Source organism: Lontra canadensis, unplaced genomic scaffold (genome assembly GCF_010015895.1).
Source record: "Lontra canadensis isolate GAN:19392208 unplaced genomic scaffold, GSC_riverotter_1.0 scaffold7, whole genome shotgun sequence".
Lineage (NCBI taxonomy): Eukaryota > Metazoa > Chordata > Mammalia > Carnivora > Mustelidae > Lontra > Lontra canadensis.
In genome coordinates this window covers 30,074,183-30,202,939 of record NW_022631001.1, presented here as the reverse complement: position 1 = coordinate 30,202,939, position 128,757 = coordinate 30,074,183, and the positions used below count along the sequence as shown (strand labels likewise).

General features: G+C 45.7%; 6 protein-coding genes across 9 annotated transcripts; 5 read left to right on the top strand and 1 right to left on the bottom strand.

The window, feature by feature from the left end:
- Positions 1–24,707: 24,707 nt before the first annotated feature.
- Positions 24,708–26,243, top strand: MRPL17 (mitochondrial ribosomal protein L17). The gene is made up of 3 exons (XM_032853350.1): positions 24,708–24,934; positions 25,269–25,337; positions 25,684–26,243. The coding sequence occupies exons 1-3, from the start codon at positions 24,761–24,763 to the stop codon at positions 25,957–25,959; spliced, it is 519 nt and encodes a 172-aa protein (XP_032709241.1). The 5' UTR covers positions 24,708–24,760; the 3' UTR covers positions 25,960–26,243.
- A 15,626-nt stretch (positions 26,244–41,869) lies between these two features.
- On the top strand, positions 41,870–87,358 carry DCHS1 (dachsous cadherin-related 1). Of its 2 annotated transcripts, none has more exons than XM_032853341.1 (21): positions 41,870–42,143; positions 66,409–68,319; positions 73,888–74,076; positions 74,174–74,405; positions 74,545–74,781; positions 75,123–76,148; positions 76,368–76,561; positions 76,781–76,877; positions 76,979–77,136; positions 77,335–78,199; positions 78,294–78,533; positions 78,623–78,748; positions 79,396–79,605; positions 81,010–81,888; positions 82,008–82,121; positions 82,291–82,502; positions 82,591–82,745; positions 82,939–83,069; positions 83,184–83,467; positions 83,811–83,949; positions 84,286–87,358. In XM_032853341.1, exons 1-21 carry the CDS (start codon positions 42,039–42,041, stop codon positions 86,895–86,897), a joined length of 10,116 nt encoding a protein of 3,371 aa, XP_032709232.1. In that variant the 5' UTR covers positions 41,870–42,038; the 3' UTR covers positions 86,898–87,358. The 2 variants fall into 2 exon arrangements, with proteins under 2 accessions (XP_032709232.1, XP_032709233.1); XM_032853342.1 differs by lacking the exon at positions 41,870–42,143 and adding an exon at positions 51,832–52,030.
- An 851-nt stretch (positions 87,359–88,209) lies between these two features.
- Positions 88,210–95,026, top strand: TPP1 (tripeptidyl peptidase 1). Its single transcript, XM_032853343.1, has 13 exons — positions 88,210–88,301; positions 88,401–88,472; positions 88,750–88,889; positions 90,057–90,207; positions 90,410–90,537; positions 90,688–90,866; positions 91,045–91,243; positions 91,391–91,579; positions 91,809–91,878; positions 92,309–92,429; positions 92,512–92,670; positions 92,844–92,969; positions 93,138–95,026. Exons 1-13 carry the CDS (start codon positions 88,258–88,260, stop codon positions 93,276–93,278), a joined length of 1,719 nt encoding a protein of 572 aa, XP_032709234.1. The 5' UTR covers positions 88,210–88,257; the 3' UTR covers positions 93,279–95,026.
- A 480-nt stretch (positions 95,027–95,506) lies between these two features.
- Positions 95,507–96,871, top strand: TAF10 (TATA-box binding protein associated factor 10). Its single transcript, XM_032853349.1, has 5 exons — positions 95,507–95,753; positions 95,886–96,040; positions 96,249–96,313; positions 96,406–96,520; positions 96,701–96,871. Exons 1-5 carry the CDS (start codon positions 95,522–95,524, stop codon positions 96,788–96,790), a joined length of 657 nt encoding a protein of 218 aa, XP_032709240.1. The 5' UTR covers positions 95,507–95,521; the 3' UTR covers positions 96,791–96,871.
- ILK (integrin linked kinase) lies at positions 96,840–103,448 on the bottom strand. 3 transcript variants are annotated; one of them, XM_032853346.1, is made up of 13 exons: positions 103,320–103,448; positions 102,770–102,904; positions 99,472–99,637; positions 99,227–99,322; positions 98,929–99,025; positions 98,750–98,833; positions 98,564–98,649; positions 98,313–98,422; positions 98,077–98,204; positions 97,873–97,994; positions 97,674–97,773; positions 97,436–97,566; positions 96,840–97,251 (listed from the first exon to the last, which is right to left on the bottom strand). In XM_032853346.1, exons 2-13 carry the CDS (start codon positions 102,856–102,858, stop codon positions 97,102–97,104), a joined length of 1,359 nt encoding a protein of 452 aa, XP_032709237.1. In that variant the 5' UTR covers positions 102,859–102,904; positions 103,320–103,448; the 3' UTR covers positions 96,840–97,101. The 3 variants fall into 3 exon arrangements, with proteins under 3 accessions (XP_032709237.1, XP_032709239.1, XP_032709238.1); XM_032853348.1 differs by having other exon boundaries at positions 102,770–102,882; positions 103,320–103,426; XM_032853347.1 differs by lacking the exon at positions 103,320–103,448 and adding an exon at positions 103,190–103,297.
- A 92-nt stretch (positions 103,449–103,540) lies between these two features.
- Positions 103,541–107,700, top strand: RRP8 (ribosomal RNA processing 8). The gene is made up of 7 exons (XM_032853344.1): positions 103,541–103,728; positions 104,944–105,310; positions 105,536–105,980; positions 106,070–106,199; positions 106,607–106,713; positions 106,796–106,892; positions 107,117–107,700. Exons 1-7 carry the CDS (start codon positions 103,630–103,632, stop codon positions 107,234–107,236), a joined length of 1,365 nt encoding a protein of 454 aa, XP_032709235.1. The 5' UTR covers positions 103,541–103,629; the 3' UTR covers positions 107,237–107,700.
- The last annotated feature ends 21,057 nt before the right edge of the window (positions 107,701–128,757 follow it).

The following is a 128,757-nucleotide window of genomic DNA, read 5'->3' as shown; positions in this document are numbered from 1 at the left end:
AATGGTATATGCTACGTCATCAAGTATATTTGTGACAGGAGAGAACTTCCATTTTGACTTAAGTATCAATAAAAACCAAATCATTTGCTTATAAATCTTATACACTGGAAAAATTCTCCAGAGATCATCTTCTGGCTCCATATATTTCAAATCTTGTTTCTCTTTCACTAATGCAATTTTCTAGTGCCAGCACCATAGGACAGCTTCATATTGCATAATACTTGGATTGTAGTCTTGTAATATAAACTTCCACTAAAAGATACTAGGGCTTTTTCATTTGCAATGACATGGATGGAACTAAACAGTATTACATGGATGGAACTAAAGAGTATTATGCTAAGTGAAATAAGTCAATCACAGAAAGACAATTATCATATGATCTCACTGATATGTGAAATTTAAGAAACAAGGTAGAGGACCATAGGGGAAGAGAAGAAATATGAAACAAGACAAAACCAGAGAGGGAGACAAACCATAAGAGATTCTTAATCTGAGGAAACAAACTGAGAGTTGCTGGAGTGGAGAGGGGTGGGATGGATGGGGTGGCTTGGTGACGGACATTGGGGAGGGTATGTGCTATGATGAGCACTGTGAACTGTGTAAGACTGATGAGCCTGTACCCCTGAAACAAATAATACATTATATGTTAATAATAAGAATAAAAATACCAGGGCTTTTTCAAGAAAATATGCAAAAGGGTCTAGAAATTATTTGCATACAGAGAGCAAAGAAGCTATCCAAGATGATTAGGGTCATTTCAAAAGGACTCAGGAGCCAGCTAGAAAGGGCTCTCACTAATGAAAGATTGGACAATCTGAACTTTATTGAAATCCACTAAATATGTTAAAAATTGATCACTTTCAGAAAATATCAGGGAATCAATTCACTGTCTTGAAAACATCACAATAAACTATTTAATAATTAAATTATTATTAATTAATTAGGTAAATGAAGAAAAAGAATCAACCATTTATCTTTCCTTTCCCATTTGATCTCTACCACTGGGCTACAAAGTAATAGATGATGTTCCTCCTGCTTGTACTCGCTTTCTCTCGCTCTCTCTCTCTCTCTCTCTCGCTCTGACAAATAAATAAATAAAATCTTTAAAACAAAACAAAACAAAAAGAGAGACAATTGGACTATGTGCCTCCTAACTGAAAGAACATAAAACACCAAAAGGAGCATACGTAAATCTAATCTAGTCTCTTAATCAAACTGCCAATTTATAGAAAATACAGAAGATAAGAACATGTTGAACTGCACCAACAGTATGCACCCAGCAAAATGCAGGTTGTAGGAATAGGTCAAGTATTCATAAGGAAGTTCATAAGAAAAACTGTAAAGAAAAGAAAGGAAAAGGGTACCTGGGTGGCTCAGTGGGTTAAGCCTCTGCCTTTGGCTCAGGTCATGATCTCAGAGTCCTGGGATCCAGCCCCACATCCAGCACTCTGCTCAGTGGGGAGCCTGCTTCCTCCTCTCTCTCTGTCTGCCTCTCTGCCTACTTGTGTTCTCTCTTTCTGTCAAATATATAAATAAAATCTTAAAAAAAATTTTAAAAGGAAAAGAGGGGAAATCTTATAGAGTAATAAAAAATTAGAAGACATATCACATTGGGTTTTGGGGGGGGTTAAGATTTTATTTATTTGAAAGAGATCACAAGTAGGCAGAGAGGCAGGCAGACAGAGCTAGGAGAAAGCAGGCTCCCTGCTGAGCAGAGAGCCCAATGTGGGGCTTGATGCCAGGACCCTGAGATCATGACCTGAGCCGAAAGCAGAGGCTTTAACCCACTCAGCCACCCAGGTGCCCCTCACATTGTTTTTTAATAAGCAGGATTAAACTACAGGGACTAAAGATGAACACTTGGGAGATAAAACGATAAAGAATAACAAGCAAGCAATTAATATAGAATTAATTAAAGCAATTAATAGAAAAGTCAAGAAAGCAATTACTATTGAGGGAAGGAAGATTAAGGATTAAAATTGGGAAGGGGCACTTAAGAGAAGCATAGAGAAGTAGCTAGTTAGTTTTACAGTTTGACCTAGTAGTGGTCACAAATGTGTTTGCCTTATTGGCTCCTGTGTTTTGTATTTTAGTTCCTCTAAATAAGATTTTTAAAATAAAATAGAATTAAAGATATAAATGTATAAAGATTAAAGATATAAAAGGGGGATGAGTGTTGGAGGTGTGGGGTGAAGGTGGCTAAGCCAGGGCAAAATCCGAACATTGTCAGGTTCCTTGGCAACAGCACCCAAAGCCATTATTATTTCTAATGCAATCTGAGGGATTTGCATTTATTCAAGGTAGGAAAATTTGTGAACCACGGCACGTTCTCCTGGGAACAACCTTCCTAGTAGTTTAATTATCTTGAGTGCTTTTCCTTTGACCCAGGAGAACAATAGTGTTTATCTTGTAGTTTACATTGTGAGTCTCATCAATTCCACTGTGGTAAACACAGAAATGTGCCCCCCAGATCTTCCTTCAAGAAAATACTTGTAGCTAAAGGGAACAGAGGGGACTAAGCAGCTATTAATCAGCTGCCAGATCCTCCAAATTAGCCTTAGCCACAGAAACCCTTCACCTGAGGATATAACCTTCCTGGGGCAGCCTACATCCAGTGACTAAGTGAAACAGAATATATAAAAGATCTGGCCAGTGTAGCCTGACAGTAGATGCTCTCATGGGCTACATTAGCTCCAGAGCTCCCCACATGGCTGATGAAGGTTTGTGGGACTTGTATCACAGTTTAACTTCTGCTGCTCCCTTTCTGGGTGATCATCCCTAATAAACACACTGCTTCAGCATCCGCTTCTGGAGAAACCAATCTGTAACATCCTTTTTTTGAGAGAGAGAGAGAGAGCAAGCCTGTGTACTAGCAGAGGGAGGGACTCAATCTTATGACCCTGAGATCATGACCTGAGCCAAAATCAAGAGCCGGAGGCTTAACCAACTAAGCCACATAGGCACCCCCCACAACATCCTTTAAGGCCATGGTCAAGATTGCTACCTCTAAACAGATCTGAATAATGAGGTTGTAGAAAATAAGCAATAGTGCAGAAAAGAAATAAGGGCTGCATAATATTCCTACACTGGTCAGAAGAGAGCAGCGTCCTTTCACAGGGTGAGAGAATGCAGGCTTTCCAGGTGTGACCAGCAGGCAGGAAAATAAACAGTGGTCCTCAGCACTGTTGAGAGCAGGCATGAGACAGAGCTGCTAGATGAACAGTTCATTAGTAAATGAATTAGAAAACAAAAAACTAGAGGATGGGGGAGGGGCGTTAAAATTGATGAGCAGAGCAAGTATAGATATTTTTCCTAGATGGTGTCAGAGGTGGGGGTGAGAAGGGTAGGGTCAAATAGGAGGAAGCAGATAGAGGTGATAGCTAAATCAAGGCAAAACAAGGAGCCCTACCTTGGCTTCATGTGCTCGGGGCGGGGTAGGGGGGGGCGGGCGCAGTTATTCCTGGAAGAACAGAGTTATCATGCTGTGTACTGGAGAGGCACCTACTGCTCCAACTTCACATTGCCACCATCACCCCAGCTCCCTTCTATCTGCCAAGTTAAATAAATCTATAAACATTACCCAATGCCTTTCTTGCCTCAGCACCTAATCTGGGATCTCTGGAGTCACAATGAAACTGGGAATCTTAATGTGGGGTTCACAAATACACAATACCCACCTCACAAGCAATTACTGATCTTAGTAAGAACATCACAGACACTCTAAACCATGAATTTTCCTTGCTCTTCCCTTGCTTCTCATTCTAACTATAAATATTCTTCTTACAGCCTCCCAGTTTATTTGAGGCCCTAGAATTCAATCACGTGAATTCCTGCTGAAGCTATATAGAAGTTGTAGGCCCTGCTTACCACCAGATGGTGGTAAAGAGCCTTATCAGGAAAATTCCGATGGATTTCTCAACTTCTATACTGTTGACATTTGGGACCAGTTAATTCTTTGTTGCGGAGTGAGGTCTGTCCTATGCGCTATAGGATGTTTAGCAGCATCCCTGGCCTTTACCCATTAGATGCTAGTAGCACTCCCTGCAATCATGACAACCAAATATTTGTTCAGCCATTGCCAAATATCCCTGGAATATTTAGATTCTTTTTTTTTAATTTTTTATTTTTTCAGCATAACAGTATTCATTATTTTTGCACCACACCCAGTGCTCCATGCAATCCGTGCCCTCTCCAATACCCACCACCTGGATCCCCCAACCTCCCACCCCCCGCCCCTTCAAAACCCCCAGATTGTTTTTCAGAGTCCATAGTCTCTCATGGTTTGGTTGAGAACCACTATACAACAGGAACCTGAAGGGTTTTGAATAAAAGAATAAAAGAGAGAAAGAGAATCAGATTTTGATGAATTTTTTTGTTACTTTATTATTATTATTATTATTATCAGTTATCCTTGTTGATTTTTTTAAAATAATATTTATTCATTGAAAAGAATTACAAAAATGAGGGGCACCAGGGTGGCTCAGTGGGCTAAGCCTCTGCCTTCTGCTCAGGTCATGGTCTCAGGGTCCTGGCATCGAGCCCCACATCGGGCTCTCTGCTCGGCGGGGAGCCTGCTTCCCCCCACCTCTCTCTGCCTGCCTCTCTGCCTACTTGTGATCTCTGTGAAATAAATAAATAAAATCTTTTTTTTTTTAAAGAAAGAAAAAGAAAAAAATTACAAAAATGTGGAAAGTATTTAAAAAGGAAATTTAAAACACACAAAATCCCACCACTCAGATTAACTTCTGTGAACATTTAAAAGACCATCTTCAAAGCATATGGACATATATTTAAATACATACAATTTGTCATGCATAATAATGTATAGTACACATACTCCCCTATAATCTCCTTTGCCACTCAAAATCTATAGTGGATATATTTCAAGATCAACAATATGGCGTATTTTAACGCCTGTATAATTAATATCCCTTTGTATGTAATTAGCCATGTCTCTACTGGTAGGCAACAGTGTTCCTAAATATTTATTATTATAAACACCATTGTAATTAATATGTACATCTTTGCACAGCCTGAGATTGACAGTTTTCACACTCAACATTTCTGTGTATCTAGAATTTTGCCAGGAACCAGAGCTTTACAAAGTGAATTACACGTAGATCTTATTCCAAGGATGTACACAGACTGGCTGGGAAAAATGAACACAGGACAAGATAAAATGTGGTAAATGGGATGGAAATGCAAGGTGGAAATGTTGACAACAATGAAGATACTATAAATAATTGTGCATCTAGGATGGTTTCACAGATAGGAGCCTAGAAAGTCAGTATAAAAGTTAGTCTCTCAATACTATGTATAGAAAACCCTAAATACTCCACCAAAAATTTTTGGTAAAAAATGAAGTCAGCTAATAAATGAATTCAGTAAAGTCACAGGATACAAAACCAATGTACAGAAATCTGTTGCATTCCTATTCATGAATAATGAAGCAACAGAAAGTGAAATTGAGAGAGCAATCCCATTTATAATTGTACCAAAAACAGTAAAATATTTAGGAATAAACTGAACCAAAGAGATGAAAGACCTAAACTTCGAAAACTATAAAATGCTGATGAAAGAAATTCAAGACGACACAAAGAAATGGAAAGACATTCCATGCTCATAGTCTGGAAAAAACAGTTATTGTTAAAATGTCTACACTACCCAAAACAATCTACATATTTAATGCAATCCCTATCAAAATACCAATGGCATTTTTCACGGATCTAAAACAAACAATCCTAAAATTTGTACGGAACCACAAAAGACTCTAAATAGCCAAAGCAACCTTGAAAAATGAAGCCAGAGCCATCATAATTCTGAACTTTAAGCTATATTACAAATCTGAAGTCATCAAGACAGTATGGTGCTGGCACAGAAACAGACACATAGATCAATGGGACAGAATAGAAAACCCAGAAATAAACATACAAGTATATGGTCAATTAATTTTCAACAAAAGTAGAATGAACATACAATGGGAAAAAGACAGACACACACAAGAGTGACACATGATGTTGGGAAAATTGGACAGCAACATGCAAAAGAATGAAACTGGACCACTTTCTTCACAATACACAGAAATAAACTACATCAAAATAAATAGTTTCTGCACAGCAAAGGAAATAATGAACAAAATTAAAAAAAAAACCTACAAATGGGAGAAGATATCTGCAAGTGACCTGTCCAATAAAGGGTTAGTTCCAAATATATAAAGAACTTATTAAACTTAATACCCCCAAAATAAATAATCTAATTAAAAATGGGCAGAAGACATGAGTAGACATTTCTCCAAAGAAAATATACAGATGGCCAACAGACACATGAAAAGATGCTCAACATCACTCATCATCAGGGAAATGCAAATCAAAACTACAAGGAGATAGCACCTCACACCTGTGAGAATGGCTAAAATCAACAACATGAGAAACAAGTATTGGCGAGGAAACTTGTGCATTGTTGGTGGGAATGCAAACTGTTGCAGCCACTATGGAAAACAGTATGCAGGTTCCTCAAGAGTTAAAATAGAACTACCCTATTATTGAGCAACCACACTACTAAGCATTTACCCAAAAAAAACAAAAACACTTTTTAACTTTTTAAACACTAATTTAAAAGGATACAAGCATCCTGATGTTTATAGCAGCTTTATTTACAATAGCTGCATTACAGAAGCAGTTCAACTGTCCAACATCAGATGAATGGATAAAGATGTGGGGGTTGTGTGTGTGTATATATGTACACACACACACACACACACACACACACACACACACTGGAATATTACTCAGCCATAAAGAAGAATGAAATCTTGCCATTCACAACAACATGGATGGAGCTAGAGAGAATAATGTTAAGAGAAATAAGCCAGTCAAAAAGACAAATACCATATGATTTCACTCATATGTAGCATTAAGAAACAAAACAAATGAGGGGTGCCTGAGTGGCTCAATGAGTTAGGCCTCTGCCTTAGGCTCAGGTCATGATCTCGGGGTCCTGGGATCAAACCCCGCATCGGGCTCTCTGCTCAGCAGAGAGCCTGCTTCCCCCCTCTCTCTCTGCCTGCCTCTCTGCCTACTTGTGATCCCTGTCAAATAAATAAATCTTTAAAAAAATAAAGAAAGAAACAAAACAAATAAGTGAAGGGGGAAAGAGAGAGAGAAACCAAGAAAGACTCTTAACTATAGAGAACAAATTGATGGTTACCAGAGGGAAGGGGGGTGTTACCAGAGTGAAGGTGATGAGGATGAAAGAATATACTAATCGTGAAAAGCCAAATCACTATGTTGTACACCTGAAACCAATATAACATTGTATGTTAACTATACTGGAATTAAAATTTAAGACTTAATAAAAAAAATAGTCTCAGCTTGTTTTTCTTCAAGTGCTTATTTAGAACAATTATTTGTTTAAATGTCTATTTCCCAGAACGCCTGGGTAGCTCAGTCCGTTAAGCATCTGCATTCAGCTCAGGTCATGATCTCAGGGTCTAGGATTGAGCTCCACACTGGGCTCCCTGCTAAGCTTGTCCCTTTCCCTCTGCTGCCCAACCCCCCCCCTTTGTGGTCGCTCACTCTTTCTCTCTGTCAAATAAATAAATAAGATCTTTTTTTTTAAGTATATAAATATACTCTTTGGAAATATTTTATGTTTATTGGATAAAATAATGCTTGATCACTTAGAGAGCCTCTCCTTTCCCTGCATCTCTCCCCAAAAAAATTTGGTGCAAAAAAAATGTATGCTTCTATAATCTCCTGGCATTGAGAGGACACTAGCCTCATGCCGGTTTCTCTTTTGGTGGCTGCCACCTGCTGGTATCTGGAGCACTGTCCTTTGTGCACCTAACTGCAGAACATTTTGTAGGATGCTGCTGCTGAATTGGCTAGTTAACGTAGAGTCTAGACTTTTGGCAAGGACAAGGTTCCTAAGCTACTGATGCTGAACCAAGGATTCTTCTGGCTGCAGAACATGGAGTTTACTGTCACATCTTCCACCTCAAAAGTTGGCCCAGCAGCCCAGTTCAGGGTTGAGTCAATGCACTCTGTTATGGTAGGCATATGACAGCCCACTGGGCTTCAACTAAACATCCACAACACATTAAAAACTCAGGGCATCTAGGGGCACCTGGGTGGCTCAGTTGCTGGGAATCTACCTTCCACTCGGGTCATGATCCTAGCGTCCTGGGTTAGGGTTAGGGTTAGGGTTAGGGTTAGGGTTAGGGTTAGCATGTCTAGCATGTTGGGCTTCCTGCTCAGTGGGAAGCCTGCTTTCTCCTCTCCGTTCCCCTGCCCCTTGTGTTCCCTCTCTCACTGTCTCTCCCTGTCAAATAAATAAATAATATCTTAAAAAAAAAAAAAACTCAGGGCATCTTTATAAAGTTAAACCCTAGGGCCTCCCTCTACCTGACCATGTGACTGCATACTACATTTCTGTGACTGAGTCCTGAAGTTAATAAATGGCAAAATCCATTTTGGACATCAAAGATTAATATTACTTCAGGCTTAGTTCTCTCTGTATTTCTTTTGTAAAAAATTCTAATCTCCCTCCTGACAAATGAATGTCCCTGATGGACTAAAGAAAAGCCCTAATCATGCCACCTTCATCCACATCCTCATCCCCAATTTTGTTGCGTCTGATAACTACAAAGCCTGTGCTCTTTTAACTTCACCTCCAGACCCTTAGACTCAAAAGTTTAAGGAGCTTTGAAAATTAGGAGGAGACAGACTGGAAGAAAACTGCCTGGTCACATCACATCATCATACTGGTCTTGAATTCTCACAGAAACATTCATATTAATTGTTAAAATCCCTTATTATAATTAAGAATCAGACATTTTAGAAGCTTGACCATTCATTCAATACACATTCACAGAACACCTACTATGTGCAACATACTCTGACAATGTATAACCCACTGTAACTTTCCTATTGCTGCTGTGACATATTACCACAGACTTGGTGGCTTAAAACAACAGATCAATTCTCTTATATTTCTGGAGGTATAAGGTACAAAGAGAGTCTTATGGGGCTAATTACTAGGGATGAGTTAGTGGCAGGGTCACATTCTTTTGAACATTCCAGGGGAAAGTCCATTTTCTTTCATTGTCCAGCTTCTAGAGTCTGCCCACATTCCTAGGCTTATTACCTACTTCCATCATCAAAGCCAGCAAAGGCCAGGCAAGTTTTTCTCATGGTGCATCACTCTATCTTTGACCCTCCTGCCTCCCACTTTTAAGGACCCTGTGATTACACTGGACCCACCTGGATAATCCAAGCTACTCTCCCACCTCAAAATCTTTAATCATATATATAAAATTCTTTCTGTCATGTAAGTTAACATGTTTACAGGTTCTGGGGATTAAGGTATGGAATGTTATGTATTCATCAATATATATCTATCAGGGAGAAATAACTTTAGTGATTCAGAAAGCTATAAAAGAACATAGCTTTTTTGCCTTTTTTTTTTAATCTAAAACATAAGTCATACTAAAAAAAAAACCCCACACCGGTTACATGTGTACAGCTCAATGAATTATCAAAAACCACTCAGGTAACTGCCATCTAGGTCCACCCAGGTAAGTTATGTAACATTACCAACATCCCAGAATCCATCCCCATCCACCCAATCACCCTCAATAATGCCCTCTTCCAATCACTATACCCTCTCTACTCCAGAGGTTGAACCATAGATTAGTTCTGGTTTTGAATAGGTAATTGGAATGATACATTGTTTATGTTTTGTGCCTAACTTCCTTCACTCAATATTGTGAGATTTAGCTATGTTGCTAAATGGAACTGTAGTTAGTTCATTTTCATCATTGTATAATATCTCATTACATGACAATAGAGCAATTTATTTATTCATTATACTATTGGCGAACATTTGGGTTGTTTCCAGCCTGGATATATTTTTCAAAGTACTGCTGTAAGCATTCTTGTATATGTCTTTTGTTGTCTATCTATACACCTTTACATTAGATATATACTAGAAGTAGAATTGCTAGGGTATAGCAGAAATCTACCTATCTATAGCCTATATATATCTTCAACTTCAGTAGAGAACACCAACCAATTTTCTAAGTCACTGTGCCAATTATTATATCCCTACTAGCCATGTATAAGAGAGTTCCAGTTGCTTTTTATATTTACAACACTTACAGGGGAGTGCTCAGTAAAATGAAATTTTATCAGTCTTTTTAATTTTAGCCATTCTGGGTATGTAATACCATCTCAATCTAATTTTGATATGCATTTCCCTGATTACTATGAGGTTTTGCATCTTCTCATACTTTATTGACTATTTGGATATGCACTTTTATAAAGTGCCTGCTCAAGTCTTTTGTCCATTTTTATTTTGTGAGAATTTTATAGGAGTTTTTTTGTTTGTTTTACATATTCTATACACAAGCCCATTGTCAGTTATATATGTTGCCTACATGGCTTCTATAGGGCCAAGGGCAGGCTGCCCCAAGATGGGCACTTCGGTATATTGACTATTTTAAAAAGTTACTTGACAGCCTGTGCAAGAAAAACACTCAGACTCTCCTCTGTTCTCTTCAAAGCAGAAAATACATCTCCCATATGAAAGGTGCCTCCCTGTACCAGGAGATAAAGAGATAACCTTATCACTAGAGATTTTGGAGCTGAGAAGGCTATATAAACAGCCCTCATTACTTTTTACAAATTTACTATCCCAGCCCAAATTATTTAGAATGCCTTTAACTAATGTTCTTAAAGTAAGTTTTCTTTATCCTGTCAATCCTCAAAGATTTATTGTCTCTTTGGGTTGTGTTTTTTTTTTTTGTCCTTGTTGTTGTTTTTAACTTGGTCAGCATTATATATTTATGCCTAGCACAGCTCTTGGCAAATAATAAAAGCTTACATATATACATATATTTTAATCAGTGGGTATCACAGATTATTGTCTCCTTGTCTTAAAAATTATACAAACTGCCTGCCTTGGTCAATTTCTTTATGTATCATCTGCATTATTGGGCCTCTATGCACATGTAACAAAATTTTGGATTTTTTTGTCATGTTGATCTATTGCATGTCAATTTTTTTAAAAAGACTTTATGACTTTATGTATTTGAGACAGAGAGAGAAGGAGCAGGGAGGGGGCAGAGGGAGAGGGAGAATCAGACTCCCCATGAGCAGGCAGCCAGACGTGGGACTCAATCCCAGGACTCTATGATCATGACTTGAGGCAAAGACAGACACTTAACTGACTGAGCCACCCAGGCACCCCTATTGCATGTAAATTTAATTTTTAGTCAACCTGGAAGGCTTTGAAAGGATAGAGAAGAATTGTTCTTTCCCTTCACTTCTCTGCCACAAGTATATGTATATAAAATTGAAATTTAAATATTAATTGATTTCTTATGGATTGAGTATCATTTCCTTATTTCTTAGTGCACAACAAAATATTTCACAAATCTGTGATAAGTAAGTCCTAAACATAAAGAGTAAATTGTTACTGAAAATACATCACCCAAAGAAATGAATGGGCAGGGTTTTTTTTAATTAGTTCATGTATCCTTAGACAAATAATACCCAGTACTAAAGTGAGATTGGGTTCGGTGGAGATTAATGGAGAAAAAGAAGAAGAAGAAGAAGAAGAAGAAGAAGGAGAAGAAGGAGAAGAAGAAGAAAAGGAAGGAAGGAAGGAAGGAAGGAAGGAAGGAAGGAAGGAAGGAAGAAAAAGAAAGAGAAAGAAAGATGACGAAGACAAAGAAGTTATTAGGTATGGGCCCCTCGGAAGTGCAGGGTGTAAGAAGGTATGATCAGGGAATTAGTTGAAAAATGACAGCAATTAGACGTTAGAACAGGGCAGAGTAGAAGGCTGAAATATCATCAGGTACCAGGAGTTCAGCTAAAGGCAGGATGTGCAGAGAATTGAATCTGAAGCAATGCGCAGACAGACCACGGCGGTGTGGTGGGGGGGGCTCTCCCAGCAAGTGATAGAGAAGTGGAGCACAAATCAGAACTTTTAGAAGTCTGCTCCACTGGGAGACATCACTCCAGTGCCTAAGTGGGGGTGCAGCCCTCATGGGGACAGTGTGGTCTCACCACCTGCAGGGACACAAAAACACCAGGGGTGTCTGAGTGTGGCAGAGCTTCCAGGTATCGGAATGGGGAAGCCAGCTACAGAGACAGAGCTGAGGTCGACGCTCAGCTCAGGGTTACCTTAAACAGTGATCCGAGGCACAGTCAGGTCACTGCTCTTCGAGCACACGTGGCAGATCCTGAGAGAGCCCCTCCTTCCTTTGGAAGGAGTGGCACGGGAGCAGGCTACAGGAATCTTCTGGGTTTGGAGACTCCAAACAGCGCTGTGTGCCAGAGATAGAAATGCTCGGTCACAGGCCGGGTGGGCATGGTGTGCAGCCGGAGACCAGGGAGACGAGAGGGATTGATGGCTTTTCTCTGAAGGCGCACTGAGGAGTGGGGCCCCAAGCTCTCGGCTCCTAGGGGCTGGAGATTGGGAGGCCACCATCTTCATTCTCCTCCTCCAAAGCTCTAAGCAAAGTGTTCAGGGACCAAAGGCTCCGAGAGCAAACCAAGCAGAGTACTTAGCCAGGCCCCTGGCAAGGGCGGCAATTTCCACCTCAGACTAAGACATTTGAGAATCACTGCAACAGGCCCCTCCCCCAGAAGATCACCAAGAACATACAGCCAAGACCATGTTCACTGATCAATGAGAAGTGCAGAACTCTAGAGCAAGGGGAAAGCAATGCATAAAATTCATGGCTTTTTTCCCATGATACTTTAGTCTTTCAAAGTTAAAATTTTTTAATTTTTTTTCTTATTCTATGTTTTTAATTTTTCCTCTTTCCAGTTTTAACATTTTTAACTATTTTATCATATCAATATCTTTTTAAATTTTTTTTAAATGTTCATTGTTATAGGCGTATTTTATCCCGTCATTGTATTTAACCTTATTTTTTGTACACGTAATAATTTTTTTTTCTTTAAAATTCTGGGATACAATTTCTTCCAATAGACTAAATATACCCTAAATCTAGCACATGGCTTTGTTCTAGTCTCCAGCCTGATCACATTCTTTCCTTTTTTTTTTCTTTTTCAACCAACTTTTTAGTTTATCAATTCCTTTTTTAGAATCTTTTTAAATTTTCATCTTTACAGTCATATTCCATCCCTTAATCATGTTTACCTTTATTTTTTTATATATATAAGTTTTCCTTTCTTTAAAATTTTGGTAGGTAGTTTCTTCTAACAGATCAAAATACATCCAAAATCAAGTGGGTGGCTCTGTTCTATTCACCAGTCTAATATATACATATATTTTTCCTTTTCCCCCCCTTTCTTCTCCTCTCAATTTCAGGTCTCCTCTGATTTGGTTAGTGTATATTTTTCTGGGGTCCTTGCTACCCTTTTAGTATTTTGTTCTCTCATTCATCCATTCTTGTCTGGATAAAATGACAAGGTGGAAAAACTCACCACAGAAAGAAGAACAAGGGACAGTACCAATGGCTAGGTACCGAATTAATATGGACATCAGTAATATGTCAGAACTAGAGTTCAGAATGGCAATTATCAAGGTGCTAGCTGGGCTTGAAAAAAGCATGGAAGATATTAGAGAATCCTTTTCCGGAAAAATAAAATCCCCTTCTGGAGAAATAAAAGAACTAAAATCTAATGAAGTTGAAATTTTTAAAAAAGCTATTAATAAGGTGCAATCCAAAATGGAGGCTCTTACTGCTAGAATATGAGGCAAAAGAAAGAATTAGTGATAGAAAAGACCAAATGATGGAGAATAAAGAAGCTGAGCAAAAGAGAGACAAACAACTACAGGACCACAAGGGGAGAATTCGAGAGATAAGTGATACCCTAAGATACCATAAGATATTAGAATAATTGGGATCCCAGAAGAAGAAAGAAAGAAAGAGAGGAGCAGAAGGTATATTGGAGCAAAATCTAGTAGAGAATTTCCCTAATATGGCAAAGGGAACAAGCATCAAAAACCAGGAGGAAGAGAATCCCCCTCAAAATCAATAAAAATAGGTCCACATCCCATCATCTAATAGTAAAGTTTTGTGTTTTGTTTTGTTTTGTTGTTTTTTTTTTTTTTTTTACAAGTCTTAGTGACAAAGAGAAATTCCTGAAAGCAGCTCAGGACAAGAAGTCTGTAACATACAATGGTAGAAATATTAGCTTGGCAGAAGACTTATCCACAGAGACCTGGCATAAGGAATAACATGGAGGACATTGGGAGTTGAGGAGGAGTAGTGAGTTAGGGGAAATCGGAGCAGGAGATGAACCATGAGACACTGTGGACTCTGAGAAACAAACAGGGTTTTGGAGGGGAGGAGGGTGGCGGGTTGGGTGAGCCTGGTGGTGGGTATTAAGGAGGGCCCATATTTCATGGAGACTGGGAGTGGTGCATAAACAATGAATCTTGGAACACTGTAAAAAAATAAATAAATAAAAGGATTATTCACCACAACCAAGTGGGATTTATTCCAGGGCTGCAAGGTTGCTTCAACATCCACAAATCAATCAATGTGACATTCTACATTAATAAAAGAAAGAACAAGAACCATATGATACTCTCAATAGATGCTGAAAAAGCATTTTACAAAGTACAGCATCCTTTCTTGATCAAAACTCTTCAAAGTGTAAGGATAGAGGGTACATACCTCATCAAAGCCATCTATGAAAAACCCACAGTGAATATCATTCTCAATGGGGAAAAACTGAGAGCTTTTCCCCCAAGGTCAGGAACAAAGCAGGGATGTCCACTATCACCACTGCTATTCAACATAGTACTAGAAGTCCTAGCCTCAGCAATCAGAAAACAAAAAGAAATAAAAGGCATGTGAATCGGCAAAGAAGTCAAACTCTCACCCTTTGCAGAAGATATGATACTTTATGTGGAAAACTCAAATGACTCCACTCCAAAATTAATAGAACTCATACAGGAATTCATTAAAGTGTTAGGATATAAAATCAATGCACAGAAATCAGTTGCAATTCTATACACCAACAACAAGACAGAAGAAAGAGAAATTAAGAAGTCAATCACATTTACAATTGCACCCAAAACAATAAGATACCTAGAAACAAACCTAAACAAAGAGGCAAAGAATCTGTACTCAGAAAACTATAAAGTACCCATGAAAGAAATTGAGGAAGACACAAAGAAATGGAAAAATGTTGCATGCTCATGGATCAGAAGAACAAATATTGTGAAAATGTCTATGTTACTTAGAGAAATCTACACATTTAATGCACTCCCTATCAAAATACCATCAACTTTTTTCAATGAAATGGAACAAATAATCCTAAAACTTATATGGAACAAGAAAAGACCCCGAATAGCCAGAGGAATGTTGAAAAAGGAAACCAAAGTTGGTGGAATCACAATTCCAGACTTCAAGCTTTATTACAAAGTTGTCATCATCAAGACAGTATGGTACTGGCACAAAAACAGACACATAGATCAATGGAACAGAATAGAGAACCCAGAAATGGACCCTCAACTCTACAGTCAACTAATGTTCAACAAAGCAGGAAAGATTGTCCGGTGGAAAAAACACAGTCTCTTCAACAAATGGTGTTGGGAAAAGTGTTGGGACAGCCACATGCAGAAGAATCAAACTGGACCATTTCCTTATACCACACACAAAAATAGACTCAAAATGGATGAAAGACCTCATCCCTAGGGTGATAAGAAGAGCAGATGGGCAGTTGGGATGATGTCAGCAGAGTAGGAAGAACTTAGATTCTATCAAACCATCTTAAGTGCCCCAGAAATCGACCTGAAGACTGGCAGAACAACCAAAGGTAAAATAAGAGAAAACACTGAAGAAGGTAAGACATGTAGAGAAATGGTTTGCGAGAAAAACAGATAGTGTTTGCTGCAGTGGGGAGAGAGCCAGGGCCACAGAGATGGGCAAGATACAGACTAACATATGGGAATGCACTTGGAAAATGAATTCCCATAGCAACTGGCTAGGAAAGTAAGAGGGGCTGAATTTTGTGACTTCTGGCAACCAGTGGGTCTTAAAGCCTGAAGTTGTTTATGTATTTATTTTTTAAATTTTATTCATTTGTCAGAGAGAGAGAGCACGCACATCAACACACACAAACAGGTGAAGTGGTGGGCAGAGGGAGAAGCAAGTTCTCCACCGAGCAAGGAGCCTGATGTGGGGGACTGCTCCCAGGACCCCAGGATCATGACCTGAGCTGAAAGCAGAAGTCCAACTGAGTCACCCAGGTGTCCCTAAAGCCTAAAGTTGTAAAGGTCACCATGCTTGGCTTGGGAGAGCCCAAAGGCACTGGGACTGCTCTTAGAGAGAACACAGGCAAACAGCCCACAGACTTTCAGCCTGGAAACAGCAATCTAAAGGGAGCCTAGGGCACACAGTGGGGTGATTATTTGCTTATCTCCAAACCCTTCCCAGAGAGGCAGTGTTAACAGAGAGGCCCCTCCAGGAACAAAGGAACTGGCAGCTTCCCTTTCCCCTTCCCCAGCCTTCAGCATAAGCACAGGGTCACCAGCAGAAACCAGCAAAGCACCTAACTTGCTTACATCAGGCCCTGACCCCTTGCATTCTAGTGGAACTGTCCCTTCCAGGATGCTTGCCTCGGTACCAGTGGGAGGGAGGGGACTCCCCCATAGGATGGGTCCAACTCCTACCAACACCTCTTTTCCCAACTTGGGAGTTTTATGAGGACTTGGTTCCTGTGGCAGCATGAGTAATAGGTCTCATTTCACAAGCAGACGAGGGCACACCCAGTTAAAACTCATCATATTCAGGCCAGGGACCAAACACTGCCCCAGAAGGGAAGGAGAACCTCTGCAGATGACTGGCCTGCAGGATAGAGCAATCAGAACACAACAGCAGAGCACACACAGGGCACACACTTGGGAATGCTTCTGGAAACACCAGGCCTTGGGGAACAGGAGACACTATACTGCAGGGCACTACAGGACTTCTTCAAAAAGCCATTACCCTCAAGAACAGGAGATGTATCTGACTTCTCTAACACACATAAATAGGCACAGAGACTTAGACAAAATGAGAAGACAAAGGAATTTGTCCCAAATGAAAGAACAGGATAAGGCCACAGCCAGAGATCTAAGTGAAAAAGATATAAGTAACATTCCTAATGGAGAATTTAAAGCAATGATCATAAGGATCCTCACTGGATTTGAGGCAAGTGTGGAGGACATCAGTGAGACCATCAACACAGAGATACAGGATAACACAACAGAGATAAAAGGCTCAATAAATGAAATGAGAAACATGCTTGATGGAATGAACAGTAGGCCAGAAGCAGCAGAGGAACAAATTAATGACCTAGAAGACAGAGTAATAGACGGTAATCAAGCTGAACAAAAGGGAGGAAAAAGAATTATACAAAATGAGAATAGAGGGGCGCCTGGGTGGTTCAGTGGGTTAAGCCTCTGCCTTCGGCTCGGGTCATGATCTCAGGGTCCTGGGATCGAGTCCCACATCGGGCTCTCTGCTCAGCAGGGAACCTGTTTCCCTCCCTCTCTCTGCCTGCCTCTCTGCCTACTTGTGATCTCTCTGTCTGTCAAATAAATAAATAAAATCTTTTAAAAAATAAACACAAAATGAGAATAGACTTAGGGAACTCAGTGACTCCATCAAATAAATAAAATTCCTATTATAGGAGTCCCAGGAGAAGACAGAGAAAGGGGGGCAGAAAATGTATTTGAAGAGATAATAGCTGAAAACTTTCCTAATCTGAGAAAAGAAACATATCCAGATCCAGGAGGCACAGAAAACCTCCAACAAAATCAACAAAAGCAGATCCACACCAAGACATATTGTAATTAAAATGACAAAGTGTAGTGAAAAAGAAAAAATTTTAAAAGCAGAAAGACAAAAGATAGTTACATATAAGGAAAATCCCATTAGGCTATCAGCAGATTTTTCAGCAGATGGAATCACTGAATCACTATATTGCATATCTGAATATATCTATTAGGTATTGCATATCTAATATAACACTGTATGTTAACTATACTGGAATTAAAATAAAATAAAAAGTAAAATAAAAAGGACAGATGTTTGGTAATGAGATGTTTGCCTTACCAGACAGGTAATTCAGATAAAATATATCTCTGTTAAAAAAAAAAAGTTTAAAAAATTTTTTAAAAAATGTATCTCTGTTAATAATTCTTATTCTGGGAAAGACCCCCAATTTAGATTTTTCTGCATGACTAAGGGAGAGACAAAACTTTCTCTTGAGCACACAGGGTCTCAAGTGTCTTCAGCTGAAAATAACCCACATGCCAAAGTGGCACATGGGGGAGGAGGGTGACTGTCCTGAACACCTTCACGACTGAGACATGAGTGAATAAAGATACTAAGTTTTTTTTTTTCATTACTGAAATTAATGAAAACACAGAACACATTTTGTAGAAGGTTATTTCCCAGCATGATTGTGTGTGAGAGAGAGAGAGAGTGTGTGTGTGTGAGTGCAGGCATACATGCACAAACAGGGGGAGGGGCAGATGGAGAGGACAGGAGAGAATCAAGAAGGCTCCACACTCAGTACAGAGCACAGAGTCCAATGCGGGGCTTCATCTTAGGACCCTAAGATCATGACCTGAGCTGAAATCAAGAGTCCAACGTTTAAATGACTGAGCCACCCAGGCACCACCCCCAGCATGCTTTTTAAAAATCTTGAATATTCTAATTCTAAGACAGATTAGATAGATGGACTTTTAATTCAGGGAACAGTGTATCATAATGATTCAAGATGGGCAAAAAGAATGACTTTATTTTTTAAAAATGAGAGACGAGTTGATATGAAAAGTGAGGTGGGAAAAAAGAACCAAAATGCTATTTCTACTACAGACATATTCCTAGGCAAATCAATTTTAGACATACAGAGGTTTAAGACCTGGTAAAAATTACCTTAAAATTATCCATGCCAGAGGGCACCTGGGTGGCACCTTGGTTAGGTTAAACATCTGCCTTCAGCTCAGGTCATGATCTCAGGGTCCTGGGATCAAGCCCCGTGTTGGACTCCCTTCCTGGTGAGGAGCCTGCTTCTCCCTCTCCTGCCACTCTCCCTTACTCGTTCTCTCCCTCTCAAACAAATAAATAAAATATTTTAAGAAAATTATCCATACATGTGTATCTCCTGCAGAGTCAATTTGTATGCCCAAGGGTATATATAACTCCTTTTAAAAATAGCTTTCCTATGGGGCGCCTGGGTGGCTCAGTGGGTTAAGGCCTCTGCCTTTGGCTCAGGTCATGATCCCAGGGTCCTGGGATCAAGCCCCACATCGGGCTCTCTGCTCAGCAGGGAGCCTGCTTCCCCCTCTCTCTCTGTCTGCTGCTCTGCCTATTTGTGATCTCTGTCAAATAAATAAACAAAATCATTTAAAAAAAATAGCTTTCCTAGAATATAAATGCTATGAATGCAGGAACTGGGTGTGATTTTTTTTTTCACTGCTTTTGTTGGATATTTTCTGTTTGCCTCCCTAGATATACTTTCCATCCTTCTCTGTCCCAGTCTGTATATCCTGACACTGAGCTTCTTGCCTGAAATAATCCATTTTTTAACTTGTCTCACCCTCCTTCTGCCTATAAAAACCTTCCATTTTATACAACTCCTCAGAGCTCCTTTCTTTTTGCTAGATGGGATCCTGCTATACTCATGAATTATTGAATAAATCCAATTGGATCTTGGACAAAATTTACTCAATTTTTACTCAAATTTTACTCAAATTTACTCAACTGAATTTTGCTTTTTAGCACAAGCAATGTACCTAGCAACATAGTAAATCCTCAATAAGTACCTATCAAGTGAAAGACAAAGGGAGGGATAAATAATTGTTCCAAGTAAAGGTAAAATCATCCAGGAACACAGACAAAAAAAAAAAATCAAAATCAAATTCTCTTTTTTAAACTTGTATTAAAAAGACTTAAAAAAAAAATGCACAGCATTAGGCTAGAAGTAGAGGAGTAAGAGTGGGAAAGGAGATGCCTGAGTCAGAATCCTTCCCTGACCTTGAAGAACCTTATAATCCCAGCAGCAGGCAGTTCATCTCACTAATAATACAAGGAAATGAAGTTGGGAGGGGAAAGAACACCACATGAAGAGAGTAAGCCAAGTGGAAAGAGCTAGTCATCATTTCCAAAGGGAAACATCACCACAGATGGTTATGCTGATTTCTGTCCAAACTCCATGTCTCTCTACAGCCCTAGACCACCTCAATTTTAGATGCTTATACATCAGTAACTTATTATCCTAAATTCAACTGCTTACAAGGTGTCTTGTTTCCATTTGGGGTGTGTTTGACTTATAGTTATCCTCAATATCCCAATGATTCTAATAGTGGGAAACTCATTTTAACTGATTCTAATATGATCACAATCCTATCTGATACCAGACATGGGCTCTATCTTTGTCTAATGCTTCCCAAAATATTGGATCCAAAGAGATTTTAAGACTCCGACCTGAAAGCAAAACACTTATCAAGAACCCGGACGTATGATACTTCTAGACATTCAGGATTCTAGGGACAGAACCACAAGCTGGCTTAGGGTCTAACTGACAATGGTTTTCCACCATCATTACCACATCCCTTCCTGAACTCCCTGTACTAGCTCCCAGGACATTGTTTCCCGGAAGCTTCAATAGAATAGGATGCAGTCATTCAGAGTATAGAAAAGAGATTATTTCTCTACTTAAAACACTTCTGACACCAAATATGTGGGTTTCCTACAATAGGCAACTCTCTAATTTTTTAAAGACACCAACTGGGGGTCCTACAAGCCAATTCTGATACTAACTACCTGGAGTTAGCACAGACCCCACAGGTTAAGGGCTCAGTCTCCCACTTCAAGTTACAATTGCAAGTCCCAGGTTGTCACCTACAAAATGGGGTTTCCCATGATCACCTCCTCAAATTTAATAATTTGCTAGAATGGCAGGAAAGCACTTTCACTTACTATTACTGGTTTATAAAAAGGTACAACTCAGGAACAGCCAAATGGAAGAGATGCATAGAGCAAGTATATAGGAGGGGAGAGGGCAGAGCTCCCATGCCCTCTTTGGGCATGCTAAACCTCCAGACACTTCAGTGTGCTCACCAACCCAGAAGCTGCCCAAACCCTATTGTTTAGGGATCTTATGCAGGCACAATTGACTAAATTACTGGACACTGGTGATTAGGTCAATCTCCAACCTCCCCAGAGGAAGGGAAGGCACCAATTCTCTAATCACTCCAATCACATTGTTAGTTCCTCCGCTAACCAGCACCCCCTCCTCCAAGAGGCACCTCATTAGCTAACTCAGGTATGGTTGAAAGGGGCTTTTGTGATAACAAAAGACACTCTCATTCCTATCACTCAGGAAATGTTCCCTCTGTGACAGAAACCTGGGGAAAGATTGCACACACACACACACACACACACACATTATATCACAACATCACACTGGGGTTCTCTGCAGTAGTGCAGGCCAAGTCCAACCCCCTTCTTCCAGCAGAAGCTATAAAATTTCATGTATAACAGTTTTCTGTACACTGGGGTCTTTCTTTTTTTGTTGTTGTTTTTTATTGTTTACATTTTTTATTGTTTATTGGTTTTTTTTTTTTTTAATTTGACAGACAGAGATCACAGGCAGGCAGTGGGGTAGGGGAAAGCAGGTTCCCTGCTGAGCAGAGAGCCCGATGCGGGGCTTGACCCCAGGACCCCAAGATCATGACCGGAGCTGAAGGCAGAGGCTCAACCCACTGAGTCACTCAGGCACCCACTGGGGTCTTTCTTCTTCAGCTGCTGCAGAACACTGCTTGGGACCACTTTCCTCACCTCTGCCAGTCTAGCTACAATCACTACCACCACCACCTCAGTGGCTCAACAGGGACTCTCAACAGTTACTCCAAGTCCTGGCTCACCCAGAATACTCAGATTCATCTGAGTACTTTCCTTGGAGACCCAGCTGGAAACTCAGAGCCATTTGGTATCTGGTGAGAAGGAAGGAGCAATCTGCCCTTCTGCAAGCATAAGGAGATGAACTATCTGTAAAGGATTTTAAGATAGTAATAAAACTAGGGGCACCCAGGTGGTTCAGTTGGTTAAGTGTCTGCCTTCGGCTCAGATCTTGACCCCAGGACCCCTGAGATCCAGTCCCAGGTCTATCTTCCTGCTCATCAGGGAGTTTACTTCTCCCCTTCTCCCTCTGCCCCTCCCCCCCCCATACGCACTCTTTCTCAAATAAATAAATAAAATCTTTTTTCAAAAAGTAATAAAACTAACCAAAAGTCAACCTAATTCTTTTACAGTACATTTTTTTTATTTAATTTCTTTTCACTGTAACAGAATTCATTGTTTATGCACCACATCCAGTGCTCCATGCAATACGTGCCCTCCATAATACCCACCACCAGGCTCCCCCAACCTCCCACCCCCCCACCCCTTCAAAACCCTCAGATTGTTTTTTATCACTTTACACAACAATGCTAAACAGATTTAGTGATACAATAACCCTCACATAAAGATCTTTTTTGGGTCTAAATTCTAGTTATTATGCTGTCTCCTGAGTTATAATAATATCTATGTAAGCTTCAAATTATCACTTTTTAAACTAATTCACTAACAAATATTTTATTCTACATGAAAAGTTAATTTGAGGAACTATCAGTGACACAGTCAAATTTGGCCACATATGTTACTTTTCACAGTAAATTCATAAGAATTTGTGATATTCTAAATTCACTTCTGGTGCATTTTAGACTCTAACCCTTCTAGCAGAACATAGCCCTACTTTTAAAACAGTAAATTTAAAATAAACAATTTTAGTTGCACAAGATTTTTCTTTTCCAATTTTTTTTTAAATTAAGGTAATGTATCAGATGAGGCCAGACACAAAAATATCTGCAACCACTAGAATAAGTCTTGAACAACACATAGTAAAACACCAGTGTTTAAAATTGTTCCATGAATACTAGCTCACAGAAACTGGAGAAAGCTATTAACTATGCAACAACAAAATGTAAGGAAATTGACAGAAAGAATCAAATTTAAAGACTGCCAGAAGAGACAAGGTAGGATGGCTTTCAAGGACAAAAATAATAAAGGACAATGTTTGGTGCCGTACGTTTTCACAAAGTGGACATTTCTTCTAAAGCAATGCATCAAATGATGTCAGTGTCAGTTCATCTTCTCTTGACTTAGGCAGAAGAAAATCTTCAAAAGATTTTACCACTAGGGATTTATGATGAATTTTCAATTGCAGAAGTCCTTAAAGCTGTAAGAATTAATCCCAAAGAAATAAGTCACAGACAATATTGCAATTTCTGGAATTTATTGTGAAACAGGATTTGTATAAATCTATGCTAACGTATCCATATGTTTAAGACTTTTCCTAACTACTTCAGACAAAAGAAACTTCTCAAAATTAACAAGAAGTGTTCTCTGGTCACCTATGAGCAAGGACAGACTGACAAATCTAAGTGTGCTATCTACTGAACACGAATGTGTTGTTAGTCTCCAAAAGCCCTAGGAAACTAATACCTTGGTCTACAATTTATTGTCTCATAGTCCTGAAGGATGAAAGTCCAAAATCAATGTGACAGCTGGGCCATGAATTCTTTCAAGGATCTAGGGAAAATTTTGTTCCATGTCTTTCCCTTAGTTTCAGGTGTTTTCCAGAAATCCTTGGCTATCCTTGGCTCCCAACTGCCTAACTGGGATCTCTGACTTCCCGGTTACATGGTATTCTCCCCGTATGTCTCTAGTCCTCACATGGTTGTCTTCACTCTGTGTGTCTCTGCACTTGTGGTTTTTTGTTTTTTTTAAGGACGCCCGTCATTTGGATTAGATGCCCACTTTACTCCAGTATGACCTCATCTTAATAATTAATTGCAACTGCAATAACTCTACCAAATAAGGTCATATTCTGAGGGGAATTCTGTGGAGGTTGGGAGGGGTTTGGGCTTAACATATCTTTGGGTTGGATCAGGGGGAGACACAATTCAATCCACAAGGAGTAATTTTGACAAAGTGCACATTTGCAGACATTAAGACTCAAAAAGAGAAACTAGAACGCTACTGAACGTTAACACAAATGCATAGGTATGTTTCTCACCTTTTCAAAAAGTACATGGACATAATTAAATAGCATTAAGCCATTACTTTTCCTTTGACTTCTGCACTTTCTAACTGGAATGGATACTCGGAATGGATACTCCATGTACTTTAACAAAAGAAAATGTTCAGTTAACTGCGCTTCTTTTCCGAGCATCACTGTTATTCATTTCCCCATTATTACGGAAAATAATTTTGTGACAAAAAGACACGCTCAGGGTGTCAAACACGCGGACTCGCCACCACTAGGACCTGGCTGGGCCAAAGGCTACAGCGACCTCACCCCTCCAGGAGGCCCTTCCCCTCAAAGACTCACTCTCCCAGAAGGCTCCGCGGCAGAGCTTCCCGTCGCCCTGGAGGCCACAAGAAGACTGACGCAGCCCAAAAGAAACTCAACGGCTGCCTCATCCCGCACTAGGGGGCGCCTGGCTCCCCGGTCAGACAAGGAGTGCCTGAGGACCGCCCCGCACGCCTCCCCTGGAAGAAGCCAGCACTTCTCCGCCCTCCCCCAGGTTGCCAACGAGGCAGGCTCTGATACTCATGCGCAAACACGTCCACCACGCACTTAAGTATGGCGCATGCGTCCTCCCCAAGCCGTCTTCTCGGCGACTCCCTTCGTGTTTCCAGTTCCGGCCTCATAGGGGCGGAGAGAAGCTAGGAAATATGCGGCTGTCAGTTGCAGCCGCCATCTCCCATGGCCGCGTATTCCGCCGTCTGGGCCTTGGTCCGGAGTCCCGCATCCACCTGTTGCGGAACTTGCTTACAGGCTTGGTGCGACACGAACGCATCGAGGCGTCATGGGCGCGCGTGGACGAAGTGAGGGGCTACGCCGAGAAGGTGAGGGGCGGGGCCACGCAAGGCGAGTGAGTTGGGGGCAGGACCTTTCTGTCCGCCGCGAGGCTTCTGGCCTGAGAGGCGGCTGGGCTTGGGGGATAAGTGGGATAGCCCTGGCAGTCCCTGCCCCAAGTCTGAATCCCCTAACACCCTGAGTTAACCCCTCTCCTCCGGCCTCTCAAATGGATGGACATGTTAGAGCTGCGGAGTTAGGACTCGCCTGAATTAGAGGGATGGTTTGCTAGTGGAATGAATGGGTTGCGGTCCCGCGTTAGAGAAGCAAGATTGGCACCTCCTTTCTTGCTCGGGTTGGATCAGTGATGTTATGTCCCCTCAGCTCATCGACTATGGGAAGCTGGGAGACACTAACGAACAAGCCATGCGCATGGCAGACTTCTGGCTTACGGTGAGTGCATCCTATCTCCCTCCCAAATCTGATCCTTTGCTCCCTGTTGGGGAGGGGGTTGTTAAAGGACGGGGAACCTGGGCAGAATTAAACTAAGACACTCACTTGTGGACAGATATCGTGAACTAAATTAAAAACGTGTATCTTAAGTTAGTTGAATGTTACGTGAATCAGCCTACACAAATGCCTGTAACCCCTCAGTGTAACTTTGACTCTACCGCGTTCGGGGGTGGGAGAGTTTTGTGTGAATGTGTTTGGACCCTACTTTTGGAAGTGCTGAAAGTTAAATGTGTCTCCGCAGTGTTGCCTGACTCTGCTCTTTCCTGGATTAACTCTCCCCCTCTAGGAGAAAGACTTGATCCCAAAGCTGTTTCACGTACTGTCCCCTCGTTACCAAGGTCAAAATGGGGGCTACACGAGAATGCTGCAGATCCCAAATAGCAGTGAGCAGGATCGGGCCAAGATGGCAGTGATCGAGTATAAGGGGAACTGCCTCCCACCCCTACCCCTGCCTCGCAGAGACAGCAACCTTACACTTCTAAACCAGCTGCTTCAAGGGTTGCGGCAAGACCAGAAAGCAAGCATCCACGGCTCCCACACAGCTCAAACACCAGGGATTTAACTGGGACCAGAGGTTGTGTGGCACGCTCATCAATGCCCATGATCACAGACCTTTGGAGCTCTTTTAATCTCTAAGAAGAACTGGAGCTAGAGTTGTTAATGGACGGTCTTAATGGAGACAAGAAGCTTCTGAGGAGCCAGATACTCATCTCTTTGCAGTAGATAAAATTCCTTATATGAATATATGAATGTATTTGGGTTTTTTTTTCCTGCCCTTGGGATTTCTGGACAATGAGAACTATCCAAATGCTCAGTCTCTGTGAGTTAGTAAATTCACTGCTAATGTTTCTGGCTCTTATTCTGAGTTTGTTAGGTTAGCAGTTTGGTGTTTTGTTTTGTTTTGCTTTAAGATTTTATTTATTAGAGAAGCAGGTGGGGGTGAGCAGGGGGGCGGGGGGGGGGGGTCAAGGCTCCCTGCTGAGCAGAGAGCCCACCAGATGTGGGGCTCAATCCCAGGACCCTGGGATCATGATCTGAGCCAAAGGCAGAGGCTTAACCCACTGAGCCACCCCAGGCCAGTGGCCTCTTGTGGCCTCTAGGGCCAGTGGCCTCTTGTGGCCTCTAGGGTGACAGGAAGCTCCACCGCAGAGCCTGCTGGGAAAGTGAGTATCTGCCACCCAGGAGCACCAACAGTTTTGTTTTTCTTAATGCCAGTTTTTATGGGGCTTATATCCTATAATTCCAAACTGGCCTCCAAAGGTGATTGAGTTTTGACATCTAGCATAGAGGCTGAGCCCCTGGGATATCTTAGAGAAAGATTACTTCCTGACAGGCTAAGAGAGTGAACATCTAGAACTGAATCTTCCATAATAATCTGGTACCTTAGGAAACTCCAAGGAACACTACAGCTATTCCTCTGTTTCTAGACAGGATCATGTATTACCCTCATGTGCTCCCCTCAGCCCCAGATAGGCCTCAGAGGAGGGGATCTGAGGACTCAGATGTACCACATTTCTGGCCGTAGAAGCATTCAGTAAAGGATAAGCTCCTTCCTTTTGGAGTGGAAGTCAGGGGTTGGGGAATAAAGAGAGGGTTGAGATGGGAGGAGGGTTAGGAAGTTAAATGTGCTGGGAATTTCCTGGAAGTTTTTATTGTTGTCAAACTGGCCTTCTCTGGGAACTCAGAAAAGGGAAATCCGGCTTCAGAATGGCCAGAGCATATGAGAAGTAGGAAGCTCCTTGATATGCACTAATTATTGTGAAGCCAGACTTAGCCCAGCCAGGCTTCCCATTCCTCAGGCTCAGAGGTTTGACTAGGGTAGTAGTCATGGAAAACTTGGAACTATCATCCCTGCCTGAACACTTGACAGAAAGGCTTGACAGTTCCCATATCTCCAGTACAGTGAAGAGTGATTTTTATCTTAGGCTGGAACTTCAGAGTATATTTAGCCTGCTAAACCCAACCATTGTCAGAAGGTAAGGGTGAAGGTGGAACAGGTACTGGTGTAACAGGTAGATATTAGCTTCAGGGACAGAGCTATTCTGTTCTATTTCACTGCAGCTGCTCAAGTCTTAAGATTCATCTGCTCCCAACAGGATTCTCCCATCTCTTCCCTCAAATTTGTCCTTCATGCTACTGCCAGAAAGCTCTTTCTGACATATTTTGAATGACATATAGTAGACACTCAAAGCATTTATTCAGTAAACCTACAATTCTGAATGCTTCCCTAAGATTCACCTCCTTCTTGTGGTCTTGGCATGAACATTCATCTCAGCTAGATATCTTGGGAGTCATTCCTGACTCCTAGAGAAAGTACTTTCTTTAAAATTAAAACTACATCTGTTAAGTATTACGTAGGTGGGTTATGGCTTGACTCTCAGCTTTGCCTCTTAGTCCCCAGAAACAGACCTCCCTTTGGGGCTTTCAACAGTTCCTTAAATGTTTAACAAGCATCTGCTAGTATCTAGCATCATTTTAGTCACTAGGGATACGATCTTTATCAAGTGTTTGGCATTATGTCAGGCCCTAGGCTAGATACTAAGGATCTAGAGATGAAAAGAAACAACCTTTGCCATCAAGGAGTTCACAATCTAAAGCAACAATCTAAAGCTGCCACAATGGCCTCATGAGACACTGCATCTTTAATATTTTGGCCCATAAAAGAGTATATAAGTCCTAGAATGTTTATTAGAGGCTTAGGGATAGCACAAGGGATATAAATAACCATGCATCCATTTGCTAATCTGGCCTATAAATGGTTACTTTTCACCTTAGTGCACTATGCCCTCAAACCCATCTAAGTACCTCTTTAAATTGTAAATCTCCGCAAGAGGGGCTCAGATCCAGTGGAGTTCCCACTCTACTTTCAAAGGTTCTCTGTCTCAGGCTCCAGTTCTTTACAGCAAGATTGATGGCTATGTCCACTTCCTTAAAAAAAAAAAAAAAAAAAAAAAAAAAAATTTCACTCCAGCCTCAACAAACCAGTGACACAATATAAGCCCAATATCCAAAGGAGACACAGCTGCAAAAGCCAAGTGCTGATTGCTTACACTCACTCCACAGTCAAATGAGCAAGTCTTGGTTTTCTTTCCATAACTTTTCTCAAATCTGCAATCACCTCTCCCTATCCTGAAATCCAAGACATCTCTATCCTGGATTACTGGAAAAGCCTCCTAACTTGCCTCCCTCCACACTGCAGATGAAGAAATAGAAATCTGATGTCTTCATTCTCTGCTTGATGATCTCCAGTGCATCCTCCTTCCCCATGGGGAAAGAGTCCAGGTTCCTTACCATGATCCCTTTGGTGACTCAGCATCTGCTCCCTACTCCATTTACTTCACTTGCCTCTAATTTTAAGCTTAGGAAGCACGGAAGACCTTATTTTTACTTTAACCTAAGCACAGCTCCCCTTACACCTTTTGTTCACAGTCTTGACCATCCAAAGAACTCTCCCCATTTCACCTCCCAAACTTGTACACAGACTTCTGGCATCTGGGTGGCTCCTCTGACCATCCCCAAACCTAAATTCATTACTTTGTAAACCCAGGTGCTGCTACAGTATTTCCATAATGCACTGAATTTGCCACATTGCATCATAGTTCCCTACAGCTACAGCAACTGTTCCCAAACATTCATTAGTCTAAGGGAGTCCTAGTATTTCATCCCCTTGCTCTTAATGGATTGAGGGATGGACAGGCCTAAACTAATTTGAAGCAATGAAATCTGGTCTCTACTCAGCTGGGTAAGTTAAGATAGTATGTTGTTCTGAGAGCCATGGGGAACTGGATTTACGCTGAAGATGACAGAACAATGTCAGATCAGAACAACTAGAGGAAACGCTATAGTAATAATCTTTAGTGATTATTCTTAGTTGCACTGGGTTTCCTGTTAATTGCTATCAAAAGTAATCTGAGGTGTTAACTTGTACCTTTGAACCTTTAGACTAGTGTTTCTCAAGAATGTTTTACCCACAGATCAAAAAATACTTTACATCAGAAGACTATTCACAGATATGTAATTGAAACAAAAGAATCACAAAACATTATTTACCTTAACAAATATGATGCACACTAATACTGCCAACTCTTTTCTAGGTACTTTTTTAAAATGCTAATCCCAATTCACTAATTTTACAACTAATGGATTACAATCCAATCTTTGGAAAACACTGATCTGAACCATTATTACAGTGACTCACTGTTGACCTTGCTGGATAAAATCCAGACTTTTCTCATGACACAAAGGCATTCTGTGGCCTGGCCCAGCCACCTCTCAACCTCTTCCAGCATTATTTGCTGTCACCCTTCATAGGAACCTATTTGTTCCCTAAATACATCACACCTTTGTACATGAGGTTGCCTCTAGTGGCTCGCCCCCTATGTCACATTACCTCTTATCATTCAATTCTCTCCTTAGAAGTCACTTTTTTGAGGCTACCTTGAAACTTCACATAACCCTCCAGACAGGGCCACGTACCCCGCTGTGTGCAGTTATAGTCCTCCAGGCATATGCCTATCAGAGCATTCATCACACTGTCCTACAAGTGCCTGTCTGCTTCACTGACTCGATTCAGCTGAGCTCCCAAAGCCAGGCACTAGGACTCAATCTTCTGCATAACTCTATTTCTACCATAGGACCTAGTGCATTATAGGTGCTCAATATATGTTTATTAAGTGAGGAGGAGTAAGCCACATGTTGTCCATGACATACTCATCTCTCCAGCTGAGTTTTACAAAATCAATAAACATGGTACTATGCAGTGACAGTGCTAAGTTATACTGCTGAGTATACCGAGACTACAGAAATGGTCTCCATCCTCTCCAGGGATTTACATGCTCATAATGACTATCAAGAATGTGTGTGTCTAAGGGGCACTGGGTGGCTCAGTCATTAAGCGTCTGCTTTCAGCTCAGGTCATGATCCCAGGGTCCCGGGATTGAGGTCTGCATCGGGTTCCCTGCTTGGCCGGAAGCCCTTTTCTCCCTCTCCCAATTGCACTGCTTGTGTTCCCTCTCTTGCTGTCTCTCTGTCAAATAAATAATAATCTTTGGAGGGGGGAAGAATATGTGTGTCTAAGATGTCGGCAAGGGTGTGGAGAAAGGGGAACCCTCCTACACTGTTGCTGGAAATGCAAGCTTGTGCAGCCAGTCTGGAAAACAATATGGATATTCATCAAAAAGTTGAAAATAGAGCTACCCTACAACCCAGCAATTGCACTACTGGGTATTTAATCCAAAGATACAACTATAGTGATCCGAAGGGGTATGTGCACCCAAATGTTTATAGCAGCAATGTCCACAATAGCCAAACTATGGAAAGAGTCTAGATGTCCGTCAACAGAAGAATTGATAAAGAAGATGCGGGGTATATATATATAATGGAATATTATGCAGCCATCAAAAAGATGAAATCCTGCCATTTGCAACAACGTGAATGGAACTAGAGTGTATTATGCTAAGCAAAATAAATCAGAGAAAGACAAATATCATATGATGTCCCTGATATGAGGAATTTGAGAAACAAGACAGAGGATCATAGAAGGGAGGGAAAAATGAAACAAGATGAAACCAGAGAGGGAGAGAAACCAAAAGAGAGTATTATCTCAGGAAACAAACTGAGTTGCTGGAGGGGAGTAGGGTGGGACAAATGGGGTCGCTGGGTGATGGACATTGGGGAGGATATGTGCTATGGTGAGTGCTGTGAATGTGTAAGACTGAGGAATCACAGACCTGTACCCCTGAAACATACATTTTATGTTAATTTAAAAAATAGGTATGTTTAATTCATTTTCCACACACTTCATATTCCAACTTCCTAAAATATTCTAACCAACCTACAGGCAGAAGATACCTATACACTTTCCAAGTTTTAGCCAAAAGCTGAAATTATGCCTCTTTTGTGAAGTATTCTCTGAATGCCCCCAAGCGAAGCTCAGCATGTTTCCAATGGTCCAGTTTCATGCTGTACATCCTTCATTGTAGCAAAGACACAATTACATTGTTCAGCACCCAGTTCTAGAGAGTGAACTCCTTGGGGGTGGGGGGGACATACCTAATTTACTCTGGTGCCACACAATAGAGAACGTGGGACAAAACAAGCATCTATAAATGTCTGCTGACTGAACCAGTGTTGTAGTAAGTTTGTAGTTTGTACAGCTCTGCATTTTGGTTGGGCTCAATAATTCCTCCCTGCCCTGGTTTCCTCCCACTTCATCTGAAAAAGAATTTCCTGAAAAGCTGATTGTCCATTGTTCACTGCTGGGTAAGGTCTGTACCCTTAGAGGCTTTTCCTCTATGCCCGTAAATTTGTGGGCATATTATAGCTCTCCTCTGACCCTGGGACATGAATTTGGTAGTTAAATTTGAGCTGCCTTAATAGAAATAGTCTGTGTGCTTATATTTTGAGGAAAAAAGTTTAAACTTTCCTGACATTTTTACACTCTGTTCCATAATATATGTTTAATGTAAAAAAAAAGGTTTTCATTCTTATAAGGTAAATATTGTACATTATACATCTACAAGCTTTCTGTCAAAACCAATGCTGTAAGAAGCTGAGCTTGTTTACACTGTGACTTCACGTATACCTTGACACACTACTGTGTAGCACAGCATTGAAGTTTTACTGATCTTCACTTCAAGGAGAAATACAAAATACAAAAGCTATACCTAGAGATAGTACTGAAAACTTTCTGCCATTATTCTGACTTAATTTCTACTTGCTTTTCCTTAATACAATCTCAGAATTTTTCTTACAGTCATCTTTTTCTTTTGTCCCAGAAGGAAAAATAGTTTCATTTTTGTCTGTGCTGAGTTTGAGATGCCTGAGAGCATCTGGAGCTTGGGCAAGAGTTCTTCACTGGGAGAACAGATTTTGGGAGTTGGCAATTAAAGCTAAGGAAATGGATGGGGTGACTCAGAGTGTATACGTAGAAGGAAAGGAGGCTGAGATCAGACACTATGGGACAGACAGGATACAGAAGCTATGAAGAAGGCTGAGAAATTGCCTTTAAGAGAGGCAGGAAAACTTGCAAAATTCAACACAGTACCTAGTACAGTCTTCTTTGTGCATAGGAATCACTCAAAAAATAATTATCAAATCCATTTAGCAAGCATAATCTTTCTCCTTTCAAAGCACTATGGAAATACAGAAAATAAGGGACCCAACAGGCCAATTGGAGGGACAAGATCATAAACAAGTATAACATAGTCAAGACAGGTTTTGTGAAAACGATGCACAGAGGCATACCAAGTACCAAGAAAGAAGGTGAGTATGGAACTTTTTGGAGGAAATGATGCAAGGGCTAAATTTTAAAGAATGACTAGGTATTCATTAAGCACAGGGTAGAGAAGTCAGCTGGGAGGATATTACAGGCAGCAAGATCTGCAGGTATAAGTGCACTGAATTATGAAACAACATGGAGTGGTTGAGAAATTCCAACTAAGTAATTTGGTACAGCTGGGATTTAGTATTTGAGGAAGAAGTGGAGGAAATGAAGCAGGAAAGCCAAACAAGATCAGGTTACAAAGGGCCCTCTAAGACATGATAAAGTGCGTAGTTTTTATACTGAAGACCAGGGAAAGCCGCTAAAGGATTTTCAAATGGGGAGAAAAGGGATCAGATTTACATTTCAGAAAGATCATTCATGCAACAGAGTGGAAGATGGGTTAGAGGGGCAAGACTAGAAGCAAGGAAACCAAATAGGAGGCTAGTTAAGGAATCCAGAGGGAGTTGATGAAAGACTAGATGAGGCCAGAGGCAGGGGAGATGGAGAGAAGCTGACGAACCAGACAGCTTTAGAGGAGACAACAGACTAGACATTGTGTGTGATTACATGAGGTAAAGAGGGTAAGAGTCCAGGTTTCTACCTGGGCAATTGGGTGGAGTAATTATATTCACAGAAAACAAGGATAGCAGAGGAAAAGTAGATTTGAGATCACTGTGCTTTACTTTGTTGTAGACATATTTGTGTTAAGGAGCTGTCTTGTGAGTAGTTATTCTGGAGATCAGAGGATATGTGTAAGGTAACAATATGCATGTGAGAGTCACCCACATACATGGGAGTTGAAGCAGTTATACCAGATGAGATTTCCCAGCCAAAAAATACACAGTAAGAGAAAAAGAAGGCCTACAAGAGGGGCACCTGGGTGGCTCAGTCAGTTAAGCTTCTGACTCTTGGTTTCAGCTCAGGTCATGATCTCAGGGTCATGAGATTGAGCCTCACATCAGCCTGGTGTGGAGCCCCACACTGAGCCCCTCATCAGCCTCCACATTTAGCAGGCAGTCTACTGGAGATGCTCTCCCTCTACCCCTCCCCCCTGCTTTCTCTCTCCCTCTCTCTCAAATACATAAATAAATGTTTAAGAAAAATAAAGTAAGAAAGAAAGAAGACCCAAGAGAGATCTGACTTTCAAAGGCCGGACAGAGAGAGAAAGAGGAGGGTGATAAAGACCACAACTAGAACATTGGTGTGTCAAAATCCAGGGAAAGAGGGTGTCAAAAATATCCATTTGTGTCTATCTCCCTCAGTAGATTGAGTTCTTGGGGGCAGACACTAAATAATTTTTGTATTCTCAGAACCTAATGTTGGCTGGGCTCCAGAGTAATGGACTAACGTATATCTTTGGCCATTGACCTAGAAAATTAGTGTGCTCACTGTTGACCTCTGATAGAACAGTCTCTTGAGAGAGGCAAAAGCAAAAACCCTAAAGACAGCATGAGAAGTGTGACAATGAAAAGGAAAAAACAGGGCAGAGATATACCAGCAACTTGAGAAGAAATAAGATTTTAAAAGTAAAATTTGAAGGTTAATGCATTCATTTCTTGCTATGGTCTAAATGTGCCCCCAAAATTTGTGTGTTGAAATCCTAATGCCCAATATGGTAGTATTAGGAGCTGGAGCCTTTAATAGGTGCTTAGATTATGGTGAAGCCCTTATGAATGAGATTATTTTTCTTATAAAGAAGACCCCACAGAGTTCCCTTGCTCCTTCTACCATGTGAGAACAGACTGAGAATGCACCAGCTATGAACCAGGAAGAGGGTCCTCACCAGAACTTAACTGTGGTAGCACCCTGATCTTGACCAGTTGAGCCACACAAGCTCCCAACACCTTGATCTTGGACTTCACAGCCTCCAGAACTGTGAGAAATAAATTTCTGTTGTTTAAAAACTACCTAGTCTGTGGTACTTTATTATAGGAGCCTGAACAGACTAAGACAATTTTACGATAAGTACTTTTGCAAAGACTTAGGTATGTTGACACATATATAAATTGATAGAAGAGTAAAAAATCTTGGGTTGAGGGCAAAGGGGGAAGAAGACAGCTTTCTCATTTTCCATTGTGGCTTCCTTGGCTCCTCTACCTTTATCTAAAGCTCTTTCTCTTTTGGGATTCAAAGCATTGGTTGTACCTCCTTCTTCTGATGGTCTTCTGATGGTCTTGGCCTAAGCTACTAAGGAATGCCTTACATGCCTTACAAGCTACTAAGGCATGACCCAACAACCTACAGGAAGTCAGTTGGCAAGCTTGCAGTTTGACCATGTCTGCCTTTGAGGAGAAAATATGCTAGTACAAATGAATTATTAAATTCAATCAGTCAGAGACCTAACATGATAGGCTAGGGCAGACAGACAGAATATCATGAATTCAAACATGACTCAGGAGTCAACATGGAACCAGAAGAGATAGAAGCAAACACGGGAATTCTGGCCAAAAGCATCTCTGGAGGAGTTCTGCAAACACTGAGAACTAGCTCCCCCACACACACACCCTTTTTCATAACAGGCTGGGTCATTCATGCTGGGCTGACTAGAGGTACAGAGTGGGGAAGACAGCTCTGATCATTCACACATTCAGTGAAGTCTTAGGTCCAGAGTCTCGCTCACCATCCCAAGACCTACTACCATTCTCCCCATTTGGATGCCCCATCTAAGACTCTGACCCCATAGTTCTTCATTGTTCTCTCCTGAAACTCATCCTTCCAGTCAACTCTCCTTACCAGGCCTTTGACACTTTCATGACCAGATTTACTTTATTCCTGATATTTTACCCTTTAGAAGCTCTCTCTCTAAATCCAGCTTCTTGCCTCTGCCTCTCTCATACCCTTGCACACATATCAACCTTTCAACTTCTTGTAACTCTAGTCCTTTGAGTTCTCTCTCCCTCTGCGTGACAGGACTTTCTTTTCAACCCAGCCTGGATGTCATGATCCAATACTTCATTTGATCTCATGGCAATTTCTATACAATCCCATGTCTTTCTCACCTACCGACCTGCTAATCCCAGATTTCTCTTCTCCTGTGTCCTCATCACTGAGAGCTATTGGGAAAAAATACCATACAACTGTTGGAACTAGAGCCAACAGAGCTGGACCCCAAACACAACTCAACAAACCTGGATTACTCAATCCTGTCATCTCTTCGACTCCTGCAAACGTTCTCTGCTTTTCTAAAACTCTTTATATAATCTTCATCTCTTACTAGCAGCACTTAACTTCACCTCACACTTATCGGGAAAAAAAATGGAGGCTGCAGACATGGTCTTTTCAATTTCCTACCCTCCTGACCCTTATCTGCATCTAGGCACTAGGCAATTAGTTGAAAATTTATTTACTGAAAACAATTCATCCAACGACCAAGCTACCCAAAAGTCAATTCATCAAATTTTTCAAATTTATCAATAAATTTATCACATACCTAAAACAAGTACATAATACTCACTTGATCAAGCTGATAAACCAATCTATGAATTAAGACGTCAAAAACAGCACTTTCTAAATCAGTATTATCTAGGCCAGTATTATCCCTGACACTAAAACCAGAGAAAGACCTCACCAAAACAAAACAAAACAAAAACAAAACACATGCGTGTGCAGACACACACACACATACATCAATATCCCTTAAGAATTTAGATGCAAAATTCCTCAACAAAATACTAGCAAACTGTATCCAGCAACATAGAAAAAGAACCTTATGCTATTACCAAGTGGTGTTTTTCCTAGAATATAAGGTTAGTTTGCCATTCTAAAAGTGAGTAATGTAATACAACATAACATATCAATAGAATAAAAAACAAAACCACATGGTTATCTCTGTAGACACACAAAAAACATTAGACAAAATCTGACATATTTTCATTATAAAAATATTCAATAAACTAGGAATAAAGGGAATTTTCTCAACATAAGAAAGAACATGTATGAAAAACTCACAGCTTACATCATACTTAATATTAGAAGACTGGATACAGGGCACCTGGGTGGCACCGTGGGTTGGGCTCTGACTCTTGGTTTCAGCTTGGGTCATGATCTTGGGTTCACGGGGTCAAGCCCTGTGTTGGACTCCATGCTCAGTGTGCTTGGATTTCTCTCTTCCTCTCCCTCTGCCCCTCCCATTCATTCTCTCTCCCCCTCTCTCTCTCTTTCTCAAATAAATAAATCTTTAAAAAATTAAAGGAGAAGATTGGATGTTTGTCTCTAAAAACAGGAACAGGACAAGAATATCTATTCTTACTCTATTCAACATTGCTTTGGAGGGTCCACCAGAGTAATTAGATAAGAAAAAGAAATAGAAGACATCTGTATTGGAAAAGAAGAAGTAAAACTACTTCTATTTGCAGTAATATGAACTTATATATAGAAATTACCAAAGAATCCACCAAAAAAAAATTAAAACTAATAAATGAGTAGAGCAAGTTCACAAAATACAAGATTGGTATACAAAAATTAATTGCACACAAAAATCATTTATATTTCTAGGCACTATCAAGGAACAATCTAAATAAGAAGTTAAGAAAAAAATTCTGAGGGCTCCTGGGTGGCTCAGTGGGTTAAGCCTCTACCTTCGGCTCAGGTCATGATCTCAAGGTCCTGGGATCAAGCCCCGCATCATGCTCTCTGCTCAGTGGGGAGCTTGCTTCCCCCTCTCTGTCTGCCTGACTCTCTGCCTACTTGTGATCTGTCAAATAAATAAATAAAATATTTTTTAAAAATTCTGTTTACAATAGCATTGAAAAGAAAAAATGCTTAGAAATAGACTTAACAAAAGAAGTATAAGACTTATATACTGAAAACTACAAAACATTGAGAGAAATCTAAAAATGCCTAAATAAATAAATAAAATAAAATAAATAAAAATGCCTAAATAAATGTAAAGATATCACATATTCATGAATTTGAAGACTTAACATTGCTAAGATACAAATACTCCTCAAACTGATTTAAGGAACTCAGAATAGCCAAAATCATCTTGAAAAAGAAAAAGAAAGCTGGAGGACTTTACCTCCTGATTTTAAAAATTCTACAATGTAATCACGTATGTGTGGTACCAGCATAAGAATATAGTTCAATGGCATAGAACTGAGGCCAGAAGTAAACCTACATTTAGGATCGATTAATTTTTTGACAAGGATGGAAAGAAAATTAAAGGAGGAAAGATAAGTCTTTTCCACAAATGATGCTAGGACTATTTATATATAAAAGAATAAAGTTGGACCCCCTACATCACACCACATATGAAAACTAACTCAAATGGATTGTACACCTAAATATAAGAGCTAAAACTATAAAACTGTTAGAAGAAAACAGAAGTAAACTTGTCCTTGGATTAGACAATGGTTTCTTAGATAGATGCCAAAAGCATACACAACAAAAGGAAAATTAGACTTCACCAAAATGTAAAATTATCATGATCCAAAGCACACCATTAAGAAAATTGAAAAGAGGGGCGCCTGGGTGGCTCAGTGGGTTAGGCCGCTGCCTTCGGCTCAGGTCATGATCTCGGAGTCCTGGGATCGAGCCCCGCATCGGGCTCTCTGCTCAGCAGGGAGCCTGCTTTCTCCTCTCTCTCTGCCTGCCTCTCTGCCTGCTTGTGATCTATCAAATAAATAAATAAAATCTTTAAAAAAAAAAAAGAAAAAGAAAATTGAAAAGACAGGGATGCCTGCGTGGCTCAGTCAGTTAAGCCACTGCCTTCAGCTCAGGTCATGATCCCAGAGTCCTGGGATTCAGTCCTGCATTGGGATCCTTGCTCAGTGGGGAGCCTGCTTCTCTCTCTGCCTGTGCCTGCCACTTTGCCTGCTTGTACTTGCACTCTGTCTCTCTCTGACTAAATAAATAAATAAAATGTTTTTTTTAATTCTATTTAAAAAAAAAGAAGATTGAAAAGACAATCCACAGAATGGGAGAAAATCATATATCTGATAAGGATCTTGTACTCAGAATATATCAAGAATTCTCACCAACCCAAAAATAAAAAGACAACCCAACTTTAAAATGGAGAAGATATTTGAACAGATATTTCTCCAAAGAAGGCATATATCCACTTTCTCATTTGACAAGAATTAGGAGCCCTACCAGGTTCTCATTGTGAAGATCAGAGAAAATTTTCTAGTGCTTCCAAGCAGGAGGACACAAAACATAACCAGTCTGAATAATGCACAGAGCTATCTCTCCATTCTCCTTAGCAAGTCTTGCCCTCCAGGGAAACTATTTTCTTAGAGCCTAACCAACTTGGATTTACCAAAGCCTAACTGACATAGAGAAAGGGAAATATCCAACTTCAGCTATGCCTAGCCTTCCTGTCCTAAGGCTAAGGTGGGAAGTGGGGAAGAAAAGCTCAGAGGCACTTGTGAAAGTCACAGACACAAGCTCATTAAAAGGACTATAAAATAGCTCTTCTTCCCCCACACCTTATCATCACATCAATAGAGCTCCTCTATAATAACGGGAATCAGAGCTAAAAGAACTGCAAACCTCAGGCCCTATTTAAGAAGGAGTCTCTAAGGAAACCCAAAGACAACAGGAAGGACAAAAACAAGAGAACTAGAGGAAATTTTAGCCTTCAATACCATAGCTACAGCACTCAGTAAACACTGTCTAACTCATAGGCAAATAAACATAAAATCTCACATAAAAGACCTATCTACCTCAGTTCCTTCTACATCATATCCAGTTTCAACAAAAAATTACAAGGCATCATAAAAGGCAACAAAGTTTGAAAAGACAAAGCAAGCATCAATATGGCACAGATTTTGGAATTATGGAACTGGAAATTTTCAATAACTATGGTTATGTCTAAGGATGCTAATGGGCACCATGAAAGAAGAAATGAATGATGTAAGCAAAGAGAAGGAAATTCTGAGAGAGAATTGAAAGAAAATGCTAGAAATTTAAAACATCATAATGGAAATGAAAAATGCCTTTGATGGGCTTATCAGTAGACTGGACACAGCCAAGGGAAGAATCAATGAGCTTGAAGATATGTTTAATACAAACTTCCCAAACTGAAAAGTAAAGAGGAAAAAAAAAAGTGGGGGTAAAAAGAACAGAATATTCAAGAACCATAACAATGACAAAAATAACAAGAACTAGAACAATAAGAAAGTATGTATAATGGGAATGCCAGAGAACAAGAAAGAGAAAAAGGAACAGAGGAAATATTTGAAGGAATACTGGCTGAGAACTTTCCGAAATTAAGGGCAGACGCCAAAGCATAGATCCAGAAAACTCAGAAAACACCAAGCAGAATAAATACTGAAAAAAAAATGCTGTAAAAAAATTAGTTGTAAAAAACTACAGAATATTCAAACTACAGAAAAATAAACCACAGAAAATCAAAGAGGAAATTTTGAAAGAATCCACAGAAGATATACAAATAGCCAATAAGCATACAGAAAGATGCTGAAAATCATTTGTCATTAGAGAAATGCAAATCAAAACCACAATGAAATACCACTTCACACCCACTCGGATGATTATAATTTAAAAAGATGAACAATAATAAGTGTTAGAGAGGATGTAGAGAAATTAGAGCCCTCACATGCTCTTAGTGGAAATGTAAAGTGGTGCAGCTGCTGTAGAAAAGTTTGGCAACATTTCCTCAAGTATTTCCTCAAAACATTAACCATTTAGTTTACAATATGTGCCATTCACTCCTAGATATATAACCAAGGGAACTGAAAAGCTATGTACACACTAAACTTGTATATAAAAATTATCATACCATTATTCTTAATAACCAAAAAGTGGAAAAAATACAAATGTTTATCAACTGACGAGTGAATAAACAAAATATGATATACCCATACAATGGAATATTATTCAGTCATAAAAAGGAATGAAGTACTGATACATACTAAAACAAAGATGAACCCTGAAAACATGCTAAGTGAAAGAAGCCACACACAAAAGACTACATATTGTATAGTTCCATTTATATGAAATATCCAGGATAGGCAAATCCACAAATATAGAAAATAAATTATTGTTTGCTTGGGGTTGAGGGGAGGAAAGACTGGGGAGTAACTCCTAGTGGGTATGAGGTTTCATTTGGGGCAATGAAAATACTCTGGAATATATTAGAATATACTCAGTGAATTACTAAATTCACTGTTAATAAACTAAACAACTCTGTGAATATACTAAAAACTACTGCAGATTATATACTTTAAATTAAAGATGAGCTTTATGGCATATAAATCATACTGCAATAAAACTACTGGAACATAAAGATAAAATCAGAGTAAAAACAATTTAGAGGTAATAACAACTATATACTCAAGGATGAGGATAAGCAGAGATCCTTCTAAAGTATATTCTTCCTATTGTGATATGAATGGAACTGGCGGAAATCCTACAAATGTTTCTTAGATGTCACTATTGGATGATGCCCATTTATCAATGGTCATCATGATATCTTAAATAATTATCTTGAACTAATGAGATTATAACAGAATTTATATAATTAATTTTTATCACTTATTAAAGTAACTATTAATACCATCTATCAACCCATATGAAAATACAGTATAGTCATATTTCAGCCCATATCTATATATTAATAAAATTGCAATGAACAAAAAAAGTTTTAAAAAGGCAAATTATTGAACATATTTTAGAAGATAAAACCCCTCTGCCATGATTGTTTATAAAATTTTTTACATTTGAGTCATTGCCTAACACTTGCACAGCAAAATACACAAGAAGTTCTCATTCCCAAAAGTCACAGATTCGAAGTAAGGAAAAACTTAGAATACACTGAACTTTGGCCAGCCACACCAAAATGACTTCAGTGAAATAGCTGCAAATAAATTAAAACTAAGACTAAGTTAAACTGAACTTCAAATGAGTCAACTGACACTGTAGAAATTTTCAGAAGTAGTAAAATCTGCCGAACCATGCAAGTTGTTGTAAACTATACAAATAACTTTAAAAGAAACAGAATTTTGTTTAATTGACAACAGTGGCAAATTTCAGCAAATTGAGCACTGCGAATTGAGATTCAGAGAACTGGCTTTCTTTACTTTCCATTCCAGAGGACTTCCTCCTCTCTACGTGGAATCCTCCACCTGTACTGTAGATACCATTCCCTTCTGCTTCCTCAGGCTCTTGCTCTGTGGAAGCAATCAGAAGTTTCCTTTTTTCTTTCCTAGAGTATCTATGGGGAATTGAAATCCTTCCGAGCTTGGAAAATATACTTGGTCTTGGAAGATCCCAACTCAGACCATCCTGGACTCTGGCCAGTCTTCAATAATCCTGCTCAGTTTCTCCAGGGCTGGGCTGTACTGAAGAGCTCTGATGATTGCAGCTTCAGAGCATTTGAACAGGGGGCTAAGGTTTGGAGCAGTCTGAAACCAACACTGATGCCACCCAGTGCCTCTACTGGCACGAAGAAGAAACAAATGAATAACCGAGCCAGCAAGAATTGTCAACCTCCCATTCTGTCATTCAGAATCATCATTCACAAGGTAGGCCTCCTGGGTCATCTTCCCTTTCTCATTTGGCCATCCCTACACTGATCTCTCCTTTCTTTAGCCTTGCTAGGTTTTCCTTCCACTGCTTCCCTGCCATTTAACCCTTCTCATGGTGGACCTACCTCCTAAGTTTTCAGTTCTGAAACCTCCATTTCATGATGACAACCACCTAAATTCTCAGCCCCTTTATATATCTCTGAGCCTCCACTTCCTGTGCAAGAGGCTGGCTTTACTTCAGTACTTCTTAACTTCTGCAAATCCTTCCACATGTCTGGGGAGAAGGGGGAAGGAGTCTCCAGTCTTAGGTCAAAGGTCCAAATGCAGACAGCCATTTCTCCATACACACACCAACATTTAAGAATCATACCATCTTGTCATACAAGACTCTACCTTCCTCAGTGCTGTCACAAAATTATCTCCCCTCTTTTTCAGCCAGAACTTCAGTGTGGCTGTGCCTGTATCCTCTGCCCTCTCACCAGCATTCTCAACTCCTTCGTCCTTTAGGCCTATAAGTCCCCTTAACAGTGCCTCCACTCCTTTAATACTCTTCTGAAGATCTCTAACATCTTGCCTCTCTCATGCCCTCCAGAGAGAATGAGATCATCTGATGGCCTCAAATTCCAGCCCTGTCCACCCTCCTCCCCACTGCCATCATTCCCTCACACACATGCACATTCTGCATCCTCCCCCATCTTCCCTTCCCGTCTCTTCCACTAAAGGCCAACTGCTGCTTATATTCGTGGTTATTTCTCCAGTCCCTCCTCTCTCCTCTGAGACCTGCTACACCAGCCATTGCCTCTCCATTAGCTCCTCACCTACAATGTCAAAGATGGTCCATGGTTTCTTCCAAGCAACTGTCCCTTAGTCCTTCCCTTCCCCACTCTTCCTCCCAGCCTCCTACTACCTGCCTCTCTCTCCTTACTGCACTCACTGAGTAGTTGTCCCTGATTCTGCTACATCCATAATATCCTTTCTTAATTGTGGAATAGCAGCACCCTTCATGTCAGGCATATACTTAACAAACACATATTGAACATCACCTGTGTGCAGGTATGGCGTGTATGTGCTACAATGGTGAACACACCAGACTGACTGTTTAGGGGAGTCTTTACACATTTAATCAAGTATTCACATACCAGAAACTTGCAACTATGATAACCACCACCAAGAAGGAGTACTAGTCACCATGGGAACCCATCATATGGACTGACCTAGTCAGAGAAGTCAGGAAAGAGGTCTGTGCCTAAGTGATGCTTCAGCTAAAATCTGAAGGCTAAATGAGAGGTCACTCAACCAGGGAAAGAACCAAAGCATGCCCTGGGCAAATGAACAAGTTTATGCCAAAGCATTTTTAACAATCATCCTAAATAGGAGCTGCAATACTCTTGAGTGTTCTTGCCTCTGCTCCGAAGATTGATCTAAATGGGCATGTGAGTCACTCCAGGCCATCTGGAGTCTTCAGGATTTCTGAAATTTTTGGTGTTTAATAAGACCTACCTATTTTTTGGACTAATCATATATATAATTTTAATTTTAAAATTAGTTTAAAGCATCAGAAAGGAGAAGAAATTAATCTTCCAAACATAATAATTCCAAATAATATACTATATTACAGTATATATCATATGTTCCCCCCCTCCAGGGAGTGGAGCTTAATTCCCCCCCTCAGACTATGGGACTTAGAAACTCACTTTCAGGAATACCTGAGTGGCAAAGTGGGGTTAAGCGTCCAATTCTTGGTTTCAGCTGAAACCATGATATCAGAGAGCTGGGACTGAGCCCCATGTCCAGCCCCAACATCGAGCCCCTTTGCTTAAGATTCTCCCTTCCTACCCCTCCCCCCTTGCACTCGCTCTCTCCCTAAAATAAATAAATAAATCTTAAAAAAAAGAAAGCGAAAAAGAAACTCACTTTCAAAGAACAGAATATGGAAAGAAGGGGGAAAAAAGAAGCTTTAACAGTAGAAAGACTTGGCAGACACAACCTTAGCCAAGTGATCAAAGTTAATATCACCTGTGATAATTAATATTGCTATCATGTATCTCCTGATATAATGGAATGAGCAGGTCACTTCACCTCCACGGTACTCCTTCCCAGTTTAATCATAAGGAAAGCATCAGAGAAACCCAAACTGAGGGATGTTCTTCAAAATGCCTGGCCAGTACTCTTCAAAACCGTCAAAGTCATGAAAAAAAACAAAACAAAAAACAACAAACCAAAAAAGCAAAACAAAACAAAGCAAAATAAAGAGAGAAACTATCACAGACGAAAGGAGACTAAACATGAAGACTAAATGTAATGTGGTATCCTGAATTGATTCTTGGGATAGAAAAACAACATTAGTGAAAAAAACTGGTGAAATCAGAATAAAGTCTGGAGTTCAGTGAATAGTGATGTACCAATGTTAACCTCTTATTTTTGACAAATGTATCATAATTATATAGGATGTTATTAGAGGAATGAAGGTTATCATCATTAGAGGATGAAAGGTATATGGGAATTCTCAAAACTATATTTGTAACTTTTCTATAAATCTAAAATTACTCCAAAATTAAAAAAAATAAATCCATAGGCAAAAATGAAACGAAATAAAGTAAAATGAAAAACAGAAACTAGAGACACAGAAAAAGTCTTGATGGCATTTGTGTTCCCATTCCACTTGCCAGTCATCTCCCAGGTTTTGTACCATTGGCCAAAAACTCTGCCCTTTTTTCTTCAGTGAATTCAACTGGTTTTCTTTCACATGCCATTCTATTTTCACTACAGTTTACCTCTACTCCCTCCTCCTTTCTCTGTGGCCTGGTTTCTTTCCCCTCTTCTTTCTTTCTTTTTTTTTTTAAAGATATTTATTTGTTTGTTTGTTTGTTTGAGACAGAGTTTGAGTAGGAGGGACAAGGCAGATGGAGAAGCAGACTCCTTGCTGAACAGACCCTACTGTGGGTCTCCATCCCAGCGTCCTGGGATCATGACCTGAGCAGAAGACAGCTACTTAACCGACTGAGCTACCCAGCTCTGTCTTTCTTTCTCTTAACAAATTTCATTTATACAATACAGTATTATCAACTATAGTCACCATGTTGAACATTAGATCCTCAGAACTTCTTTGTCTCCTAACTGAAAGCCTGCATCTTTTACCAATCTCTCCCCATCTCTCCTATCCCTCACCTCCTGGTAATCATCATCCTACAAGTTTCTATGAGCTCATTTTTTTTTTTTAAGATTCCACATGTAAGTGATACAGTGCAGTATGTGTCTTTCTCTATATGAGTTATTTCACTTAGAACTATGCTCTCCATTTTCAGCTTTGTTGTTATGAGCAGCAGGATTCCCTTCATTTTTAAAGCTAAATAATATTGTTCTATTATCTATCTATACTACATTTTCTTTATCTGCTTATCTGCTGATGGACACTTAGATTGTCTCCATGTTTTTGCTTTTGTCAATATTGCTGCAATGAACATGGGGTGCAGTTATTTCCTTGAAATAATGATTTCCTTTCCTTCAGATATATACCCAGAAGTGGAATGCTGGATAATGTGGCAGTTCTATTTTTGATTTCTTGAGGAACCCCCAATGTTTTCCACAGCAGCCATACCAGTTTATATTCCCATCAACAGTGCACAAGTGTTCATTTTTTCTCCACACCTCACCAGCATTTGCTGTCCCTTGTTTTTTTTTTAAATATTTTATTTATTTATTTGACAGACAGAGATCACAAGTAGGCAGAGAGGCAGGCAGAGAGAGAGAGAGAGAGGGAGAAGCAGGCTCCCCGCTGAGCAGAGAGCACGATTCGGAGCTCGATCCCAGGACCCTGTGATCATGACCTGAGCCGAAGGCAAAGGCTTTAACCCACTGAGCCACCCAGGCACCCCTCCTTTTGGTTTTTGATAAAGGACATCCTAACAGGTGTGAGGCGATATTTCATTGTGATTTTGATTTGCATTTCTCTGATGATTAATGATGTTGAGCATCTTTCCCCATACCTGGTGGTCATTTGTATGTCTTTTTTGGAAAAGTATCTATTAAGGTCCTTTGCCCATTTTTAAATGAGGTTATGGGTTTTTTGCTTTTAAAGTGTGTGAGTTTCTTGTATGTTTTGGATATTAACTCCTTAACAGATATGTGGTTTGCAAATATTTTTTTCCCATTCTATAGGCTGCCTTTTTATTTTGTTGATGATTCCTTTCGCTGTTTGTTTTTGCTTTTGTTGCCTTTGCTTTTGACATCAAATCCAGATCACTGCCAAGATCAATGCCAAGGAGCTTACTCTCTGTGTTGAAGTTCTTCTAGTTTATGGTTTCAGGTCTTACACTCAAGAATTTAGTCTATTTTGAGTTGACTTTTGTGTATGGTATAAGCTAGTGAGTGCCCCATTTTCATTCTCTTGCATGTGGATATCCAGTTTCCCCAAATATCCTTTCCTCATTGTATATTCTTTGTTGAAAATTAATTGACAACATACATATGGATTTATTTCTGGCCTACTTATTCTGTCCATTGATCTATATGTCTGTTTTCATGTCAGTACTTTACTGTTTTGATTACTAAGCTTTGTAGTACAGTTTGAATTGAAGAAAAGTCGTGCCTCCAGGTTTGTTCTTCACCTCTTCTCTTTTGATCACTGAGATCATCGGCTATACCCTAATTCCAAAATCTAATGGAAAACTGTCATACTTCATCTTATTGTATTTTTGTATTGTGTTGTATTGTATTTTTACCCTGTTGACTATTCTTCTTCTTTTTAAAAAAAATATTTTATTTATTTATTTTTGAGAGACAGAGCATACATGAGCTGGGGGCAGGGACAGAGGGAGAAGCAGACTCCCCGCTAAGCAGGGAGCCCAATGCGGGACTCTATCCTGGGCTCATGACCTGAGCCAGAGGCTGACACTTAACTAACTGAGCAACCCAGGCACCCAACAATTCTCACTCTTATAGCTGCTTCTATCCTTGACTTGTATGATAATATATTGGACACTGTCCTCTTGTTTAATTCTTACCTTGTCAGTTGCTTCTTCACAATCTTTCCTGTGAAATCTTCTTCTGTAACGCACACCTTAACAGATCCTCTTTGAACTACATATTCTCCATAGGTGACCACATCCATTCTCATGGTTTCACGTAACCACCTTTACAATGGTGGCTCTGAAATATTTATCCTCAACTCAACAGTCTCTTCTGAGTTCCAAATTTTATATTCAACCACCTGCTAGACATCTTCATTTGGTCATTTCACATATATCTTAAACTCATCATTTCCAAAACCAAATTCATTATTATCTTATTTCTCTCCTCACAAACTTGCCCTTCCTATGTTCTCCCAACTTCATGAATAACACCACTACTATATGACCCATATATACTATATGGAAAACATCTTAGAATCCTCCTATGTCACTACTCCTAGTCAGTCAGTCTGTAATTTCTCTCATGTCTTACTCCTCTTTTCTAATCCTATTATCACTTAATTAGACTCCCATAAAGCATAAGCTGAGCCACTGAAACTAACTCATATTTGGTCTCCTTTGATCCTCAGTATTACAGCCCTAATGATGTTGATGTCACAAAACTTAATCATTTCATTTCCTGTATTAAATAAACTTTCCATGGCTCCTGAGAGCCTGGACACTTTGTATGACATATAATAACCTCCATGATTTGGCCCCATTTACTTTTCCTGGTTTCTCCTTTCACACCAGCCCATATACCCTACACTCCAGGTAACTCAGTCTAGTCAGGACCCCCACCACTACCACCTGTACACCAACCTCCATGACTAGAAACTACTTTCTTGCATGCTGTTGTGATTTTGAACATGGTCCTGCTGTTTATTCTGCCCTAAAGTCTTTTTTCTGACCTCTCCATTTGCTATGCTTCTACTCATCCTACAAGATCCAGTTCCAGTATCATCTTCGTGACACCATTGGCTGACATCCCAACCCCGGGCTGGATGAGGAATCCCTTCTCTGTCCATAATCCCATACTTTCCTCTATCATTATGCTCCCCAGTGCCAATTTGCAGATCTGTCTTCACAGCTTACTCTTTAGTCATATCTTAGCTATGTATCTGAAGTATAAAGCTGGCATATAGTGGACATTTGCATGTGTCTTCAGTAGATAAAGGAAGCAAGGAATACATCTAAGTTCTCCCGTTTGAAAAATTCTGACCTCCTAAAATACCTATCTACCCTCCCTCTACTATAGGTCTCTCTCCTTGCCTGCAGTCAAGCCTCTTTAAAGAGCAGGCTGTATTCCAAGTCTTCAGGCCCTCACTCCTCGCTCATTCTTTAACTCAGTGCCAACTAGTTTCCACACCTACCACTCCACCTACCCCATTGTCCCCAAGATCACCAGCAGCCTACCACTGGCCCAGTCCAGTGGATACCTCACTTCTCTGGCCTCCTCTGTGTCATTCAACCCTTATGACCCTCCCTGCTTTGTGACTTTGTTCTTGGTCTTTCCTTGGGCTTCAGTTGCACCACTTGCCTCCCTTCCTTCCTTTCTTCCTTCTCCCTCTCTAGCCACTCCTCACTTTTCTTTGAAAGCTGTTCCTCCTCTTTTCAACCTTTAAGTGTTGGAGCTCCTCAGGATCTGTCTTAAGCACTCTTCTCTTCCCAATGTACATGCTGCCCCTGAGCAATCATATTCACTCCCTTAACTTCTCTTACCATTTGTCACATTTACCATATAAGGTAACCCAAACCTGAGGTTGGCACCTTAGGTGCCAAATGACACCTCAGACTTTCCCAATGAGAAAATCCAAAAAGGTTTTTGACCAACCTTATATCTTTAGGGATAAGTGTGAAACAGTCAAAAAGTCTATTTCTATTTGTTAATTTACTAAACATATATTTAAATTCATATATAAAATACTGATTTATAAATTTTCTTTTTAAAAACTTGCTTACTTATTTATTCGAGGGAGAAATAGAGAGAGAACACAAACAGGGGAAGGGGCAGGGGCAGAGGCAGAGGGAGAAGCAAGTTCCCCATGGAGCAAGGAGCCTGATGGGCTCAATCTCAGGACCCTGGGATCACGACCTGAGCCAAAGGCAAAAAACTAACTGAGCCACCGAGGTGCCCAAATTTGCTTTTTTCTATTCTCATAATTCAATAGACCATTTTATGCATACTCAAAACATGCATCCCCAAAGCAGTGTCTTTTTTATTAGTAGGGTCACTTTTAGCCATCTTACCCATTTTCTTAGAATTGATGACCTTCTTTCTCCCCAGTCCAAGTGAAGAGTTTGGAATAGGACACAGCACAATTTGAATCCACATATGATTCAGTCACTGGAAACTTTATCCCAAGTCACAAGGGCCATTTGCATCACACTAAGGCAGTTGGGTTTTGGCCTGCATCCCACAAGAGTATGTTAATGACCTCTAAAAATCACTTACTGTATTACTGTCTTTTTAAAATAATTTTAATTATTAATTTTTAATTGAAGTATAACATCCATACAGAAAAGGATGTAAGTGTTCAGCTCAAGAAACTGTCATAAAGTGAAACGCCCATATAACATCACTTAGTCAAGAAATAGAATGCTTCCAGTACCCTAGAAGCCCCTCCTAAGTACTACTGTATTACTTTTTAAAGCAATCTTAAAAAGCTTATTTAGAGACATCCAACATATGCAGTTGTGAGGTCATACTACCAAGAATAGTTACCAAAGCCGTGTTAAATTTCTTTGACAATGGATGCCATGGCAAGTGACCTACGTAAGCATCCAAAATAGCATTGTTGAGGACATTTCAGGTTAATCTATCTTCCCAAAGAGTAAAAATAGCACTTATTGAGCAACTACTATGTGCCAGGTACATGGCACTTTACATATGTTAAATAATTTAATCATTTAGCCCCACTTTATAGATGAGAAAACTGAGGCAGAGAAAAGTTGAGTAATTTTTCAAAAGCCACAAAGCTTGAAATGGCAGAGTCTGGACCCCAAGCCAGGCAGTCTGGCTCCAGAGTCCACAAGCTTAGTCACCATAGCATACGGTCCTATCCAGTGGTTTGTTGTTCAAAATAAATGAGAGCAAACCCTGTAATATGAGAGACTTTGAAAGGACTCAAATATAAGGTTACTTCTTCTTTCCTGAGGGAAGATTTTGGAAAAACAAAAAAGCAAAGCCTCACCCTATATTCAAGTTTATACGGTATTTGCAGATGACTCCCAAATATTTATGCCCATCCCACACCACTCTTCTAAGCTACAAACCTAGCTACCCAACAAGCGTTTCAAAGTCAGCCACGCAAAGCAAAAGTCATCGTCTTTCTATATAAACCCCCTGCAAGCTACTCCTGCTCCTTTTGTCTAGCACAGTGAAAGTCACTACCATCCACCCAGCTGCCCAAGCCAGAAACCTGGATGTTTTCAAGGACTCCAGCTTCTCCTTCACTCCTCGCTTTCAAAATCACACCCCCTTCTGCTTTAGCTGAAACTTTGTTTTCTTTTCTCAGAAGTTCCCTATTTCTTTGTACCATTTGTACACCTCTCAAATCCAGAATACCTTTGGACTCACAACCTACTCACACTCATAAGGAAGGACAGAAGGGGAAAGGCCAAACTCTTCCAGTTCTTTGATACTCCCCAGCTCTGTCTGATTTTACATCTTCCCATTTTCTCTCCCAAGTTGACCTTCAAGCCCCTTCCCCACTCCCTGCCCAGCTTCCATCTCATTTTCCTTTTCTGGGGACTATACGCTTAGTTAGACCAGCAGCTGCAAATCTCTTCCTTCCAATACCTTCCTTCCAATCTGGAACCTCAAATTTGGGATGAGAGAAGAGGGGAGGCAAAGAGGGCTAAGCAACAAAAAAGGGAAAAGGAATAGATCATGAGATAAACAGAAGTGACTAGGAGGGTACGGAAAGATTAAGATGGAAGAAGAGGATGGGGGAAAGAGGAGGATAGGGAAAAGACGGAAGACAGAAGGGAATGGGGAGAAAGTGGGAGGAAAGGGAGATGAGGAGGAGACAGGGAGAAAGGGAAGTGAGAAAGGGTTGGGGAGAAAAGGGAAGAGAAGGGAAGGACAGAAGGGGATGGGGAGATGCGAAGAAAGCCGAGTGTAAGAGAAGGGTTGAGAAAGGAGATAAGAATTTGACATACAAGACGCTGGGGGGAGAGGACTGAGGACACGGGATGGGAAGAAGGGGGTGGAGAAAAATGGGTGAGGAGAAGGGGTGAGAAGAAGGGGATGGGAAGAAAGGGAGAGGAGGCAGAGAGAAAAGGGTGGGAGGGAGAAGGGCTGGGCAAGAGGGAGAACGGGATGATGAGGGAGAAGAGGGGATGATGGGGGAATAGGGGCTGGGAAAGATGGAAGAAGGGGACAAGGGAGAGGATGTCGAGATTGGGATGGGAGGACGGGACCGGGGGAATTGACCGAGAACGGGGACGTGAAGACCGCGCGGCGCTGGGGCCAGATCCGGCGCCGGGGACTGGGGCCGGGAAGTCGAGGGGCGGAGGGAGGACGGGCGGGCGGTGGGGGGGCCTCGGCGCGGAGTGCGGGTGGGGGCGGGGGCGGGGGCTCCGCGGGCGGAGGGGCGGGGGCTCGGGTTACCGCGCGGAGGGCGGGGGAGGGGAGGGGAGGGGAGGGGGCGCGGGGCCGCGGCGGCGAATCTCGCATCCTCCGCGGGGCGGCTGTGGAGGAGGCGGCGCCCCCGCGGCGGCGGCGGCGGCGGCGGCGGCGGGGGAAAGACAGACCGACGGCCAGGGGCGCACGGACCGACGGCCGGCTGCCCAGAGCTGATCGCAGGCCCGGAGACAGCGGCGGCAGACGATGCGCGGCCCCAGGCCCCGCGCGGGCGGGCGCTGCCCGGGGGGCTGACCGCGGCCGGACGGCGCCCCAGGACAGGGCGAGGGAGCCCGCGCTGCGCGGAGGTCAGTGCCCGCAACCGCCCGGCCCGTCCGGCCGCGCCCGCCCGGCCCGGTGGCCTCTCCCGGGCGGTGGCGGCGGCGGTGGAGCCGGGGGCTTTGTTCTGAGTCGAAGACAATGGGGGAGGGGGGGCCTGGGCCTGCGGGACGAGGGCGAACGTGAACGTGAGCGTGGGGGCAGGGCCTGGGGGTCTTTGTGTTGCGTGTGTCATCGAGTGGAGTCGGGTGTGCTGCGGCGTGAAAGTGTTAGGGGGGTATGGGTGCGGGGAGCGCGCAGGGTGTGTGTATGCTACTCCGAGTGTGAGTGCATGGGCAGGGTGTGAGTCAGTGCGTGTCACTGGGAGGTTGTGTGTCCGTGTGTATCTGGTTGTGTGTGTAAGTGCATGTCACTCGGAGGGTGTGGGGGTCAGAATGAGTGTGTGTCATGGTGAGCAAGTCCCAGTGAGGGTGTGTGTGTGTGTGTGTGTGTGTTGTCTGCGTCTGTGGGAGCCATGTGTCAGAATGTGGAGGATGGGTGTGTGACAGAGACAAAGTGAGACAGAGACAAAGAAACTAAGGGAGAGAAGTAAAGAGAAACAGAGGAGATACAGGCAAAGCCTGAAGTGGAGGTGAGTCACCCAGACTGGTGCTCTGAGTTTGTGTCCAGTATGCCTAGATCAGAATCTTGTTCAGGGGACAGAGGGAGGTCACCGCAGGCCTGGCCCCACATGGGGGGGGCGCGCAGACGGAGGTCTAAAGGCACAATGAACTCAGTGTGGCGTGGGTTGGGCCCGCAGCCATGGGGTCATAGGCCAGAAAAATATTGTTACTTATGTCAGCTCCTCAAATACTCACAGGGGACAGTCACAGCCATACTCAACCCACAAGGGACAGAGTCCTAGGAAATACATATCCACAAGAAATGACTTCACAGCCATCACACACCCCCAGAAAGCAGTGTCAGATCTAACAACACACACCTACAGATGATGCTCTCAGAACAACAAACACCCACTGCAGAATTGGTGCAGCCAACACATTCCCCCAGGTTCATTGTCAAGGCCAACACATACCACCGGAGACACTATTGCTGCCAGCACCTCCCTGGAGACACTGACACAGCAATGCACATCCACTGGAAACAGTCACAGCCAGACCATCATCTGGGTTATACTTCTCAGAGCTGCCTATACATAGCAGGTGCCCCAGAAACCAGACACTAACAGAAGGCTGTGTTGCAATCATCCTGACCACACACTCACTTGTACAACCCACAGGAGACACACTTTCCTGTAACATGTATACACCAGGAGTGAGGAGTCACAATTGCTAAATAAGTTCCCATTAACTTAAGATGCTCACACCATTACTCCTTCTCATCCATAGACCTCCCAGGCTTAACCTCTTATTCCCTGAAAACTGGAGACCTGATCAGTCTTTCCCTCACCCTATATCCTGCCATGATGCTAAGTGTCCTTCTGATATCCCAGCCTCACAGTTTTCTGAGCTCCTTAGCTCCAGTTAACTTCTCCTTCCCTCCCAGGACCACTTTGTAGAACTGGTCAATCTCTAAAATTGTAAACTCCTTCATTCCACTCTCTGCTGGTAGCTTCCTATGTCCTTCCAGCTCTCAGATGCCCTCACTCCCATTATACTTACTCTTCAGCCTCATAATGGCCTCTTGCCCTTGACATCTTTGCTTTCTCCCGATCTGCCCCGTTCTGACTTTGTACTTTCCTTCCAGTTTACACACCCAGGACTATCCCTTCGGACATTCCTTGGCCATTCTTTGTCCCATTGTCCTTGAGCGCACCCGTGCCACAAAGCTTCAGCCCAAATTCCCAACTACACCAGGTGATGGATGCTTCTATAAATTCCACCCTCAACTGGCCCTCCATAAATAAATAGATGAAAAATTTTCTATTTTCTTCATACCCCTTAACCTCACATGCCTCACATCTCTCACCCCAGCAGATTAAATACTCAATCCACTGGTTCATTCATTCAGCAAACCCATATTAAGTACCTCCCCTGTGCCAGGCACTGTGGTGGGTGCTGGCATTACAAGGGTGAATGCGATGGACATGGTCCTTGCCCTTGGGGGACGCTCAGAAGAAGCTTTCTGGAGGAAATGATGTTTAAGCTTAAGCTTGATGGGTGATAAATAGGGACTCAACAGAGGAGAGGTGGAGATGAGGTGGACTGGGTGGGGACTATTCCAAGCCATGGAAGCAAGCATGGAAAAGCCCACTTACAGAAAGTATTATATGTCTGAGAGGTAAATCAACCCAGTGAGCCTGGCACTAATAGCGTGATGTGAGGACAGGTGAGAAAGTCTGGGTGAGGTGGACAGACAGTTAGTTAGATCATGCAGTTCTTATAGGTCATAGGAAAAAGATTATCTAACCCCAAAATGATGGAGAGACACCTGATCATTTGAAGCTATAGTGTGATATGATCAGATCTGGTGTAGACCTACCAGTCTGACAGTGTGGCTCTGAAAAGGAGGATGGTTGGCTGTTGCAGGAAGCCAGGGGGAGAGAAAGCTGGCCTGAACTGGAGTGGTGACAGCAGAAGGGAAAGTAGATGGTTTCAAGAGTTGTGTAGGCAGTGGGGTCAGCAGGGCTCAGTGGAAGAATGGATGTGGAGGCAGTAAGAGTAGATAACCTTGTCTCACTCACTGAGGGAGGCAGTAAGAGTAGATAACCTGGTCTCACTCACTGAGAAAAGTGTGAGGCCATCCAGTTTGAATTCCCTTAGCTTCTTGCCTACTTCCTCAAATTTATCTGCATTCTCCTCAGTCTTTTCGCCTTTCCTAAAATTATGAAGAGGTGTCTCTTCTATTTAAGACTACTTTACCCATCCCCTCCCACCTCCATGGGGACCTCACTCAACTAATTATGCTGTGTCTTATCCATGTCTCCAGTTTCTCCCTTTATACCCCATCCTCCTGTGAGCACACACAGAGCCTCCAGGCTCCACTGCCTCCCTTAACTCGGTAATCCCCAGTGAGCTAAGCCAATGAGTTGGTGTGGTTGAGAATTTGGGTTGAGACTTTGTGGGATGGGTGGGCTCAAGAACAGTGGGACAAAGAGTGGCCAAGGAGTATCTGAAAAGTGAGCTTTCACTTTGCTTCGCTGTGAAAGCGTCTTCTGCATGGAGCTGTTCCCACTTCCCCTTTCCTGCCCTTCTGGTTAGTATAATGGCTCTCCTAAGAGAAAGTGACTTCTCAACTGCCAAAACTAGAGTTCTTTTCAAAAGTCATCAACTGCTTGACCCCTTGGCATGGTCCGACATTGTTGATCATTCTTTTCTCTTTGAGCCACTCTTGTCTTTTGGCTTCTGAGCCACCATTTTATTCTGTCCACATTTAGTGAGCTCTCAAGTGCCAACCACACTGCTAGGTGATGGGAATACTATGAGAGAAGACAGTATTCCTACCCTCAGGAAGTTTAAACCTCAGTGGAGGAGACAGGCAGATAAACAGATGGTTACAATAAGGTAGGGTCCGTGCATCTCTCACCCAGAGTTCTCTTCACTATTCCTTCTCACTCTGCTTTGAGGGGTCCCTTGGGGAGCCCCTAAATCTTACCATTCCTTAGGGTTCTGACTTGGATCTCCTCATTTTCTCACTGTAGACACGGCTCTAGATGATCCACCACATTTATTTCCAGGGCTTTATCACGCGTATAGTCTGATGACTCCCAAATATCTACCTCTTCCAGACCTCTCTTCTGACTTCCAGACCTCCATATCTGCTTCCTATATGATCTTTGCTATATAGCTCACAAGCCCCTAAATGTCCAAACCTGAACTCATTCCTTCCTCCCCCAAACCACCATCTCTACTCAGTTATCAGGATACACATCCATAAATCAACTGCACCCAAATCCTTCGCCACATGTCTTTTTCCAACCCAAAAAGTCGCCGGAATCTGCTGGTCCTACCTCCTTTTCAGCTCTCTCTGGCATCCCATCCCCTTTGCTCCATGGCCCCAGCTACTGCACTCACCTCACCATTCTTCCACATAAATTACTGCAAGAGTCTCCTAACTTTTCTCCCTAGACTTCTGCTCTTCCCCCTTCCAGTCCGTTGTTTTGTTTGTTTTTTTTTTTTTCACTGCAGCAAGAGGGATCTCTCTAAAGTGCAAGTCCAGCCATGCATTCCCTGCACAGTATTCTGCAGTATCTTTCCATTGTCTTGGGTGAACTCTCTACTTTATTGAGGCTTATGAGATCCCTCAGGATCTGACTCTGTCCAGCTTCCCCAGCCTCATCATCTGTCTCATTTCCCTATCTTCCTCACATTGCAAGTTCTAGCCATACCGAATTCCTTATAGTTCCTCAGAGACACTGTATTCTTCCATGCTTCTGGCCTTTCGCTCACACTGCTCTCTGCCCAAAAAAACCCTTCACTCCCCTCTTCTTCTGGCTAGCCCCTTCCCATCCTCAGATCTAGTCCTAAACCCTACCTCTCCTGACTCACCAAGTAAGCTAGGGATCCTCTTGTCTCACTCTTGTCATTGCCTCTTCCCTGTTCTGTGTCTTTGACTGGGCTGTGGCCTCTTGATGGCACAGTTGCATGTTATATTTGTTATGTCCCCAGGGGCCCTCCACATTCCCATTCATGGCAATGAACAAGTGAATGAGTAAATGAGGCCCCTCACTGCACATACTTCACCCTCATTCACTTTTCAAAAGACTGACATGTGGTCTCAGCAGCCTACACAATCGAGACATTTCCATACATACCCATGTATCCCACTTGAGGCATTTCCACTCCCTTCCCTCACCAACTATCCTTCCTCACCCTATGCCCTCCTCTCTACCTTTCACTTGAGCTTCTCTTTTCCTGGATCGTCTTCCTTTCCTTCTCTGTACTTTATTTCTCTTTCATTCGGTTTGGCAAATTATTTAAGGAGCACCAGAAGTTTGCAGATCCAAATATATTATATTGTGCCAAATATATTCCTCTCCTGGAGGGAGAGGAAAATGAGGAAGCTGTGTCCTACCGCAGGGCACTACAGTGCCCACCATCTGCTCTGCTCTAGCAAGCCCCCTTCCTGGGATGTGCCGTAGGCTGCTCCTCCCTCCAACACCCCTCACGCTCACCCACTCTGGGCCCTCCCAAATCCTGGCACCCTTTGTCTTACCTCTCCCTGTGTCAGGTTCCCAGACACTTGTTCCCTCTTCAGCCTTTCAGTGGTAACAAGACTGGACTCCTGATGCCCTGGGACCTGCAAGCAAAAGCCCCTCCCAGGGGTTCATGCTGTTGGATCCCATCTTCTTCCTGGCTTCCTGCTGCCTGCCCTGTCCTCCTGCTCCAGGGTCCGTGTTTCCTGGGTAACCCTCTGACACCAAGATTTTCAACTACTGACACTTGAGAGGGGCTACTTCTCAGTTCCTGTGTCCCCCGGTGAGAGAGCACCTCCTCCCATCAGTCAGACCGGAACCCCCAAGCATGAGTCAGGATGCCCCTTTGTGTTCCCTTGGCACACTAGAATGTCCTTGTTTATGTTTCTCTCTCTAAGCTGCTCATAGAAGGAGCTGTTATCTCTCAGAGCCTAGAGAGGCACCACCCTTTTGGCTGATGAGGAAGGAGAAGGGGAAGGAGGAAAGAGAAGAAAGGAGATGAGTGGAGGCTACCCCTCTGACCTTCCAGCTACATCGTTTGCCACCTGACTGACCTTAGCTTCTCTGAGCTCTCCTTTCCTTGGGTGAAAATGTAGGTAACATTAAGAGAGTTGTTTGAGAATTCAGAAAGAAAACAACTGTTAAGTATTCAACTGTTAACTTACTTAGTTTTACTTCCAACATCTCAGTCCCCCTAATGTGTTCTGCCCCTCCATCTCTCACATCCCTACACTTGTTCTTCCCTCTTGATATCTCTGGGTTGCTGCTATATTCTCACTTCTCTGCTTGCTCCAGTCTCACTGGCCTCCCCTGCAACCCAGACTCTGATTGTCAGGGTCAGACATGAGGAAGAGGCCCTTGCTCCCCATCACCACCACCCCTTGCTCCCTCACCCTGCCCTGCCTACTTATGAACACCACAAAGGCGATGACTTCCCATCTGTTCAAGTCACTGCTTTATCTCTACTGCTTGGTATGATGGTTGGCCCATCTTCAATAGATGTTTGTTGAATCAATTAATTAATGAATCCTTTCACATGCATTCCCTGAGCTTGCCTCTCCCCCATTTTCTCTATGTCTCCTAGAAACCTCCAAGCATCCTCTGATCCTTTCTCCTGTCTCACCACCTGGCTCCATGCCCACCTGACCCTCTGCCTGGCCTGGCAGTTTCCTCAATACTGATCTCCTTTAACCTACCTTGTGCATGCTGCCGAGTTTATTCTCCTATAACAAAATTTTGCTTGTTCTCCTTCCCTGTTGTGCTCTCTGGCCAGTGACATCAGGGCATTCCGAGCCTTCCAGCAGAGAAGCAATATACGGTAACAATGCACTAGCTTTGGAGTCCATCAGAGCTGTGTCCGCCATCTCTCTGCCACCCGCTGAGCCTCAGTTTCCTCATCTGTGAGATAACACTTGTCTGAGGGTTATTCTGTGTGTCTGGCGCACAACGACAGCAGCTGATATTTACTAACCCCTCACTGTGTGCCAGAACATGTGCTAAGTTTTTGGTAACATTCTTTCATTTAACTCTCCTGCCAACCATTTAAAGAGGGCACTTTAATCCCCACATTACAGAGGAGGAAACTGAGAAAGGCTGAACAACTCACCCAAGGGCTTCACTGTAAGTGGCAGAGTCAGAATTTGCACTGAAGTCTGCCTCACAGCAGAGCCCATCTTCAAATCACACTGTGCACATTCAAAACAAGAACTATCTGCCAGATACCATTCTAACCACAAACACAGCATACTAAGTAACATTATTGTCCCTGTTTTATAAAGGAAGAACTAGAAGCACTGAGAAACTGAGTGGCTTGCCAGAGGTTACACAGCTAGAAAGTGTGAAGCTGGGCAGAACCCATTTGGTTTGGCCCCCGAGTCCACGTCTGCACCCCTGTCCTGTCCTACCCTATTGTGATATATTGCCTCCCTATTGTAGAAGTGCAGTGTGTATTGATGAATTGCTCTATGCTGACATCTGGTCTGGGGGGGGGGTTGTTTAGTTGATTTATTCGCTATCATTCCCTACTGCAGGAAGCTTGCACCCTTTGGACTCTCCTGAAACTATTCTCCCCAGATCTCCAGTGAACGCCTTACTGCTAAAATCAATGGCCGCTCCTCAGCCCACATCCTATCTGAAGTCTCAACAGCCCTAGACACTATCGATCCCTCCCTTCTTGTTGAAATATTTACTCCCTTAACTTCTGTGATACTGCCTCTTTTTTTTTTTTTTTCTTCTCCAAGAAGAATTAAGGTCTCTTCAGTCTACCCCTTAAATGTGACTCCTCCACAGGGTACTACCCTAGAATCTTCTCCCTCTGCACACCTTAGCTGATGGGTCTCCATGCCCACGGTTTTCAGTTACCCCTGGATTTGTCCAAATCCCTATCTCCAAGCCAGACCTCTCTCCCAGGCTCTAGACCTGGAAAGCCAACTGTGCCTGGGACATCACCACATGGCAATCCCAGTGGGCACCTGAGAAACGGCTTCTCTCCTCTGTGGTGTCCTAATGGCACCACTTTAGTAACCAGGCCAAAACCCTGGAAGTCAATCTGGACCCTTCCATTCCATAACCCTTCTCAAAGGGTTAGTGGCCAAGTCTTGTCAACCTCAACTCTTTTATCTGTGTCTTCTTGATCCCACTGCTACTGACCTGGGCTGTCACAGACACATCATACTTGGTCTCCCTCCTCCCATGGCTTCTCTTCTTCAGGCCTCCATTGTCTTGCTAGGATTCCATCCCTTCAGCTCGCCTGTCATTTCTCCCTTTCTCCATCTCTCCCTTCTCCCTGCATCACAGGCAGCATGGAGTGCATAGTCTTGGGATCAAACTGGGGCTGTGTTAACTCAGGAAATTTTTTTCATGCTAAGTCTGTTTCCTCAGTGGAAGACAGGACACCTTCCTCATAGGGTTCTTATGATTACATGAGATACTGTCTGTGAACTGCCTGGCATAGAGCCCAGCACATTGTAAAAGTTCAGAAAAGAGGCTTTTCCCTCACTCATATCTGTCCCCAGCCTCTCCCCGAAGTGGCTCCTGGGCACCAGTTCTCAGGAGGGACGCAGTAGCCTTCCCATGGGCTGTCTCAGGGATACCCTGGGAAGCCAGTTTATCTGCCTTCTCCTCCCTCCCCGTCCTTCCCTTCTTCACCCTCCTCTCTGTACCCCAGCACAGCTCTGCCTCACGCCTCTATTTACCTCCCCACTCCTCTCCAGGCTAGCTATAGCTGGCTCTGACTTCGCTCCCCTCTCTGACTGTAGCACCCCCCTCTCCTTTGCCCTTTGCCACACGGGTGCTCTCTCTTTTGTCACACTAGCTCACTCTCCTGCAGGCTTACCCCCAAGCACCCCACCAGCATTCTCAGTCTCTTCTTCTCCCCATTATGCCTGGCCCTCCCTTTGCTTACCAAGGCTACCCTCTTCTGCCACTTTTGCATCAATCTGCTTTTCTAGTAGTCGTTGTCGTCCCCCCCCCCCCCCCCCCCCCCCCCCCCCCCCCCCCCACCAAGCCTTGTCTTTCTGGTCCCTGCCCCTCCCTGGCCCTAGGACAGGAAGTTGAGGGAGGAGGCCTAGGCGGTGCCAGCTCCCCCAGCCTGCTTCCCTTCTGTACCTCCGCCACTCCTCTACTTCCTTCTGTAGCACCCCCTTCCCTTATGCTCCCCCTGCTTCTCCCCCCCAACCCACCTCTCTTTCCTCTCCCATGTTCCCCCTGCTCCCAGGTCCTGTAGACACACAGGCTGTGGTGGGGGGAGGATTGACATCACATTGCAGGCCCCAATGAACAGCCTTGCCCCTCCCCCTCCTAATGAGAACCAGCTGTGGTTCCAGAGGCCCAGATGTGGGGCTAGAGGGGGAGAGCAGGATGGAGCCAGAGGACAGAGCAACAGGACCAGGACAGTGAGGGCATGCAGTAAGGCACAACTGGATGGGAGAGAAGTGACTGATCTGGGGGAAGAAAGAAGACAGGTCTGGGCAGGAGACAGGTGTCAGGTGAGGCCAGATCTGGGGGAAGGGACGGGACAGACCTGGAGAGGGAAAGAGACAGGAACAGGGAGGAGGAGCAAGTGCTGGGGAAGAGGCAGTGAGAAGCACTGGACAGATGGGGAGATGGTGCTGAGAGGAGAGCTGGAGAGAGGATGAGACAGTCTCTGGAGAGAGTCTGGAGTGCGAGTTTGGAACTGGAAGCCTTGGAGCAGGAAGTGATGAGGCACAGTCCAGACAGAGGCCCCAGGGACCGAAAGGTCACAGCTGCAGCCACAGAGCTGACCACGAGTGCCCCGGCAGCATGTGTGAGAGCATGCCTGTGTGTGGGTGGGTCTTCAAGTGTGTGCGCGCGTGCCTGCCGCTGTATCTGTGCACACTTGGAAGTGCATATGTCTGCATACATGGGAGGGAGGGTGTATGTGAGTATGCCTGTGTGTATGTGTGCGGGAGGGTATCATGGGAATGTGCCTGTCCATGCGAGGCCTGTGAGAAAGTTGCCTTTCTGTGTGCACAAAAGCATGCCTGTGTGGGTCCCTCTGTATGCCTGCATGTGTGTTGGTGGGGCGGGGGGTGGTGTGGAGAGACAAGATCTGTGGGAATGACTATCCCATTTGTGTGTGTGAAAATACACTTCTCCGTAAGGAGGGGTATCTGCATATGTGCATATCTGCGTATATGTTAAAGTGGCCCCTGACCGTATATGTATATGCGTTTACTGTGCCGGTCTATATCTGAATCTGTACATCTGTGTATCTGGCTGTGTGTGGGTCCATGACTTTGTGAGTAGGCACCATTGTGTGTCCACAGTGAGACTGTACTGAGGGATTTTGCTCTGGACAAGAACCCAGGTTGGGTGATGAGGAGGGCAGGCTCTGCACATATTGGAGAAGGGGCATCTGTCTGGGCCTGAGTCCCTCCTCTTCAAGGCTGATCAGTCTCCTGAGCTTTTATCTCATACCATTCATACATCGTTTCGTTCAGAAAACATATTGATCACCTACCATACTCTGTGCTACACACAAAGGCAGATGGGATATCATCCTGGCCTTCACAAAGCTGACATTCTGTCTCTGGATGGGGAGTCAGAGAACTATAATATAGTAATAAAAACACTGACCTCACTGTCCATTATCTTCTCTCCCCACCAATCATAACTGCTTGCTCTCCACTGATAGATTAAATGAATAGGACCAGTTCTAACACCTTGACCCCTAACCCAGTCTCTAGACCTACATCACTGACCTGGGCCCCTGGGCCGTCCCTGTATACTCAGCCTCTCCCTCCACTGAGTCAGACCTATGCTCACTCAGACCTCCTTGTTCTGAATTCCTCTGACCTGTTATCCCATGTGGCAATTCCATGAGCTCCTCAGACTTGAGTCCCCAAGGACAGGGGTCTTAGTGCAGACAGAGAACCCCAGAATGCTGAAGCCCAGGATGAAGGGATCCATCTACCAGGAGGATGGTACCCGCTCAGCTCTAGGCTCTTTGCTTCCATTGCCTCTAATTCTCACAGAATCATCTAGATTGGAAAATAACTCGAACTCTAGAATCCCTGCTCTTTTTATTGCCTCACACAGGTGGGAGAGATGGGGTTGGAAGTGTAAGCAAGAGGTCAGAAACTCCCTTGGGAGGACAGGCAGTCCTAAAGCAGAGCTAATACATTAAACCTGAGGACACACTTCTGTAGCCACAGGACGGACCATGTTGCCTCAGGGACACAGGCTCTCATTGTGTTTGTCTTCTGAGTTGGCATGTCCACAGATGTTTCTGTCTGCGTCAACATGTGAGTGCGGTTGTGTAGAATTAAAAGGCTCTGACCATGCATTCAACACTGATTGACTGCTCACACTGTGCTGGACAGAGACAACCAAGACCATGAACTTGCTGCCCTCAAAGGGCCTGCAATTCAGGGCTGCTGTGCAGTTTGTTGTCAGCGTGACCAACAGCAGTGGGAGTCCAATAGAGGGTAGGAGGGGCTCCTGCAGGTGTGGGGAGAGAGAGGTCACGGAAAATTTCACAGAATACAGGGCATTTGAACCAGATCTTGAAGTCTGAGTAGGAGATGGCCACTTGGAAAGGATATTTAAAGGGTATCTCAGGACAAGAGAGTAGTACATACAGGGCAAGGAGTGGGAAGGAGCTTGGGGATGGCTTTAGTGTTGGGATGCAAGGTGGAGGACAGTAAAAGGGGGGTGCTCTGGAGAGGCAGCAGGGCTCAGAGCAGGAAGATAGATTAAGGGAATTGTACTTTATCTTTTGGGTTAGAAGTTTTACACCTAGTGTCCATGAACCCCCTGAAATTGCAGATACGGTTTGTGTGTATGCGTATCTGCATTTTTTTTTTTTATGGATAGGGGCAGCAGTTTTCTGCAATCAGTAATGGGGGACCCTTGGAAGCCTCTCTTCAGGAGTGATTTGGTGAAAGCTATGTGGATAACTCTGGTCAGGTGGAGATTGGTCAGACGGTCCAAGCCAGGAGGCAGGGGGAGCAGTTAGGGGCTATTGTAGGAATCAAAAGGAGAGATGACAGTGCTCAGACCGGGACAGTGGCGGTGCAAAGAAAGAGGAAAGGGCGGACTTGAGACATATCTCATTGGGATGGTCTGGTTTCAATAACTAACTGGAAATCAGACTGAAGAAAAGCAAGGAAGCAAGGAGTTTCTGAGTGGTGGTGCTGCTCACAGTATAGAGAATGGAGGAAGAAAGTCAGCTTGAGGAGAGGGTTACAGATATGTTGTGAAGGAAGTCCAGTATATAGCTGGCCATGTGTCTCCAGAGCTGGAAGTGGAAGGAAACTGGAAAGGCGTCAGCAAATAGTGCATAAAAAATAAATGATACAGGGATACTTCAGTTGGTTAAGCTGGCTGCCTTTGGCTCGGGTCATGATCCCAGAGTCTCAGGATTGAGTCCCACATGGGGCTCCTTGCTCAGCGGGGAGCTTGCTTCTCCCTCTGCCTCTGCTTGCCACTCTGTCTGCTTGTGCTCTCTCGCTCTCTCTGACAAATAAATAAAATCTTTTAAAAAAGAAATAACTGATGCAATTGAATCAGGAATAGATAAGATCACCCAGGCAAAATAGGGAGGAGAGTTGAAAAAGATGTGGCCCAGAATTGAGGCCTGAACAGCACCAATTTTTTTTAAAGATTTTATTTATTTATTTGACACAGAGAGAGAGAGAGAGAGAGAGAGAGATCACAACTGGGCAAAGAGGCAGGCAGAGAGAGGGGGGGAAGCAGGCTCTCCGCTGAGCAGAGAGCCCGCCGTGGGACTCAATCCCAGGACCCTGAGATCATGACCTGAGCCGAAGGCAGAGGCTTAACCCACTGAGCCACCCAGGTGCCCCATGAACAGCACCAATTTTTGAGGGATGGGCAGAGGAAGAAGAACTTGTGTAGGAAATTGAGGGGTGGACAGAGAAGTACAATGGAAGCAAAAGGTGGGATGTTACCATGTGAAGCCAGGAGGAGTAGGCTCCAAGAAGCCAATGACCAGTGATCCAGTGTTCCAGAATGATCCAGTAAGAGGGAGATTTAAAAAAAAAAAAAGTGTTCATTGGATGTAGAGCATGGAGATGATTGGAAGTCTAGTGAGAGCCTTGTCACAGGAGAGGAAGCCTCATGGCATGGAGGGAGGAGGATGTGAGAAGTGAGAAACAAGGAAATGAACTAACCTTGCAGAATGGGCAACCTCTCCACTGATGCTCCTCTCCCTCCGTCACTAAGGCCTTCATTATGGGGCTTGAGGTCTCCTCCCTCTTGAACTTATGCAGTATTTGAAACCCTGGCTCCCCTTAGCCTCAGAGGCACTGGCCTTCTCTGGGTTTCTTTTTGTCTCCCTCTCTGGCCAGTTAAGAATACCTTTTTCCAGTTGATGGTTAAGGCCAGAAATTTGCCTATCATCCTTGACTTCTCATAATCCCTCATCTCCTGCCTTTAAGCAGTCATCAAACCCGCCTGTTCTACCTCCTAAGCTTCCTGCAGACCTATCCACTTCTCACCATTTTGATTGCTAACATTCATCCAAGTCACCATCAAAACACCGCCATCACCTACACTCCCACAAGTGTGTTATAGGGGCTGCCCTAAGATAGTGGTCCCATGTGCATGGGTTTCGTTTTCCAAAGGGCACCTATCTATAGAGATAGTCACAAAATGTATTCATATCACAGCACCTCTTCTTCAAATGCTTTTGTGGCTTCCATTTGCCCCTAGAAATAAATCCAAATCATCCTTATGACTTCTGAGTCCCTGCCCCATTTCATACTCCCTCCCCCCAGCACTCCACCTCTCTACACCTCACACACATTGTCCCTTTTCACCCCCAAACACTCTCAGCCCTTTCTTCACTATAGACCCTAGGCCTTCCCACTGTCTGTCTGTTCCCTCTTCTGAATACTCTCTCCTTTCTGTAACCCCCTTTTGCTGCCCACCACTGCCTAGCCAACACCTACTCTTTAGGTAGATCCTGACTTGGAGGTCACGTACTCAGAGAAGTTCTCCCTGACTCCCTGACTATGGCAAGCCCCTCTTCTATATATGCCTTCAGAGCTACCTGTACTTCTTACAGCCCTTATCACACTTGTAATTACTTGTCCAGTCCCTGGACTATGACATCCCTGAAATCAGGGACTGTTTCCTTTAGTCACTCATGTGTGCCCAATCCCTTGTTGAATGGAGGGGGAAGTGAGGCTGAGGGAATATATACATATTCCTCTATACTGGAATTCCTATATACTTCTGTTATATATATGTAAAACATATAACATATATGTATTTTATATATAAAACACACATGTAATATATAAGACATTTTTATATTACATGTTTTACACGTGTAATGTTTTACATATATGCATTATATGTTTTACAAGAATATAATGGTTGAAGGTGAAGGTTGATGATTCAGGTAAGGTTACCAAAAGCACATAGTTACCTTTAGTCCTGAATAAGAAGAAAAATGAGAAAGGATTGGCCATATTTTTAAGTCCAGACATGAAAGGAAGGGAGTCCAAGGACGTTGAGACCTGAACAATAAGAACAAAACAACCTGCTGGGGATCGGGGGAGGTTAGGGTGGGATGGGGACCTGCCAGGGTAAGACTGGAATAGGTGCTGAGGAATTCTGAATCAGGAGCTTCTTGGGTCTGAGATGGATGTGCGGCAGCACAAATGCTCCACGGAGGGGCTGAACATGCCAGAGTCTCACTGTGGCATAGATCCCCAGTCTCCCTGGACCATTGATTCCACGCCCCCCCATCCAACCATGACCTTTTCCCTTCTGCTTTTCTCCCAGGTCAGGGAGCCTGAGCTGGAGCCAGGGCCCAAGTTGGACCTGATTCAAAGCCTGAGATCAAGCCGGGCCTGGCGCCTGGTCTGGAGCTGGAGCCCAAGTCATAACTGGACTGTCCCTGTCATGCAGAAGAAGGCGGGCATTGCACCTTCCTGCACTGGCATGCAGAGCTCCAGGCCCCCCCTGGTACCACTGCTGCTGCTGCTGCTGCTACTGGGGGCCAGGGTGTCAGGTGCCTGGGGTCAGGCCGGGAGCTTGGACCTACAGATTGATGAGGAGCAGCCGGCAGGCACACTGATTGGGGACATCAGTGCAGGGCTTCCACCAGGCACAGCAGCACCTCCCATGTACTTCATCTCCGCCCAAGAGGGCAGCGGGGTGGGCACAGACCTGGCCATTGATGAACACAGCGGAGTGGTCCGTACAGCCCGCGTCTTGGACCGTGAGCGGCGAGATCGCTACCGATTCACTGCAGTCACTCCTGACGGTGCCACCGTAGAAGTGACTGTGCGAGTGGCTGACATCAATGACCACGCTCCAGCCTTCCCACAGGCTCGGGCTGCCCTGCAGATACCTGAACATACAGCTCGTGGCACCCGATACCCGCTGGAGCCTGCTCGTGATGCAGATGCTGGCCACCTAGGAACCCAGGGTTATGCACTGTCCGGTGATGGAGCTGGAGAGACCTTCCAGCTGGAGACACGTCCTGGTCCAGATGGGGCCCCCGTGCCAGAACTGGTAGTTACCGGGGAGCTGGACCGAGAGAACCGCTCACACTACATGCTGCAACTGGAGGCCTATGACGGTGGTTCACCCCCCCGGAGGGCCCAGGCCCTGCTGGATGTGACACTGCTGGACATCAATGACCATGCCCCAGCTTTTAATCAGAGCCGCTATCACGCTGTGGTGTCTGAGAGCCTGGCCCCTGGCAGTCCTGTCTTGCAGGTGTATGCATCTGATGCCGATGCTGGTGCCAATGGGGCTGTGACTTATGAGATCAACCGGAGGCAGAGTGAAGGTGATGGGCCCTTCTCCATTGACGCACACACAGGACTGCTGCGGCTGGAGCGGCCACTGGACTTTGAGCAACGGCGGGTTCATGAACTGGTGGTGCAGGCAAGGGATGGTGGGGCGCACCCTGAGCTGGGCTCAGCCTTTGTTACTGTGAACGTGCGAGATGCCAACGACAATCAGCCCTCCATGACTGTCATCTTCTTGAGCGCTGATGGCTCCCCACGAGTGTCTGAGGCTGCCCCACCTGGCCAGCTTGTTGCTCGCATCTCTGTGTCAGACCCAGATGATGGTGACTTTGCTCATGTCAATGTTTCCCTGGAGGGTGGAGAGGGCCATTTTGCCCTCAGCACTCAGGACAGTGTCATCTACCTGGTGTGCGTGGCTCGGCAGCTGGATCGGGAGGAGAGGGATGCCTATAACTTGCGGGTTACCGCCACAGACTCAGGCTCACCCCCGCTGCGGGCAGAGGCTACCTTTGTGCTGCATGTCACCGATGTCAATGACAATGCGCCTACCTTTGACCGTCAGCTCTACCGACCTGAGCCCCTTCCTGAAGTTGCACTGCCTGGCAGCTTCGTGGTGCGAGTGATGGCCCGGGATCCTGACCAGGGCAGTAATGGTCAGGTCACCTACAGCCTGGCCCCTGGTGCCAACACCCGCTGGTTTTCCATCGACCCCACTTCAGGCATCATTACCACGGCTGCCTTGCTGGACTATGAATTAGAACCTCAGCCACAGCTGATTGTGGTGGCCACAGATGGGGGCTTGCCTCCCCTTGCCTCGTCTGCCACAGTCAGTGTGGCCCTGCAAGATGTGAATGATAATGAGCCCCAGTTCCAGAGGACTTTCTACAATGCCTCTCTGCCTGAGGGCACCCAGCCTGGAACCTGCTTCCTGCAGGTGGGTAAGTCCTGCACACAGTGGGATGCTGCTGTGGGCAGGAGTGAATTAAAGGGTCACAGAGGACCTCAGAACAGAAACCAAGCTTTACAGGTGTATCTGTTTATGGTAACTCACGTCAGAGGGTGTGATCCTATCCTGTGAGCTCCACAATCTGTGCAGAAGGTGAAGGCTCATGACAAGAGGAGAAAACAGGGTGCAAGAGCTGGGCCAGGTAAGGCAGCTGAGAGAGTTAAGATTGAATCTAGAGGAAGAAGTATCCTGTGGTGTCAAGAAGTGAGAGAGAGGGTGTGGTACAAAAACAATGAATACTGTTATGCTGAAAATAAATTTAAAAAAATGATTTAAAAAAAAAAGTGAGAGAGAATCTATAAAATCTCAAAGTTGTTCTGAAAGGCAGAGATGGTGATTCTGTGCACCCATGTGGCTCCTGCTCCCCAAGAGAGCTGCCAGCATTTATGGAGCCCTCATCCAGTGCTGGGCTCTGCTGGAAGAAACCCCCATCCCTCTCCGTAGAGCTGAGCCTTGATGAGACGTTTGTGCTCTGGCACAAGGATGAGAGATGACAAGAACTATTTGTGAGATCCCAGATCAGGAAGACCTCTCTGAGGAGGAGGTGGGATAGGAAGACCTCTCTGAGGAGGAGATGGGAGCACCGGACAGACTCTGGGAGCCACAGAGTGCCTGCAGGTCAGGCCTGGAGGAGACAGAAGGGGCATGAAACTGAAAAGGCAGGCTAAGCCCAGATTACAGAAGTCCTTGGACACCAAGCTTTAAGGAGGTTAGGACTTTACTTCAAAGGCAAAGGAGGTCGCTGAACTTCTTTGAGTCTTTTTCTTTGAAAGGGCATGATTAGATTTTGTTTTTGTTTTTCTTAAACACTATGTTTTTGGAACAGTTTTAGATTCACAACAAAACTGAGTTGAGGACAAAGATTTCCCATATACCCCCATCCCTATTCATGTAACACCCCCCCGCCCCCCCGTTATCTGCATCCCCACCAGAGTGGTTCATTTGTTCCAACTGATGAACCTACAATGACACATAATCATCCCAAATCCCAAAAAAATAGTTTACCCTAGGGTTCACTCCTGATGTACATTGTATAGGTTTGAACAAAATATATAACATATGTATAATGGATGTATATGACATGCATTACAGTATTATACAGAGTAGTTTCACCATCCTAAAAATCCTCTGTGCCCTACCTTTTCATCCCTCCCTCCTTCCTACAGATTGTTTTTTTAGGAAGCTAACTTGCTTTAAAGGTGAAGGATGGGTTAGATCAGTGGGTAAGTGATATATTCAAGAATTAACTTTCCCACTATAAGCTTGGTGCTGTGCTGGTCCCAGGGAACAAAGAAAGGACACAGTCTTGTTCCCAGGCAGGTCCGAGCTAGACAGGGAGACACACCAGTAACTAGTGCTGCATCACATGGCATATGAGGTGCTGTGGAAGTCCAGAGAAGGGGACGTTTGAAGAATCAATGAGACTTTGCCAAATGGATTGTATAGATATAGGGATGGGGATTCCAGGCCTACAGACAGAGCTGCAGAACCTCAGGATGTGCTCAGGAGACTGCATTGTTCAGGTTGGCCTCAGCTGTTCCGCTAAGAACTGCAGAGAGCTGAGACAAAATAGTAGACAAGGACCAGATTACAAGCAGGTCCAGATATTGTCTAATGTCCCCTCCAGGGGGCAAAAATCACTCCCAGTTGTGAACCACTGCTTTATCTTAAAAATCACAGGGGGCTGGGGCTCTTGGGTGGCTCAGTCAGTGAAGCATCTACCTTCCACTCAGCTCGTCATCCAGGGTCCTGGTATCCTCAGCAGGGAGCCTGCTTCTCCCTCTCCCACTCCCCTGCTTGTTCTTGCCCTCTCTCTCTTCTCTGTCAAATAAATCTTTTTTTTTTAAAGAAATCATTTAAAAACCCACAGGGGGCCAATGAGGGGTTCTAGTCAAATCTGATATGTCTTTTGGGAGGACTGTTTTGGCTGCATCATGGAGTATGGACGAAGGACTGAAAACAGGATGTAGGAAGGCCTCTTAGGAAACTAGTGCTTGAAGTCTTTACATCTCAGAAGTCCACCATATCCCTGAGCATCTTCTCAGGGTCTGCCTATTGGCCTAGACTTCAGGCAGTGCCTGGACCCAGCTGATGCCTTGCCCTCTGGCTAGACTCTGGGTATTTGCCTGCCTGGTGCTGTCCAGCTCCCATCCACTTTCCCATGTGTTTACTCTCCCTCTTGGCACAGGACCAATGGGTGACAGCTTCTAAATTTCTTCTTCACTAGTGCTTGAAGTAAGAGAGCAACTCTCCAGAGGGTTTCCTTGAGTTTTCACTCTTAGTAACTATACGCAATGAGAGTAAAAATGACTACAGTGTTTGTATCTGTTAGAAGAAGTCTTAATATTGGATGCATTAAGTATACATTTATCAAGTATCTACCATGTGCTAGTCATTGTCTTAGGGACAAAGAATACAGTAATGAATGAGTCATTACCCCCTACTTCATGGTGTTTATAGTCTAGAGGGGAGATTATTGTGCAAAGAAATAGTTGCACTGCAATAAAAATTTAAAAAAAAAAAACTTCCATAACGGAGACTTATGTGAGGTACAGACAGGCAATTTGAATGCATCCCCAAAGAGGTGACACTTAAGCTGAGACTCACAGGCTGAGCAGGAGTTTGTGAGAGGGCTGGATGGTGGGGGAGAAGGGGTCCAGGCACAGGTGACATGCTCAGAGCAGAGGGAGAGCCTGACTTGTTCAGAAGCTACAAGTAGCTCAGTGTCTCTGGAGTTCAAGGTGTGCAGTGGGTGAGTGGGAGGTGGGAGTGCAAGTAGGCCACCCAGTGAGGAGCCAAGCCAAGGGTTTGAGGACTTTTCTTTAGAGAACATTGAAAATTTTCGAGGAGAAGTTTAATATGACCATATTTGCTTTCTCAAAAGATGCTTTTGGTAGTTAGTATAAAGTAGTGGTTCATGATTGGGAGTGATTTTTCCCTCTGGAGGGGACATTAGGCAATGTCTAGAGACTTCTGAAGGTCACAACTGGTGGGATGTTACTGGCACCTAGCACATAGGGGCCAGGGATGCTGTCAGATATCTTATAGTGCATATGACAGCACCACGACAAAGAATTATCCGGTCCAAACTGTCAGACATGCTAAGGACCAGAAATCCTGGAGTGGAGGACAGATTAGAGGGCCAGAAACCTATGAGAAGGGAATCACAATAGTCCAGGGGAGAGATGACTCAGGCCTAAATCAGGACAGTGATAATGGTGATGGAGAGGAATAGACAAATAGGAGAGATAATGAGGATTTACTTAGTCCCTAGTTGATTGATATACCAGGAGAGGAAAAGGGAAGAACAGATTTCTGGCTTGAGCAACTACGTGGATGGAAGAGTCATTAGAGGGGGTTGGAATGATCATGAATTTAGCTTTGGACAGGCTGGATTTAAGGTGCCTGTGGGACATCCAAGTGGAGATGTTGAGCAGGCATCTGGATGTACAGGTCTGGAGCTCAGAGGACTGGTCTAGGTCAAAGTGCAGACAATGGTCAAAGCCACGGAAGTGGAAGAGAAGGTCCTGAGGGAGCATGTGGAGTGAGAAGAGGCCAAGGAGAGATTCCAGGGAGCAACAGTGTGTGAGAACAGGCAGGGGAAAGGGAGGCAGAGGAATGTGGAGGGGACGGTAGTGGGAGGAGAAGCAGGCGACACCTGGAAAGGAGGTCAGGACGGGGTAGATGCTGTAAGTTTGTGGTCTGGAAGGAACTTCAGAAAATTCACAGATAAGGGTCTTTATTTCCTCCCTGAAATACTGCATTCGATGAGAGCTAGGGAGTGGGTGGGGACAAAAGGAGAGAGATGAGCACGAGAAGGAGCTGACCAAGGTTGGACTGGGAGGCAGGGCTGAGAGCCTGCTGGGAAGGGAGACAGTGCGTTTGCAGTGGAACCTCTAAGCAGGAGCTGCACAGGGCGGGATGTTCACTTCTGCCTTGGTCATTTCCAGTCAGTGGCCCCTACGCCTTTTGGGGTCACTTCCTGACAACTTCCCCTGACCACTATGTATTGCTTTCTTCCTGCAACGAGTCAGAGGGCAAAGGTCTTTAACAGCTTCTGGAGATGGTGCCACAGCTGGGCTGCAGCCTGCCTGGATTGATGCGGGGGGATGTTTGTCTCCTGGGATATCTGGGCCCACAGCCATAGTAAAGAGTTGGAGCAGGAGCTGTTTCCAGGGTCAGCCATGGCAGGGTTTTTGAGTCTCTCTGGAGGGTAAACAGTGCCACAAATCACTTCCATCAAGGGCCGGGGCAACAATCAGAAGTCCTTGGCTAGCCTTCTCTCTGAGGAACATTTTCTGGCTAAGAAGAGGGAACTCTCCAGCCTCCTCTTACAGCATGACATGACCCTAGGACCCCTGTATCCACAGAGAGCACTTTGTCACAGTCTACAGCAGTCAGCACCAGCTAACACACTGTCAGAGGTCTAATGTGCACCCAACGTATAAAAACTTAGTTTGAAAGAAGGTTTTGTTGTCAGGGTAATCAGAATGTCCATCTACTCATTCAACAAATATATGCAGAGAACTCCTGTGTGCCTGGCCCTGTCCTGGGCTCAGAAGCTTTCAGAATGGTGTCTCCTGCTGCCCTGGCTCTGAAATGTTTAGAGGCTCCTGACATTAATGTCCAATAGTTCAACTTTTCCTGAGCCAGTCTGGGGGATACCCAAGAATTAAGCAGGAGAGCCTTCCCCTACTTCTTAGTTTTGAGGAGCCCCCTGGACATAAGACCTTGACTTCCCATAGACTAGCCATTCTCCCTCTCTCACTTCCAGGGTGGTTCTCATCATGGGCAGATTCTGTATTTCTAAATTTGTGAACTCTCTAAAATTTTATTGTAACCCCCAAGTTGATACTCACGGAGCTTTTGCAGTCGTTTCCCGACATGTGCAGAACGATGAGAAATTCAAGTGGACTGGTGGGCACATTCCAGGCAACGCTCTGCCTTCATGTTTCAGCTCATACTGTAAACAACGGTCCCTCCCGCAGTCTATTTAGTGCCACATTTTTCACATTTTTGTCCCTTTTGTTTGGTGATTTGCTCTTTAAAATGATCCCCAAGTGTAGTGCTCAAGTGCTGTCTCGTGTTCCTAAGCACAGGAGGGCTGTGATGTGCCTTATGAAGATAATACATATGTTAGATAAGTTTCATTCAGATGTGACTTACAGTGCCATCGGCTGTGGATTCAATGTTAATGAATCAACAATATATATTACATTAGGTGTCTTCAAACAGAAACACACTTAAAACAAAGTTATATATTGACCAGCTGACAAAAATGTTGTGACTAGAAGCTCACAGGAACCTCAACCAGGTGGTGAGGTCTGAGGCGGTGAGGTTGGGTTTTGGCCCACATCCTACTTGTCCCCTCTCTGTATCCTCTCTCCAGAGACCCTGGCACCCAGCTGGCCCAGGGCCTGCTCCTTCTAATTGCCACTTAGCTCTGGATCTTCTGGTCAAAAAGAAGGGGCATCACTCACCCCAGCCTCTCCCTAGGTGACAGCCACAGATGCGGACAGTGGTCCATTTGGCCTCCTCTCCTATTCCTTGGGTGCCGGACTTGGTGCCTCAGGGTCTCCCCCGTTCCGCATCGATGCCCACAGTGGTGATGTGTGCACAACCCGGACCCTGGACCGAGATCAGGGGCCCTCAAGCTTCGACTTCACAGTGACGGCTGTGGACGGGGTGAGTGGGCAGACTGTGGACAGGTTGGGATGTTGGGATAGGGCATTTACCAGAGCCAGACAGGGCCCATCTGACTTACTGCTGCCTGTCTCCCTAGGGAGGCCTCAAGTCCATGGTATACGTGAAAGTGTTTGTGTCAGACGAGAATGACAACCCCCCGCAGTTTTATCCACGGGAGTATGCTGCCAGTCTGAGTGCGCAGAGTACACCAGGCACAGCTGTACTGAGGGTGCGTGCCCATGACCCTGATCAGGGACCCCACGGGCGACTCTCCTACCACATCCTGGCTGGCAATAACCCCCCACTCTTTGCCTTGGATGAGCACTCAGGTGAGGATCCTCCCACTCCCAGGGCTTGTCCCCGGACCCCTCTTCCCACCTACTTAAATGAAGTACTGCCCCCCTTTCCCATAACCTTTCTACCTCTATGCTGTTTCTTTATGCACTCTGCTTCTGTCCCTTCTCCCAGGGCTGTTGACAGTAGCCTGGCCCTTGGCCAGACGGGCCAACTCTGTGGTGCAGCTGGAGATTGGGGCTCAGGATGGAGGTGGCCTGCAGGCAGAGCCCAGTGCCCGAGTCAACGTCAGCATTGTGCCTGGAACCCCTGTGCCACCAGTATTTGAGCAACTACAGTATGTCTTTTCTGTACCAGAGGATGTGGCACCAGGCACCAGTGTGGGCATAGTCCGGGCGCACAATCCACCAGGTATCAGTTATCATTATACCCTTCTGGTGCTCTACCTAGCCACTCCAACATAACCCATCTCAAAGTACCCTAGAGTATCACACCATAGATAGCCGCAATATAAAACATGCAGGTTCAAATCCCCAGCATATCCCTGGCACAGTGCAGGCACTCGCCTTCATCCGCAGGCACATGAAGTATCACCTTAGTGCCACCCAGCATCTCTGCCACCACCTGCCCCTCCCCCTAATAGTTTGAAAGACACAGTATAGATAGTCCTTAGCCCTCCTTGAGATCAGAGTCTAGGCCCCAACTCAGTAGATGTCTCCATCGCTTTCTTGACTCCTCTCTCCTTCCCCTAGGTCGCTTGGGGTCTGTGACTCTTGCCCTATCAGGCGGGGATCCCCGAGGACTCTTCTCCTTAGATGGGGCCTCAGGGCTATTACAAACACTTCACCCTCTGGACCGGGAGCTGCTGGGACCAGTGCTGGAGCTGGAGGTGCGGGCAGGCAGTGGAGTGCCCCCAGCTTTTGCTATAGCTCGGGTGCGTGTGCTGCTGGATGATGTGAATGACAACTCCCCTGCCTTCCCTGCACCTGAAGACACAGTGTTGCTGCCACCAAACACTGCCCCAGGGACTCCCATTTATACACTTCGGGCTCTGGACCCTGATGCAGGCGTTAACAGTCGAGTCACCTTTACCCTGCTTGCTGGGGGTGGTGGGGCCTTCACTGTGGACCCCACTACAGGCCATGTACGGCTTATGGGACCTCTGGGGCCCCCAGGGGGGCCAGCCCATGAGCTGGAGCTGGAGGCCCGGGATGGAGGCTCCCCACCCCGCACCAGCCATTTTCGACTACGGGTGGTGGTACAGGACTTGGGGACCCGTGGGCTGGCTCCTCATTTTGACAGCCCTACCTACCGTGTGGACCTGCCCTCAGGCACCACCCCTGGAACTCAGGTCCTGAAAGTGCAAGCTCAAGCACCAGATGGGGGCCCCATTACCTACCATCTTGCAGCAGATGGGCCAAGTAATCCCTTTGGCCTGGAACCACAGAGTGGTTGGCTATGGGTACGAGGAGCACTGGACCGTGAGGCCCAGGAGTTTTACACACTGAAGGTAATGGCAGTGTCTGGGTCCAAAGCTGAGTTGGGGCAGCAGACAGGCACAACCACCGTGAGGGTCAGCATCCTCAACCAGAATGACCACAGTCCCCGCTTGTCTGAGGAGCCCACCTTCCTGGCTGTGGCTGAGAACCAGCCCCCAGGGACCAGCGTGGGCCGGGTCTTTGCCACTGACCGAGACTCGGGACCCAATGGACGTCTGACCTACAGCCTGCGACCGCTGTCAGAAGACAGCAAGGCCTTCCGCATCCACCCCCAGACTGGTGAGCACTGGGGCCCAAATTCTGAGACCTCATAGCCTCATCCTCAGCCTGTTGAATACCCAGAGAAAATCCCCAGACCCCTGCCTTTAGGACCAGGACTGAGCCTGGACTTTCACCCTGGTTTTACCTCCCACTCCCTAAACCCCAGCTTCTCAGCTGCAGGCCTCAGGCTGTACATCCCTAGCTACCCCATACATGATCCCTATCCTGCACTCCCAGGAGAAATGACCACACTCCAAACCCTGGATCGAGAGCGGCAGAGCAGCTACCAGCTCCTGGTGCAGGTGCAGGACGGGGGGAGCCCACCCCGTAGTACCACAGGCACCGTGCACATTGCAGTACTCGACCTCAATGACAACAGCCCCAGCTTCCTGCAAGCTTCTGGGGCTGCTGGCGGGGGCCTCCCTATACAGGTATGTGAAGTGGCAGAACCCTGCCCTGAAAAAATGCGAGAGGTCATGGGGGGTCTCCCCACAGAGCTGTAGGTGTAGGTAAGAGAGACCGGCTCTTGAAACAGGTGTGAGAGCAAGAAAGGGGCTCTGCCTGCATTCAAGTGAGGGGAACTTGATTAACCCTGAGATATCTCAAAAACAGGAAGGACACAGCTATTCGTGAGTTGTGTGTCCCCACAGGTACCAGATCGAGTGCCTCCAGGAACACTGGTGACAACTCTGCAGGCTAAGGATCCAGATGAGGGGGAGAATGGCACCATCTTGTACACACTAACTGGTATGGGGAGTGGTGTGGAGAGAAGGAAGTTGGTGGGGATGGCATGACCTGCCCAGCTCTGGGAAACAGGCCTTCACTCTTCTTCCTCTGCCTGTTCCCAGGTCCTGGCTCAGAGCTCTTCTCTCTTCACCCTCATTCGGGGGAGCTGCTCACTGCAGCACCCCTGATCAGAGCAGAGCGGCCACACTACGTACTGACTTTGAGTGCTCACGACCAAGGAAGCCCCCCTCGGAGCTCCAGCCTCCAGCTGCTGGTGCAGGTACCACTGACCTTCCTTAAATCTGTCCACTTCTTGTCAGCCACAGCTTTGGGCTCCTCCAAGAACTATGCCTTCGCAGAGTTCTTATGCCCTCTAGTCAGGCTACTCTGACTACCCTTCCAGCTACCCAGCCGGCCAGCCCAGACCCCTTTTACACGGGTCCCCCTGATTCTGTCCTTCCTCCTCGGTCCACAACAGGTGCTTCCCTCAGTTCGCTCCGCTGAGCCCCCACCGGATTCCTCAGAGCCAGACCCAGCGGCTCCAGTGCCCGTCGTGTTGACGGTGACAGCGGCGGAAGGGCTGCAGCCAGGCTCCCTGTTGGGCTCTGTGGCATCGCCGGAGCCGGCAGGGGTGGGCGCACTTACCTACACGTTGGTGGGCGGCGCCGACCCGGAGGGTACCTTCGCGCTGGACGCGGCCTCGGGGCGCTTGTACCTGGCGCGTCCCCTGGACTTCGAGGCGGGCCCAGCGTGGCGTGCTCTCACTGTGCGCGCTGAGGGGCCGGGAGGCGCGGGTGCGCGGCTGGTGCGCGTGCAGGTGCGCGTGCAGGACGAGAACGAGCACGCGCCGGCCTTCGCGCGCGATCCGCTGGCGTTGGCGCTGCGGGAGAACCCAGACCCTGGCGCAGCGCTGTACACCTTCCGTGCATCGGACGCCGATGGCCCGGGTCCCAACAGCGACGTGCGCTACCGCCTGCTGCGCCAAGAGCCGCCGGTGCCTGCGCTGCGCCTGGACGCGCGCACTGGCGCCCTCAGCGCGCCCCGAGGCCTGGACCGGGAGACCACACCCGCCCTGCTGCTGCTCGTGGAAGCCACTGACCGGCCCGCCAACGCCAGTCGCCGCCGTGCAGCGCGAGTCTCTGCGCGGGTCTTTGTCACAGATGAGAATGACAATGCCCCCGTCTTTGCCTCGCCCTCACGTGTGCGCATCCCCGAGGATCAGCCTCCCGGGCCGGTGGCGCTGCACGTGGTAGCGCGGGACCCGGACTTGGGCGAAGCCGCACGCGTGTCCTATCGCCTGGCAGCTGGCGGGGACGGCTACTTCCGGCTACACTCCAGCACTGGTGAGTTGGGCAGGGAGGAGGTTGGGGCGAGGGAGGGTGCTGATGGGAAGTGAGTGTTGAGGTTCCTTTCCAACCTGCCCTACTGCTCACCTAGGAGCGCTGTCGGTGGTGCGGTCCCTGGACCGGGAACAGCGAGCTGAGCATGTACTGACGGTGGTGGCCTCCGACCACGGCTCCCCGCCGCGCTCAGCCACGCAGCTCCTGACGGTCAGTGTCGCTGACGTCAACGACGAGGCACCCGCTTTCCAGCAGCAGGAGTACAGTGTCCTCTTGCGTGAGAACAGCCCGCCTGGTACTTCCCTTCTCACTCTGCGGGCAACCGACCCAGACCTAGGTAAAACCTGAGCGGATGAGTGGAGAGGGTAACTGGGCAAGAAAGGGTATATTTACCCTCTGATCTCCCTCCATGTTGCCCCTTCTCAGGGGCCAACGGGCAGGTGACTTATGGAGGCATCTCTGGCGAAAGCTTCTCCCTGGATCCAGACACTGGAGTCCTCACAACTCTTCGGGCCCTGGACCGGGAGGAGCAGGAGGAGATCAACCTGACAGGTACACATTGACTGGATCTGAAAAGCCTGGGGTGTTGTAAGCACCACTATTACTTGGGCAGAACCCCCAAACTACCTTCTAGTAGCTTCCACCTATTCTAGCACAGCGTGTTATATTTTCCTATCCCTTTGGGGAGGCAAGTGTTGGTCAGATAGCAAGGTGACCTGACTTCTAGGCTGTTGCCATTATGATCACACAAACTCTCAAATACATAATGCCACAGCTCTGTCCTTTAGGATTCCCTCAGATTATACTGTGGCCATCTAACAGAAAAACATATTGGTAGTGAGTACCATAGAGGTTAAGTGACTTGTGTAAGCTAACACACAGCTTGGAGGTGGTAGAGCTGGAACTTGAACCCACATCTTTTGATACCTTGTTGAGTGCCTTTTCTGTCACACTACGACTAATCCAAGATCCATCTTGCATGCAGTAAGATATGAGAAGTGGGAAGAAAAAAAGGTCTTCTGACATGTATATTTATGTGTGCATGTACACATGTAGGCACCCATGTACTTGCAGAATGTGGAGAGACGGACATTTTCTGGTTCATATGTGCACCTGGTGAGCATGTGTGAATGCTGTGTTGTGTGGGTTTCTCCATGGATGGGAGCAGGCTACATCTTACTGATTTTGCTTCCCCACAGTGTATGCCCGGGACAGGGGCTCACCCCCACTGCTGACCCATGTCACAGTGCGAGTGACTGTGGAGGATGAGAATGACCATGCCCCAACCTTTGGGAGTGCCCACCTCTCCCTGGAGGTGCCTGAGGGCCAGGACCCCCAGACCCTTACGGTGCTGCGGGCCTCTGACCCAGACGTGGGAGCCAATGGGCAGCTGCAGTACCGCATCCTGGGTGAGAACTGTCCCACACCTGCCAATCTAGCGCCCACTTGCCCAGTTCTACTCCTTGTGTGCTTATGTCAGTCTCAATGTGTCTGGGTTTCCTTTCTCTTTTCTTGGTCTTCTACCTTTTCAATCATGCATATATGTGTTTGAGTATCTCTTTCTATGCCTTTTCAGCTCTTTATATCCCTCTCTGTCTCTATTTTCCTGTTTCTTTCCTTTTTCTTTCTTATTTCTCCCTGTGGAGCACTTATTCTCAAACTTTTTGGTCTGAGAAACCCTTGATATTTTTAATTTTTTTAAAGATTTTATTTATTTATTTGACAGACAGAGATCACAAGTAGGCAGAGAGGCAGGCAGAGAGAGAGGGAGGAAATAGGCTCTCCACTGAGCAGAGAGCCCGATGCGGGACTCGATCCCAGGACCCTGAGATCATGACCTGAGCTGAAGGCAGAGGCTTTAACCCACTGAGCCACCCAGGTGCCCCGATATTTTTAATTTTTGAGAACCTTGAAGAGTTTTGTACATGATATCAATATTTGTTGATGTACTAATATAACAAACATATAATATAAATGCATGTGTATTTATGTATGTAATAACACATGACATCAGTATTTGCTATATTAGATATTAAAGCTGAAAAAATCTTAAAATGCCATTGTAAAAAGCCAGTGAATATCCTGCTTATTCTATTACTTTATAGGCACAAAGAAATATTAGAGGTTCAAATAATTTGTTGGACAGCAAAGATTATAGCAGGCGTAACTAAAAGTAAGCAAGTAAAAATTGAATGAGTCTGATGCCTGGGTGGGTCAGTCGGTTAAGCATCTGCCTTCAGCTCAGGTCATAATCCCGGGGTTCTGGGATCGAGCCCCATGTCGGGCTCAGCAGGGAACAGCTTCTCCCTCTACCTGCTGCTCCTGTGCTTGTGCACGCTCGTGCTCTCTCTCTCTCTCTCTGTCAAATAAATAAAATCTTTAAAACAACAGCAACAACAAAAAACTGAATGAATCTCTGAAAATACGTTTATGCTCTAAACTTTCTATATTCTAGAAGACATAAGAAATTGTAAGCACACATTGCATTACTACCCAAGTGATGTCATCACTTGTCATGCAGCATTCGGACTCTACTGTACATTTGTGAGATACTAAGAATTAACAAAGACATATAATGTTTTAATATTTCTAGAAACTAGTTTTGATTATATACTCCCTGAAAGGAGTCCCCAGACCACACTCTGAGAACAGCTGCTTTTATAGTATTCTCCTTTACCATCTGTGGTTCTCTTTTCTGCCTTTCTCCCAGTTTCTCTCCTCTCTACCCCTTCCCATTTACTGTTGCCTATAAATCACCCTCACTCCCATGGACTGACACATCTTTGTCTATGTGCACATGTACTTCTCTGCAGATGGGGACCCATCAGGAGCCTTTGTCCTAGACCTAGCTTCCGGGGAGTTTGGCACCATGAGGCCATTAGACCGAGAGGTGGAGCCAGCATTCCAGCTGCGGATAGAGGCCCGGGATGGAGGCCAGCCAGCTCTCAGTACCACTCTGCTTGTGACAGTGACAGTGCTGGATGCCAATGACCATGCCCCAGCCTTCCCTGTGCCTGCCTACTCTGTGGAGGTGCCTGAAGATGCACCTGCAGGGTCCTTGTTGCTGCAGCTACAGGCTCATGACCCTGACGCTGGGGCCAATGGCCGTGTGACCTACTACCTGGGTACAGGTGCAGCAGGAGCCTTCCTGCTAGAGCCCAGCTCCGGGGAATTACGCACAGCCACAGCCCTAGACAGAGAGCAATGTCCCAGCTATGCCTTTTCTGTGAGTGCAGTGGATGGTGCAGCTGCTGGGCCCCTGAGCACCACGGTACCTGTCACCATCACTGTGCGAGATGTCAATGACCATGCACCCATCTTCCCCACCAGTCCCCTGAGGCTGCGCCTGCCCCGCCCAGGCCCCAGCCTTAGCACCCCGACCCTGGCTCTGGCCACTCTGCGAGCTGAAGACCGTGATGCTGGTGCTAATGCCTCCATCCTATACCGGCTGGCAGGCACGCCACCTCCTGGCACCACTGTGGACTCCTACACTGGTGAAATACGTGTGGCCCGCTCACCTGTAGCCATGGGCCCCCGGGATCGTGTCCTCTTCGTCGTGGCCACTGACCTTGGCCGTCCAGCTCGCTCTGCCACTGGTGTGGTCATTGTTGGGTTGCAGGGGGAGTCTGAGCGTGGACCTCGCTTTCCTCGGGCTAGTAGTGAAGCCATGCTCCGTGAGAATGCTCCCCCAGGTGGGTCCTCAACCATGTCTCCCAGCTTTGTATCCCTGGATGGGCTGGGGTTACTCTCTAAAAATGTCTTATAATCTCCTTCAGTGCTCCCATTCCAACCAATGTCATCCTCTCTGCAGGGACTCCCATTGTCTCCCCTAAGGCTATCCATGCGGGGGGCTCAAGTGGACCAATCACTTACAGCATTCTCAGTGGGAATGAGAAAGGGATATTTTCCATCCAGCCGAGTACAGGTAAAGGGCAGGAGCAGGGGCTCTGTGAGATGACAGGCTCCTTGGGGAGATCCTCTTTGGGCCTGAAAAGGCCCTAGATGGGGAGGGTCTGCCCTTGAGGAAGGGGCAACAGAGAGGGAGGCTCCAGGGCAAGCAAGGGCTATCTGTGATGCTTTCTGCCTCCCCCCAGGAGCCATCACTGTTCGATCAGCAGAGGGCCTGGACTTCGAAGCCAACCCACGACTGCGACTGGTGCTGCAAGCAGAGAGTGGGGGAGCCTTTGCTTTCTCCGTGCTGACCCTAACCCTGCAAGATGCCAATGACAATGCTCCCCGCTTCTTGCGTCCCCACTACGTGGCCTTCCTGCCTGAGTCCAGGCCCTTAGAGGGACCCCTGCTGCAGGTGTGGGATATGATGAGAAGATGGGGGACAGGGCTGGCCAGACTTGTCTATGGCCAGTCCAGTGCCAGCAGCCTCCTCCTCCCACCAGGTGGAGGCAGATGACCTAGACCAAGGCCCCAGCGGACAGATCTCCTACAGCCTGGCCGCATCCCAGCCAGCACGGGGATTGTTCCACGTAGACCCAGCCACAGGCACTATTACTACTACAGCCATCCTGGACCGTGAGATCTGGGCTGAAACACAGTAAGGCCTGGCCCTTTAGATTCCAAGACCCCATCCTGGCTCCATCCAGTTTCAAGCCCTGCCCTGAATCCCTCTCAATCTCTAGGCCACATCCTGAGTCCCCCAGATTCCCAGACTCTCAGAAGTCCTCCTAGCCCTGCCCAGGGTTCTCCCTTATCCCCCGGCCCCATCCCTGACTGTGCTCTGTGTCCAGGCTGGTACTGATGGCCACAGACAGAGGAAGCCCAGCCCTAGTGGGCTCAGCTACCCTGACGGTGATGGTCATCGACACCAATGATAATCGCCCCACCATCCCCCAGCCCTGGGAGCTCCAAGTGTCAGAAGGTGAGGCCTCAGTAAAGTGAGAGGTACAGAGGGTGGTAGGGTAGCACTTTACCCCACCCTGGGCTCCAGGGGTGTCTTGGACCATGCCAAACATACTTGTCCCATGTATTGCAGATGCACTGTTGGGCTCAGAGATTGCACAGGTAACAGGGAATGATGTGGACTCAGGACCGGTGCTGTGGTATGTGCTGAGCCCATCTGGACCCCAGGATCCCTTCAGCATAGGTCGCTATGGAGGCCGCCTCTCCCTCACGGGCCCCCTGGACTTTGAGCAATGTGACCGCTACCACTTGCAGCTGCTGGCACATGATGGGCCTCATGAGGGCCGTGCTAACCTCACAGTGTTTGTGGAGGATGTCAATGACAACGCACCTGCCTTCTCCCAGAGCCTCTACCAGGTACTGATGCCCTGAGCTGACCCCACACCTGGGCCCAGGGTTGTTCACATTGGAAGTGGCAAGGCTAGAAGTGTCTGAGGTGGGCTGTGTGTTGGAACTGACCTGAGGATGGGAGGGTCCCATCTCAAACTAGCCTTCCAAGTCCTAGAACTTTGTCCAGGTTCTTCATCCTGTGCTTAGAAATGGAGGAAGGTGGGCAGTTTGGACATTGAGCATGGGCTTCAAGATGGCATGGATGATGGATGCCAAGCAGGCTTCATGGGACCAAGCCCCAGAACATAGGCTGAGTGGACAGTAGGGCAGCTGGGAAACTTGGCCATAAACACTTTTCATCACTCCCCAGGTGACACTGCTTGAACACACACCTCCAGGCAGTGCCATTCTCTCCGTCTCTGCTACTGACCAGGATTCAGGAGCCAATGGTCACATTTCCTACCACCTGGCTTCCCCTGCTGAGGGCTTCAGTGTTGACCCCAACAATGGTATGTCCTTCCCAGGATCTGACCCCCTTATCTTTGACCATGACCGGCCATATTTTTACTCCATTCCTAGAATTTGCCTGAATTCTTAACTCCTGGATCTCTGACCCAGTGACAAGATCCCCCCCCACCTCTCTGTCTCTATTTTAAGCTTTGTCCTGACTGCATGTCAAAAGCCATTTCATAAATCCTGGAGATCATTCCATAAACTCCCAGCACACAGGCCATTCCATGGAGTCTGAGTTCCAAAGCCATTTCCTAGGCCCCCAAAGGATCACCCTCTGCTCACTTACAGGCTGTGCTGAATGCATATTTCTCTCCACTCCCTTCTCATCTCAGGGACCTTGTTCACAACAGTGGGAACAGTGGCCTTGGGCCAGGAGGGGCCAGGAGTGGTGGACGTGGTGCTGGAAGCACGAGATCATGGGTTGCCAAGCCGGGCAGCACGAGCCACAGTGCATGTGCAGCTGCAGGACCAGAATGACCACACCCCTAGCTTCACATTGCCACACTACCGTGTGGCTGTGACTGAGGATCTGCCCCCTGGTTCCACCCTGCTCACCCTGGAGGCCACAGACGCCGATGGAAGCCGCACCCATGCCACCGTGGACTATAGCATCGTCAGTGGCAACCGGGGCCGAGTCTTCCAGCTGGAACCCCGGCTGGCTGAGACTGAGGAAGGTAGTGGACTAGGCCCCCGGGCACTGGGCTGCCTGGTGTTGCTTGAGCCTCTAGACTTTGAAAGTTTAACCCAGTACAACTTAACTGTGGCTGCAGCTGACCGGGGGCAGCCCCCTCAGAGTTCAGCCGTGCCTGTCACTGTCACTGTGCTGGATGTCAATGATAACCCCCCTGTCTTCACTCATGTGTCATACCGCATGGCAGTTCCCGAGGATACACCCGTTGGAGCTGAGCTGCTGCATGTGGAGGCCTCTGACGCTGACCCAGGTCCTCATGGCCTTGTGCGTTTCACCGTTAGCTCAGGCGACCCTTCTGGCCTCTTTGAACTGGATGAGAGCTCAGGTGCCTTGCGACTCGCCCGCCCCTTGGACTGTGAGACCCAGGTTCAACATCAACTTGTAGTGCAGGCTGCTGACCCTGCTGGGGTACACTTTGCTCTGGCACCAGTGACCATCGAGGTCCAGGATGTGAATGACCATGGCCCCATCTTCCCGCTGAGCTTGCTCAGCACCAGCCTGGCAGAGAATCAGCCTCCAGGCACTCTTGTGACCACTCTGCATGCAATTGATGGGGATGCTGGGGCTTTCGGGAGGCTCCACTACAGCCTGCTGGAGGCTGGGCCAGGACCTGAGGGCCGCGAGGCATTTGCGCTGAACAGCTCAACAGGGGAGTTGAGGGCACGAGTGGTCTTTGACTATGAGCACACCGGAAGCTTCCAGCTGCTGGTGGGTGCTGCTGACGCTGGGAATCTCTCAGCCTCTGTCACTGTGTCAGTGCTGGTGACAGGGGAGGATGAGTATGACCCAGTATTCCTAGCTCCAGCTTTCCACTTCCAAGTGCCAGAAGGTGCCCGGCGTGGCTATAGCCTGGGTCATGTGCAGGCCACAGATGAGGATGGAGGTGCTGATGGCCTGGTGCTCTACTCCCTTGCCACCTCTTCCCCCTATTTTGGTATCAACCAGACTACAGGCGCCCTGTACCTTCGAGTGGATAGCCGGGCACCAGGCAGTGCAACAGGCACTTCTGGGAATGGAGGCCGGACACGGCGTGAGGCACCACGGGAGCTGAGGCTGGAGGTGGTGGCACGGGGGCCTCTACCCGGTTCCCGGAGTGCCACAGTGCCCGTGACTGTGGATATCACCCACACTGCACTAGGCCTGGCACCCGACCTCAACCTGCTGTTGGTGGGGGCTGTGGCGGCCTCCCTAGGAGTTGTGGTGGTGCTTGCACTTGCAGCCCTAGTCCTGGGGCTGGTGCGGGCCCGTAGCCGCAAAGCTGAGGCAGCACCTGGTCCAATGTCACAGGCAGCACCCCTGGCCAGTGGCTCTCTGCAGAAGCTAGGCCGAGAGCCACCCAGCCCACCGCCCTCAGAGCACCTTTATCACCAGACACTCCCCAGCTATGGTGGGCCAGGAACTGGAGGACCCTACCCCCGAGGTGGCTCCTTGGACCCTTCACACTCCAGTGGCCGAGGCTCAGCAGAGGCTGCAGAAGATGACGAGATCCGCATGATCAATGAATTTCCACGTGTGGCCAGTGTGGCTTCTTCCTTGGCTGCCCGTGGCCCTGACTCTGGCATCCAGCAAGATGCAGATGGACTGAGCGATACATCCTGCGAGCCACCTGCCCCTGACACCTGGTATAAGGGCCGCAAGGCAGGGCTGCTGCTGCCAGGTACAGGAGCCACTCTGTATCGAGAAGAGGGCCCACCAGCCACTGCCACAGCCTTCCTCGGGGGCTGTGGCCTGAGCCCTGCACCCACCGGGGACTATGGCTTCCCAGCAGATGGCAAGCCATGTGTGGCAGGTGCACTGACAGCCATTGTGGCTGGTGAGGAGGAGCTCCGTGGCAGCTATAACTGGGACTACCTGCTGAGCTGGTGCCCTCAGTTCCAGCCACTGGCCAGTGTCTTCACAGAGATTGCCCGGCTCAAGGATGAAGCTCGGCCATGTCCCCCGGCTCCCCGTATTGACCCGCCGCCCCTCATTACTGCTGTGGCCCACCCAGGAGCCAAGTCTGTGCCCCCGAAGCCAGCCAGCACGGCAGCAACCCGGGCCATCTTCCCACCAGCCTCTCACCGCTCCCCTATCAGCCATGAAGGCTCCCTATCCTCAGCTGCCATGTCTCCCAGCTTCTCACCCTCACTCTCTCCTCTGGCTGCTCGGTCACCCGTTGTCTCACCATTTGGGGTAGCCCAGGGTCCCTCAGCCTCAGCTCTCAGTGCAGAGTCTGGCCTGGAGCCACCTGATGACACAGAGCTGCACATCTAGCTGTGGCCCAGGCTGGGCCCCGACCTGGGATGCGCACAGTGTCCCCAATGCAGGCCCCATCTGAGCCTGCCCTTGGCAGCCTCGGACCATGACTGACCACGGGGGAGGCCAGCTTCCCATCCTGAACCCCTCCAGTAGGGGCAGGTCCCATGTCTCACCCAGCTCTGTCAGAGCACAGTGCCACAGAGGCTCTGTGGGGGTACTGACCTGGGGACAGGTCCAATGTGGGGAGAAATAAGGAGGCAGCAGCCCTGGGTTCTCCTCAGTGAGGGCTTCCTGCCCTGCACCAGCACCCTGAGGTGGAGCTGAGACTTTATTTATTGGGGGGTAGGGGGATGGGGGAGGTCCATCCAACTTGTTTGGGCCCAGCTCTCTTGGGTTCTACTGACACCCCTGCCCCTGCACAGAACCAAGTGCCAATTCTCACTCTGGAGCCTTAATAAACTGCAGTTTGTATCCAGTGTCCGGCTGTATTCTGTGGGGGCCATGGGGATGGGGGATGATTGCAAGACAACTGATACACTGTGGACACCTCAGAGGGCACGGAGGGGGGTGGACACAGGGGCATCTAGGGTGGGGACAGCACTGGGAACCCAAGTCTGAGGCTGATGGTCACATCTCTGCAGTTGGCCTTTCCCATTCACAAGGGTTGGAAGTCAGACAGAAGGCAGACAGCAGGGGCTTCCTTGAGGCAGTGACCTAGAGAGGAATTGGCTGGGTGAGGAAGGATCTTGGGGATAACCAGCTAGGCCTGAGAATCCATGTGTAAGAAAAGCTCATGTCTTTTAAGCCTTTGCCACACCAGGCTCTCTGCTGAGCAGTTTTCCTGTTTTATCTCTGTAAATGTTCACTGCAATCCCACAAGGCAGAGCACTTTAGATCTAACCACTTCCATATTCTAAACGAAACCTAGGCTCGGAGAAGTTGGGTGGCTTTCCTGATACTGTACAACTAAGAAGGAACCCCGGTCTGTAGGTCTGTGTGCCCCAGATCACTTCTTTTTTTTTTTTTTTTTCAAGATTTTATGTATTTATTTGACAGAGATCACAAGTAGGTAGAGAGGCAGGCAGAGAGAGTTGGGGAAGCAGGCTCCCTGCTTAATCCACTGAGCCACCCAGGTGCCCCACCAGAGCCCCTTTCTTAAGTGCTCCCCTATACCCCTTGGTGAGTGCCAGCTTGCCTCTAGCAGCTAGGGGGAGCCCTGTATGAACCCAGTGATCTGGGAGCCACAGAAGAAGGATCCAGTTGCAGCCCCACCCATTTGGAGGAGGAGCCAGCAGGGCACCAGTTTCTAGGCAGCCACGTGGTGGTGGTGGTGGTGGTGGTGGTGGTGGAATATAAGGCTCATGTGATCTGTCACATGACAGCGGATCTCCAGAAAGGCAGCATGAGACTCCAAACCTGGTGAGAAATTAGGGGACCCCAGGAGGAGGGGACTATGTTGGAGGGTGGGAATACAGTGGCAGTCCAGCTCCCGCTGATACCCGCCTGCCGCCTCTGCAGCTTCCTAGGGCTCCTTGCCCTCTTCGTCCCCGGCAAATGCAGTTACAGCCCGGAGCCGGACCAGCATCGGACGTGAGATGACTTAGCACACACTGACCCCTTCCCTAGGCCCTGTCCTGTGCACACTGTCTTGGCCCAGACTCCCTCACCCCTTACCAGCTCCTGGTATCCACTCCATAGTCTTATCCCCAGGTTCCCAGGCTCAGTCCCCAATCATTCACCTCCTGTGAGCCATATCTGCCTCTGGGATCCTACCTCAGGTCTCAGCCCTTAATCCTGAACCTTCCATTACTAATATTTCCCATCCCCACACTAACAAAGCCCATGTTCCTGACCTCTGATCCTGCAGGTTGCCCCCAGGCTGGGTGTCCCTGGGCCGTGTAGACTCCGAGGAAGAGCTGAGTCTCACCTTTGCCCTGAGACAGCAGAACGTGAAAAGATTGTCTGAGCTGGTGCAGGCTGTGTCGGATCCTGGCTCTCCTCATTATGGTGCCTATGGGAATAGGGATTGGGACTGGGGAGTGGGATGTTGTGAAAGGACCCCGGGCTGGGCTGACTGTGGGATGGCACACATAACGTCAAAGTCATGCTCTTGGTGCCTAGGAAGGTGGTGATACAGGGCAGTTGAATGGCTGTGGCTCTCGAGCAGTTTCTGAATTTAATAAAAGGGATCTGGAAGTAAACTGTCTAAAACTCACTCAAATTCTTTCCCCCAGAACTTTTCACCTATGTTTATCAGGCTGGAAACCTGAAAGTTAAGAGCACAGGCTATGAGAGCAAATCTGGATTCAAATACTGACTCTACTACTTAGCAGACACATGGGAAGTAGTACCCAGTACAGATAGGTGCTCATTCCCCACCCTCAAAACCACACCCGTTTCCTCCTCCAGTCAGGCTCCAGAACTCTCATTTCCAGTTCTGGCTCTAAAAGAGCCTTTGGAATCATCTGCTTTTTACCATTGCTTGTAACTGCCCACTCATTTGTTTATTCTTGCACCCAGACTGCTGCCCAGTCCCCAGTGGTCCACCCCACTCCCCACTCTGCTCCCTACTCTGCTCTAAAACTGTGTTCTGTTCCAGTGGTCATGCTGGATGGCGTCCCTCCCTTGCATGAAGCCCTTCATGGTTGGGGGGGGGGCACCAGTATGCGTGTGAGAGGGCAGTCTCCAATTCACCCTGAAGCTGTGTACATGGCACTGTGCAGGAAAACAGTGACTCACCATTATGTTAAGCTTAAAATCAACAAGTATGAAGACTGGAACTGAATTAGATGTTACCTTATAATTGGTTCTAAAAGTTTGGAAAACTTTTCCTGGAAATAAACTTAATATGGAAAATTTTAATTTTTAACCTCATTTGTTGTTTGTAATTATGGCAATACATGCTCTGATGCAGCATTTGCAACCTTCTGGCCTTTAGGGAAAATCCATATTTCTGGCCATGGCATTCCAAGTCTCCCCAGCCTTTTCTTCCCCTGGCCCCCAAATATAGCTTTCACCTGCACAGCCTGCCTTTGTGCTAGAAAGTTTCCACCTATCCCTGAACACCCTGTTCCAGGGCCCCTGGGAAATTCCAATGTCTCCTGGTTGAGGTCCAAAATGAGCAACTTGGAAAAGCAATGAATGAAGGCAAGATCCTCTATTGAATTCCTGCAGGAAAATACCTGACCCTAGAGGATGTGGCTGAACTGGTCCGGCCATCACCACTGACCCTCCGCACAGTCCAAAAATGGCTCTTGGCAGCTGGAGCCCGGAACTGCCACTCAGTGACCACACAGGACTTTCTGACCTGCTGGCTGAGTGTCCGGTGAGACGGAAGGATTGCCCCATGGAGGGTACCAGTCATGCCATCAGGGAAACGAGTCACCCCAATGGGAGAGAGCTGAGAGCTGGTGGGTGCTTGTGGGTGAGAGCTAACAGGGAGTTAAGGATGAGCAGTGATGCTCAGGTAGCTTCCTCTGCTCTGGTCTGTGGTTTCTGATCTCTGTTCTCTGATCTCTGACCTCCAGACAGGCAGAACTGCTGCTCTCTGGGGCTGAGTTTCATCGCTATGTGGGGGGACCAGCAGAGATCCATGTTATAAGGTCCCCACGTCCATACCAGCTCCCGAAGGCCTTGGCCCCTCATGTGGACTTTGGTAACACCCAGTGGGGTTGGTGGGTTTGAAGCAGGCAGAACCAGGGGCTGGAAAAGTTTAGGTGCCATGGGGGGCTTGGGGTGGGGTCAGTGGTAAAGTCGGGGTTGGAGTCTAAAAGATCTCCTCCTCAAGCCTGACCCCTCCTCACAGTGGGCGGGCTGCACCGCTTTCCCCCCACATCATCCCTGAGGCAACGCCCTGAGCCACAGGTGTCAGGGACAGTTGGCCTGCACCTGGGGGTGACCCCATCTGTGATCCGTCAGCGATACAACTTGACAGCACAAGACGTGGGCTCTGGCACAACCAACAACAGCCAAGCCTGTGCCCAGGTGAGCTGGGCAGACACCTCCAGGGTCCTGACACCCTATCCAAGGTGCCTCTCCAGGCTGGGCCTTGTTCTCTGACTCCTCCCCTGGGTCCTCACCTCCTATCTGGAATAGTGTCCCCTGCCCTGACCTTGCAGCTGCATCCTCTAACCCATGATACCTGCTCTGATTCCTTCTGTAGTTCCTGGAGCAGTATTTCCATGACTCGGACCTGGCCGAGTTCATGCGCCTCTTTGGTGGGAACTTTGCGCACCAGGCATCAGTAGCCCGTGTGGTCGGAAAACAGGGACGGGGCCGGGCCGGGATTGAGGCCAGTTTAGATGTGGAGTACCTGATGAGTGCCGGTGCCAACATCTCCACCTGGGTCTACAGTAGCCCAGGTACTGCCAAGGGAATTGGTGGGTGGGGAGACTGGAGGTGGTGAGTGGTGATCACTGCTCCCTCAAGGGAATCCCATAAGCTAGAGGGAGACCCTGGCAACCTTCCAAAGGACCGCCCTTGTGCTCCTCCCCTCACCCCAAATCCAGGCCGGCATGAGTCACAGGAGCCCTTCCTGCAGTGGCTCCTGCTGCTCAGTAATGAGTCAGCCCTGCCACATGTACACACAGTGAGCTATGGAGATGATGAGGACTCCCTCAGCAGTGTCTATATCCATCGGGTCAACGCTGAGCTCATGAAGGCGGCCGCTCGGGGTCTTACCCTGCTCTTCGCTTCAGGTGACCTCCTACGCTAAACTTAGACCTTAACTCACCAGGAGTTTTGACCCCACAGGGAGCCCTGTGATCTCCGACTTACAATCTGAACTCAATAGGGACCACTCATCTGACCTCTAAACTCTAACCTCTTGCAGTAATGACTAACTCTTGACTTTCATTTTTGACATCTGAACCCATATATCAAGCTCTGACCAATTAATCTGAGTGCTAAACTTGGTCTTTCTCCCAGGTGACAGTGGGGCTGGGTGTTGGTCTGTGTCTGGACGACACCAGTTTCGTCCCAGCTTCCCTGCATCCAGGTAAGCACCCCAGCCCACCACTTACCTGTGACCACCAGTCTTCCGTCTATGGGTTCATGATCTGGAACTTTTGCCTTGACGCCACCAGGTGCTTCTGTAGCTAAGACCTCAGTTTAACCAGCTCTGATTGCTGCATTCCCTTCTTCCTATAGGTCTAGGCCTCATGGCTTCTGAGTGGAATGCATTTCCCAGTATTCTTCTTCTCAGTTCCAGGCATTTTAGTAGATTTGGTGAATGTTCTGTAGACAAAAGGATACACTATTACCTCAGGCCATGCCTTGAGGGCTTAGAATCTCTTAGTCTTCCCCATGTACCTGCTTCCCCACAGAGTCTAGCCCCTCTATCAAGAGCTAGCTCATACTTACCCATCTCCATACATTTTGGAGGTCCTCTTGGGACCCATACAATCTGTGCTGTTTTCTGCTCTCAGCCCCTATGTCACCACGGTGGGAGGCACATCCTTCCAGAATCCATTCCGAGTCACAAGTGAGATCGTTGACTATATCAGTGGTGGTGGCTTCAGCAATGTGTTCCCACAGCCTTCATACCAGGTATGTGTATGTGATAGTGTGGATGGGTGGGTGGGAGGGATCCTTGGTCAGCAGACAATACTCACTCAACAACATCTTTCAGGAGGAAGCCGTAGCCCAGTTCCTCAGCTCCAGTCCCCACTTACCACCATCCAGTTATTTCAATGCCAGTGGCCGTGCCTATCCAGATGTGGCTGCACTCTCTGATGGCTACTGGGTGGTCAGCAACAGCGTGCCCATTCCATGGGTATCTGGCACTTCGGTAAGAAATCAGCCTGGGTCCAAACCCCCTACTCAGAAACTATCCTCACCCTCTATAAGACCTTTTACCCAGAACCCCTGACTCCTCAGAGACCTCTGATCCTTTCAAACATCCCTCCCTCAAATCCAATCACTCTGAATCCCTAACCTCCATTTATTCCTTCATTCTTCCAGGCCTCTACTCCAGTATTTGGTGGGGTCCTATCCCTGATAAATGAACATAGAATCCTCAACGGCCGTCCCCCTCTTGGCTTTCTCAACCCAAGGCTCTACCAGCAGCGTGGAGCAGGACTCTTCGATGTGAGTATGGAAGGGAAGGGTGTGGACATTTTTATGAATATGGAGAGTTCAAAGATGAACTTGAGGGCAGTTCTGATGGGGTACTGAAATGTAAATACAAGGTAAGGGGGCTTAGTCTGTTAGTGCTGGTACGGACAGGCCCAGGTCTGATGCCTGCCTTCTCCCTAGGTAACCCATGGCTGCCATGCGTCCTGTCTGAATGAAGAGGTGCAGGGACAGGGTTTCTGCTCTGGCCCTGGCTGGGATCCTGTGACAGGCTGGGGAACACCTAACTTCCCAGCTCTGTTGAAGACATTAATCAATCCTTAACACTTTCCTGCCGGGAGAATGAACCTGTCCCCTGCCCCATAGCTGGTGGCTAGGTCCCTTATTCTGCACTGTTGGAAGCCCTGCTGAACCTTCAACCATAGACTGCTGCAGAGAGCTTATCCCCCAACCCTAAAATGCTGTGAGCTTGGCTTGACTCTCAACTCTACCCTGCTCCATCATGCTCAGGTCTCCCTACTCCTGCTTCAAGTTTCTCTAAAGATGCTGTAACTAGTATTGTTTGGGAGCCTCCCCACTCCCAACACCCCCCCCCCCAACCTTTTCTTCTTTCTCTTTTCAACCAGGCTTTTTCTAAGAGTTGTCTATGCTGTTTCTCTTCATGCTGTCTCCTCAGTTCATTGCACCTTCTTCAGCTTTCAGGGCTTAACTTCTTTTCCGACCATTCCCACTTCCTCCTTCATTCCCTCTTCCTCTTTCGCTTTCTCTTCTTTCTCACTGAATGTTGATATACGTCACTGCTTCATCTTTACCCTTCTGCTCTGTTCAATCTACCCAAAGTTTCCTGGAACAAATCAGTCATCTGTATCCACAGCTATCACCGTCTCACTAAATCAGACTGTTGGACAATGATTCCTCAAATGCAAGGTGTATGATACTCAATACTTCATCTTCCTCCTTCCCAATTCCAGACCATTCTCTGGTGTTCCTTCTTGGCAAATGAGACTATGCTGCTTCCAATCAAGCTAGAAGCCTAAGTGTTATCCTAGACTCCCTAATCCTTACCTTCCCCTTCCCACTACCACTGTCAATAAGTCCTACTGATTTCACCTCTTAAATATATCTTTATCAATCCACAAGTCCTGCCAATTACATTTCCTAAGTATACCTAGAACTCATTTACTTTTCTCCATCTCTACTGCTACTAAATTAGCTTAGAACAATTATTTTCTCTTCTCTGAATTGTAGGAGGCCCTTGAAAAATGTCCTTACTTCCTGCATGCTCACAAAACCATTTTTCCAGAGTAAAATGCAAATCCCATCAGGTCATTTACTTAAAACCCTTCAAAGATTACTGATAAAGTTCGGGTTTTTGCTATGACTCACAAACCTGATCCTTTCCTTGCTATTTGTTCCTGAGTAACAAATTGCTTATTCTCCCTTGTTCTCCCTCACCCTTCCTCCACTTCCCCACTTTCGCTTTTGCTTAAGATATTCTGTGCCCTTAACATGACCCCTGACTCCCTTTGCCTGTTTGGTTTCCAGGATTCTTTGAACACCCCACTCAGAAGCCGCCTTCTGTGAACCTTTGGCTCTCTGCAGCTCGCTGATTTTTGTATAGTAGAAAATGATTTGGTATAGCAGAAAAATCCTGGATTTTTTCAAACCAAGCCTGTTTGATTCTTGGTTCTGATGCAGACTAGGAAAGAGACTTGGAGAAGTCCATCTCCCTGAGTCTTTTACCTCCTCTGTTAAGTGGGAATATCAATACCTGCCTCTAACAATAATTAATAATAATTAAATGGAATGAAGTTGATAGAGTGCCTGACACAAAGAAGTAGGCAGCAGATGTTAGGTCCCTTCCTCCTTTGCACTGCGTACTGTGTGTCTACCTCTAGTATTGTAACTCCAACCTAGTATTGAAAATGCCAGTTTACCTCTTTGCCTCCCTTTCCAAGACTGTTGGTGCCTAGAGGACTAGAATCTTGTCCTACTTAACTTTGTACTCCCAGGCCCTAGCTCAGGATTGGCAAATAGGAATTAAATAAATGTTTGTTGCGTTGAAAACCCCACCCTCCCTGGTGATTTTGCATATGTTGTTTACTCAAACTGAAATAACCTCCCTTCCTGTCTACAGCAGCACTGTTCGCTTCCCTGCTATCACTTCTCCCGGCAGCTGGAGGGGAGTGGGGCTTTCGAACCCTTAAAAGGCTGAATAAGGGAACTAGAAAGGATGCAGACTGGCAGGCAACCTGTAGTTAAGGGGTGTCCCAAAACAAGGTCTTTAAGCGCCAAGTTGGAAGAAGAGTCCCAGACCTACGGAAAAGCGTCTTAGACCTTGACGGTTCCCATCCCGGCGAAAAGGCTTAGCAGTATGGCCGCGTGGGAGACCGCCTGTCGTAGACATCTCACAGGCTGGTAAACAACCAGGAGGCGGGAGACGCGAGAAGGACAGCAAACACGGCGAGGGAGGGGCGAAGCGCGGAGCGTGTGACGTCACCCATGGTGTGTGCGTAACGTGAGCGGAAGCGGAAGCGGCTCTGTTCGCCGCCTCTCCCACCGGCCTGATGAGCTGCAGCGGCTCCGGCGCGGACCCCGAGGCGGCGCCGGGCTCCGCTGCCTCGGCCCCGGGCCCGGCGCCCGCGGTCTCGGCCCCCGCAGCGTTGCCCGCTGGCACCGCTGCGGAGAACAAGGCCAGCCCCGCGGGGACTGCAGGGGGACCTGGGGCTGGAGCTGCGGCAGGGGGCACGGGACCCGTGGCGGCGCGGGCCGGGGAGCCGGCCGAACGGCGCGGGGCGGGTGAGGGCCGGGACGGGTGAGGGTGCGGGCAGTGCCCAAGGCTGGGTCCAGTGGCGGGTGAGGGCAAAGGATTTCACCTAGCCGGGGCCCCGCATCTCCCACCTCCATGTCTGTCTGCTGGTTCTCCTCCAGCTCCGGTGTCGGCTGGCGGAGCGGCGCCCCCGGAGGGGGCCATGTCTAACGGGGTTTATGTACTGCCGAGCGCGGCCAACGGAGACGTGAAGCCGGTGGTGTCCAGCACGCCTCTGGTGGATTTCCTGATGCAGCTGGAGGATTATACGCCTACGGTGGGCTTCCTGCCTGAACAAGGCTATTGGCGTGCTGTCAGGCCAACTTTTCTGCTACACCGCCTGGGTTTCCAGCCTCCTTTTGCACTTGCTCCCCTACTAGCTCTGCCCACCCAAACTGAGCTTCCTGAAAGCCAGGCCTGCCCTCCATTTCCCTCCCCCTCTCAGCCCAGGGCAAATACTGACAGTCGTCTCATTGATCTCTCAGATCCCAGACGCAGTGACTGGTTACTACCTGAACCGTGCTGGCTTTGAGGCTTCGGACCCACGCATGTGAGTACAGTCTGGGTGGGTAGATTAGAAACTTGAGTGCTAATGTGGTTTAATTGTTCCATCTCCTTCTCACACCACTTTTTTTTCTCTAGAATTCGGCTCATCTCCCTAGCTGCCCAGAAATTCATCTCAGATATTGCCAACGATGCCCTACAGCACTGCAAAATGAAGGGCACAGCTTCTGGCAGCTCCCGAAGCAAGAGCAAGGTGTGAGGGGAGGCTCATTGAATCAGTAATTACCTCCCACAGTGTCAGAGGCTTAATTGTCCTGAAATCCCTTTGGGGAAACTAAGTCCTAGGGGAGGTGAAAGACCTACTCAGGGTCACCCATCTGGGATTGAAACTGGGATTCCTGTGCTCAGCTGGTGCTCTTCCCTCTTCCCTCAGGACCGCAAGTACACTCTAACCATGGAGGACTTGACCCCTGCCCTCAGCGAGTATGGCATCAATGTGAAGAAGCCGCACTACTTCACCTGAGCCACCCAACCTAAATGTACTTGTCTGTCCCCTTGTCCCCACACCAGCCTGTTTTCATAATAAACTTTATTGTGACAGGCAGGGCTGGTCCCTCCCATGCTGGGAGATACCGTGTGGCAAGTGACAAAGCTCTGAGCCTAGCCCCTTTGGGGGCTGCAGTGGTAGGGATGGGGGCAAGGGATGGGCCCCATGGCTGGGGTAGTACCATGACTGGAGGCAGGGGAGGCAACCAGAAGCCTGCTGCTTTGGGGAGACATACTCCCCTAACCGTGTCCTGACACCTCTGGAGTTTAGGCAAGGGTTTTCCAGCTCTACTTGTCCTGCATCTTCTCCAGGATAGGCACAATCATGTCAAATTTAGGCCGCTTAGCAGGGTCTTCATTCATGCAGATCTTCATGAGCTTACACACATGGGGGGAAATGCCTGGTGGGATAGTAGGCCGAAGGCCTTCCAGTGCCACCTGCAAATACAGGAAAAAACAAAATGGGTTTCAGAACTTGAATATCCTGTGGGGAGAGGCCTCTAGTCCTCAGGACAGGATTACTGCATATTTGAACAAATATGGGAAGAGCCCAGCCCTGCTATAGTTATTGTTGTCACCACCACCATTCCCCCAACACAAGTGCATACAGTTGTGCTCTCACCTTCATTCCAATCTCCATGTTGGAGAGGTCAGCAAAGGGTACCTCCCGTGTCACCAGTTCCCACAGAAGCACTGCAAAACTCCACATGTCTGCTGAGCGTCTGTTTGTATCTTCAGGCTTCTTCTGCAGTGCTGGAGGAACAGGACTTAACTGTTCCAGCTGCTTGTCCTGTCTCTGCCCCCTTCCATTACTACTGAGCTGGCCCTTCTCCACCTCCCAACATGATGCCCTCACTCACCTTCAGGGGCCACCCAGGCAGGTGCATACATGCGCCCAGGGCATTGGAAGGAGAACTTGACGTCGGCCATGCTGATTCGGGCAGTCATATCCTCATCAATCTGAGGAAGAGAAGATAGATAATGTGGAAGGAGGTAAGTCCTATTCTAGACAGGGAAAGGGGTCTGGGGGTCTGGGCCAGAAATGAAGTGTGACCTTACCATTACACTACGGCTATTGAGTGCATGTCGTGGGATGAGGGGCTCTAATGTGTGTAGGAAGGCCATGCCCCTTGCCATGTCCAACGCAAACTTCACAGCCTGGCTCTGGTCCACAACAAAATCTAAGGAGGCAAGAGTCAAGAGAGTTTGGGGAGGCTCACACACCCTGTGCCCATCCCATGAGATTTGGTATCCCCTACTCACTGGTGCCTTCATGTAATACATTGTACAGGGATCCATATGGCATCCAGTGTGTGATGAGGGTGGGGTGAGGAGCAGGTGGAGATTGACAGGCACCTAGCACTGGGAGCACATTTGGATGCGAGAAAATCCTGGAAGAGGGAGAGTATCCCCAGCTGAGATCAGCATAAGAGATCTCCCTTTGGGTGCTAGTCAGGGTTCCTTGGAACCAGCAGCTTCCCGTTTGGGCCTTGCCCCACCTGAGACGGGGACACTCCTCGTTGAAGTCCCTGCTCTTCCTTGTACTCCAGTCTCGAACCTTTAGCACCTTCACGACGATGTCATTGCCCTGCCAACGGCCCTTCCATAGCTGAGAGACAGGTAAGGGTTAGGAAGCTTTAACTAAGGTCACTGCTTTCTTGTCCGCTAACTGTAAGAAAAACTTAAAACAGGTGCAGGGCAGGTAATTTGTAGGAGATTGGGGGGGGAGGGCCAAGAAAGGCAGGGTCACCTCTCCAGAGTGATTCTCGTTGAGCTTTGCCAAAAAGTTGAGCTGTTTGTAGTCAATGCCGGAGTGTTTGTTCAGAGTCCCATTTCCTGAGGATGTGGGCAGGTCAGTACCCAAGCTTCACCCTAACCCAGCTCCAACAGCTCAGGGTTATTCCCTCGACCATCCCTCCCCTTACACCTGACTCACGGGGCCGAGTGCGGGTGGTTCCCTTCCAGAAAGTGTCCTTGTATGGAATACGGTTAAGGTTCTGGCCCATCTTCTCTGCCCGCTCTGGGGAAGAAAAACAGCTTTGGCCCCAGCTGTAGTACGGAGCGAGGAGATAGGTAGGGACAAGACAGGATACAAACTGGAGTTGGGGGACAGACCTCGGAGGAGCTCTCTCAGGGGTGCCTTGGCTTTGTCCACAGGCATCTCTCCATACTTGTTACAAATGCTGACAAGAGCCCCATTAGCTACCAGGTCCTGGAATGAAAAGGTGGTTGTGATGACGGGCTCTGCTACCTCCCTGGCAATCAAAATCAACCATCAATACAGATATAGTATCAGATCTGAGTGTCATATATTCAGCAATACTTACAGAATGGATTGTAGGTTCTAGAATCTCCCATTCAGGCTCAGACGTTGCAACCCACCCATCCCAGGGCTCAGGGCTTTGGTACTCACCTCTGCAACCTGATCTTGGCCCCAAAAACAGGCATAGTGCAGGGGCACGTTTCCATGCTCATTCACTGCATTAATGTCAGCTTTATACTGCAAGAGCTGGTCCCCATGGCCAAGAAGAAGAGGCAGAAGACAGTCAGAGGGGAGATGGGAGTTGAGGCGTGTAAGGAGGGAGAAGAGTACACATAATGCTTGTGACTGACTTCCAGACATGTATGTAATGTATGTGACAGAACATTCATGCATACCTTCTGCACAATATCACGGTGTCCATGACTGGCTGCCAGGTGCAGGGGGGTGTCATCCCCACGGTTCATCACATTGATTCGTGCCCCCCGCATGATCAGCATTTCAACCACAGCAGAACGGCCCTCTCGGCAGGCCCAGTGCAAGGGGGAGAAGCCATGATCATCCCTTTGAGGAAGAGACAATGGTCATTGATCTGGAGGTGGGGCAAAGGCTTTGATATGGAAAAAACTGATAGTCTTTATGAAAAATCTCCCTAGAAACCCTGCCTGTCCAGGATTCTGATTCTCATTCATGCCAGCGACTCCCAAAGCTGTCCGATTAAGACCTTCAAAGGTCTTCAGACCGCTGAGCTTCAAACCTAACCAACTACCACCTGATATCTCAACAAATACATATGATTCACTGTCTTCATCAACATCTCCCACTAGCCTTTTTTCCTTGGCATGCCCCATCTCATTAAATGGTAGCATTTTATCTGGTTTCCTCTACATTCCTTTTGCAACATCTGTTGGTCCTTTTTGTTTCCAATGCATTTCATATGCCCCTAATATACTACTTGTGGCACTGGATTGTAAACATCTTAATGAGCTGTCTTGTCTGCTAGACTGAATTCTTGAGAGAATGGTTTGACAGAAGTTGTTTATGCATGTTAATACAAGGGAGGGGTGTTTTGGAGAAGGAAAGCCACAACTCATGGGAGAAGAAGCAAGCTTACTGATTGGCTCTGTACTGAAACCTAAGATCTAAAAATGGACTGGCATTAAAATAATGTTTTGGAAGGGTTTATAATGAAAAAGAAATACTTTTGATAAGTCATTACTAATGAGGCAGATATCAAATGAGGATTTGATTTGGTAAAACAGGATTCCTCTACTCAAGCAGTCTGAGTCCCAGAAAACAGGAATATAAGAGTGGCTTCTTTAGAAAGAAAACTGACTTTTCCCCTGCCAAGGACATGTATATTCTAAAGTAAAAGAGCTGTACAAACTAAAAAGAAGAAGAAAACACTTGGTGGGAGTTGGGCCTGCCTGACAGCCTGGGGCCATAAAAGGAAATTCCCTCCAGTCTGGTGTGTGTGAGGATCCAAGGGGCGGGACAGGGGGGCGGTCTGTGGTCTGAGACCGCAGCCTCCGGATGCCTTAGTGTTGCGGTCACTTCCCTTGTGGGGGCTCTAGTTATGGCCTGAAACAGATCAGGGGTCTAACTGCTGCAGGCCATCCAGATGTCCTCCTCCCCCAGGGGATGGGGGTGTGTGCATGACCTTTAATGACTTCCCTCCACAGCTGCCCTCATCTGCTCACTTAGAGATAGCTGAAAGCTTTCCTGGAAGGTTAGCCCCACCTCCCCTTCTCTGAAGCAACCATCCCCTACTTATCAGTGAGTTTTGCCTCCCAGATCTTTAATTTGTGCCCTGGTTTATCAGTTTCCTGCAGTCTGTGGCATAAGCAGGCCAGTGCCTGAGGGCAAAAATAAGAGCACAGGGTTCCACTCACTGTCAGACTGCCTGTCACCTCAGGGCCACAGACTATATTCCCAAAGAGTCCTGGAGGGAGTTTACCCCACCTCATATCCAGCATATACCTGCTTGGGCCCCCAAAGCCTTTCCCCTCAAACCAGCCCCAAAGGCTTCCAGTTTAATGCCACTCCTTCACCTTTTGGCACTAAAGAGTTTTATAAAATGCAAGTTCCCCTGGACAACTTCACCTAAGCCTTTATAACCCTACCAACAAAGTAAGAGTGCTATCTTTTTCTGAGCACCCTTTGAAGAATTATGAAAGAATTACAGAAATTATAAATATATGAAAAATGGGAAAAAGTGATCAGGAATTACAGAGGAATAGCATAAAGGCTAATGAGAACCTGTGAGGTCTAGATGAAGATGACAGGTGATCCTTACCCCCTCAAACCTAAAAACTGAAGAAATAAAATTTTAAAAACCACCATCCTGAATCATCAGTATCACTACTGCTTTTCTTGACTGTCTCAGCTAACCTTGAAGAACTTGTCTACATTCACTATTTCTGCATCTCCCATTCAACCCACCACCACGCTGTTGCCTTGAGGGCTGGCATGGGCCTCTAGCATAGGAAGTGTCCACAATACTTTAAATGAAGGAACCAGTGTTGTCTGGTTTCTTCATCTGTTTTCCTCTACAGCAGCCTTCACAAAGATCATCAAATACATTATTAATTGTAAATTCAGAAGTTACTTTAAAGTGCTAAAGTTCTTTAACTCGTCAACAGCCTATCCTACTGTTGACCACTCCCCCTTCGTTGAAACATTCACTTCTCTGAGCTTTACTAACATCTTTTCCTGTTTCTTCTGCACCCCCAGGTGCACCTTTTCAGTCTTGCAGGCTTCTCATCACCTCTCTGTCACACCCATGTCTTCAGGTATCATCTATATGCTAACATCTCCCAAATCTGGGTCTCCAAGTCAGATCTCTCTCCTGAAATCCGAATCTGCATAATCAACAACCTACTCAACGTTTCCACTCTACTGTACAGTCACTTTAACATGTCACAGCAGCAGTCATCATCGTTCAGCCATGTCCAACTCAGTAAAAGCAACCACTATCTACCTAAGTCTGAGCCAGAACCCTGGTCATCATCTTTGCTTCCACACTTCCCACACCAAGTCTCATCAATTCTTTATCCTGAAGATTTCAGGAATGCAATCACTTCTTTCTTTTTATATCAGCCTCCATTCTAGTCTAAGGCATCACCACCTCTGGCACAGACCAAGCAACTGCTTCTCCAAATGGCCGCCTGCTCTTGAAAAGGTATCCAAGATGACACTTAAATGGACAATCTCATCATATCATAGCAGGGCTTTAAACTCTTGTTCTTAGAATAATAACCTTATTATAGTATAAATATCCTTGCATGATCTGGTGGGCTCTTGAAGCAGACCTCTCCAGTCTTATCTCCCGTGGTTTACCACTTGTACCCAATGCTTCAGCCCACAGAAGCCCATAGAAGTCTTCTATCCTCCAGCCATATGGACCTGTAGACAACTCCCAAACACTCCATTCTCTGTCTTGCCTCCTAGCTTTCGCCCGTGCAGTTCACTGAGGCTGGAAAGCTCTCTGCAGCCCGTGCCTGTGAAACTCTTATTGAGCAGTCAAGATTCAGCAAGAACACAGCTTCCTCTGTGGAGACCCTCTGCCCCCCACAGGCTGTGCTTTGCACTCGTAGTACTGGGTAGGAAAGTCAGCCGCCCCAGCCAACGTGAACACCCCACATCGCGGAGAGGAGCAGCATTTGCCCTTCTCACCCACCAGCCACTTCAGCTCACCCCTGGTTGAGGTCGTTCTCCGTGTTGTCCAGCCACAGGCGAACGGCCACCGCGTTGCCCTCCCGGCACTGAGTGAAAATGTCGTCCATAGCAGCGTCCCGGCGCTGAGTCCCCTAGATTGGGGAAGCCTGCGGACTGTGAAGGTATCCACGGAAGGGGGGGTGAACCCCGAAAGCTTTGTCCCTTACCGGAGATAAGGGGGTGGGGGTCTCCCGCTGCCTCCCCAGCTAGTGGAGGTCTGGGAAGGAGTTCGGCTAGGCGGGATGATCCCTGTGTCCCCTGGGCGCGAGGGTAAGGCGGGTCCGCGCGAAGTAGAAGGTGATTAGGAAGTAGAGTCCCCTGAAGGGGTGTCGGCGAACAAGCTCGGAGACCCTACCCGAGAACAGACCTGGGGGGAGGGGGAGTTCAGGCGCTCTATACCCTGAGAAAGGCGATCGGGGGTCCTTCCCGGGGGTGGCCCTCGTTCCCTACTCGGTATTCGGGCCGAGCGAAGGCTGACGGTTGGCGGGGGTCGAGCCTTAGGGGAGGGCATGGGTGCTCCCGCACTCACCGGGACTCGGGCTGGAGGAGCCTTCTTCGGGGAACTCCCGTCCGGCCGCGCCCGCCGCCCGGCCCCGCCCCTGGCCCTCTCTGGCCAGCGCGGGTCCCCATTGCTCCCTCCCTCTCGCCTTCCTTGCCCTTCTAGCCAGCGGTACCTAAACTCGATGGTTTCCTGCGCCGCGCCGGCCACTCTAGCCACACAGATTTTCACTCTTTGGTTTCCGGCTCAGTTCCGGCTCCTCTGCGCGCCAGGTTTAGTAGAAACGCGCTGTGCACGTGGAAAGGCGTGTGGACGCGGGGATTTCGCCCACCGCACGAGCATGTTTGAGGAGCCCGAGTGGGCCGAGGAGGCCCCAGTAGCCACGGACCTCCGGCCTGTAGCCTCACGGCCTCCGCCTGCCTCAGCCTCGCAAATCAAGGTGAGCAGCCCTGCGCGGAGCTCTTCCAACCGAGAAGCTTACCCTGGTGGATCCGGGCACTGGGGGTTGGGGGTGGGGTGGGGGTGGTGTGTGTGTGTGTGTGTGTGTGTGTGTGTGTGTGTGTCCGCGCGCGCACGCGTTGGAGCGGGGGGCGCCTGCGGCCAACAGAAGACCCGACTAAGTGAAAGCTGTTGGGTAGAAGTCAGTGAAGTGAAGATGAATTATTGAACGTGAAAAGCACGTGCAGAGACCCTGGGGGGAAGAAAGCATGTCCTGTTGTTAAGGTCACCCACACAATTATCCGTGTGGTTGGAGCACAGAGGGTATGCCATTGAATTTGGAGAGGTTGAAGTTTTGCATATTTTAACAATAGAAGCCAATAAAATGGTTTTAGCAGGGGAATGATTTCTTAAGATTTGCATTTTAGAAAAGTCCTTGGTTTCAGTGTGGAGATTGGATTGGAGAGAATAAAAGTGAATGACAGTGAAGGATTTTATCAGCACTACCATTCTAAAGCAGTAGTGCAGAGTGGGTACTGATAAAGTCCAGGTTAAGTGCCTGGCCTGGGACCTCCCAACAGGACTTCAATCCAGAAGGCCTTCCAGACAAGAGACCTTCTCCTTTAAGCCTTTGCAGATGTGAAGGCTGCTGTACTTCTCAGGCTCTTCTACCTTTCAGTCAGCATCCAACAAGGAATCCTCCTGCTTTTTCCCATCCTCTTCATCCCCTCAACCCACTGCTATAATCTATGCCACTGGTCTTTCCATCTGCAGCTTGTCCCTTTCCACTTACTCTCTATACTACAGCTAGACTCATTTTAAGTACACACCTGTGATCCTGTCACTCTTGTTTTCAGAAACCTCTATAGCTTTTATAGAAAGATATAGAAAGTTGCAGGCAAGAGCCTGAGATTGAGTGTTGGAACTCCTGCTGCCTTGTGGCCTTACCACATTCCCCTGGGATACTCCGCTTTCTCATCTGCAAATTGAAGAAGTGAAGTGGCTGGTTACTCTGCTCTCCAGCCTCCCAGAGGTTGAGATGGTGACTTAAAAGTTGTTCAGGGTCTGGCAGGCTTCATGACAAACTAGAGAAGTTAACTAAGAATAATCTAGATGCTTCCGCCAGCATCTGAATCAGGTCTCCATCTCTGCCTTCTTATTCTCCAGGCCCCATCTATTTACCTCACCCCTTCTCTCTTCCCTTGTTTTCCCTCAGGGCTCTAAGCACCGTCAGCTCTTGGCTACTTTACGGGCCCTGGAGGCAGCATCTCTTCCCCAGCAATCCCCCGGCCTGCCTGACAGTGACTCTGAGGAGGATGTGGTGGAAAGGAAGAAAAAACGCCTGAAAAAGTCCTCATCTGCTAGTGCTTCTATTGACGTAGAGAAGAAGAGGAAGAAGAAATGTCAAAAACAGGGTCCACATGGCAGTGACCATGAAGAAAAGGAAGTAAAAAGGAAGAAAAAGTGCCTCAGAGGGATTCTCAATGCCAGTGACCCTGCTGAAGAACAGAAGAGAAAGAGGAAGTGCCAGAAACAGGCCCCCTCAAACCCCGCCCAGCATCTAGACAAGGATAACAAAACAGGTACTAGTGGATTTGTATATGTGTGTGGGACAGGGAGGGGCATCAGCTGATCCATACATGGCACAGGTTACCTGCCACCATTAGGTTTGGAGTTAGTCAGTAAGAAATGTTTTCATCCAGGCCATGGTCTCTTTCTCAAGGACAGGGTATGGCCAGGATGATTGCCAAACCTCAGAATTCAGGGGCTATTGCCCCGAATATGTTCTCTCATCTTCCTCTCTTCAGGTTCCAAAGCTTGGAAGAGTACTGCTACAAATAATCAATCCAAGCTGAGTCCTGGCTCTACTTCTGCCAACCCCCCCCAGACCTTGAGTCGCAAGCAGTGGCGGAACCGGCAGAAGAACAAACGTAGACATAAGAACAAGTTTCGGCCACCTGACCAGGCTCCAGCCGCAGCGCCCACAGAGGAGACAGAGATGCCTCCTGCCCCCAGCCCAGATAATCATGAGGATCGGGCAGGGGCTCTGCGAGCCCGCATGGCACAGCGGCTGGACGGTGCCCGATTTCGCTACCTCAATGAACAGCTATACTCAGGGCCTAGCAGTGCTGCACAGCGTCTCTTCCAGGAAGACCCTGAGGCCTTTCTCCTCTATCACCGTGGCTTCCAGAGCCAAGTCAAGAAGTGGCCACTGCAGCCAGTGGACCGCATCGCCAAGGATCTTCGCCTGCGGTGAATGAGGGTTGGGCACTCTGAGAAGCAATGTGGGTCAGTCATAGCTCAGACTAGACCAGTGAGTGATCCCTCCCCTCCACTCCCAGGCCCGCGTCCCTGGTGGTAGCTGACTTCGGCTGCGGGGACTGCCGCCTGGCCTCAAGTATCCGGAACCCTGTGCACTGCTTTGACTTGGCCTCTCTGGACCCCAGGGTCACTGTGTGTGACATGGCCCAGGTAAACCCTTCTATCTCTCTCTCTGTATCTGGTCTGTGCTCTAGACCCAACCTCTATGTGCTAATCTCTAATGCTCCCTCCCTTTACGCCCCCCATTCTAGTGTCTGGTGCTAGCAGTCAGTGCGGAATTAATTAATTAATTAATTTCTTAAAAATACCTGTTTTTTTTTTTTTTAAGATTTTATTTATTTGAAAGAGAGCATAAGCAGGGGGAGTAGCAGAGGGAGAGGGAGAAGCAGGCTTCCCCTTGAGCAGGGAGCCCGATGTGGGGCTTAGTCTCAGAACCCTGGGATCATGACCCAAGCCAAAGGCAGACACTTAGCCGACTGAGCCACCCAGGCATCCCTCAGTGCTGGATTTCTGCTACCCATGTTGTACGCTTTGTACAGTATTCCCATTCTCTACAGGTGCCTCTGGAGGATGAATCTGTGGATGTGGCTGTGTTCTGCCTTTCCCTGATGGGAACCAACATCAGGGACTTCCTAGAGGAGGCAAATCGAGTGCTGAAACAAGGGTAGGTGCTCCCAGCACACAGTTGTGTGTATATGTGCACAGGTATAGGTCTGCATTTACACAGAACTTCTCGCTCTTCTCAGGGGTCTCTTGAAAGTGGCTGAAGTCAGTAGCCGGTTTGAAGATGTTCGGACCTTTCTGGGGGCTGTGACCAAACTGGGCTTCAAGGTCATCTCCAAGGTGAGGGCCCCAAGAAGTCTTCCTATTTTTGTCTCGTTTGGTCTATTTTAGGGTAATGATGTTAAGGAAAGAGGCCATACACGCAGACACAGAGTTTGCTCTTTGAAGGCATGACGTACGGGAGAGTCCTGGGAACCTTTCTGAGCAAGGGTGGGGCATGGACAGAGGTGTTTTGAGGAGCTGGGGTGAGGATTTGGAGCTCACTAGGTCTTTTCCACCCGTAGGATCTTACCAACAGCCACTTCTTCTTGTTTGACTTTGAAAAGACTGGGCCTCCTCGGGTAGGGCCCAAGGCTCAGCTCACAGGCCTGAAGCTTCAGCCATGTCTCTACAAGCGCAGGTGACCTCTGGGCCCGCCTTGAAAGAGGAGGCAAGTCTTGAACTCCAGGCTCATAACTCTGAAGACTATATCCAGCAAGTCACCGACCCAGGGACTGGTATATCGCTTTTGCTGTCCTAAGACTAATGTTTGATTAAACCCCCTGGTTCAGCCCCGCTCTAATGAAGGCTTCTTGGTTGTGAGAAGCATAAAATCACTTGGGCTGGCTAAAGAGTAGGGAGTTTACTGTGAAAATACAAGGGTATCTGGGAATTAGGGTTCCTCCAAATGGGGGAACTAGCTGGTTTGAAATTCATGGCATCGCTGGGTTTGCTCCTCTTTCCATCTCTCAGGAGCCACGTGGACTTTCTGCCCTGGCATCTCTACTTGCTTCTCATCTCCATCTGCTGAGAAAATCTATAGCCAGGGCTGGGTGTGTAAGAGGTGCTCAATAAACCATAGCTATGGCTATGATGTGTTGTAAGCCTTACTACTTTCTTAAGTCCTTCCCTAGGTAGGGTTGGAGGTCAAAGAGCGAAGAATGGATTTCTTGACTGAGGAATACTCTGGGAGAGCTCAAGATGGACCTTTCAATGGCCTTCATTTCACAGGGTATTTAGAGAATATTGATAAGACTTTGAATTGTTCTGGAGGGTGGTAGTAAGAGAGCTGGGTCTCTTCATAAATAACAACTGGTTGACATCATGGTAGGCTGGGGGATTGGGCTGTCCATTAGTACGAGGGTCTGTTTGTTGTGTCCAGCTTGTAGTGGGCCCAGATCACCATGTCCTGGGAAAGCTATGGGCAAGGAATGCTGGTGTTAGGAAAATGCACTGGGATGATAGACCCTTGGCCTCTCCTGCAAAGTATCTGCCATGTCCCGATATAAAGATGTAGCATCTTACCTATTTGGAAGGGCAAAAACAGAGTGCTCACTGGGACATAGCTTCCAGGGCTCTGAGCCAGTCAGATGCCTCTGGTGAGGGGATCCAGCTTCGAGGTAGGCTGTGGACTGGAAGGCATGTTTGGAGGCTAGGCAGTGTGCCACAGTGTCTTCGCATGTGCTCTTCTGTCTGCTGAATACTCACCTAACTGATGAAGTCTTACTCATCCTAGCTTAGTTTTTCCTACTCTACCGCTCCTAAAGCAGAATTAATTTCTTCATCTACATTCTTCAGATTGCATTGTGATTGCTTTGCACATTAGGCAGCGGTCCTTTCAAATGATACTTATCTTTGTATTCCCAGAGCTTGTTGGTGACATGGTAGAGTAACAGGGTTTAGCTGAGTGGGACTGATGAGAACAGGGTATTGCAGGAACGCAGGCTCAGGGTACAAGATGTGGGCACTGAGGACTAGGGATGATGGAAGAAGTAAGCAGATGGGAGAACTTGAACAGACAGAACAGGTGGGATAATGAGGGCTGGTGAGAGAGAGGAATCTGCAGTGAGTCTGGATTCTCGCTTGAGCAACAGGTAGGGCTGGTGCTGCTGTTCAGAATGTTGGGTTGTAGGTACCTGTTCGACATTCACTTGGAAAAGGGATGTAATAGTGCCGGGAGAGACCTGTCCTAGGATTTGGGAATCAGCAGTCTAAAAGTGGTCATTAAAGTCATGGGAATAGATAAAATATCAGAGTAAGGTAGTGAAAAGAGAAAATGGCTCCAAATAAAACTCTGAGGAGCATCTGTTGGATGGGCAAGGGCAAGTGGACTAGTCAAGGTGACAGGATGAGAAGGTCGGGGCAATAAAACTGGGAGAGTAGATGCTTTCAATATGGAGGGAAGGGATGGAGAGGTTGTCAGCTGTCAGACGCTGTTGTGGGGTCTGTTAAAATTTACAGTGAAGTCAGACTAGTGAGTGAAGTTGCTGAATACGGTTGAGGGCCTGCTTAAATTTATAGTGGTATTCATGTCTTTTTAGTTATACCAGTCAGCCCAGTAGTATGGTTATCTTTGCCTTCTCAGGAATCTAGGTGTAGATGTGGGGAAATTGAGTACTAAGGGATCATCCAGAGTTGGAATCTCACCGTACAATGGAAATGAAAGCAAGCAAAGGTGTTTCACACCATTCAGAAGTAACTGATCTCTCTCTGGATCGTGTACTATTGTAGAAGAGGTAGGAGAGTGAAAACAGAGGAATGGGTTGTTGCTCTGGGAATCATTAAACAGGTGACCTGGGCAGGTGAGAGGTGGTGGTCAGGAATTGGAGTGCTTGAATTATTAGTGTTGGAAGCACAGCAGCTCCTGGCGATGGCCATGTCTAGAGTGAAGCCACAGGGGTCAGTGCCTGAGAGGCAAGTGAGAGAGGTTACCTGTATGTTGGGTAATGGACTGAGGGCTCAGGTATTACGGTGAGATCTTGTCTGAATGGACTTTGAGGTTCTCCAGGGTGGTGGTAGAAGTTGGCTTGGAAGAGAGGCCAGCCTCTCAGGGGAGGGGTCACATCCAGGACGTCTGCAGACAAAAGGATGGGGAAGCTAGATGGTTGAATTTCAGAAGTGCAGGGGGGTTGGACTGCCTACTAGAGAGACTTCCATTGTGGGAGTGATGTGAGGCTGGTGAGTGGAGCTGGCTGCCAGGCAGCTGAGATAACTGCCTCTCGGCAGTCCTTTTCCAGCGCGTCAGGAATTACTGGGTATTACTAGGGGAATTATTATTATGGCAGCTGCATGGGACAGGAGCCTCCGGGGAGAAGGGGAGGCAGGCCACAAAGTCCAAGGAAAGTGTTAGATTAACTGTGGGACACACATTACCTTTGACAATTCCCTGTCTGCGTTCTTTTGCAAATGTTTATATTCCTAGGTCTTGGTTAATTTTCCCTGTTTGTTTGTTTGTTTGTTTGTTTTTCTCAGCAGAACAGCTGGGGTCCGCTTTTTTCCTTTTCTTGTCCTCCTTACTTATAATTTAGATTCTTCCTTTGCCTATTCTGGCTCTCTCCACCCAAGTAAGTATCTCTGGGTTTGACTCAGGCCTTGGATTCCCTGTAACTCAGTCCAGCCCCAGTAGTGTCTCCATCAGTTGCTCTGATTCTGAAATCAGGACTCCCCTGATCTTGATCGGGGGCCTCTTGGCTCCATCTTCAGGACAAACTCTTAGGCAAGCCCAAGTGCCTGGAATCAGTGTTTAAGGCTGAAAGCCGAGGCTGGAGAGGGAACAGTGTATTTCCTTAAGAAATAACAGCATGGCAGCTATTCAAAGAACCAACAATTTAAGGAACAGTTTGAGAAGAGACTGAAGGAAGGGCAAGAGTGGTAAGAGGTAAGTGGAAGGGGGTTGCTGTACTGTGCAAGGTACAGCATGACAATCACCTAGTGGTTACCAAGCCCTCCCCCAGTTTCTGACTGAGGAGATCAGGATAGGGTTTGAGAAGTTCTGTTCTGGTTGCTTTGGTTTTTCACAGTGAAGCAGGAAGCAGGGTTGAGAGATTAGCAGGGAAGGGGTTGGAGTTTTGAGGCAAGGAGAGCGTAATGAACAAATGAAGGAAATGGATTGCTGGTGGTATTAATAACGTGCTTGAGTTTGAAGGTCAGAAAGAGGATGCATGGGAAGAGATTGTGTAGGATCTCTGTAGAGAGCTTGCTGTTTTGAGACAGCACAGCTGGTCTGTGAGGGCCCACCCCCCTGACCTCAACTCTTGACTGCGGACTCCACTGGGACCATTCAGGAAGCTTGAGGTATTTATATTCCTACGGCCGAGGAATGATGAGCCTGGAGTCTGACTCCTGCCCTGGGAATGGAGAGGGCAAGCAGAGGCTCACTAACTGTTTCAGTGGTGGAGCCGGGCGAGTGCCACTGCTTTTGCATTGGCCTGCGTTCCCCGAATTTGCCGTGGCAAGTGAGGCATGTGTGTATCCTGTCATCTTGCAGGAGAGAGGGAAGCATGCGGTGCTCTTGGTTCCTTTCCAGCAGGACCGTTTGAGGGAGCAAAGAGACCTCAGCACAAAGCAGCTAGGAGTGTGCCATGTGGACTGAGGAGGGAGTTGCAGGAGACCACCCACTAAAGTTGCATCTGCCAGGGTCAAGGGCACAGTTGGGATGTCCCCTTTACATATCTGCCAGCCCCATAGGGCACAGAACTGCCCAGTCCAGCAAGAACCTTCTTTCCTTTCTTACCCCTTATTTCTGTGCCGCTGGGCCCAGAGTAGTCAGCATCTGTTAGGTACATTGGAGGTAAGAAGAGCAGAGAGCGTACAGACTGTTCTTCCCCTCCCCAGCTGAGGCTCCTTGAGACTAGACGTAAGTGGGCCAGGGCTGGGAGGGGCAAAGTAGTTAAAGCTGCAGTAGGTACAGATTATTTATTGTTATTATGTAGATTTAGACATTCTGATTGCTTGAAATCATAAGACTGTTAATTAAGAATGAGCTGAAAAGTCACAGGCTTGCTGCAGTTTCTCTCCACATCAGGGAACAGTGCCCCCAAATGAAAAAAGTTAGGAAGGGTGGTAAGAGTCAAGAATATGTACAGTTGGGTTTGGATGGCAGCCTGTGCCTTGTGCTTGTTCAGCATGCTTTGAGAGGTTTCTTGCTGCTGCAGCTTTTGGTGGGCTCCAGCTTTTGTTTCTGTAACACAGTCCCGCAGGAACACAGTTCCAAAGGAAACAGCATGATCTTGGCAGAGACACAGTCCAGCTCTAAACACTCAGCCATTTACATCATTGCACAAAGCCCTTCACAGCTTTTCACAGACACAGACCTGCAATTAGAGCCTTCTATGCACAGGTTGACCTCTTCCCAGGTGACTTCTCAGATTGGCCACCTGGTTCTAGGACGTTAACCACTGTCTTACCAGTCTAATTGCTTCCATTCCTGCCCCCGAAGCCATTCATTTCTCCACATAGCCAAGTGATGTTTTTAAAATGTAAATCAGATGTCATTTCTCTTTTTAAAATCCTTCAATGGGTTCTCAGTGCTCTGAGAACAAAAGACATAGACTCATTCCCAGGCCCTTTGTGATCCTGCCCAGGCCTTGCTCTTCAACTGCATCTTAACCACTCCTTCCTCCTGAGGCTGCAGCCACACGGGCTTTCTTTTCTTTCTTTAAGCATTCCAAGCTGCTCCTGCTGGCTCTTTATACATACTGCTCTGTCTTTCTTCAATACTTTGCTTGATGAGCTTTGCGTGATCATCTTCCAGATCTTCACACCAGTATCTCCTTTTCTTCTGTAGAAAAAACTGGCTAGATGCTCACCAAAATGTCCTTTTCATGGACACACAGTTACACTCCATTTCCTAGCCCCTTGCATCAAGGTGGGGCTCTGTGAATAGTTCTCACTAATGGAAAGTAAGTAGAAGTGATGTTTTGCTACCAGACCAAGGCAACTACAGAGTGGATGAGCGTTCTCCACACTACCCCCCCCCGCCCCCCGCCTGCTTCAGTAATCTCAAGCACATTGAGATTTTGACTGTTGTGAAGCCAGTGGAGTCAGAGTGTAGAGTCAGAGTCAATGCTTGGAGGAAAGCTGTTTGACCAAGAGCATCCACATTGGGCTTTTAAACAAAAAGAAATCTTTATTACTTTAAGTTACGGAGCTTTGGGAAGGTTGTAGAAGTTAGCATTATATACCCTGGCTAGCATATCTTTTCCGCCTTACTCTAGATCACAAACGCCTTTTTCTTTCTTCAGGGTGCTTCAGACATACCATTTTACCAGTTGCCAGTCAACACTCCTACCTGTCCCATAACTTTGATTCTTAAGAGAAAAAATACTCACAGGAGCAAGTTGAGATAGTCATTTTATCAGTTGCATTGTGATTGTGACCAGAAGAAAATATCCCAATGGAGAATGTCCTAAATAAATTGTATTTTTAGTCTAATATTACTAGAGACCTGAAGGTAGGTGGCTGCTGGCATTGGTTTGGGAACTCAAGGGTGTTAACCGTTAGGTAATGGTAACTCTTGGTCTCTTGGTTCTGATGATCACAAGGTGATACGTTCTTGATTAGGCAAGGACACCTTACTGTTTTACTTCTTAGGAGTCTTGCTGATTGCCACAGCCCCTACCTATCTGACCTGACTTCAAGGGTCTTTCATTATTGTTAATACTGTGGTGTAAATATGTTTCATTATTCTGTACAGCATAACTGAGGCCAATCTAAAATATTAGCATTTTAAATATATTTGTCTCCCTCACTCCTTCCCACACCTCAGTGACCTCTGAGCAACTTATACAATTCAAAGTTGTTCTTCCTCCAGTTCAGTGGGGGTGGGGATGCATGGTCTGTTTCTTTCACTCATTCTTTACCTCCTCTGTTACTTGGATTTGGGATGGGGAAGGCATATTGGAGGAGAAAAACCTAAACTATCCGTGTACTCCTCTAAGGCAGGCACTTAAATGCTGGCTCTCGTGTGAGGTATTGGGGTTCTCTCTGGAGGCCCCCTGGGGACTTGTGCACTGACTGGCTTTGCTTCCTTCCTTATGATAAACAATCCGTGCTCCCCTTCATCTCCTGCCCCTGTCCATGAATCCACAGCCTCCTAATGCTAACATCCCTCCCCCAGGCAGCCCTCTTGGGAGAGGTCCCAACAAATACCTCAAGACTGGTTCCCTTTCAAGAAGTCCACCAGAAACTAATGCATATTTGTCCCACCAGACACTAAAAGTGCACCCCAGCCAGCCCCTGATTCCTGTCCCTCTGCTTGCCCTTGCCAGGCATCAACTGATTTCTCCATGTGAGAAATAAGCACCAGTCTCTATGTTTGTAGGATTCCATACCCTCGTAAATGATTCAGGTTCTGCCCAGGCTCCACTTAAGTGGTCATAAGGAGATGGCTCTGTTAAGTTCCTGAGTGTGACAGATCTCTAGCTAGAGATTGTAATCTAAATGACTATAAAGCCTGCCCCGTGTGGGAACACAAAGTGACTATAAATGGTTCTCTTGGAGCTCTTCTTGCTTGATTTAGGATTGAGGGAACAGCACTGCTCCTTTGCCTTTCAAGGAGGAAAAGTTTTCTATTCCTAAAAATTCCCATCAATGCATCTTTCATTCTCACTTCTTATACAGTAGAAATTTGGGAGGCTCTGGATCAGCTTTATTTAATCTTAGAGTAAATCCTATGTGGATATATCCAGCAGCTTCATTTAGATGTGTCAGTACCTGTTACCAATTGTATTCAGTTTTGATGCATTATCTAAAGATCTTAGACAACCGAAAAACTCATTTAACATCCTCTTATGTACATATTCCTAGAAAGCGTGAACTGTTTGGGTTCGTAAGCTCTATTTATAGAGTAACACAGTGTATTCTCACTTTCCCTCCCCCTCCTTCACTTAGCTGTGTTTTAATATCCACTTAGCTATCACCCAGGGCCCTGTCAGGAAAATGCAAGCCACACTAAGTATTTCAAGTAACGGCATTTAATACAGAGAACTGATTGTGAGTGTTGGAAGGCTGAAGGAGTAGGAAGAAGCTGCTGATGTAATTCAGAAATTAGTAACTGGAGATATCAGAGAACATCCCAGGTGCTGGGAAAACAGGAAGAAATGGCATAATCACCGGAAACTTATCTCAGAGAATGGGCCCTTTTGAGGAGACTCGGAACTTTGTGGGAGAAGCTCCTGCGTACCTAGTCTTGGACCTCTGAGGAAGGGCATGACTGCCCGTCTGTTGCTAAAATCTCTAACAAGTGTGGCAGAGCTGCTGCTAAATGCAGAAGCAGCTAGTAGCTGGAGACAGCTGCCTTCAGCTGAAGCAGGGTGACAGCAGCTGGAAAACAGGGATGAATGGCCTTCCTCCTGTCTTTCACTTCCAGTTTCTCTTTGGGATGTCCCACTGATAGGACCTCATGGAACCAGTGGGCAGTAGATTCTGGGAAATAAGAGTTTGCAGAATCTCAGCTGCTGCAACACAACCAGAGTATGTGTAAGGGGGTGGTAGTAGGGGTGGAGTGAGGGGTTGTCTTGTGGAGAGAGATAATGTGGTGGCTAAGAGCCCTGGGTAGGTAAGTAAAATATGTAGGTAAGGGATGTAATCCATATAGTTTCTTGTAACTTTATTGCTTCTGTCAGCTGCAGTGTTCCAGGGTATGCATCCACCATAGTAAATGTATCCATTCACCTGGTTGCTTCAAATTCTTTGCCACCTGGAGAAATTAAAGTCCTTGGAGCTAGGTTCTTAACAAAAATTATGTTCTAGGGACGTCTGAGTGACTCAGTTGGGTAAGCCACTGCCATTGGCTCAGGTCATGATCCCAGGGTCCTGGGATCAAGTCCCGAATTGGGCTCCTTGCTCAGCAGAGAGCCTGCTTCTCTCTCTGCCTCTGCCTGCCGCTCTGCCTGCTTGTGTGCGCGCTCGCTCGCTCTCTCTCTCTCTCTGACAAATAAATAAATAAATAAATAAAATCTATTTAAAAAAATTATGTTCTACCAATTAGATGCACTCACAAGATTTGGGAGGCAAGGGTCATCTTCCTGCTGCTTTGTTGTTGCTGCTGGAAAGAAAGTTTATCTAGATGTGTGGCTCTTTGCAGCCATATTCCCACTGACACCAAGGAAGAAGTAGGGATGCTTACTGTACGGCTGAACGTCCATGTGGGACGGAGGTTCAGTAGGTGAAATCCCATCTACTCTGTGACACTTCGAGTTTGGCAATAACAAAGTATGGTTAAGAAGAGAAAGTACTGGGAGGATATCAATAAGTAATTCACAGAACTCATGAGAGGTCCAAGGCGCGAGGCTCAGAAAACAGACCTGGACCAGGAGGGGATGGACAACTGTAAAAGACTTAAGGTCACACTTCAGAGTCAGTCCAGTTAGGATGGCACTGCTGGCACTGTGGCTCCTGGACTTGTCTCTTTAATTGCTACACAGATTGATGCTAAGAATTGAGTTAAGCCTCCGAAATTTATGGGCCTATTTTAGGATTGGCCCATGAAAGCCCCCTCTCCGGTTGTTTCCTTTATTCTTGCTCTTCTCTTCCTCACCCCCAAAATATGTTTGTTGTATGTCTCTAGATACATATGTATCTTTGTCTAAATGTATGGTTTTGGTGGGGGGCTGTGCGTGCGTGTGTGTGTGTGTGTGTGTGTGTGTAATGTGGTAGAGACTTGCCAGCTGTTCCTCATACCCATTTTCTTCTTCCTGGGAAATCAGCTGGACCCTGTTTCCCAGCTTCCCTTATACTTAAGGGTGGCCACAGGATTGAGTCTAACCAATTGGATGGTAATGGAACTAGTGTGTTCTACTTGCAGATTTGGGTCCTTAAATTTTCCTATGCATAATCCCCTATTATCCACTGTGGCCAGTTTCATGCATTTGCACATGTGACCTTGTAAGTTACCTGTTGAAGATGATGGAACCAAAAGATGGAGGGAGTTTAGATTCCTGAAACATCACTTAGAGAAGAGCCACCTACCAACTAGTGATGTAGGAAATGGTTGGGGTTCAGAGCTGACAGCCAATAAAGAATTCTTGTCTTTGGTGCAAAAAGATGGTTTTCTTAATGCACAGGGACAGGACCTGTGGACAGAAAGAGCTGCACTGGGATCCTGAGGAGTGGCCAGATTATATACTTTCCAGTTGGGAGCGGTTAGGGATAGCATGGGCTTTGAGGTATTTTGGAAACAATGTTTTAGGGCCTTCAGGAGGCTACCTATTGTTAGGAAAAGGTCATTTATTACTGTTTAGTAAAAACTCAGTCATGAGACCCTTCAGATGTATATCAGTGGGCCATGTGCTTGGAGGATGATTGCTAACATATAGCTTGGGGGAATTTAGAGATAAAGGAAGTTTCCAAAGTAGTTTTTAAATGTTAAAGTTGACTTACAGGATCCTCAGGGTCAGGCTAAGATTGACTTTTGCCCTTAGCAAACTATTAACATCAAGGCAGCTGAGGACATTCCTAGAGGAATGTCACTCTGCCTGTTTCCAGATTTTGTCAGTGGACTGTTAGGTAGTAAGGAAATTTAACTTTTCTTCTGCCTTTTTCTCTCGCATCATTAGGAACTGTTGTTTTGGACTTCACATTAGTGAGAAGCCATTTTCTTTATGGTTGAACCATTACACACTTCAAGATTTATTGTTACAGCAACTATTGTTGCTGATTTTTTCAAATCCCTTTTAGTTGAACACATCAGAAAAGTAAATAAAACACACATCCATATAGAAAAGTAAATGCAGGGGCACCTGGGTGGCTCAGTGGATTAAAGCCTCTGCCTTCAGCTCGGGTCATGATCCCGGGGTCCTGGGATAGAGCCCCGCATAGCATCGGGCTCTCTGCTCAGTGGGGAGCCTGATTCCTCCTCTCTCTCTGCCTGCCTCTGCCTGCTTGTGATCTCTGTCTGTCGAAAAAATAAATAATCTTTAAAAAAAAAAAAAGTAAATGCAACAAAAATGTTTGGCCCATGATTTATCATAGGCCAGCACCCATTGTAATTACCATCCAAATTGAGAAAGCCTCAGCACCCGAAAGCCTTTTATGCTACCTCCCAAACATCAACCACTTTCTTCTCTCAACCATATAAAGTTAACCACCATACTGACTCTCATGGCATTAATTTTCCTGCTTTTCTTTATAGTCTTACTAGTTAAACATTGTGATACTGTGATTTGTAATTTTAAAAATACGTATTTGGTCTTCCCATTCCTAACACAGAGCTTCTAAAATCATTGGAATTCTCTACGAGATGTGAGCTGGGAAACTGACTGCTATTATGTTAATGAGATGACTTTTGTAATGCCCCATGTCACCTAGGATGGAGCGCTTGCCTTCCCACATGCTTTGTCTTCAGCATCTTTTCCACCTGGTTATTCAGCTGCATTCTTTATTGTATTCTTTTATAATAAACCAGTAAATGTAAGTAAACTTCTGAGTTCTGTGAGCCATTCTAAGAAATTAATTGAACCCCAGGAGTGGGGCGGTCATTGGGACATCCAGTATGTAGCCAGTCAGTTAGGAGCACCAGTTGGCAACCTGGCTTTGCAACTAGCATCTGAAGTGAGGGAGCAGGGCAATCTTGTAGGACTGAGCCCTTAATCTGTGGAATCTGATGCTGTCTCTAGGCAGATCGTGTCAGAATTAAGGTGAGTTGTAGGACACTCTGCTGGTATCTCAGAATTACTTACTGGTATGGGGACCCCCCCCCACCCGCATAGTGGAACTGGGTGCTCAGACCTCCTTTTTAAGTATCTACACCTAAGTAGTATATAGATTTCCATGGGTCTGGCTTCTTTTACTCAACATTAAGTTTATGGGATTCATCCATAGTGTTGAGTACAAATGAATTTCTTTCACTGTTATTACTGTAGAAGTATCCTGTTTTTTTTTTTTTTTTTTTTTTAAGATTTTATTTATGTGGCAGAGAGGGGGAAGCAGGCTCTCTGCTGAGCAGAGAGCATGATGTAGGGCTTAATCCCAGGACCCTGAGATCATGACCTGAGCTAAAGGCAGAGTCTTAACCCACTAAGCCACCCAAGCACCCCAGAAGATAATTTCTTACTATTGCTAGAGGCAGGGACTACTAATCTTCACTCTAGCTAATACAGTACATGCTTTCTTAGCTAACGCAGTACATGCTTCCAAAAGGAAGGAAAAGGGAACAGGGCAGATCACTCCCTAGAATCAAAAGTTTCAGCCCAGAAGTAACACACATCTTTTTTGTCCCTATGTAATTAATCAGAACAAGTCTCCTTGCCATGTATAACTTCATAGTTGGTAAGAACGTACACTCCCACCCTGTGCCCGTAGTGGGAAGAAAAGACAGACAAGGTTTGTGAACCACCTAATAACCAGTTCCTGAGTCCTGCAAATAATGCTATGAATAATCTTGCAAATGCCTCTTATGCTTGTGTGCAGATTTAGGTTGGAAACATAAGTAGAACTGTTTGATTGTAAAGTATGTATATCCATAACCTTTAGCAGATGATACCAGCCTGCTTCCAAATTTTTAGTTCATACTCCCTTCACCAAGAATATCAGTTTACTTAATCCATGTGAGAATTCACTTTATTTCATCTCTCTGCTGTCTTATGACATTTCCCCTCAACTGTATGTGTAATGTTAAGTCATTGGTTTTACTTTGCATTTCCCTAATCATTAAATCGCTAATGGGACTGACCTTTTCATGATTCTACTGGCTGTTTGAAAATACTCTTCTATAAAGTGCCTATTCAAGTCTCCTGCCCATTTTTACTATTGGATTATCTTTTTCTTACTAATTTTGGAGTTCTTTGGATATATACTGGATATAACCCTTTTTAAGTTATATATGTTACTACAGTTATCCTGTCCCATTCTGCAGTTTGCCTTATCACTCTTCATGGGTGTTTATTAATGAATAGAAGTCTTAATTTTAATATAGTCTAGTTTATCATTCCCTTATGATTAATACTGTGTGTACCTATTTAAGGAGTCATTCCTACCCCCCTAATGATGAAGATACTCTACTAAATTATCTTTTGGAAGTATTTGTATTTTGCCTACAACCCATGTCCAACTAATTTTTATGTGTTAGAAGAGGAACCTGAGTTTATTTATTTCCATCTAGATACCTAACCCAAAAATATTCACTGAAAAAACTTTTTCTCATTTCTATGCATTGCCTCCTTTCCATATTTTTCTCTATATGTGTGAGCCTGTTTCTGGTCCTAATCCATTCCTAGGTCTTTATGTCTATCTTGGCACCAGTATCTCACTGTTTTCATTGTAGTAGCTTTCTAATAAGTTTTCATATGTGGTAAGCATATCCCATACAATATTTCTTTTCCAAAAGGACTACTGTTAGCCCTCTGTATTTTCATGATTGTTGAGCTCCCCAAACACCCTGGGATTTTCTTTTCTTTTTTCTTTTCTTTTTTTTTTTTTTTTAAGATTTTATTTATTTATTTGACAGAGAGAGAGAGATCACAAGTAGGCACAGAGGCAGGCAGAGAGAGGGGGAAGCAGGCTCCCTGCTGAGCAGAGAGCCCGATGCGGGGCTCGATCCCAGGATCGTGAGATCATGACCTGAGCTGAAGGCAGAGGCTTAAACCACTGAGCCACCCAGGCACCCCATCCCTGGGATTTTCTTATGCTGGATCATTTTGGAGCAAATTATAATGGTGAGTCTTCCAGTTCTGTGGCCTACATGCTCCATTTCTTTAATTGCTGTCAGTAATATTTTATAGATTTATGTACAGAGTTCTGCACATCTTTTGTTAGATTTATTCCTTGGCATTTACTGTTTTTTTTTTTAATGACTTACAAATGGGATCTTTTAAAATTTCATTTTCTGCTTGCTTGTACATAGAAATACAATCAGTTTTTGTGTGTTGACCATGGAGCAGAACCTTTGCTAAATAACCTTATTTACTAATTCAATTATATAACTGTATTTTTTACTTTTCTACATAGATACTCCTATTCTTTCTGCATACATCTGTTTTATTTCATTCTTTCCAACTTTGTACCTTTTATTTCTTTTTCTTGCTTTACTCCACTGGCCAGGAGATCTGTTACTGTGTTCAAGAAAAGTAATGTTGGTGGAAGTCTTTGTCTCGTTCTCAAACTTGAAAGAAAAACTTTCAGTATTTCATCATGGGTAGGATATTTGCAATGAAGTTCTGATTAATGGTTGTCACATTAATGATGTGCCTTTCTGTTTGCTATTATTTTTATCATGAATTGGATTTCAAATTTTGTCAAGAACCCTTCTGAATTGAGAGACCATATATATTTTTAAGTTCTGTCAGTGGGGCGGCTGGGTGGCTCAGTGGGTTAAAGCCTCTGCCTTCAGCTCAGGTCATGATCCCAGGGTCCTGGGATCGAGGCTCACATTGGGCTCTCTGCTCAGCAGGGATCCTGCTCCCCACCCCTCTCTCTCTGTCTGCCTCTCTGCCTACTTGTGATCTCTGTCAAATAAATAAATAAAATCTTAAAAAAAAAAGAATTCACTTTAAAAAAAAAATAAAAAAATAAAAGTTCTGTCAGTGTAGGGGCATCTGGGTGGCGCAGTCATTTGAACATCCAGCTCTTGGTTTTGGCTCAGATCATGATCTCAGGGTCGTGAGATCAAGCCCTGCATCTTGAAACTCCGCCCCCTGCCCTCCAGTCACACTCACATTCTCACTCAAAAAAAAAAATCTCAAAAAAAAAAAAGTTATGTCAGTGTGGCAAGTAATAGATTCATTTCCATATGTGAAATCAATCTTGAATTTTTAGAATATAATCACCTTAGTTGATTATTATCCTTTTTAACATATTGCTGAAATCACTGGTAATATTTTGCATAGGACTTTTACAGCTATGTTCATGGGTGAAATACATGAGTACAAATATCTTCCTATAACTCTTATTTCTCAGCACAGTGCTATTAATTAAGTGCTATACATGTTGCCATATGTACCTTTAACTCATTTTTCAGATACTCTGGTGGTTTCCGATCTCACTCATAACATAGTCCAGAGTTTTCACTAGGGCCTAAAAGGCCCTGTATTTTCTGAATTCCAGCTATCTAATATTCACTCCCTTTATTCATGTATTTTCAGCCACAGTCACTATATTGAAAATGCGAGGCATGCCCCTGCCACAGGGTCATTATACTTAATATTCCATCTCTGTGTATTGTTACTTCCATATCTGCGTGGCTCACTAGGCACTTTATTCAGATCTCTGTTCAAATGGCAGTTTTTATAGTCCCCCTCTCTGCTGCCACACCATGCTTAGTTTTTCTTCAAGGATCTTATCATCACCTTTTAAATTGTACATTTATTTGTTTATATGATTATTGTGTATTTCTCCACACTAGAATGTAAATTCCCGGACAGTAGGGACTTGATGTGTTTTATTCACTATTGTACTTCCTAGGATCTAGGACTTACTCGCCTCCAATGTCTGTATAGTGTTCTATACAGGAATAGGAAATTCTAGAACTGAAAGGTATAAATAACTAAAAGGGGGGAAGAAAAGAACAATATAAATCACTCAATTTAAATAACAGAAAACAGACTGAAGCAATGGACATTGCCTCAGGAACCTGTGGGATCATAACAAAAGATCTAACATTGTTATCAAAATCCCAGAAGGAGCTGAGAAAGCACTTGATGAAAAGTAGCTGAAAAAGTATCTGTTTAGAACATTTAACATATCCATTCCCCTAGTAAAGGACATTTAGGTTTTGCAAGTCTTGTGATCACAAAAAATTGGATAAAGAATTTTTTTTTAAATATTCTCTTAAAAATGTATGTGAGTCTTGCTTCCAGATTAAAAGTTAATTTGTCAGGCCTTTATTCCCCTAAAAAATATAACAAAATTAACAATTATAAAATCTAAACAAAATGTAAACTGAAAAACAACTATTTAAAGCCACTGAAAAGTGAACAAAAGCAGGCAAAAACTAGAGGAGAATTTACCCTTAAAAGACTTAAGCTGCAATGGATAAAATGATATTGTGGTCTTTGCCTGAAGGTCCTTCCCAACTCCACCCCATCCACCAGTTCCAAAGGCAGAAAACCATAGCCTTACTGACTCATAATAGCAGAGAACAGAGTTCAGGGCTGGTAAAGCAGCTGGAAATTTAAGAGCAGAAATCCTGGAAGTGAGAGAGTGGCATGAGGGTTAAAACCAAAATATGAACATAAACTCTGCCCAAGTCTTTGCATGACTGCTAAAGTACATATGCATAGAAGAGACTCAGGGGACCTAGCAGATAAAGCTGGCAGAGTCCACTGAAGAGTCTGCCTTTGAATGACAGAAGTGCACTTGCTGAGATGTGCAAATTTGCTGCTTTTTTGACTGAGTGCATTCTTCAATTCATGTCCAGCTGGGGTGGCAAATGGAAGTGTCAGAGGACAGGGTTTGATAATGGAGAGCAGCTGGAAATTTAAAAGGAAAACCCCAGAAGCAAAAGGACTGTAGAGGAAGTGAGCCCCAAAATCTGAGCCAAAATCTGCTCGCATCCTTCACCAGTGACTAAACTATGTAAATATAGGTGAGATGCCCTGAGACCAGGCTTAAAAAAAAAAAAAAAAAGCAGCTGCTAGAAGCTGGAAGAAATAAGCAGAGCTATCTACTGTTAAATAACACAAGAAATAAAAAGATTTGCAATTAAGCCCACCCTCATCCCAAAATGCTTACTATAACTATACCACCAATAAATCTTCAGAATATAACAGAAGGAAAACTTACTACTACATATTATCCACAACAACCAGCTTTCAACCAAAATTACCAGACATGCAAATAAATAGGAAATAGTAACCCTGTTATAAGAACATGAAATTATAAAATTAAAAAAATTAAAAAAAAAAAGAGGGCACGGAGCACTGGGTGTGGTGCAAAAACAATGAATACTGTTACGCTGAAAATAAATTTTAAAAATTAAAAAAAAACATGAAATTATAAACAGTAATGTGTACTCAGGGTAAAGGACATTCAATAGAAATGGACTCCAGGGGACTCAGATATTGGATTTAGCTGTCAGATACTTCAAAGTAGCTGTTATTACTGTGCTCACGCAATGAAAGGAAAATATACATAAGAAACTAAAGGAAAGTATGGCTTGAGTGAATATATAGATAGGGAACCTTGCCAGAGACAGGAACTACAAAAAAGAACCAAATGGAAATTCTAGAACTGAAAGGTATAAATAACTAAAAGAGGAGAAGAAAAGAACAATATAAATCACTCAATTTGAATAACAGAAAATAGACTGAAGCAATGGACAGGGCCCAGGAACCTGTGGGATCATAACAAAAGATCTAACATTGTTATCAAAATCCCAGAAGGAGCTGAGAAAGCACTTGATGAAAAGTAGCTGAAAATTCCCCAAATTTTGGCAAGAGACAAGCAGAGTGAACCCCAAACAGGATAAACATGAAAAAAAAAAGTCAATATCAGACATAGAATTAAAGCACTGAAAACTAAATAAAAAAATAAAAATTTTGAAAGTGGCTTTAAAAAATCATACCTTACCTAAAAAAAGAATTTGGATGACAATAGATTTTTCATGAACCATGGAAGCTATAGGGAGTAGTATATTTTTCAGGTTTTGAAAGAAAAAAATTATTAATTCAGAATATTATACCCAGTGAAAATATTCTTCAGGAATGAAGGGGAAATTTGGACATTCTCAGATGAAGGAAAACTAGGTGAATTTGTCACCAGCAGACCTACCCTAAAAGAATAGTTAAAAGAAGTTACTTGAGCACAAGAAATGCTGAAAGGAGAAACCTGAGAATATCCAGAAAGATGAAAGAACATGGTAAACAAAAATAGCGCCAACTGAACTAGCTTTCCTTCTCTTTAGTTCTCTAAATTGTGTTTAGTGGTTGAAGCAAGAATTATGCTATCTGGTGTTCTAAGCATATGTGGGAGAAATATTTAAGATAATTATAAACAAGGAAGGATAAAGGAAGGTGAGGTTTCTATACTTCACTAGAACTGATAAAATCATACCACCAGTGGACCATGTTAAGTAATGCATTTATAATGCAGTACACACAGCAACAACTGAGAAGCAATACAAAACTATAAACTCAAAATCACTATAGATAACTCAAAATGGTATTCTAAAAAGTACCCAGTTAACCCATAAAAGGGATAAAAAAGAAAACGGGCAAAAATCAGGGAGAGCAATCAGAAAAGAAAAAATGGCAACTTGACTACCTGTCATCAACAATTACATTATATGTTATTGAACCAAATACACCAGTTAAACGAGATGGGCAGAGTGGTAGAAAATATGACTCAGCTATACTTTGTCTACGAGAAACTCACTTTAAATGTAACAGTGTAGGCAAATTGAAAGTAAAAGGGTGAAAACGATTTATCATGCAAAATTAATTAAAGCAGGAGTGGCTATATTAATATCAGGTAAAGGAGAGAAGGAGAATTTGACAAAGACAGGGAGAGACATTATATAATGATGAATGTAATAGTGCATCAAGACTACAATAATCATAAATGTGTATATACCAAAAAATATTGTGCAAAATATGTGAAGTAAAACTGATAGGAGAAATAAAACCAAACCACAGTTGCAGCTGGGGACTTCAACACCCTTCTCAAAAATTGGTAAAACAGGGGTGCCTGGATGGCTCAGTGGGTTAAAGTCTCTGTCTTTGGCTCAGGTCATCGTCCCAGGGTCCTGGAATCAAGCCCTACATCAGGCTCTCTGCTCAGCGGGGAGCCTGCTTCCCTTCCTCTCTCTCTGCCTGCCTCTCTGCCTTCTTGTGGATCTCTGTCAAAAAAATAAATAATCTTAAAAAAATATATAATTGGTAAAACCAGGGCACCTGGGTGGCTCAGTGGGTTAAAGCCTCTCCCTTCAGCTCAGATCATGATCTCGGGGTCCTGGGATCGAGCCCCGAGTCGGGCTCTCTGCTAGTAGGGAACCTGCTTCCCTTCCTCTCTCTCTGCAGCTCTGCCTACTTATGATCTCTGTCAGATAAATAAATAAAATCTTCAAAAAAAAATTGGTAAAACAACTAAGATAGAAAATCAACGCTCATCACCTATTTAACCCATCCTCCCAGCCACCTCCCCTCTGGTAACCATCAGTTTGTTCTCTGTAGTTAAGAGTCTGTTTTTTGGTTTGTCTTTCTCTATTTTTTCCCCCTTTGCTTGTTTGTTTCTTAAATTTCACATATGGCTGAAATTATATGGTATTTGTCTTTCTCTGACTTGTTTTGCTTAGCATTATACCCTCTAGCTCCATCCATGTTGTTGCAAATGGCAAGAGTTCATTCTTTTTATGGCTGAATAATATTCCACTGCAGATATATATATCCATCCACTCTTTTCTTTATCCATTCAAGAATTGATGGACACTTGGGCTGCTTCCATAATTTGGCTGTTGTAGATAATGCAGTTATAAACATCAGGATGCTTTTATCCCATTGAGTTAGTGTTTTTGTATTCTTTGAGTAATGCAATTGCTGGGTCATAGGGTAGTTCTTATTTTTAACTTTTTGAAGAACCTCCATGCTATTTTCCACAGTGGCTGCACCAGTTTGCATTCTCACCAACAGTGCAGGAGGGTTCCTTTTTCTCCACATCCTTGCCAAGTCTTGTTACTTATGTTGTTGATTTTAGCCATTCTGACAGATACGAGGTGATACCTCATTGTAGTTTTGATTTGCATTTCCCTGATGATAAGTGTTGATGAGCATCTTTTCATATATCTGTTGGCCATCTGGATATCTTCTTTGGAGAAATGTTTGTGCATGTCTTTTGCCCATTTTGAACTGGATTATTTTGAAGGGTGTTGAGTCTTACAAATTTTTTTTAAGTTTTTTTTTAAGATTTTATTTATTTGAGAGAGAGAGATCACAAGTAGGCAGAGAGGCAGGCAGAGAGAGAGGGGGAAGCAGACTCCCCCCTGAGCAGAGAGCCCGATGTGGGGCTCGATCCCAGGACACTGAACCATGACCCGAGCCAAAGGCAGAGGGCCAACCACTGAGCCACCCAGGCATGCCGAGTCTTATCAATTCTTTATATATTTTGGATACCAACCCTTTATCAGATATGTCATTTGCATTTATCTTCTCCCATTCCATAGGTCGCCTTTTAGTTTTGTTGATTATTTCCTTCACTGTACAGAAGATTTTTATTTTGATATAGTCCTAATAGTTTATTTTTTGCTTTTGTTTCCCATAGAATATAGTATATTTAATTAATTTCACCAAGTGCTGCCAGATTGCTCCCCAGAGTAACTACGCCAGGATAACCACCTACCAACAGTGCATGAGAATGCTTGTTTTCCACTATATCCTCAACATTTGGTATGGAAGAGGCAATAGAAAGCCAAACAGAGAATGGATCCTGGGGACACCTGGGTGGCTCAGTGGGTTAAGCCTCTGCCTTTGGCTCAGGTCATGATCCCAGGATCCTGGGATCACCCCGCGTCAGGCTCTACTCAGCAGGGGACCTGCTTCCCCTCCCTCCCCGCTCTGTCTGCTTCTCTGCTTACTTGTGATCTCTCTCTCTGTCAAATAAATAAAATTAAAATATTAAAAAAAAAAAAAGAATGGATTCTGGGGACAAATGTCTGGATTCAAAAACTGGCTGTACCATTTTCTAACTTTGTGACCTTGGATAATTTATTGAGTCTGTAAAATGGAATAGTAACAGGACCTATCTTTTAGATATTGGAGCTTCTTAGGCGTTAGTGAGTGAAACTGGCACTTTTCTTTTTCTATTTCAGACATTTCCCCCTATGTATCCTATTTCTGAATGAAGAATTCAAATTAGACTGAAAAGCTACAAAAATAAATGAGTTTCAGGTGAGTTACAGAGCAGTCGTCAATAAGATTTTTGGTCTTTGGATTTTAGTGCATGCAGTATACAGGGCAGGATCACAAATTTTCCTTACGAATTTGGATATGCAAATACAATTCAGCTCCTTTCTCAGGTACTGCTCTGATTTTTCTCACAAGTTTTACTCCGTCCTCCACTCCACTGGATAGTAGTAGAGTCTAGAAATAAATTCAGTTCAGTCTCTTCAGGTTTCATGTATTCTTTTTAAAATAAATGCTCAGAAAATTCTGAGCATTCTACCTTTGCTCCTCTGCAAAGTGGCTTCTGGGTATAGACAGGAGGACTTATGTGGCATTTTGATATCAGAAGGAAGGGGTTCCCTGGCTTAATACTGGCCCTTGGGTGTGCACAAGCTGGAATCTCCTGGGCGTCGCTGACCAGAGGAATGGTGGGCATTCTGCCGACATTTGCTTCTAAAACTAATTAATTGGTGGTCCTGTCTCTCTTTGCTATCAAGCCCTTGTGCCCTTCCCTGTCAGTTTGGCCTCCTCAACAACACTGTTTGATGCTGCAGACGTCAGTGATTCTCTGCCTCATACTCCATTGGGCCAAAAGGGTCTCTGCTCAGTATCCGTACCATAAAGGGGTCAAAGGACACTTCTTCCTGGCATGCCACTCTGCCCTCTTAATGCTCATGGGGCCACAGTAGGTCTATGATGCAGAGTAGTTTCCTTTTAAAGTCTTAGTAGGGGAAAGGGCAAAAGCTTCTTTGTCCACAGTACTCAGTGTACTTTGCATGCCAAAGTCCCAGATGAAGTTGAGTTTGTCATACTTGTCCCTGTTGTCTCTACTTCATTTACCCCCATCCATCAGGATAGGATGGGACCTTTTTCTCCCTTTGTCATGTGTCTTCCTTCTTCCTTCCTTTCATTATTTGGCACTTTGATTTCCTAATGGGATTTTAATTTGTCTTATAGACAATAGTGAAATTGTCTGGTCTGGAACATTTTTACATGGGGATCACTGTATTTGAGCTAGGCAGTCAATGGTACTTATTTTGTAATCTGTATTTGATTAAAAGTTTAATACCCCAATAAAGCTGAAATTACAAAAATTTAAAAAAAGAAAATCCTACATAAAAGAGAAAAGAATGAATTTTGGTCTAGAAAATGGTGTGGATTTGTATTAAATGTTTGTTCTAACCAATTTTAGGTGGTTTTGCAAGTACGGCACTGTTCGCTCCCTGCTCCCACTGGAGGATAAATAGTAGCTACAGTATTATGTAGATAGAGGATAGGGTTCATTTATCCAAAAGGACTTCAGTACTCTGCTAATCTCCTCTCCTAAAGAAACAGCCATGTCCCTGATTGACCACAGG

What these genes read in the sequence shown, in the direction of transcription:
- TPP1 (XM_032853343.1), top strand. Translation starts at nt 88,258, where the DNA reads ATGACAGCGGATCTCCAGAAAGGCAGCATGAGACTCCAAACCTG. An exon ending in GGCCCCTCATGTGGACTTTG is followed by an intron (nt 90,538 to 90,687) that starts GTAACACCCAGT and finishes CCCTCCTCACAG; the next exon opens with TGGGCGGGCTGCACCGCTTT. An exon ending in TACCCTGCTCTTCGCTTCAG is followed by an intron (nt 91,580 to 91,808) that starts GTGACCTCCTAC and finishes TCTTTCTCCCAG; the next exon opens with GTGACAGTGGGGCTGGGTGT.
- RRP8 (XM_032853344.1), top strand. Translation starts at nt 103,630, where the DNA reads ATGTTTGAGGAGCCCGAGTGGGCCGAGGAGGCCCCAGTAGCCACGGAC. An exon ending in AGACAAGGATAACAAAACAG is followed by an intron (nt 105,311 to 105,535) that starts GTACTAGTGGAT and finishes TCCTCTCTTCAG; the next exon opens with GTTCCAAAGCTTGGAAGAGT. An exon ending in GCCAAGGATCTTCGCCTGCG is followed by an intron (nt 105,981 to 106,069) that starts GTGAATGAGGGT and finishes CTCCACTCCCAG; the next exon opens with GCCCGCGTCCCTGGTGGTAG.
- MRPL17 (XM_032853350.1), top strand. Translation starts at nt 24,761, where the DNA reads ATGCGGCTGTCAGTTGCAGCCGCCATCTCCCATGGCCGCGTATTCCGC. An exon ending in TGAGGGGCTACGCCGAGAAG is followed by an intron (nt 24,935 to 25,268) that starts GTGAGGGGCGGG and finishes ATGTCCCCTCAG; the next exon opens with CTCATCGACTATGGGAAGCT. An exon ending in TGGCAGACTTCTGGCTTACG is followed by an intron (nt 25,338 to 25,683) that starts GTGAGTGCATCC and finishes CTCCCCCTCTAG; the next exon opens with GAGAAAGACTTGATCCCAAA.
- ILK (XM_032853346.1), bottom strand. Translation starts at nt 102,858, where the DNA reads ATGGACGACATTTTCACTCAGTGCCGGGAGGGCAACGCGGTGGCCGTT. An exon ending in GAGGAGTGTCCCCGTCTCAG is followed by an intron (nt 98,205 to 98,312) that starts GTGGGGCAAGGC and finishes TCCCTCTTCCAG; the next exon opens with GATTTTCTCGCATCCAAATG. An exon ending in ACATGGAGATTGGAATGAAG is followed by an intron (nt 97,252 to 97,435) that starts GTGAGAGCACAA and finishes CTGTATTTGCAG; the next exon opens with GTGGCACTGGAAGGCCTTCG.
- DCHS1 (XM_032853341.1), top strand. Translation starts at nt 42,039, where the DNA reads ATGCCACCCAGTGCCTCTACTGGCACGAAGAAGAAACAAATGAATAAC. An exon ending in GCGGGGGCCTCCCTATACAG is followed by an intron (nt 76,562 to 76,780) that starts GTATGTGAAGTG and finishes GTGTCCCCACAG; the next exon opens with GTACCAGATCGAGTGCCTCC. An exon ending in GGAGGAGATCAACCTGACAG is followed by an intron (nt 78,749 to 79,395) that starts GTACACATTGAC and finishes GCTTCCCCACAG; the next exon opens with TGTATGCCCGGGACAGGGGC.
- TAF10 (XM_032853349.1), top strand. Translation starts at nt 95,522, where the DNA reads ATGAGCTGCAGCGGCTCCGGCGCGGACCCCGAGGCGGCGCCGGGCTCC. An exon ending in TGGAGGATTATACGCCTACG is followed by an intron (nt 96,041 to 96,248) that starts GTGGGCTTCCTG and finishes TTGATCTCTCAG; the next exon opens with ATCCCAGACGCAGTGACTGG. An exon ending in GCTCCCGAAGCAAGAGCAAG is followed by an intron (nt 96,521 to 96,700) that starts GTGTGAGGGGAG and finishes CTCTTCCCTCAG; the next exon opens with GACCGCAAGTACACTCTAAC.